Source organism: Bidens hawaiensis, unplaced genomic scaffold, assembly GCF_021521415.1.
Source record: "Bidens hawaiensis isolate Kalapana, Puna unplaced genomic scaffold, B.hawaiensis_p1.1 tig00004664_1, whole genome shotgun sequence".
In the NCBI taxonomy this organism is placed as follows: Eukaryota; Viridiplantae; Streptophyta; class Magnoliopsida; order Asterales; family Asteraceae; genus Bidens; species Bidens hawaiensis.
In genome coordinates this window covers 158582-302760 of record NW_027491285.1, presented here as the reverse complement: position 1 = coordinate 302760, position 144179 = coordinate 158582, and the positions used below count along the sequence as shown (strand labels likewise).

Here is a 144179-nt window from a genome sequence, read left to right as displayed (position 1 = left end):
ATTATGATGGCTCCTATCTATTCTCAAAGCGTATTTGGCTTTCCCCAAGTCACCCCGAGTTGACCTCGACCCGTAGTGTCTGATTAACTAGTAAGTACTCTTCGATCTCTAGTCTCTTCTTCCCGTACTCTTTGTTGCATCTTGATTAACTAGTAAGTACTCTAGAATGTCTCAATAACTCACATTTTTTTTTTCAAACTTCAAAGTAGTAAACAACTGCAAGTCCCGAATCTGGATCACTGCAGTGTCTTGACACGCTATAATCACGGGAATCAGAACACTCACGGGCTCGTGTATGACTGGGTAATCGCTTTTCTGCCTATCATTCGGAAAGATATATATGAAGACATGCACAACTCTTAAGGAGTTTCCTCGTAAAATCGAGTAGATTTAGTTAGTATCACTTCTACTTTTACGCACCATAAAAAGCTACCATGACATACAATGACTGTTCTAAAGTCTTTTAGGCCTAATAACTTCACTAGTTAAGAACACAGAATCAGTATATCTATCACTTTCCAAGGTTGGATCAATTTTCTGTTAAACATAGCAAAGGTACTTCTTACGAAGTAGTAGACTTGAAAAATAATTTCATCTCCCAGAAAAATTTTTTTTTTTAACTTCAATCGGCCTGATCAAATTGAAGTTTTCAGGTAAACGGCTGCCCCGAAGATCCAATGGATCAGCTGGACCGACCACATACAAGTATGTGTCCTTCTAACTAAGTATGATCGACTAATTTTCAGCGAAAGAATGAAAACACATCATAAACCGCCCCGGTCACTTTCAGTCATCTGGTTAATGGTTATCCTCATATTCTACAAGTAGAAATGAGGACCAAACATATCCGAAGACATGTCCTTCAAACTGAGGCACCCGACATAATTCTAAGCGATAGCTACGTTTTTTTTTTTTTAAACAAAAACATAAAGCATGGTTACTCGGGATTGATCATCCCATTCAGCTCAACAAGGTTTTGAAATCTAGTTTTGTCAAACGCTTTCGTAAACAAGTCAGCGAAATTATCTAGCGTATCAACCTTTTCGAGCTCAATCAGTTTCTTCTCAGCACAATCCCGTATAAAATGATGACGTATGTCAATGTGTTTAGTTTTACTGTGCTTAACGGGATTGTTAGTTACTGAGATAGCAGCAGTGTTATCAATGCAAATAGGAGTAAGAGTAAAATTCAGACCATAATCGCGCAACTGTTGTTGAATCCAAAGAACCTGGGAGCAGCTGTTGGATGCTGCCATGTATTCTGCTTCACAGGTTGAAATTGCGACTGAGGTCTGCTTCTTGCATTGCCAGGACACTAGTCTGCCACCAAGAAACTGACATCCACCAGTTGTAGACTTCCGACTCTGATTGCACCCTCCATAATCAGAATCTGTGTAGGCGACCAAATCCAAGTCTCCTTCTCTTGTGTACCATAACCCCAACTTAGGTTTGCCTTTGAGATACCTCAATATTCTCTTCGCACCCTTCAAGTGAGATTCCTTTGGGTTTGCCTGAAAGCGAGCACAAAGACAAACAGCAAACATTATATCAGGCCTAGAAGCAGTTAAGTACATTAAAGAACCTATTATAGCCCGATATTGGGTTGGGTCCACGTCTGCATCGTTGTCTGACTCAGCACCCAATTTGTGGCTGACTCAGACTGGAGTATCGTATGGAGTGCTGTCCTCCATCTTGAAACGTTTGAGAACATCATGGACATACTTCGTCTAATGAATGAACATACCATCTTTCTTCTGATCAACCTGCAGTCCTAAAAAGAAAGTTAGTTCACCCATAGCACTCATTTCAAATCTCTTCTTCATGACTGCCTCAAACTCCTGACACATGGCGACCTTTGATGCAGCAAAGATAATGTCGTCCACGTAGACTTGCACCAGTAGAAAGTCGCTCCCTTTTCTCTTGAAGAACAATGTGCTATCAATCTTACCTCTTTCAAACTCATTCTCAAGCAAGTAATCGGATAACGTTGAGTACCAGGCACGAGGTGCCTGATGTAGTCCATACAGCTCTTTACTTAGCTTGTACACGTGATCGGGAAAGTCAGGGTCAGGAAAACCCGGAGGTTGCTCAACGTACACAACCTCATCAACTTTACCATTTAGGAACGCACTCTTCACATCTAACTGAAAAACCTTCATCTCCTTATGAGCAGCAAATGCCAAAAACAGCCGAATGGCTTCCAATCTTGCCACAGGAGCAAACACCTCATTGTAATCAATCCCCTCTTGCTGATTAAAGCCTTTAACAACCAGCCTCGCCTTGTTCCTGATAACAATCCCTTTCTTATCTCTCTTGCATTTGAAGACCCATTTTGTGCCAATCGCATGCACATTCTTTAGTTTTGCAACCAAGTTCCATACCTCCATCTTCTTAAACTGGGCTAATTCTTCTTGCATGGCTTCGACCCACGAGCTGCCCTTGAGAGCCATTTGATAGTTCTTTGGTTCAATCTGGCTGATAAAGTAGGTGTACAAGCATTCGTTGATTATGTCTGATTCTTTAATGCTTGTGTAAACACAGGTGTGCTCATTCAAGCTTTGTCTTGTTTGTACACCATCGGACAGATCACCTATCACATTTTCCAGAGGGTGATTTTTGTGAATTCTCGTAGTCGGAACCGAACTGACATTCAGATTATCTTCCAAGTTCGAAGATAGCTCATCAATGGGTGATTGATATTGAGAGTGAAACGGATTGATGAATTCCTCTTCAGTAGAGGCAGCAGGGGTATTGACAGCATTTGACGAGGAAGGCTGACATTCATCATACTGTGGTCGTTGCACCAAAGTGTCTTCCTCATCGCATATCATCTACGTAGCAATTCTTTCCTCAACTTCTGCAAAATCCAAATAAGGCATGTTAAAAGATTTAAAAAGTCTATCATAGTCGAAAACCGCGGCAGGTCCCGTGCTTGGTTTTGGTGATTTGTAACTTGTGATATCAGTGTTACACACCACCTCAACCTTGCTGGTCGATGTATTAAAGACCCGTCTGTTGGGAGTCCCAACAACGTATCCGACTAAGATTCCTTCGTCGGCTACTTCACCAAATTTAGAATTGGTCTTTAATATCGAACACGGGGACCCGAATGGTTCAAGACCACTCAAGTTGTGCTTTCTCCCATGCATAAGTTCATAAAAGGTTTTATTTAATCTTTTAACAGTTAACACTCTATTAAGGATATAACAGGCTGTTGCAACTGCTTCTGCCCAGAACACCACGGGAAGTTTCGAATCAGCCAGCATGGTTCTGGCTCCTTCAATTAAAGTTCTGTTCTTCCTCTCAGCCACTCCATTTTGTTGCGGTGTATACGGAGCGCTGTACTGGTGTTCAATCCCCTTCTGTAAGCAGAAGATCTCCATCTCATAGTTCTTGAACTCAGTCCCATTGTCACTTCTGATGTACTTAACCCTTTTTCCCATGATATTCTCAACCTTGGTAATCAAATTCTTTACCATCTGAACAGTTTCAACCTTTGACTTCAGAAAATATACCTAGGAATATCGAGAGAAATCATCAGTGATCACCAAGCAGTAAGATGTTCCTCCTAGACTTTTTACATTCACTGGACCGAAGAGATCCATGTGAAGTAGTTCTAGGGTACTGACTATAGAATTAATCTTCTTGGTGTGATGGGATTTCTTGTGTTGCTTTCCCTTCTTGCATGATAAGCATTGGTCTTCGAAGTTGAAATTCTTCAAGGGAACACCCAACACCAACCCATTCTTGACAATGTAGTTCATCTTCCGAAGATGAATATGCCTCATTCTCCTATGCCATAATTCGGACTCCGATTCAGTCGCTTTCGACAAAAGACACGATTCTTCTGTGGCCATTTCAGTCGACCTCATGTCCATGATATACGTATTCTTCTCTCTTGGAGCCTTCATAACAATCCAATCCTCGGGTATCTTAAAATCAGGATGCAACACAATCGCCTCATTCTTAGTAAAATGCACGGTGTAATCCTTGTCACAGATCTGCGAAACACTCAGCAGATTGTGCTTCAATTCTTCAACAAAGTTCACTTTCTCTAAAGTCATCTTTCCATTCGTCACAGTCCCAATTCCTGTGATCCTTCCACCGCTCTCTCCAGCGAAACTCACTCTTCCTCCTTGAACAGGTTTCCATTCGTGTAAAAAATCTTGTTACCCGTCATGTGCCGGGAACAGCCGCTATCCACAACCCATAGATTGTTTGCAGCCCTGTTCAACTGTTCCTGCACGATTAAAGTAGAGGGTTAAAATCTGGGGACCCAAGACCTCTTGGTCTTGGGTCGATACATCCCGTACCTTGGCTATCCAAAGTTAGCATCAGAATAATTTCTGTAAGTCCTGAGCGGATACCTTCTTGGAGATTGACTATGAGGCCATCCAAACCGTCGTGAATTAAATGAATTATTACTTATGGTTTGGTTGTTAGCAGTGAAAAACTGAGATCTATTTCATTGAAAACCTGAAATAGACCAATTTCTGAATTTTGATGGGTTTTCATTTTTTCCATTATATTGATTACTGTTTCTTTTCTCAGATTTTGAAGGCCTCACACCTCTGAATTTCTGCTTCAGAGGGCAATCAGCAATTAGGTGTCCTAATTGATTACATCTGAAACAACTCCTGTGTTCAACTTTCTTTTCCATAGTTGTTTTAGATGTTGAGGCTGTATTACTGCCCGTTTGTCTCACATAAGGTGGGACATACGGGTTTAGTGGAGATTTCTTTATCAGTTGTTTTATGTTTCTCCCCACTTTTTGGTAACACTGCCTCTTGTTTTGTCTCACTCGACTCGGAAGACTTGTCCGAGTTAGATGAGACAGGACTAGGCACAAAAATTTTCACACTCGAAACAGGCTTACTTGTTTCGCCTTTACTAACTTCTGGTTCTTTAATAGTAACCTTAACCGGAACTGTCTGACCAAAATCAACCTCGACAGATTTCTGATTACTAGGATCATAAGTGTAATTATGATTGTAAGGTGGTGGAACTTCATGATAACCAATTCCTCCCCTTTTAACTGGGGAACCTTGATCACTAACGAGGTGATCAAGTATAGCGGAGGAATTTCTAAATTTCTCAAGTTTCCTGTTCAGTTCCACCACTTTCACCTGGTGATCAGCTATCTGTTTATCCCTTTCAGCTATTAGTTTGGTTTTCTCTTCTAAGACTTCATAGCTAAGATCAATAACTTGTATTTTTAGCTAAATTTGCTTTCATACTTCTAATATCTTTTTCACTAGCTTTTATTTTTATTTATAACTGTTTTCTCTAGCTTTAGTGAAATGATGATCTTCTTTTAACATTTTAAATTCAGCATCCAAACTAACAAACTGATCAGTTATAGTTTTCAGTTGTTCAGATAGATTTTCACATTTAGTACAATGAATTTTGGTACTTACCTCGGAGAGCTGGTCTTTCACATCTGCCATGTTAGCTTCATTTTGAGCTTCTGCCATGTAAGCTTCATTTTCGCCCGTCACTTTCTCACTATCTGCAGTCTCGATGTTTGCCAAATTGGCCTGTTCGAACACTTCTTCAGCATGCAGATTCCAGTTGTACTCTCCATTTTGTCTGGATATCATGGCTCTATTATCATTGACACCCCACTCTGTTGTGTAGACCTGTTTTGACTGCGCTCTACACGTTCATTTGTGCACTCCTTTGCAAAATGGCCATTCTGTTGGCAGTTGTAACACCTAACCTTCGACTTGTCAAACCCTGGTCTCTCACCAATAAACTTCCTACCAGTCTTCTTCATAAACCGCTTAACCCTTCTCACAATCATCGCCATCTGCCACTGCAGATCCATCTCTTCCAGATCATCAGCATCGATCTGATCATAACCTTCATCCAAAGTTGCTGGATCAACAATTTTACCCTTGATGTAATTTTCATACGAAGCAATGAAAGATGCGTAGAGAGCAAACTGCTGTTAAGCAGATTTAACACTCATGAGCATCTTCGAGTAGTTGTTGTTTGAAACACCTGGGGAAAAACTACTCTTGGTTGCTTGAGGGCTAGAAGCATTAGATCCACCAGCTACAAAGCACACATCACCATTCATGTTGAGAGATACATGACCGTCATGTGTTGAGTTAACGCCCGACTCTCCCTTTGAGTAGTAAGCAGACGAATCAGACTTCGAACTTGAACTTGAGTTGACCTTTGCACCATACATTCCTGGATCTTGAACCTGATCAGTAGATGTCTCTTTTCGAACCATGTTTAGTTCAAAAGTTCGTAGCTTGTTTACTGCCGTTTCCAAATCATTGTCGGCAAAGTCTTTGTCTTCTCTCATCAACACGGTGTACATCTCCCATTTCGGTGGGAGAGCATCAAGAAGCTTTTCAACAATCTCATCTTCTTTGTAAGTAATAGAATAATTGCTGAGTTCTGTCATCAGATGATAATATCTAGTGATGATATCATCAAGTGATTCATTCTTCAGATACTTGAAGACCGAGAACTGGGTTTTAAGTAGTTTAATCTTTGAAGCATGGATTCCCACATTACCCTCAAAACGGTTTTCAAGCGCTTCCCAAAGCTCTCTGGCAGTTTTGTACTTTCTGAAGGTGTGCAGAATCTCTTGTGGAAGAGCCATTGTAATTGCTGCAGGAGCTTTGCTTTCGGCCTCATACATTTTCTTCTCTTCTTCTTCCATCTTGCTGTATTTCTTAATCTGATCACGACCCTCATATTCAGCAGTTGGTGGAATGTAGCCATCTTGTATACATACCCACATTTTAGCGTCTTGGTACTTGACATATTGTTCAAACCGATCCTTCCATGCCACGAAGTCGGTTCCTTTCAGCATCTTTGGGGCCTTAGTAGCTGAACCCGCTTCCACTTCCATCTTCACCAGTTCTGTAATGTTTATTGAAGTCATCTTTTACGAAACACAAAGAAACTCGAAAAATAAAAATTTTCTTCTTAACAGTACTATAGGCGAAGTTGGGGATAACTTCGCTTAAGTCTGAACTTCGCTGATTCTGAACTTCGCTCACTTTCTTAAATTCGCCTGATTTGGCGAAGTTGTGAATAACTTCGCTTGAGGTAAGCGAACTTGTGAGGTAGGCGAAGTTGTGGGTAACTTCGCTTGAGATAAGCGAACTTGCGAAGGTAGGCGAAGTTGTGGATAACTTCGCTTAACCTTATATCTTCGCAGAAACCCTACTAACAGTGACGGCAACTTCGCCTGATGAACACGATGGTTTTTGCAGGTTTGATTTCTGGATTTTGCTAGGTTTGTGACGGTGTAAAGGGTTGTTTATGATTGCAGGAGGTGAGTAGGACACAAAAACACAGTAAACTCGTCCCGCGAATAGTCGAACGGAACGATTTCTACACCCGCGTGATAATCCCGAACCACAATCACGAGCAAAAAGCTCTGATACCAATTGTAGGTTCCCAGCCGGATCTACACAAGATATCGCGTTCTACGTAGGTGCGGAATCCCTACGTAAGACGTTACGAGCGTAGAAGACGATATGATTAAACACGTTACAATAAACACAAACACGTTATATTGCAACCGTAAACACGTGATACAAAGATCACCAAATACAGACTCTCTCTAACTCGTTCTCTGAATAATAAACTGAATTCGTTGGAATTCTCAATATTCCGTAACCTAAACAGCTTATATAGACACGACAACTTCGCCTGGCATGTTCAGGCGAAGTTGTCCCTAACTTCGCTTGTCTAACAAGTTCGCCCATATCAGCGAACTTGTTAGCAACTTCGCTTACATACAAAACATAAATCTAACTAACACGATTACAGACACTTGACACTGAACTACTGACATCTTGCACCAACAGTCCGTGTTGACTTTGTTATTTTTCCGATATTTGACTCCGTTTTCTTAGTAATCTAAGCATTTTCTGGGTAAGTTGTCTTTTGTAAAGTTATTCCTTATTCTAAATAAACAATAACCCTCAATCAATTTATGAGATTGAGGGGAATTGACGGGTCAACTGGACTCCGACCCGTTTAAAGGGCATATTGGTCAACAACATTGACCAATCGATTTCTATCACTTCTGGTTAGAACCGACTTTCGGTCCAGAATACTTTTATTTTTGTCTCGAGATTTTGAGTGTACTAACCAAATCCAACTTCCTTATCACTGTTCAAATTCTGGTCAGTGCTAGCTCGCTTATTTATTAAAATTTCATAACCGGAGCTCTAGACATCCGTTTGGATTGATTCTAGCGGCTATATTCTTAGTTTTAATTGTATTTATTGTCTCTAAGTTTCTGGTCTGTTCATAATATCTCAGTCAGTGCGTGAAAGGACGGTTCACTCGTTTTATATTATTTTTATTCCTATTGTCTTGCAAACTCGCCTAAGTAATAAGGTGAGAGATCATTCCCCTTATATTTTACTGTTTTTAAATGTTTTGGGGAGATATGCTTATTGTTTCATATTATACACACACACACACACACACACATACACAGCTATCAAACGTAAATATGTGTGTTGATCAGTTAAATGCTAATTGCTTAATTGTTTAATTGCTTACTTTATCACATTCGGAGAGATCCATCATAATCACATTAAACTATGATCATACGCCGTCTTAGTAGCTAAAGCCCGATTCGCTAGGCAATGGTCAACCAACACCTTTATTCATATTTGCTTGTTATAGTGGCCAAAGCGCGATTCGCTAGGTAATGGTCAACTGACATAACTATTTTCTCATGGTTTGATAGATTTATAGTCACATTATTTTGTTTTCTCAATTATTATATATTATTATCATATCAAGAAAAACTGGTGATTATCTCACTCAACCTTGTGTTGGCAAATTTATGTTTATTTTGTGCGCATATGCAAGTTATCAGTTGATTTGAAGCCAAGGGAAAGAACTCATAGAGAGACCTTAGATATTAAAATAAAGGATGTTTGCATTTTATTTCATTTTGGGATTACTTGTTTAATTTGGATTATTATTGTCATGATTGGAACTTGTGCACTTACTTGAAAGTTTGAAATAAATAAATAAATTAGATATTGTCATATTTTAAATTGTCTGATAGTAGCTTGTGAGTTGTGAACCAACGGCTCGCACCCCGGCATTTCCGCCTTAGCTTGGGGCGTGACAACATAAATGAGAAAGGCACAAACAATGTCATTTAAATGGTGAATCATGCGTTCGGATCGCCCATTTTGTTGGGAAATTTGAGGGCAAGAGAAATGAAAAACAAGACCATTGGACTGGGCAAATGTTTTAAAATTATTACTAACAAATTCATCGCCGTTTCAATTGGAATTTTAATGAGGGTATTGCATTCAGTTTTTGTTAAAGTGTGGAATTTAACAAAAGTGGGAAATGTTTCGAATTTAAATTTGAGGGGATAGACCCGAACATAATGAGTAAAGTTATCAATTAGGACCATATAATATTTATAACTTGAATTACATAGCACGGGTGATGTCCATAAGTCACAATGTATAATATCAAAGGGTTTAACAGTAATAGACTAATCAAAAAAGGCAAGCGTTTACTATTAGAAAATTGACATGAAGGATAAAAAAAAGACGCAACAGTCTTAATACAATTAAAAATTAAATAACGACTCAGATAATTAAGGACATTCGCTCCAGGGTAGCCGAAACGATTGTGCCATGGAATAGTTGAAGACGACGAAAATAAGGTGAATGTCGGTGTTGTAAATGCATAGAGGTCCTCAGTGCTATTGTATCGGGAAAGGAGGCGTCCATCTTTGAGGTCCTTAAAAGTAAAACCAAAAGGGTCAAATTCAACGAAAACAAGATTATCAATGGTAAATTTCTGTACGGAATGAAGGTCTGTAATAATTTAAGGGGAATGAATAATATTATTTAGGTTATAGGTTTTGCTTAGGAGCTTATATAAACCATTACCGGATCCATTAATTTGCAATCGCTGACCATTACCAACAAATATAATGTGTGGAGTAAAAGACAAAAGACTAGTAATTTTACCGGCATTTGAAGTAATATGGGAAGATGCTCCAGTGTCCATGTGCCAAGTAGGGTCCGTATAGTTAAGGTTTATATTTTGAAGAGCTGAACCAATGCCACTTGGGCTTAAACCATTTAAAGGGGTTGAACTGAAGACGGGTGGACTAGTGTTAAGGTACTGTGGATGTGGTGTGAGGTGGGCCTGAAGTTGGGTGTTTTGAGGAGGGAATTGGGCTGGAGTTGAAGGGTATGGAGAAGGTGGTGTTTATTGTTGTTGTGGGTACTGGGCTTGTGGATCGTATTGAGTCTGATGCCCAAGGTTTTGATAATTTTGGTAATGTGACACCCAAGTTCCTCCCCTACCAAAATACTCACCTCCTCCTCTACCACCGGAATAGCTTACCCCGATCTGCCACTCCTTCCATTATATCGACCGCCACCTCCATGCTGAGAACGACCCCGAACATGATAATTAGGGTCGTAATTATTCTCCGATAGCCGAATTGATACCGAGGACCGGAGTTGGGGTCGTATATCGGCGGGTCCCTGCTAGTTCGATCGGTACCGGATTTTAAGAATGAACCAGAGCCGACTCACGGTTTGTTACAGACCTCGCCGCATGTCTCCTTATTTCCAATTCAATTCGTGCCCTGGCTTGGTCCCAAGAATCAACTGAGTGGTTAACGATGGTAACTACGGTGTCGAGTGTCACACCCCGTTAAGCGATTTGCGGAAGCGTAAAACAGTAATGTAACAGACACACCTGGTATCAAATACATTGTTCATAAAGAAACATTACTAACTAATTTACAATATATTATATTGCTATAACATCTTTTACAAATTAGGTGATACAATCAAAACTAGTCTTCAACTACTTCATTTCGAACTTGAATCAGTTTACACGACCTCAATCACAATCCAAACACGTAGCGCATACTCAATCTACTTCACTTTTCTGATTACCTGAAAAGCATGTTATAAACAGGTCAACTATGATTAGTTGGTGAGTTTCATAAGTTTTAACGAAGTAAGTTCTGCATGCCACACAGTTATAGTTTGTATGTACGCGTGCATGCAAAAATGTATTTACGTTTGTTTATAGATACATATATATATATTTATATGTACATATGTATGTGGGTAAGTTTATGATATAAGTTTGAAATTACTATAGAATCATGACTGTTTTTTCGTACTACGTGTCTTTATTTTCCACGAAAAATACCCCTTCGGCCCACAACGGTTCAGCGTGACATCAACCATTGTGGCTTCCCTTCCGCCCACAATGGTTCCATATAAAATCAACCACTGCACATTGTGTGTGTGTGTGTATATATATATAGCTAGTATTTCCTATGCTATAGTATCTCCTATGCCTATCCACATAGTATGCATATGGATATATATATGCATAGTATATATCCATATACACGCATAGTATTTTCCACGTATCATCAATCACTATGGCCCCCCTTCCGCCCATAAAAACCTCGTGTCCTCCACTGGCCACATTGTTCTCATGGCCGTCATAGACCACGTTGTTCTCATGGTCGTCACAGACCACGTTATTCTCATGCCCGTCAGAGACCACATTATTCCCATGGCCGTCACAGACCATGTTATCCCCATGGCCATCACAGACCACGTTATCCCCTTGGCCGTCACAGACCACTTTATCCCCCATGGCCGTCATAGACCAAGTTATCCCCATGGCCATCACAAACCATGTTATTCCTATGGCCGTTACAGACCACGTTATTCCCATGGCCGTCACAGAACACGTTATTCCCCAACCTATCGTGTTTTAGATTACATAGCGTATTTGTATGAACAGGTTGTGACGTGCAATTTCATTATGTTTTGGCATTCGTAGTATCTCCATTTACTTAAGCAATCAGCAATACTTTCACCTTTCATTAGTACGTAGTCGATTATTATATTTGTAGGGACTCTTCGTATATGAACGTTTTAATAATTAATATCCTGAATCGTTTTCAGATAGATAATGTATATAAACATGCTTTTCACCCGAAAAGTTCACATACAGTTTGAAAAGAGGGGTCATGAAACTCACGGTTTAGTAGATACTTAGGGAAATGTAAGCTCGGGGTTCGTTTCCCTTGCTATCTCTTAGTCTCTATAGTAAATATTATAATAATATTAATATTTTAATATTATTATAATATTTATACTAGACTGGGATGTATATCTAGTCTGCGTATAGCTGTCATGCCTAGAAAGTGTTAGTAGGCTTAGATTGCGATGTTGTTCAATGTCTAATATTTAATATCGAACTTGGCTCAGTTTCCCTGATTCACAAGTTGGGCTAAGTTGCTCGTTTACGCGTTTGGAAAACATGTATGAGTATGTAAACTTGGGTAAACGTGTTGGTGGATAAAATGAATAATTTATAAAGAAAGATCACAATTTAGGGATCTGGATTCGCTACGGGGCTCGTTTCCGTTTATTCAGTTTGGTTTGGAGAAAAACGCGCACAATCTACCCAAGTTTTTCGGATTTCTCACAAAAAGTTCGTTTTTACTTAATTATCCCGAAAATATGCTTTTTGATCACTCTTGTTGTTCTGATATTCTAACAGGTTCGTTAATCGCAAACCCGTCGGTTTTTATCAGAATCGAATTCGTTTAATGTTCAATTTAGCACATTTAATGTAAGTCCCGTGACAGATCTTTCAATGTGATATCAGTATACTTGAAGATTAGGCGGAAACTAATCTCAAGTCGATTCTATGCAACATACAATACCTCACGTAAAATCAAACAAGAGAACACAGTAAACACAATAAAGAGACTTCAAAACATACGCATATTATACGTCGGGTGCTTAAGCCCTTAATCACATACACGGTTGAGTTTCAATATGGACGAACCATCCAAACTTGGTTAACATATGTTCTATATATAGACTACCTACTAGGCCCAAAACAAAGTAAAGCCCACCGAAATCAAGATTTCGGTTTACATATATTAGCCCAATTAAGCCCAAAAACTACGTCTAATAAATAAAGCATAAACCATAAATATAGCCCGACAATCTCTCCCTTGGTTTATTGCTTGATTTTAGTCGTGCTCGAGAATATCTTCAAAAATCTGTTCTTGAGTTTGTTGAGCAGCATTAGATGGGCCTTGAGCTGTCTGAGCTTCAACAGTAACAAGCTCAGCAACAGTTGGTTGAGTAGTTGGTATCACATCACTAGCCAGCACACCCAGTCTCGGATCTTTCTTTTGTCATTTCTGTGGAATGAGATTGGTGGATGGCTCTTCTTCAATATCGTTTTCAACATGTGTCATAGCGACTGATTGAGGAGGCTTCAATGCAGTTGACTATAGCTTTTCTTTGAACGCTTCAAACTTTCTAACTTGCTCAGCAGTAGGTACTGACTGTTGTACTTGATGTTCAGTCTCCATATGTTGTGATGAAGAAAAATCCGACTCATCATCATCAGACAAGGTCTCAAAGGAGGTAACGTGCCTTTGAGCAGGAACTACATGCTCCTCAGCTACAGGTGCACCAGTAGCATCAACATCTTCCTCGATCTCAGCAAATTTTCCAGACTTAACCAGCGGATGAAGACCTTGATAAACCACTCTGACTCCCTTCTGAACTTAATTAAATCTGCAAACAAAACCTTTTGAACTTCTGAGATACCCATTCGGGGTGTGAACCCGGATGGGCCGAGAACACCATTAACATAAACAACTTGGGCCAAAGATGGCTGGGCCAAGAACACAAATATTATGGACACATTGGGTTAAACTGAATGGCCCAAGAACATAACTAGCAGACATCAAATTTCATGAGCTAAAAACAATCCCGATTCATGTGAAAAATTATTTCTTAAAGACATTTGTTTCGACATGAGTAAACATGAGGTAAAAATAAAAATTAAAAATAAAACATGAGGTAAAAATAAAAATTAAAAACTAAACAAAAATGATTTACCCATCTAGCCTTCAGTAAATGTATCATATTTTGGGATCAAATTTCAGCAGTTTAAAACAACTAGCCTTTCTTAAGAAAAGATCCGAACATGAGATCATATTGATTAAGATACTTTCACAATGATTCATTTTCAGCATTATTATGACATAGTGACAAGGTTGATAGCAGGTAATTAGAAACTTAGCATGACTTTCATTGCGTTAGTGATATGCTTAGGTTCAATTAGGCATAAAGCTTATATGGACATCACTTATGGACCTATGATGCCCCCAATCTCTTCTCAAAGCTTAATTGGCTTTCACCAGATCACCCCAATTTGACTCCAACCACTAATGCTTGATCAAAAGAATTTTCTTTATACAAAAATTTTTAAGCTTTAAGGTTGAACGTTGGACTTACATGCCATCCGGACTTACAAGCCTTACATTCAGGGTGTTTAGGACTTACTTGTATGCCCTACCCTTGTAGTTCCCTGGTGCCCCTTTAAGCTTTTTTTTTTATTTAAAAAAATCACTTTGTAATAGTTTACATATATATACACACAAGTTTAATTTTTTTTTTTTTTTTTTGCGATCAAGACACTTACGGGCTCATGTATGACTGGGTAATTGCTTTTCTGCCTATCATTCGGAGAGAAGTATCTAGGGACATGCAAATATCTTCAAAATGAATCTCCACAATAAGTTCAGCAGATTGAGTTTATATCACCTTAAACTTTTACTTATCATGGAAAGCTACCATACACATCAATGACTAATCAAAAAGTCTTTTTAGCTTAATAACTTCACATGTTAGGCACACATAATCAATTTATCTATCATTTCTCAAAGATTGGATCAATTTTCATTTGAAAATATTTTTTTATGCTTGTAGTAATCATTTGCAGAATAGTAATCACTTCCCAGATGATAATTTCGAGGACAATTTTAAATTCAATCACCCCCGTCTCCTTCAGTTTTCAGGTAAATGACTATCCCATGTGTCTACAGGTAGACAGTAGGACCAAACATATGTGAATATATGTCCTTCTAACTTAGGTAACCGACATAATTTTCAGTGAAAGAACTTAAAAATCATATGGTTAAACCAAAAACGTTATATATTTTTATATTCAGTCGCCCCAGTCACTTTCAGTCCTTAGGTTAATGGATATCCCATACGTCAAAGATTGACAATGGGACCAAACATAAGGAAATGTCCTTTGAACTTGAGTGACCGGCATAATTTTAAGCGACAGAACAAAACAGATTTTTTTATTTTTTTTATATGTTTTTTAATTAAGAACACACACACTCTTTTTATATATTTCTTTTTCTCCCCCCAAATTTATACAAAAATTATGATAAAAGCAGAAAATATTTATGTACAAATTTAACCTCAAAATTACATAGTCATCGAAACGCAACATCTTAAGAAACCCTACAAGCACATTAAATCTGGCTGTTCCGACCGGTTTCGTAAATAAGTTAGCTAGATTATTATCAGTGTGGACCTGTTCAAGAAGAATTAATTTCCGGTAGTAACAGTTATGGATAAAGTGAATTTTGATATCGATGTGCTTGGTTGTAGAATGATGAACCGGGTTTTTTAAAATGGTAATGGCAACATCATTATTATAGAAAATAGGTGTATCAAGAGATTCCAAACCATACTCCAGCAATTGATGTTGCATTCAGATGATCTGTGAACAGTAGGCAGAAGGAACAACATATTCAGCCTCAGCAGTGGATGTAGACACCCGTTTGTAGTTTCTTGAATTGCCATGAAATGAGTCGATCCCCCAGGAACATCATTACTCACAGTACCCTTCTGAGTAATCTTACCCTTCTCTTCTCCCGCAAAGGAAACATACCCGTATTAAAGATCTGAATGTCGCTCAGTTGAGAGATGTCTCCTGTCATGTGTCTGGAACAGCCACTATCAACATACCACGGTCTGATGATATTCCTCCATAGCTGTTCCTGCACAATGTGCGAGATTAGTTAGTTTTGGGTACCCAGTCCATAGTCGTTCTAGGTTGACCTGACTTGTTCAAACGTGTCACGGGTTGCCATGACATGTCTTCCCGATTATAAAAAATCGAACAGGAAGGCTTTGCTGACTTGTTCACCGAAGATTTAGGCAATCATCTATATTTGGGTTCTAAAACTTTATTGTTTGTACAGACAGTTGGCTTTGTCTCCGGTTTGCGGACGGAATGCACATTTGACTTTGACTTTCTAACCGATTTCGATTCTGAGGCCCACTTTGGCCTCGGAGCCAAAACAGAGTTTCCATTCCTCTTTTGAACAATAATAGGATTGGTCTGATGGGAACTTGACCTGCCAGCCTTGTTTCTCCTCCAATCACCGTTAGAGGGCTTTGCCTTATAATACCTCATTTTATATTGTAAGTCCCCCCAGGGCGTCGCCGATCGATACGAGATCCGCACGAGGTCTAGGAGTGCGGAATCCTCCTAGACTCGTTTAATGGTGTAGAAGACGAAGAACACTATTACACACATACAAACACACGAACAAACACACGAACGGGATAAACACATCTGCAGATATTTTATATAATAACCATAACTCATTACATACCAAACACGAAAACAAATGACGGCCGACCCGAGGTGAGCTCTACCTCGGGCCGTCCCACACGACTCTCCCTCTCGGTTTCTCTCTAGCTACTTGAACTGGACACACAATACACTAATTTTCTGGATACTCAAACCTAAAGAAGACACATATATATATATCGAAACAACTTCGCGGGCTTGGGCTTGGGCCAGTAGGCGAAGTTGTTATAACTTCGCCTATGGCGAAGTTGTTCTAACTTCGCCTATGGCAGAAGTTATGTAACATCCCGAAATTTAACCCGGTGACCAAAAATCTATCTTTTGTAAATAAATGATATTTTCATTATTTTAAAAGATTTCAGATATTTTATTCAAAGTTATTTCATAAAAGTTTATAGAAAAATGTTTCGTTTTACAAAATTTATGGACTCGGCTAATCTCGACCCGTAGGTAGCCAACCCGCGCCTAACCAAACCCGTAGTATATAAACGAAAGTTCTTGACACTTCCACTATTTTCACCCAACTCTTTCACTTGCACCCACCCAAACTCTCTCATTTCTAGAGAGAGAAGCTAGAGAGAGAAAGTCCTCAAATCACAAATCCGAGCCCGGAATCTTGTTCCTAATCGTTTTTGGTAAGTCCCTTTCGAAAATCATCCGTTTTCATAACCATTTTCGGCCTCAAATCGAGCAAAAACTCCCATTTTCGTAACTTGAGTTTTCGGGTCAAAAACCGACTTGTTTTGGTGTCAAAATGCAAGCTTTTGTGTTTAAAAGTACTAGGAATCGATACCCCTTTCAATCCCGAGCATTTCCATGTCAAAAACTTCGATTTTGGGTCAAAAATCTGGAAAATCTGGAAAACCCGTAGGTTTCTCCGTCGCCCAGCTTGAAGGAGTCGAATCAGACTCATTCGATCGAACCAGTCGATCGAACCAGTTCATTCGATCGAAGGAGTCGATCGAACCAGTCCAGTCAACCGAATAGGAAAGCAACCGAATGGTCTCCAACTCATTCGATCGAATGAGCTTCGTATTCGATCGAACGAGTGTCTATTCGATCGAACAAGTTCCATGTCCGACCGAACGAGTTTTCCCAAACTGGTTCGACCGAATGTGTTTCTGGTTCGATCGAGTGTGCCTCAGATTCGATCGAATGTGTGTCTATTCGATCGAATGTGTGCCTATTCGACCGAACGTGTTCCTATTCGATCGAATGTATTCTTATTCGATCGAATGTATTCTTATTCGATCGAATCAAGCCAGAACCAAGCTGTTTTCATCTTTAAAAACCCAGTTTTTGCTCGAGGTCGCGTAAACTCGTTTTCTTAGACTTATAGCACGTTGTTAACCTTATACATATGTCCAACTCTAGGCTAAGGAGATCTTCTGTAGCACCATCCTAACCCGAGATCAAGGTGAGTTCATAAACCCCTTTTCAACTGTTTTTACTTTATCAAACCACGGGGTGGAAATATGCAAAACACTTTACTTCAAACCTTTATACACTGTTTTACTCTGCTTTTACTCGCTTTCACTTATAACTTAACGTAATGTAAACACCATCACAATTACTTTACTTACTCTATAAATTTGTATCACTTTATGAACTGTTACACTATGAACCATTGTACTATGAACCATTGTACTATGAACCGTTGCACTATGAACTATATGCTCTATGAACTGTTGCTCTATGAACCACGGTCACTATCTCGACTGCTTTGGGTACTGCGGCACCCATGTAAGTCTCGCACACTCGACTGCTTTGGATACTGCGGCATCCATGTAAGTCTCGCATACTCGACGGCCTTGGATTCTGTGTGAATCCATGTAAGTCTCGCCTCACACTCGCGTGACCTCTATGTGTACTATGTGTTATTACTTGCTCTTTGGTCTATCTGTTATGTGCATTTATCTCAAGAATTGTGAACTATTGTATTGCCTTATACACGTTGTAACTCAATGATCCACGTACACGCTTTTCACACACTATTATGAACTGTACCGAACCATGTATTATACACTACGCTTTTACTTATGAACTGTCTTCTCACTTTGAAACTCATAAAACAATAAGCACAGCAAAATATGTTGTAGGAGTGGTGGGTTAGCCGCTGGTACACCCTATATATAAACCCCAACAACCTATTTTGGTGCGCTTGTTCTCTTTCAAACTATTTTTCTAATAGCCGGGATCATACCCAAACATGGTAGAACAAGTTGTAGGAGTGGTGGGTTAGCCGCTGGTACACCCTATATATAAACCCCTACAACATGGTCTAACATGCTTGTGTATGAAGCCTTTTCCTTTTACAACAAACTTATGTTCTCACTCAACTATTTTTGTAGTTGACGCTTTCTTGCATATTTTTCAGGTAATGCTAATAGATGAAGAACAGGGATTTCTAGATGGCCTTAGGAGATGACTGAAGGCGTAGTACTAGACTTAGTATCTGTTGGACTATTGTGGTTTTATTTGTATCTTTTGAACAATGTAACTTGATTATCTATGTATGCATTTCATTTAGACTCTTAACCTGTGTTATGGCTTATTCAATCTGAGACTTCGTCCACGCCCTTGGCATTCCGCCTCTGGCCGGGGTGTGACAGATTGGTATCAGAGCCCAAGGTTATAGAGAATTAGGTATGACCTAGACTATAACTTAGGGACCATACTCTGGATAGTATCATGCATCACTTGCACATATCACACTCGCATACTTGTTAACTGTTTACGTACTACTTGCTTACTTACCAAATATTTACGTGTTACTTGCTTACCTGTTTATCTGTTTAATTAACGCTTGTCTCTCCACCCTGATCTATGTTCGAGCATGATGCCACATATCACTATATCGCCTCTTGTATCACACCTACACATTGTTCGCTTATCTTGTGATCGCCTTACTCTATTGCTATATCCTCGATGTATCTCCTTTGCACTTGTCTCTCATTTTGTCTATTCCCAGAATGCCTCCCCGACGCGCTGATAACTCTGACTCTGCCGAGCTAGCCAACATTATCGCACAACAGATAGCTGCTGTTCTTCCTGGAATGGTGACTCAAATCGCTCAGACCATGCGAGAGGGAGTTCAACCCGCTGCAAACCAAGACCTGAACCCGAACGTTAATGCAACCGATCGACACTACAAGGCCTTCCAAAGTGCCCGACCGACGAACTTCGAAGGATTCGAGGGCGCTGCTGGTCTTCTTCAATGGTTCGAAAAGATGGAAGTTACGTTCGATATCGTTGCTTGCCCGGAAAATCTGCAAGTCCGTTTTGCTGCAAGTATGTTTCTCAAGCGCGCCCTGAACTGGTGGAACAACGAAGTCAGAACTCGTGGCCGTGAAGCTGCCAACGCTTTGTCCTGGACCGAATTCAGGGAAGTCGTCACTCGAGAGTTCGTACCCCGTAGCGAGCAGCAGAAGCTTGAAGCCGAGTTTTGGGAACATAAGATGGAAGGAGCTGATTACCAAGAATACACTGAGCGTTACCACGAGCTCGCCCTTTTGGTACCACATATGGTTACTCCCGCAGAACGTGCTGTTGAAGCTTACCTCCGTGGCCTTCCCGATTGCATGCGCGCTATCCTCATCGCAGCTGATCCCCAGACGGTCCAAGCCGCTGTTCACCTCACCGCTCTTGTGGCCCAAAGCCTAATCAAAGCCGGTCAACTATCTGACGAGCCGAATCGCAAGAAGCAGAAGGTCCTTGCCGCCACCACTACTGCCACTCAAGCTGTTCCCTTGAACGCAGTTGCTCCTGATGCCTCCAACAGACCCCGAGCGGGATACGCCGGTGCCCATCCCAAATGCCACACGTGCCAACGACATCACCCCCAGGGAGTCCAATGCTACAGATGCACCAATTGTGGACGACTCGGCCACCTAGCTAATACCTGCAGATCTGCACCTGCCGTCGCCAACAACGCCGCCCCCAACGCGAGAGCATGTTACGAGTGTGGAGCCACCGATCACCTCAGAAATCGCTGCCCCCGCATCACCGTCGAGATTCCTCCTGCAACAGGACGCGTTTACAGGATCGGAGCCGCCGCAGCCCAGCTAGATCAAGACGCCGCTCCAGGTATGTTCTTTTCCTTTCCTTTCGTCACGATTCTAACCCTTTTCTCCTTACTCTCTTCTTACGACTTTAACCCTCGCCGGAACTGCTCGCCTTTAACCTCTACACGCCCGCACGACTAGTTCAACTCGAATTCTTGACAACACCACTTATGATCAACACACTTTCCACTATTATTATCACTATTACACTTTGTACACTAAGCACTATTACACGAACCACGCACAAACGCAATGCTCTTGTATCCCTTACGCAACGACCAACGAACAAATGTGTTTCACGACCGATTGAACTATTTACGCATTTATACATTTGCTACTTATGTGATTGCCTGATTATGTGATTATGTGTAGAGTTTTCCCTTAAGCACTTACGCGATGGGGTGACAATTGCAAGGACGACGCAAGGTGAAATAACAATTATAGTCCGGAATATAATTGTTAAGTCACAGGTGCGTACGTATGCAAATGTTCCATCATGGTACTATGAGTCCTGAGCCCAATATTCGTGGAGTAAGGGCTACTCAAAGAATGTCGGAGGGGTGGTGGGTTAGCCGCTGGTACACCCTATATATAAACCTCTTCGGCAGGGCGTGTGTAGTTCTGAAGCGGGTATTGGAGGTAGGGACTTGTGGTAGTAAAGTGTGTCGCAAGTCTTGAACCCAATGGCAGTTGAGAGAGTATTCGAGGAAAGTTGTAGGAGTGGTGGGTTAGCCGATGGTACACCCTATATATAAACTCCTACAACTGGAATTGAATATGATCGAATACGAAAAATTGGAATTTAGGGCTTGTGAGGGGATAGGAGTGTCACTGTGAGCCCTAGTCCAAGATCAGCGGAAAGGAGCATTCGGGTAAAGTTGAAGGGGTGGTGGGTTAGCCGCTGGTACACCCTATATATAAACCCCTTCAGCAGTACATGAATGCGCCCGAAGCAAGTCTTGGGTGAATGCTCATAGCTTTGTGTTTGAATGAACTAAGTTGCTCTAATCACTAGAATCGCGAATGAACTATTTGTGCTCATGAACTCACTATTAGAACCACTATGCGCAATTTGTTTTCTCTCTTGGATTGATTACTCTATCTCGAACTAAGTTATCTCATGCTCAAAATTTCATAATATTTAAAAGTTAATATAGGCCATTTGGACGTTATGCATGGAAAGGGAAATTCTCAAATTACGATGAGGGAGTGGTGGGTTAGCCGATGGTACCCCCTATATATAAGCCCCCCTCCTCGTTAATTTGCGAATCCCTGGAAGTGCACATCAAACGAATAACCTGTATTGATTTGGTAGAATCTATTTCATAAGTTGGACCGTGTGCTTGAATTTCGGGACGAAATTCCCTAAAGTAGGGGAGACTGTAACATCCCGAAATTTAACCCGGTGACCAAAAATCTATCTTTTGTAAATAAATGATATTTTCATTATTTTAAAAGATTTCAGATATTTTATTCAAAGTTATTTCATAAAAGTTTATAGAAAAATGTTTCGTTTTACAAAATTTATGGACTCGGCTAATCTCGACCCGTAGGTAGCCAACCCGCGCCTAACCAAACCCGTAGTATATAAACGAAAGTTCTTGACACTTCCACTATTTTCACCCAACTCTTTCACTTGCACCCACCCAAACTCTCTCATTTCTAGAGAGAGAAGCTAGAGAGAGAAAGTCCTCAAATCACAAATCCGAGCCCGGAATCTTGTTCCTAATCGTTTTTGGTAAGTCCCTTTCGAAAATCATCCGTTTTCATAACCATTTTCGGCCTCAAATCGAGCAAAAACTCCCATTTTCGTAACTTGAGTTTTCGGGTCAAAAACCGACTTGTTTTGGTGTCAAAATGCAAGCTTTTGTGTTTAAAAGTACTAGGAATCGATACCCCTTTCAATCCCGAGCATTTCCATGTCAAAAACTTCGATTTTGGGTCAAAAATCTGGAAAATCTGGAAAACCCGTAGGTTTCTCCGTCGCCCAGCTTGAAGGAGTCGAATCAGACTCATTCGATCGAACCAGTCGATCGAACCAGTTCATTCGATCGAAGGAGTCGATCGAACCAGTCCAGTCAACCGAATAGGAAAGCAACCGAATGGTCTCCAACTCATTCGATCGAATGAGCTTCGTATTCGATCGAACGAGTGTCTATTCGATCGAACAAGTTCCATGTCCGACCGAACGAGTTTTCCCAAACTGGTTCGACCGAATGTGTTTCTGGTTCGATCGAGTGTGCCTCAGATTCGATCGAATGTGTGTCTATTCGATCGAATGTGTGCCTATTCGACCGAACGTGTTCCTATTCGATCGAATGTATTCTTATTCGATCGAATGTATTCTTATTCGATCGAATCAAGCCAGAACCAAGCTGTTTTCATCTTTAAAAACCCAGTTTTTGCTCGAGGTCGCGTAAACTCGTTTTCTTAGACTTATAGCACGTTGTTAACCTTATACATATGTCCAACTCTAGGCTAAGGAGATCTTCTGTAGCACCATCCTAACCCGAGATCAAGGTGAGTTCATAAACCCCTTTTCAACTGTTTTTACTTTATCAAACCACGGGGTGGAAATATGCAAAACACTTTACTTCAAACCTTTATACACTGTTTTACTCTGCTTTTACTCGCTTTCACTTATAACTTAACGTAATGTAAACACCATCACAATTACTTTACTTACTCTATAAATTTGTATCACTTTATGAACTGTTACACTATGAACCATTGTACTATGAACCATTGTACTATGAACCGTTGCACTATGAACTATATGCTCTATGAACTGTTGCTCTATGAACCACGGTCACTATCTCGACTGCTTTGGGTACTGCGGCACCCATGTAAGTCTCGCACACTCGACTGCTTTGGATACTGCGGCATCCATGTAAGTCTCGCATACTCGACGGCCTTGGATTCTGTGTGAATCCATGTAAGTCTCGCCTCACACTCGCGTGACCTCTATGTGTACTATGTGTTATTACTTGCTCTTTGGTCTATCTGTTATGTGCATTTATCTCAAGAATTGTGAACTATTGTATTGCCTTATACACGTTGTAACTCAATGATCCACGTACACGCTTTTCACACACTATTATGAACTGTACCGAACCATGTATTATACACTACGCTTTTACTTATGAACTGTCTTCTCACTTTGAAACTCATAAAACAATAAGCACAGCAAAATATGTTGTAGGAGTGGTGGGTTAGCCGCTGGTACACCCTATATATAAACCCCAACAACCTATTTTGGTGCGCTTGTTCTCTTTCAAACTATTTTTCTAATAGCCGGGATCATACCCAAACATGGTAGAACAAGTTGTAGGAGTGGTGGGTTAGCCGCTGGTACACCCTATATATAAACCCCTACAACATGGTCTAACATGCTTGTGTATGAAGCCTTTTCCTTTTACAACAAACTTATGTTCTCACTCAACTATTTTTGTAGTTGACGCTTTCTTGCATATTTTTCAGGTAATGCTAATAGATGAAGAACAGGGATTTCTAGATGGCCTTAGGAGATGACTGAAGGCGTAGTACTAGACTTAGTATCTGTTGGACTATTGTGGTTTTATTTGTATCTTTTGAACAATGTAACTTGATTATCTATGTATGCATTTCATTTAGACTCTTAACCTGTGTTATGGCTTATTCAATCTGAGACTTCGTCCACGCCCTTGGCATTCCGCCTCTGGCCGGGGTGTGACAAGTTACAACTTCGCCTATGGCGAAGTTGTTATAACTTCGCCTATGGTGAAGTTGTTCTAACTTCGTACTTCGTTTCCGCTGAACAGAATTGCATAGCGACGGTCACAAAATGCACCAACAGACTCCCCTTTGACCGTAGCTCTCAATTCTAACAAACACAAAATATCATCTGTTACAAAACATGCACCAACAGACTCACTCTTAACTGATGATCTTCTGTTTGCTCTTTAACCAGCCGTGTCTGAAACTGTCTTGTAGCTTCACAAATCTACCAATCACCCAGCGTCTTCCATATCAGATCTCCCCTTCAGTGTAAGCTTCTCCGACTATATAGATTGAGGTCTTTGAAATGCATGCACCCCCGTGCCTAATTGATCATCTCAACCAATCAAGTGAGTCCTTCTGACTTCACCAACACGTGAAGTTCTTCTAACTTCACTAACACGTGAAGTTGGGCTCCCTCCACAACTTCACCAACACGTCGACATACGATAAGGTTTAATCTTCAACTACTCAACATCAAGTGATCAATTTCATCACAAAACCACCTTGACAGAATCTAACACACATGACCATTTATTATCTCCTCAGCATCTTCAATCACCAGGGATAACGATCAAGAACATAAACACTTTAATTCCCGATTAAATCCAACTTGTTCCAGAATTTTCACTTTAATAAATAAGCATCACGTTTCAGGATTCAATTCTCGAACGCCTTGAAAATAACAAAAATAATATGCTCTGACCGCAATCCAGTAATGACGAAAACCTTCAGTTCAATTTGACTTTCTTCAGTTGGTCAACCTCGAACAACAACAATTTCATTGCCCACAAACACCAAAATATGTGTCAATATCCAGTTTCAATCAATATCCCATTCACAACCTCAACTCCATATCCAGAGTTGACACATATTTGTTCACACGGAAGACCAAGAGATAACAAGTTTCACTCGTTGACGGAACAACATCTTCGGTCTCACAATAATCGCGTACACCTGGCCATACAGACAAAAACTTTTTTTTTTTTTTATTAACTTCGCCTAAAGTCAACTTCGCCCCTCCTTAACTTCGCCTGTCCATAACTTCGCCTGTCTATAACTTCGCTTGTACATAACTTCCCTTAACCTTATATCTTCGCCTAAACATTAAAATTTAAGCCACAACTTCGCCTGAACCCCATAACTTCGCCTGCGGCGGCTGTTCGGCCAAAAACGCATCAGAAACGTGCCAGAAACACCAAAACGCATATCTCGAACCATAGCATAAGAGCCTAAGGCTCTGATACCACTTGTAAGTTCCCCCGGGGCGTCGCCGATCGATACGAGATCCGCACGAGGTCTAGGAGTGCGGAATCCTCCTAGACTCGTTTAATAGTGTAGAAGACGAAGAACACGATTACACACATACAAACACACGAACAAACACACGAACGGGATAAACACATCTGCAGATATTTTATATATTAACCATAACTCGTTACATACCAAACACGAAAACAAATGACGGCCGACCCGAGGTGAGCTCTACCTCGGGCCGTCCCACACGACTCTCCCTCTCGGTTTCTCTCTAGCTACTTGAACTGGACACACAATACTCTAATTTTCTGGATACTCAAACCTAAACAAGACACATATATATATATATCGAAACAACTTCGCGGGCTAGGGCTTGGGCCAGTAGGCGAAGTTGTTATAACTTCGCCTATGGCGAAGTTGTTCTAACTTCGCCTATGGCAGAAGTTACAACTTCGCCTATGGCGAAGTTGTTATAACTTCGCCTATGGTGAAGTTGTTCTAACTTCGTACTTTGTTTCCGCTGAACAGAATTGCATAGCGACGGTCACAAAATGCACCAACACACTCCCCTTTGACCGTAGCTCTCAATTCTAACAAACACAAAAGATCATCTGTTACAAAACATGCACCAACAGACTCCCTCTTAACTGATGATCTTCTGTTTGCTCTTCAACCAGCCGTGTCTGAAACTGTCTTGTAGCTTCACAAATCTACCAATCACCCAGCGTCTTCCATATCAGATCTCCCCTTCAGTGTAAGCTTCTCCGACTATATAGATTGAGGTCTTTGAAATGCATGCACCCCCGTGCCTAATTGATCATCTCAACCAATCACGTGAGTCCTTCTGACTTCACCAACACGTGAAGTTGGGCTCCCTCCACAACTTCACCAACACGTCGGCATACGATAAGGTTTAATCTTCAACTACTCAACATCAAGTGATCAATTTCATCACAAAACCACCTTGACAGAATCTAACACACATGACCATTAATTAATCCGAAGCATCTTCAATCACCAGGGATAACGATCAAGAACATAAACACTTTAATTCCCGATTAAATCCAACTTGTTCCAGAATTTTCACTTTAATAAATAAGCATCACGTTTCAGGATCCAATTCTCGAACGCCTTGAAAATAACATAAATAATATGCTATGACCGCAATCCAGTAATGAAGAAAACCTTCAGTTCAATTTAACTTTCTTCAGTTGGTCAACCTCGAACAACAACTATTTCATTTGCCCACAAACACCCAAATATGTGTCAATATCCAGTTTCAATCAATATCCCATTCACAACCTCAACTCCATATCCAGAGTTGACACGTATTTGTTCACACGTAAGACCAAGAGATAACAAGTTTCACTCTTTGATGGAACAACGTCTTCGGTCTCACAATAATCGCGTACACCTGGCCATACAGACGAAAACTTTTTTTTTTTTTTTTTTTTTTTTTAACTTCGCCTAAAGTCAACTTCGCCTAAAAGTCAACTTCGCCCCTCCTTAACTTCGCCTGTCCATAACTTCGCCTGTCCATAACTTCGCTTGTACATAACTTCGCTTAACCTTATATCTTCACCTAAACCCTAAAATTTAAGCGACAACTTCGCCTGAACCACATAACTTCGCCTGCGGCGGCTGTTCGGCCAAAAACGCATCAGAAACGTGCCAGAAACACCAAAACGCAGATCTCGAACCATAGCATAAGAGCCTAAGGCTCTGATACCACTTGTAAGCCTAAGGCGAAGTTGTCACTAACTTCGCTTATCTAACAAGTTCGCCCATATCAGGCGAACTTGAGACTCAACTTCGCTTAATTCAAATACAAAACATTACAAACTCGATTACAGACACTAGACACTGAACTACTGACATCATGTACCAACAGACTCCCCCTTGGCAGTAGCTTCATATCTTTATCTTCAAGCACGTGTCTTGTAATCTTCAACAATCTTGTATCTTCATCTTTAAGCATGAACTCCTTCACGACACAAACTGATACAATTCTTTGATATTTCTTCGCTTCGTCTTTCCAAGCAGGAATATAAAATATCTTCTTCTCATTCAGCACCTGCAGATCAGCTTGAGACAAGTTCACTAGATGCATCGGATCATAGACTCTCAGCAGCTCTTGTTCATCTTCATCCTCCATTACTGCTTCAGCTGTTTCACAATCTACATACCACCACTTCAGATCTTTCATCACATCATTGGGCATTTGTTTCATCGGCACTTCTTTCAAACACCGGATCGGCTTATACTTCATGATCATCCAAGGCTTGCCATCTGCTCTCAATCCTCTATCTTTGCCTTCAATAAGTTTTCCCTTTTATGGTTTCAACAGCTCGAACTTCTTCTCTTTTATACTTTCCTTCCAAACAATCTTCCCAATGACTCTAGCCATGTTATCATCACTCCTGTTTATCAACCCCAATCTGGCTAAGTCTTTCACTTCACATTCTGGCAATGTATTCAATGATCTCAACAGCCTCTTGAAGTACTGAACACCATCATATCTTTTAATCACAAAGAGCCTCAACTGCTCATCATATATCCAGCATATAATCCACTTTCTCGATTCAGTATAACCTCTAATGTTGTAACTCTTCTTAAATATAGTAGGGACCGCCGGTTTCTTCGTTTTTACGAACCACTGAGCATAGCCTTCTTTCCATCTTGGCTGCTCTTCCCATTCCGTCTCATCACTTCCCATATTTTTACCTATATCTGCCTTATCAACATCCGGAATCTCATGCTCCACATTCTCCTCTACTATTTTTCCCTCTTCAATATCATTATCAATAACAATCTCTGCACCAATCTTCTCTATCTCTTCAACCGGTAATACATCATCATCACCTACAAACTTATCATCCATCTCCTCAACATCCACGACCACCACCTCATCACCTGTACCGCCCGCTGCACTTGTTGACTCCCCCTGAGATGCGGAAGTCCCAAGAGCTTGTTCAGTTCTTGGCAACTCTCCACCTGCACCTTTCGATGCATTAGGATCATCGTCTCGATCATTTCGCTTCTTAGTCCTCAGCTCATCGCCTTTACAGCTCGTCTCCCCCTGAGATGCCAAGAACTCCTTCAAAGCATCAATGATTTTGCCATGTTCTATCAGCAGGGACGACTGTATCTGATTCTCTGCAACTAATCGCTGAATAGCCTGGGCTGGATAAGATTCACCCTTGATTGTTCTGCCACGACCCGTTCAAGTGCTGCTATTCGTTCAGTGTCGGATAAGGTTACATCGAAATCAAACCTCAGATGTGATATATCTTGAGTGTACTGAGGAGGGATTTCCAATGTAACCGGGACCTCAGAAGTTGGCGTAAACGTAACCGCAGGTGGCAACGTAACTGACAACCCTGCAGTCGCTACAACCGTCGACTCAATAAATCTTGCCACGACCTCCGTTGGAGTAAGAGTTGGAGGCGGCAACAATACAATCTCAGGAGCCGAAAGTTGGAATGTAGTGGGTGGGAGGCCGAATGTAGATGAGGTAGCCACCACGGGAACATCCGTGGCGCTTGGCCTGGTAACTGGCAACGATGAAGGTACAATAGTCATACCGGACAGTGCGGGTGGAGTGAAACGTACCACCCTTGAGCTCTCACCAGCTCCTGAACCTGCACCTGCCCGTTCCCTTCTTGATCTATGAATCAGCTGATGTACTTCTTCCTCAAAATCTGACTCACTGTCATCATCAGCTCTCTTTCTTTTCCCATGAATTCGTTCTTGAGTTACCAAAATTCGTCTTGCTTCATCCACTTCATCATCAGAATCAGAGTCAGCCACCGTTGTAGCTGCCCTAGTCACATTCACACTCGAAACCCTTTCAAATGATACTTGCACATTTTCTTCAGGATCAACCCGATCCATATCAAAGAGGCCTTGACCACCAAATGCAGCATCAAGGTCTACATTCTCCTCCGGTGACACAACAGGAGCAGCAGGTATAGCTTGAGGCGCTCCAGCCTGTTGTGGTTGAGGATCCCGAAACTCGTCCCCACGAGCTGGCACATACTCTGGGTTGATCAAGTACCCGAATAAAGGAGTATGTCGAGGACGGAGCTCAGGTTTACTCCTCTCACTGGAAGATCTGCACTGAGTGAAGATCCTTTTGCTCACACTTTCTACATATCTGATTGGGCGGCGCTGAGGTAACGTTGGAGCAACGTGATTCAAGATCATCTGAATGAATCTTGGATACATAAGAAATCTCTCACGCGCCACCGCTCTTCTCTGTCGATCTATCTCGTAGAAGACCATCTGACTAAAGCTGTAACACTTATTGTAAGTCAGAGCAGTCATCGCCGACTGCATGGTCGCGCCCATCCCATCAGTACCAGCCTTTCTCCCTGACATGCACACAATCATCACATGCATGAGAAAGCGCCACTGGTCTAGCAAGAACCCCTTTCGTCTCTGAGTATCTCCCAAGGGACCAGAGAATCCCATTCTCAGAAACGCTCCATCTCGGAAAGGAGCTACAAAGTCTGTCGGATCGTCTCTCGTTTCGTCTCCAAACCGCAAAGCCGCCCGGATCTGTTCAGATGAGAACTGAACAATCTGATTGTTGACCATTGCTCGCATCACCAGGGGCTCGACGCGACAGTCATACTCCACTGTCTGCCAAAAATCCTCAATGTTTGGCAAGGATATCGGCAGTGTTGTAGTAATCGCGTGGAATATACGCGAGCGGAGTAAGAACGTGATGATCTCGCGGAAATCATCAACACCGCTCGCATCCGGGTCTAATGTTATGTACATGTTATGACCCGGGAAAAACTGTCGTTGGTTGTCTCCTCCATCATCACCACCTGTGCCGCCTGCTCCAGCTACAGCAGCCATTTCTGCAACAAACAGGCTAAGTTAGATAAATGTCAAGGCAAATCACAAGTTCCCCTGTTACCATGAGCGAAGTTGTGATTTATTCTGTATAGGCGAAGTTAGTGGTGGGGCGAAGTTGGGAACAACTTCGCCTCAACTTGAACTTCGCCAGATAACAGTTAAGTAAAAAGGGCCAGGCGAAGTTAATCGTAACTTCGCCTAACTACAACATCGCCACATATACTGTTACATAATTAATTATCAGGCGAAGTTAAACATCAGGCGAAGTTACGGATAACTTCGCCTAAACTGTAACTTCGCCGAATATGAATCGGCAACAGTTAGGTTTTCGAATGAACTGATTTGGTCAATTTTTAAGATCGTGGACTGTTAAACACAAGTTTTAGAGATGATCTAGACTATTAATATGATTATGACCACGTGAAAAAGGTTTGAGAATCGGGTGGTTAGGTTTCGAAATACGGAGGTTATGAAACGGGTCGAATCGACTGTTAAATAACGCCAATGACAGTGATAATACGATACTACAACCGTACACACCTTTAATCGGATTTGTAATCGAGAAAATAATAACACAGATGAGAATCGAAGGATAAGTTCGCTGAGGGTTACGATAATAAGTTCACCGGGTTTAAAGAAAGATAAGTTCGCTGGTGTTTGAAATAATGATAAGTCTGACCTTTAATTTCCTTTATATAGGGTCAAAGTCATACAGGCGAAGTTATGGATAACTTCGCCTATTGCAGGCGAAGTTATGAATAACTTCGCCGATATGAAAATTTACAAAACAAACCCCATAATTTGAACAATTTGCAATTAAGTTTTAAAACATCCTTTAAAGAGTTAAATGATACGATCAAGACCAAGTAACCAGGTATAAAATCATACAACTACATAAGTAAAATAAATTTTAACAATAAAGTACACGGGATCAAATTTCAGTCTCGACGGGGACTACCATGTTTTAGAAAAGATCCGAACAGGAATCATACTAATTAAGTGACTGTCACACAGATCCATGTTCAGCTGTATTATGACATATAGAAACAAGTTGTAAGCAGGTAAATAACTTAAAATGGTTTTCATCGCTTCTGTGATACGGGTTAGGTTCAATTAAGCTCAAAACTTAAATGGGCAACAACTCAGAGATTATGATGCCTCCTATCTATTCTCAAAGCGTATTTGGCATTCCCCAAGTCACCCCGAGTTGACCTCGACCCGTAGTGTCTGATTAAATAGTAAGCACATGTCGATCTTTAGACTCTTCTTCCCGTTCTCTTTCTTACATCTTGATTGAGAAGTATTAACATTATGAACTCTAGAATGTCTCAATAACACACATTTTTTTTAAGTAGTTACACAACTTCAGAGTATTAAACAACTTGCAAGTCCCTAATCTGGATCACTGCAGTTTCTTGACACGCTATCTTCACGGGAATCAGAACACTCACGGGCTCGTGTATGACTGGGTAATCGCTTTTCTGCCTATCATTCGGAAAGATATATATGGAGACATGCACAACTCTTAAGGAGTTTCCACATAAAATCGAGGAGATTTAGTTAGTATCACTTGTACTTTTACGCACCATAAAAAGCTACCATGACATAGAATGACTGTTCTAAAGTCTTTTAGGCCTAATAACTTCACTAGTTAAGCACACAGAATCAATATATCTATCACTTTCCATGGTTGGATCAATTTTCTATTAAACATAGTAAAGGAACTTCTTACGAAGTAGTAGACTTGAAAAATATTTTCATCTCCCAAAAAAAATTTTAACTTCAATCGCCCCTATCAAATTGAAGTTTTCAGGTAAACGGCTATCCTGAAGATCCAATGGATCAGCTGGACCGACCACATACAAGTATGTGTCCTTCTAACTAAGTATGATCGACTAATTTTCAGCGAAAGAATAAAGACACATCATAAACCGCCCCGGTCACTTTCAGTCATCTGGTTAATGGCTATCCTTATATTCTATAAGTAGAAATGAGGACCAAACATATCCGAAGATATGTCCTTCAAACTGAGGCAACCGACATAATTCTAAGCGATAGGGACGTTTTTTTTATTTTTTTTATTTTTTTTTATTTTTTTTTAAATAAATACATAAAAACACGGTTACTCGGGATTGATCATCCCATTCAGCTCAACAAGGGTTTGAAAACGAGTTTTGTCAAACGCTTTAGTAAACAAGTCAGCGAAATTATCTAACGTATCAACCTTTTCGAGCACAATCAATTTCTTCTTAGCACAATCCCGTATAAAATGATGACGGATGTCAATGTGTTTAGTTTTACTGTGCTTTACGGGATTGTTAGTTACTGAGATAGCAGCAGTGTTATCAATGCAAATAGGAGTATGAGTGAAATTCAAACCATAATCGCGCAAATGTTGTTGTATCCAAAGAACCTGGGAGCAGCAGTTCGAAGCTGCCATGTATTCTGCTTCACAGGTTGAAATGGCGACTGAGGTCTGCTTCTTGCACTGCCATGACACTAATCTGCCTCCAAGAAACTGACATCCACATGTTGTTGACTTCCGACTCTGATTGCACCCTCCATAATCAGAATCTGTGTAGGCGACCAACTCCAAGTCTCCTCCTTTCGTGTACCACAACCCCAGCTTAGGTTTGCCTTTGAGATAGCGCAATATCCTCTTCGCACCCTTCAAGTGAGATTCCTTTGGGTTTGCCTGAAAGCGTGCACAAAGACAAACTGCAAACATAATATCAGGTCTAGAAGCAGCTAAGTACATTAAAGAACCTATTATTGCCCGATATTGGGTTGGGTCCACGTCTGCATCATTGTCTGAATCAGCACCCAATTTATGGTTGACGCAGACTAGAGTATCAAATGGAGTGCTGTCCTCCATCTTGACGCGTTTGAGAACATCATGGACATACTTAGTCTGATGAATGAACATCCCATCTTTCTTCTGATCAACCTGCAGTCCTAAAAAGAAAGTTAGTTCACCCATAGCACTCATTTCAAACCTATTTTTCATGACGGCCTCAAACTCATGACACATGGCGACTTTTGATGCAGCAAAGATGATGTCGTCCACGTAGACTTGCACCAGAAGAAAGTCGCTTCCTTTTCTCTTAAAGAACAGTGTGCTATCGATCTTTCCCCTTTCAAACTCATTCTCAAGCAAGTAATCGGATAAAGTTGAGTACCAGGCACGAGGGGCCTGATGTAGCCCATACAGTGCTTTACTTAGCTTGTACACGTGATCAGGAAAGTCTGGGTCAGGAAAACCCGGAGGTTGCTCAACGTACACAACCTCATCGACTTTACCGTTAAGGAACGCACTCTTCACGTCTAACTGAAAGACCTTCATCTCCTTGTGTGCAGCAAATGCCAAAAACAATCGAATGGCTTCCAATCTCGTAAACACCTCATTGTAATCGATCCCCTCTTGCTGATTAAAACCTTTTACAACTATTTGGAAACCCATTTGGTGCCAATCGCATGCACATTCTTCGGTTTTGCAACCAAATTCCATACCTCCATCTTCTTGAACTGGGCTAACTCTTTTTGCATGGCTTCGACCCACGAGCTGTCCTTGAGAGTCATTTGATAGTTCTTTGGTTCAATCTGGCTGATGAAGCAGGTGTACAAGCATTCGTTGATTATGCCCGTATCTTTAATGCTTGTGTAAACACAGGTGTGCTCATTCAAGCTTTGTCTTGTTTGTACACCGTCGGACAGATCACCTATCACATTCTCCAAAGGGTGATTTTTGTGAACTCTCGTAGTCAGAACCGAACTGACTTGCAGATTGTCTTCCAGGTTCGAAGGTAGCTCATCAATGGGTGATTGTTGTTGAGAGTGAAACGGATTGAAGAATTCCTCTTCTGTAGAGGAAGCAGGGGTATCGACAGCATTTGACGAGGAAGGCTGACATTCATCGTACAGCGGTCTTTGTACAACATTGTGTTCCTCATCGTAAAGCATCTTCGTAGCTATTCTTTCATCAACTTCTGCACAATCCAAGTAAGGTATGTTAAAAGATTTAAAAAGCCTATCATAGTCAAAAACCCCAGCGGGTCCCGTGCTTGGTATTGGTGATTTGTAACTTGTGATATCAGTGTTACACACCACCTCAACCTTGCTGGTCGATGTATTAAAGACTCGTCTGTTGGGATTCCCAACAACATATCCGACTAAAATACCCTCGTCGGCTATTTCACCAAATTTAGAATTTGTCTTTAATATCGAACACGGGGACCCGAATGGTTCGAGACCACTCAAGTTGGGCTTTCTCCCATGCATAAGTTCATAACATCTCCATCTGATAGTTTTTGAACTCTGTCCCATTGTCACTCCTGATGTATTTAACTCTTTTCCATAATATTCTCAACTTTGGTAATCAAATTTATTACCATCTGAACCGTTTCATCCTTTGACTTCAGGAAATATACCCAAGAGTATCGAGAGAAATCATCAGTGATCACCAAGCAGTATGATGTTCCACCTAGGCTTTTTACATTCACGGGACCGAAGAGATCCATGTGAAGTAGGTCTAGGGTACTGACGATTGAATTAACCTTCTTGGTGTGATGGGATTTCTTGTGTTGCTTTCCCTTTTTGCACGATAAGCATTGGTCTTCAAAGTTGAAATTCTTCAAGGGAACACCCAGCACCAGCCCAATCTTGACAATGTAGTTCATTTTCCGAAGATGAATATGCCCCATTCTTCTATGCCATAATTCGGACTCCGATTCAGTTGCTTTTGACAGAAGACACGATTCTTCTGTTGCCATCTCAGTCGACCTCATGTCTATAATATACGTATTCTTTTCTCTTGGAGCCTTCATAACTATCCAATCCTCTGGTATCTTGAAACCTGGATACAGCACGATCGCTTCATTCTTGGTAAAGTGCACAGTGTAATATTTGTCACAGATCTGCGAAACACTCAGCAGATTATGCTTCAGTTCTTCAACGAAATTCACTTTCTCTAACGTCATTTTTCCATTAGTCACCGTCCCAATTCCTGTGATCCTTCCACCGCTCTCTCCAGCAAAACTAACTCTTCCTCCCTGAACAGGTTTCAACTCGTGTAACAAATTCTTGTTACCGTCATGTGCCGGGAACAGCCGCTATCCACAACCCATAGATTGTTTGCAGCCCTGTTCAACTGTTCCTGCATGATCAAAGCAAAGGATTAAAATCTGGGGACCCAAGACCTATTGGTCTTGGGTCGATACATCCCGTACTTTGGCTATCCAAAGTTAGTATCAGAATAATTTCTGTAAGTCCTAAAAGGATAACTTCTTGTAGATTGACTTTGAGGTCATCCAAACCTTCGTGAATTAAATGAATTATTACTCATGATTTGGTTGTTAGCAGGGAAAAACTGAGATCGATTTCTTGGAAAACCTGGATTAGTCCAATTTCTGAACTTTGATGAGTTTTCATTCTTACCATTATTGTACTTACTGTTAGTTCTGTTCTCAGTTTTTGAAGGCCTCATACCTCTGAATCTCTGCTTCAGAGGGCAATCAGCAATCAGGTGTCCTAATTGATTACATCTGAAACAACTCTTGTGTTCAACTTTCTTTTCAATAGTTGTTTTAGATGTTGAGGCTGCATTACTGCCCGTTTGTCTCACATATGGTGGGACATACGGGTTTAGTGGAGAATTCTTTTCATTTGATTTATGTTTCTCTCCACTTTTTGGTAACACTGCCTCTTCTTTTGTCTCACTCGACTTGGATGACTTGTCCGAGTTTGATGAGACAGGACTAGGAACAGAAATCTTAACTCTCGAAACAGGCTTACTTGTTTCGCCTTTACTAACTTCTGGTTCTTTAATAGTAACCTTAACCGGAACTGTCTGACCAAAATCAACATCAACAGATTTCTGATTACTAGGATCATAAGTATAGTTATGATTGTAAGGTGGTGGAACTTCATGATATCCAATTCCTCCCCTTTTAACTGGGGAACCTTGATCACTAACGAGGTGATCAAGTATAGCGGAGGAATTTCTAAATTGCTCTAGCTTTCTGTTAAGTTCCACCACTTTCACCTGGTGATCAGCTATCTGTTTATCCCTTTCAGCTATTAGTTTGGTTTTTTCTTCTAACACTTCATAGCTAAGATCAATTACTTGAATTTTTTCAGCTAGATTTGCTTTAAGACTTCTAATATCTTTCTCACTAGCTTTTATTTTTACTTTGTAACTATTTTCTCTAGCTTTAGTGAAATGATGATCTTCTTTTAATGTTTTAAATTGAGCATCCAAACTAACAAACTGATCAGTTATAGTTGTCAATTGTTCAGACAGATTTTCACATTTAGTACAAGGGAGTTTAGTACTTACCTCGGAGAGCTGGTCTGTCACTTCTGCCATGTAAGCTTCATTTTCGCCAGTCACTTTCTCACTATCTGCAGTTTCGATGTTCGCCAAATTGGCCTGTTCGAACACTTCTTCAACATGCAGATTCCAGTTGTACTCTCCGTTCTGTCTGGATATCATGGCTCTATTCTCACTACTTCCACCACTCTGTTGTGTAGACCTGTTTTGACTGCGTTCTACACATTCATTTGTGCACTCTTTCGCAAAGTTTCCATTTTGTTAACAGTTATAACATCGCACCTTTGACTTGTCAAAACCTGGTCTTTCACCAACAAACTTTCTACCTGTCTTCTTCATAAACCTCTTAACCCTTCTCACAATCATCGCCATCTGCCACTGCAGATCCATCTCTTCCAGATCATCAGCATCGATCTGATCATAGTCTTCATCCAAAGTTGCAGGGTCAACAATCTTACCTTGAATGTAATTTTCATACGAAGCAATGAAAGATGCATAGAGAGCAAACTGCTGTTCAGCAGATTTAACACTCATGGGCATCTTAGAGTAGTTGTTGTTAGGAACACTTGAGGAAAAACTACCCTTGGTTGCTTGAGGTTTAGAAGCATTTGATCCACCAGCTACAAAACACACATCACCATTCATGTTGAGAGATACATGACCTTCATGTGTTGAGTTAGCTCCCGAGTCTCCCTTAGAGTAGTAAGCAGATGATTCAGACTTCGAACTTGAACTTGAGTTAACTTTTGCACCATACATTCCTGGATCTTGAACCTGATCAGTTGGTGTCTCTTTTCGAACCATGTTAAGTTCAAACGTTCGTAGTTTGTTGATTGCTGTTTCCAAGTCATAGTCGGAAAACTCTTTGTCTTCTCTCATCAAGACTGTGTACATCTCCCATTTCGGTGGGAGAGCATCAAGAAGCTTTTCAACGATCTCATCTTCTTTGTAAGCAATGGAATAATTGCTGAGTTCGGTCATCAGATGATAATATCTCGTGATGATATCATCAAGTGATTCATTCTTCAAGTACTTGAACACCGAGAATTGGGTTTTAAGTAGTTTTATCTTTGATGCACGAATCCCCACATTACCCTCAAATCGGTTTTCAAGCGCTTCCCAAAGTTCTCTAGCAGTTTTATACTTCCTGAAGGTGTGAAGAATCTCTTGTGGAAGAGCCATTGTTATCGCTGCATGAGCTTTGCTTTCAGCCTCATACATTTTCTTTTCTTCTTCTTCCATCTTATTGTATTTCTTAATCTGATCACGACCCTCATACTCAGCAGTTGGTGGAATGTATCCATCTTGAATGCATAACCACATCTTAGCATCTTGGTATTTGACATATTGTTCAAACCGATCCTTCCACGCCACGAAATCGGTTCCCTTAAGCATCTTCGGTGCCTTAGTAGCTGAGCCCGCTTCCACTTCCATTTTCACCAGTTCCATAATGTTTATAGAAGTTATCTTTCACGAAACACAAAGAAACCCGAAAAAATAAAAATTTTATTCTTAACAGTACTGTAGGCGAAGTTGTGGATAACTTCGCTTAAGTCTTAACTTCGCTGATTCTTAACTTCGCTCCCTTTTTTTTAAATTCGCCTGATTTGGCGAAGTTGTAGATAACTTCGCTTGAAATAAGCGATCTTGTGAAGTAGGCGAAGTTGTGGGTAACTTCGCTTGAGATAAGCGAACTTGTGAGGTAGGCGAAGTTGTGGATAACTTCGTACTTCGTTTCCGCTGATCAGAATTGCATAGCGACGGTCACAAAATGCAACAACAGACTCCCCTTTGACCGTTGCTCTCAATTCTAACAAACACAAAAGATCATTTGTTACAAAACATGCACCAACATATATGAGTTAAAATTCTTGTAGGTATTTTGAGGCTCAGTCCTCTGATGATGTCTGAAATATGGGACATACGGGAGACGTGAACAATTTCTAGAAATGTGACCGGGAATGCCACAGTTGAAACAGGTTTGCCTTTTATCGAAAAATTATTGTGGTTGATTCCCGGTCTTGCTCTGTTGTGTGACCTTTTTTGTCCCCCTTTGGACTCACAGTGGTGAGTACATAAACATATTTCTTTAACAAACATAGGTGACAAAAGTTTATTTGGATTTTTAATTTCGTCAAATTTATTGCTCTTTGTAACGGAGCCCATACAGACATCTACAGTAATAGAGTTCAAAACCGGCAAATTTAAAGAAACATGAGAGTCAATGTCTTTGTTATTCAAAACAGATGAATCATCATCTTTATCAGTCCACTCCTTAATAATTACTTCATCTGCGCATGAAGTAAACATATTAGAATCGTTCACCCCAGATGTTGATTCAGTTGTCGTGACTGAACCAACCTTACCCTTGTCATTTGCAGTTGACTTACTATACTGCATGCATTTTTCTTTTTCTTCTTCTTCCTTGGTAAGAGGAAGACTAGTGTAGTTATCATTATATGGAGGGGAACCATGTTCTACCCAAGACCCACACCCTTGTTTTCTTTCTATTTTAACTGTTTTTCAATCATTAACTCTACGACAACGCTAGAGACATCAAACTTCTGAAAGTTGAATTCAGCATTTTCAAATTTGTTTGTTAATTTAGCTATCTCCAACTTAGATGCATCTAACTCGGCGGTTAGTTCAGAAATTTTCTTTTTGGCATCTAAGTGGTGACAACATTTTATGCTGAAATTAGATTGGAGTTTTGAAAAATCCTTTTGTTGTGCCTCTATTTTCTCTTTTAATGCCTTTTCCAGTTTCTTAAGGGTAGCATTTTCGTATTTAATTCCCTCCATTTCTCTAATCATATTACTATTATGAATTTTATACAATCCTACTTTATCAATACATGATTGAGAGCATAATACTGGACTTACCTCAGAGGATTTGGTTGAAGTGAAGGCCATGAACATACCTCAGATGACTGGCCCAATGAATCAGAAGCCCACTTGAACAAAATCCAAAGCGCAACTAAGTGAGCCCAATGCTTTCAAAAGCCCGAGAACCTTGAATAGTAACCGAGAACACTTGAGTAGAAACTTGACCGAGAACTATCAAATCTGCCCGAGAACTCAAAGATCTTCCTGAGGACACTGAAATCTTCCCGATAACACAATAAAGCCACCGATAGCTATTAAAAGCTCAAGATATGGTGATCTTTGAAGATATGGTCAAATCCCGAGAATAAAGGGATTTAAATTAAACTCCAAGATTGGCCCGAATCCTTTCCCGGAAACCTTCAAATCTTGGCCGAAAACTATCAACAATCTTGATATGGAAGTCTTGAAAACTTAGTCAAATCCCGAGAGTAAGGAAGGTTCTTGATTTGGTAATCTTAAAGATAGAATCAAATCCCAAGAATGAAGGGATTTGAATTAAATTCAAAGATTAACTCAAATCCTTCCCAGAAAAATCTCAAGAATCCAAAGAACACGAAGAACAATTCTTCAATCTCCAGAAATCTTCAACCAAAAAAACTGCCGTGAATCACCAGCAGAATCGTTGATAACACCAATTACTGAGCCTAGAATAGGTCTATAGGCTCTGATACCAATTGTAACTCCCGTGACAGATCTTTCAATGTGATATCAGTATACTTGAAGATTAGGCGGAAACTAATCTCAAGTCGATTATATGCAACACACAATACCTCACAAAAATCAAACAAGAGAACACAGTAAACACAATAAAGAGACTTCAAAACACACATATATTATACGTCGGGTGCTTAAGCCCTTAGTCACTTACACGGTTGAGTTACAATATGGACAAACCACTCTAACTTGGTTAACATCTGTTCTATATATAGACTACCAACTAGGCCCAAAACAAATTAAAGCCCACCGAAATCAAGATTTTGGTTTACATATATTAGCCCAATTAATCCCAAAAACTACGTCTAATAAATAAAGCATAAACCATAAATATAGCCCACCATTTAATGATCCTTTTATAATTAAATTATGAAAATTTAGACACTTATCGATTAAAGTATGCAGAATTTTATAAAAATATTTCTGGAATTTTTTACTGATTTATTAATTCATAAAAATTTATTTTATATGCTATATTTAGCCCGAAAATCGTCCATTTATACCAAACGATTTCCGAAAGAACCGTAAAAATTCCTAACTGATCAAAATACTTCCCAAAACAACCTATAAGATTTTTAGAAGCTAACAACCATGACAAATATCCTTTTGGGCCCCCCTTGGGGCACAATTTTGGCCCATTAGTCTCTTTTTGCGTGCTGAACATGAAATACCGAGTCCAAATTTATTTTAGGTTTAGGTTTTTGGCGCGAAAAACATATCGGGTACGACAAACAGCGTGAAAATGAGTGTTTTTCGGTCAATTTCTTGTAAATTTAGAAAAACATACTATTTATTTGTAAAAATCAAAAATATTTTTATGGATCACTTAAAACATTCCCAATAAATGTTTTGTAGGTCTTTTTTGGCTTAATGGATTATACAATGCATCTTTTAGAACTATCTCTCGCGTTTAAAGTCATAGCAGGTAGTGAAAAGAGCTTGTTTTTGTTTAACTGGTTTGCTATATATTAAATGTATATCATTTATCGTTGGTCCCTGGGATATGTAGGTCATAACCAGACCCGTTTGGTTATTCGTTCATTCGTACGCAATAAGCCGGTAAACGCTTATTCGATTTGTGAACAATGAGGTGTACCCGGTTTTGTCACGAATGTCACATCGAGTTTGGGCGGTAACTCGTTCAAAATTTGTATGACCAGGCCAGATTCAGTGACAGGTTGTTCGGCATCTGGAAGTTAAACAGACAAGTTTTTCCATTTCTGGAAATACTCATCAAATTCGGAACTGTTCGTTAATATAGTGTTTGTGAACTCGTGTAGAAGGGCGGCTGCCTGGGCTTGTTTGTTGTTGAGGTAGATTTCCTGGATTTTGATCAAGCGGTATCAGCCGATATATCTTTGTCGATGATTAGATCAAGAATTTCCATTGATGTGGTGCTATATGTCCACTAAACAACAAGGGCATCGATTTCTGACCATTGGTCGTAGCTAGGGTCAGTTTCGTTAGGGGGATTTGTGCCATCGATATGGTCAATTACTTTGTAAGCTTTCGCATATAATCGAAAAAGCTTGGCCTAGGACGAGTATGTGAATTTTTTTCCCATCGAGGGTCCAGATCTTATTTTGAATATTCGTGATCGTATAGGCAGGATGAAGTGGCTCAGTTTTTGTACCGGACGGCTGACCATTTTTTTCGTCATCATCGGCCGTTTAGTATAAGGGTTGTTTGAGAAGAAAGTCAAGATATGGTTGAAAAGGCTTGAAAAAAAAAAGAAATAAAAAATCAACTAGGGTGTTAGGAACGTTGATAACTGTGATACCATGAAAGTAATCAATGGTGTATTGTTATTATTTCCTTCTGTGAATCATTATACAAAAGGCCCTATATATACCAAAGATGCTATAACAGAACCCCTCTAAATATGAAACTAGATACATATCAATATTATAAATATATTATAGGATCTTTATAAAAATATAAAAATCATCTAGAATAATCTAAATATCGTATCCTAATAATAATTGACGGCATGTGAACTCTAAATCGATAATTACAAAATAAAATAGAGCAGCATTTTGGTTAAATGAGCCTATCGTAATTCTTTTTTTAGTAATAATTTGTCATTATAAGTTAGGGTTTGATCAAATACAAATGAAATTAACGTGCTAATTGTAACAATAGTAGATTAATTATATATACAAGTAGAGTAATTATGTAATTACATCATAGAGTAATTATATAATTACTCTATGATGTAATTACATAACTACTCTACTTGTATATATAACTACTCTACTTGATTCTCACAATTAGCACGCTAATTTCATTTTCACGTTAACTTTGAATTTAGCACGTTAACTTATGTTAGGACCGATCGGGAGACGGTTTCCCAACGATTCTCGGGGGCAACGTGTTAGAGTGCGGAATCCTACTAACACGGCGACTCGGTGGTAATCAACGACACAAACGGTAGCAATTCCTAGGATGATATGACGACCAGGTGCGGAGGAAAGGACCGAAGGGGTTGACGGGCAGAGAGGATTTCCGGGGAACAGGTCGGCTGTGTATGTGTGTTATGTGTGCTCTCTCTTATCTTATCAAAACTTGTACGTTGAGGACCCAGACAGTGCATCACCACGTGCGCCAGATATTTGAATTCTGGGCACAAATTTGCTTTGAGAAGCAGACCGGCATTGAGATCGCCGTCATACTTCATGCGTGCGAAACATCCTCTCGTTGCTGCAGGATGTAATGTGGTCGGGTCAGAGTCTGTATCTGCAAACCCGCAGACATCTCTAAGAATCTGGGCAGAAACAACAATTTGATGCCCTCGGACTGTGGAGCGTATCACCGACGGCTCGACGGACTTGTCGTGCGTGGCGTTTCTCCAAAACTCCTGTTGAACCGACATTATCGGCTCAACGATCCTTGAGATAGGAATGAAGATCCTTGACCTCTTTAAAAACTTAATCATCTGCGCAAAGTCCTTGCCGTGACTTGATTTTTCATCTAAAAATGCCACAATGTTGTGTTTGATCGACGTTTTGTACGGAGCAATAACCTGTGCAGCTTCAGCCATTGAATCTGTATACATAGACATGTTAAAACAGACAGATATCTAAAAGACTGAATTTGTTAAAAAAAAATTTTTTTTTTTTTTTTTTTTTTTTTTTTTTTTTTTTTTTTTTTTATTTTAATTTTAAACTTCTGGACTGGTTCGATCGAATTATAAAGGATTCGATCGAATGAACTAATCATCCGATCGAGTGAGACATATATTCGATCGATTTAGACTGGTTCGATCGAATGGACTCATTCGATTCCTTCAACCAGAACCCAGATTTCAACGAGACCCGAATCGGTTTTTCGACCGATTAACCACAATCAACATGTGCGAAACATTGAAAGATGTTGTTTACATGTTTTCCAATGACCCTCATGACCCGAAAACTCAAAAAAAAACTCAGTTTTATTGTCGGGACCGTTTCCGACACCAAAAACGGCCCGAAAACCTATCGAAACGCGGACGAAAATCAATAAAACTTACATTTTTGAAATCTACGCGAAAAATTGAATAAACTGGTCGGATCAAAAAGAGGTTTTAGCACGATCGATTTTGAGAGGGAAATTTCAAATTCTTTTCGGATGAAAATGTCCGATCGAATGACTTCTGCTATTTATACAGATTTTTGACTCATCCGATCGAATAAACTTGTTCGCTTGACTCATCCGATCGAATGAGACACACTATTCGATCGGATGGATTTCTTCCCTCAAACTGATTTTTCACAATAACTTATCCGATCGATTTGGCACATTCGATTGACTGACTCGATCGAATGGCTACATGTTCGATCGAATGAGGAAAAGTTTTAGAAAAATTTGACTTTTAAACTTCTTATTCCCCGTCATCGATCACGGTGCTTTTGAACCTGCAAGAAAACTTAAACTTTTGACATTTGGTTAGTTAGCATAGAAATTTTCCGATTTTGTGAGCTCAGTTCCTGTAGAACATAAAGATCATAAAACGTTAGTAAACACACAGAAAATATCAGGTCCAACCAACTTCGGTTTTATTGCAACTTCTTCCTTCTCTCATTACACACTTGGTTGCGCAGATAAACGTTTAGCAACCTGCATGAGTTTTTCTTTCATTCCTACACACTGAATAAACATTTAGTAGGAACAGACAGGAATCAGACTACCTGTCACAATGATTTCTCATCGACTTTCAAACATTAAGAATAAAATAAAATAACCAAAAATAAAATCTTAATTATTTATTTACAGGGAGGGACAGGGATCAGACTACCTGTCACAATGATTTCTCATCGACATTAAAGCAGAATAAAATTAAAGAAAAATTAATTCAGAATAAAAATGTTTTTGAATTTTTGTCTTGTTTCTTTTTATAATATTCAAACTGAAATAAACATCTGTAAAAAAAAAAATTTAAAACACATTATTTTTGGTTGAGAAGGATCTATAATAAGAAATCATACAGACGTATATGACTATCTACTGAGATTTTTTTTTTTTTTTTTTTTTTTTTTTTTTTTTTTTTTTTTAATATACGAAGTTGAACAAGACATAATGAATATTCTTTTTGTGAGAAAGATCCGAACAGGAATCATACTAATTAAGTGACTGTCACATAGATCCGTGTTGAGCTGTATTATGACATAAAGAAACAGGTTATGAGCATGAAAATAACTTAAAATGGTTTTCATCGTTTCTGTGATACGAGTTAGGTTCAATTATGTCTCAAAATTTAAGTGAATAACAACTCAGAGATTATGATGCCTCCTATCTATTCTCAAGGCGTATTTGGCTTTCCCCAAGTCACCTCGAATTGACCTTGACCCATAGTGTCTGATTAAGGTTGTAAGTGTCTTCATCTGCTTCCCGTTTTCTTTCTTACTCCATAATTGAGAAGTCTTGACATTATTAACTCTAGAATGTTTCAATAACTCATAAAGAATCATTTTTTTTTTTTTTTTTTTTTTTTTTTTTTTTTTTTTTTTTTTTGTGAATGTTACATAGACTTCAGAGTAGTAAAACAATTGCGAGTCCCGAATCTGGATCACTGCAGTTTCTTCATGCACTATCTTTACGGGAATCAGAACACTTATGGGCTCGTGTATGACTGGGTAATCGCTTTTCTGCCTATCATTCGGAAAGATATATATGAAGACAAACAAAACTCTTAAGGAGTTTCCACGTAAAATCGAGTAGATTTAGTTTGTATCACATCTACTTTTACGCACCATAAAAAGCTACCATGACACACAATGACTGTTCTAAAGCCTTTTAAGCCTAATAACTTCACTAGTTAAGCACACAGAATCAGTATATCTATCATTTTCCAAGGTTGGATCAATTTCTCATTTTCTGAATATAAATGAATGTCTTTAAAAAAACGTTTAAATTATTTCGCCCCGATCAAGTCAAAGTCTTCAGGTAAACGGCTATCCTGAAGATCCAATGGATCAACTGGACCGACCACATACGAGTATGTGTCCTTCTAACTAAGTATAACCGACTATTTTTCAGCGAAAGAATAAAAACCATCAAAACCCGCCCCGATCACTTTCAGTCATCTGGTTAATGGCTATCCTCATAATCTACTAGTAGAAATAAGGACCAAAACACATCCGAAAATGTGTCCATCAAACTGAGGTAACCGACATAATTTTAAGCGATAGTGATGTATAAAAATTTAATATAAGAAAAATGAAAATAAGCTGTACAGAAATAGCAAATCTTTTTGATGTCTCAGTATGATAGCGTCTGTGTACTATCACCTTTCTTGTAACAAGATCAACTTCTCAAAATTTTGAAAATTTTTTAATGTTTTTGGGTTTTTGTATTTTATATTGTTTTTGGTTTTTCTTGAACCTTTTCTCCCCCTAGAATTTATAAAAAACAAAATCTTTTTGGATTTTTTTCAAATTTTTAAGAAAAGAAAAATGAAAACAATTTAAATGATATCTTCAGGAACATCATCTGATATACGTTTAACGCCGTTGATCTCTAGTAAATATAAAAACCGTGGTTTATCAAATGCTTTAGTGAAGAGATCAGCGCGTTGTTCCTGAGTGGGGATTTTTATCACATCGATTAACTTCTTTTCGTAGCAGTCACGAAGGAAGTGATATCGAATTTCGATGTGCTTCGTTTTGCTAAAATGAACCGGATTTTTGGTAATTGAAATTGCAGCAGAATTATCAATATATATGGGAGTAGTAGAGCATTCAATACCGTAGTCACGCATTTGTTGCTGAATCCAAATAACTTGAGAACAGCAACTGGCAGCCGCAATATATTCCGCCTCAGCTGTTGAAGTGGAGACTGACGTCTGCTTTTTGCATTGCCACGTTACTAAACGACTTCCAAAGAACTGACATCCTGCTGTTGTTGATTTGTAATCGAGTTTACAACCACCATAATCCGAATCACTATACGCATGAAGATCAAAGTTGTCATCATAAGGATACCAAAGACCCCAATCTGGAGTACCCTTCAGATAACGCAAAATTCTTTTGACTGCAATCAGATGGGAGACTTTCGGCTTTGACTGGTAACGTGCACAGAGACACGTAGCAAACATTATGTCTGGCCGAGAAGCAGTCAGGTACATTAGAGATCCGATGATCCCTCTATAGTGAGTTGGATTGATCAATTCACCCTTCTCGTCAGGATTAATCCCGTGATTAACCTCTAAAGGAGTTCTCTGTGAAGAAGAACTCAACATCTCAAACCGTTTCAAGATGTCATTGACGTATTTTGTCTGGTGAATGAAGATACCGGAATCTTTTTGATCAACTTGAAGTCCTAAGAAGAACTTCATCTCACCCATGGAGCTCATTTCAAATTTTTCTTTCATCACTTGTTCGAACTCCTTACAAAGTGTTTTATTCGTGGACCCGAAGATGATGTCGTCCACGTACACTTGTACCATAATTAGATCTCCTTCTTTTTCTTTTGTGAATAACGTGCAGTCAATGGTTCCCCTTCGAAACCCGTTGTTGAGAAGGTGTTTGGATAGTTCTTTATACCAAGCTCTCGGGGCTTGGTGAAGACCGTACAAAGCCTTATTGAGCAGATAAGCTTTGTCCTTGTGATATGGGTCTTCAAAACCTGGAGGTTGTGCCACATATACGGTCTCTTCGATGTGACCGTACAAAAAGGCACTCTTGACGTCCATCTGATATACTTTGAATTTCTTGAAAGATGCATACGCCAAGAACATCCGGATTGCCTCCAAACGAGCAACCGGAGCATATACCTCATTGTAGTCTAGGCCTTCGATTTGCCTAAACCCTTGGACCACCAGGCGGGCTTTGTTGCGAACAATCACTCCACGATCATCACGTTTACATTTTAGTACCCACTTAGTGCCAATTTTCTTCTGTCCTTTGGGGAGATCCACCAGCTTCCACACACCAAGTCTTTTAAACTGCAATAATTCCTCTTGCATGGCTGTGACCCAGTTGGGATCTTTCAGCGCATCGGTGGTGCTGTGTGGTTCTTCTTGTGCTAAGAAGCATTCATGGGCATTAAGAGCAACTGATCCTGACTCCATCATTTCTGTGTAGAGACCAAAATTCAGCTGTCGACGAGTTTTGACACCCTGTTGAATGTCCCCTATAATGTTGTCTTGTGGATGATCACGTTCAGTCCTAACAACCGGATTGTCAGGAACGACAACATTTTGTTCCAAGTTAGTTAAGTTCGGCTCAGGAACTGGAGCGGTTTGTTCCATGTTGTTTGTGTTCAGCTCAGGAACTGGAGCGAGTTGTGGTGCTGCCTCTGAAGTAGACGTTAGAGGCGGATCTGTGATAGACACATCTTGATTTGACGAGGACGGTTGTGAAATAACATGTGTCGGTACCGGTCGTACAAAGTCTGTTGGTGTTTCATCTTCAGATTCGGAATCAGATGACTCAAGAACTTGTTCTGTTGACTCTGTGGAAGAAGACGTTGACGGACCAGGATGAGATGAGCGTTGCTGTGATTCATCAGGAGGTGCATTTTGCGCCTCATACATCATTTGAATAGCAACATCATTCAGATTGAATGACTTGACCCATTTGTCAAAGTCAAACAACCAGTCTTCACCTGTCCCTTTGGCTGGTTCTGTGTAGCGTTGAACATCGACGTGGTACCATTCTTCAACCAATTTTGTTGATCGGTTGTAGACCCTTTTGAGAGGAACGCTATAACCCAGAAAGTAACCCTTAATAATCTTCTCCTCGAACTTGTTATCAACTTGCCTTTTGAGTAACGTGCAGAGAGCCCCAAATGGTTCCAGGTGCTCTAAGTTAGGCCTTCGACGTTGAAGAAGCTCGAAACTAGTCTTGCCGTGGCGCTTGACAATGCCAACCCGATTCAGTGTGAAACAGGCGTTGGCAATTGCCTCATTCCAAAACGTGACTGGCAACACTGAGTCAGCTAACATGGTTCTTGCTGTCTCGATTAACGTACGGTTTTTCCTTTCAGCAACCCCGTTCATTTGTGGAACATACGGAGCACTGAATTCTTGAACGATGCCTTTTTCTTTGCAGTAAGTATCAACGTTTGCGTTCTTAAACTCTGTACCGTTATCTGACCGAATTCTTCGAACCTTCAGCTTGTATTGCGACTCAAGAGTCGTGACTAGCAGACTAATACACCCAAAAGTTTCAGACTTCGCTTTTAGGAAAAACACCCATGAGAATCTTGAATATTCATCAGTGACCACTAGACAGTATGAGTGCCCAGCAATACTTTTGACGCTGATTGGGCCAAAAAGATCCATATGTAGAAGTTCCAACGGCATATCAATGGAGTGGAAACTCTTAGACTTGTGGGACCTTTTTCGTTGTTTTCCGGCTTTACACTGAACGCATGAATCAGGGAGATGAAAACTTCTTAGATTGACTCCCTCAACCATTCTATTGTGCACCAGCTTGTTCATGTTCCTGACGTTTATGTGTCCCATCCGTTTATGCCAAATGACAGTATCACGTTCGGATGCCTTGGACACAAAACATGTTGCAGTTGGAGATGATGACCCTGCCTTAGCCATATCCAGAATGTAGAGATCACTCTGGCGTGCGGCTGACATTAGAACTTTGTCTTCAGGAAAGTTGACGTCCTTAGACAAGATGTGGCAGTCTCGTTCATCAAACATTACTTTGAAACCTTTGTCGCAGATTTGACTTATGGACAACAGGTTGTTCTCCAACTCTTTGATGAAATTAACTTTCTCAAACGAAACTCGCCCATTAGACACAATTCCTTGGGCCGTGATAAAACCTCCTTGATTTCCTGCAAAGGAAACTGCACCTCCTTTTATTTGTCTGACATTTGAAAGAAGATTCATGTTTCCAGTCATGTGCCTGGAAGCTCCTGAGTCTATGATCCACATGTTGAATCTTGGATCATATAGAGCAACCTGCACACAAAGACAAAAGGTTTAAATATCATTGGAAACCCAAGCCCTTAAGGTCTTGGGTTTTCCATCTTCATCACGAATGAACAATTCAATCCATTTACCCTCATTAACACTGTTTTCAGATTTGACGTTGTTATCAACAGTGTTAGTTTTCTTTGGTTTCCAAAAGTCAGTCTTCTTCTCAGCATGTTTGAGATAGCTGGTTGAAGACTGAGTTTCACTTGTCGAAGTGGAAACACTTGGATCTGAGGGGTTTGGGGATTGGTGTGGTGAGGTTGGCTGAGGTTTCCGAGGAGAAACCGACCTCGGTGTGTGAAACCGTTCTTGACCTTGAATGTCAATGGTCGGTCTCCTCCTAGGAGGTGACTTGACATACCTCGGATCCGGAGTCGATATGTACTGCTTAGGATCCGTGTACTTATAGCAAAATCTTGCTATATGCCCTACCTCTCCACACGAAAAACAGTAGTTTCTCCCCCTTTGACTTGGTGGAGAGAAATAACTCTGGTTTTGTCTGTTATCATAGTACCCCCTGGATTTGACATTTTGGGGTGGAGTTTGTCTAGGAGGGTGTTTTGGGAAATTATGTTTTTCATTAACGTTACCCTCCTTTACAAACTGGGTACTATGTTCCACATAGACTTTCTCAGATTTAGGATTAAACTTTTTCTTCTGAGAACTTCTTGTTGTTGTTGCCTTTGACTTAGATGGTGGTGGGCCCGACTTAGTTGTGGAACCTAAGTCTGTGGCAACAGCATTTTGTTTGGACACAGGAGCCGGGTCAATGACTTCTTTACCCTTAGACACAGAAGTTTGGTTTGTGTCCTTGGGTATGTAATCATTTGATTCATCATCCGGCACAGCTCCTGGTGTGCTTGCAAATTGATTCAGGATCGGGGGTGGGACATTGTTGTATCCCACTCCTTTTTCCTTTTTGCCTCGGAACTCGGGAATAATGTGTTCTAATAAATAAGATGAATTTGAATAACTTTTTAATTTGAAATTTAATGATTCAAAATCGGCTTTCAAGTTTTCCAATTCTTTTTTCAAAACATTATTCTTATTTATGTGAAAATTGATAGAATCTTGTTGATTAAGAACACATATTTCAAGTTCCTTGTTCTGACGCTTAAGGCCATCAATCTTTTCTTTAAAAGCAGACTCTTTCTGCTTCCAAGCCTTATTCTGTGCAAGCGCGTCAGTCAGTTCCATTAAAGATCTTGAGGCTGCTTGTTTGTAAGCCTCGAGATCTTCAATTCTCTCTTTTAGAGATTGAATTTCTTGTTCATACAACTCACATTTTAAACATTTAACATTTACAGATTTAGGAGTTGAAGGGTTAGAACTTACCTTGGCATTACTTGAAGTGTCTGCCATGAACGCGGAGCATAGTTTCCCCGCTCTACCCAAAAACGATGGAGAAGTTACTTTAATTTCTGCTTCTTTGACTTCTTCATCCTTAGCAGTCTCCTTGTGAATTGTTGAACTTTGAGATGTTTGAGGAGTGTTTGACTCGTTCTCATGATCCTCTTTCATCTCCGTAACTACCACTTCAGCCTCTGCATCTACTACTTGAACTTCAGTAGCTGGTTCCTCGACTATATATGCTTCGTTTTTCGAGGAAACCACAGACCCAGAATCTGAGTCTCCATCTAGATCAGCCATATTTATGTTGAAGTTCCAAGTTTCACCCTCATCTCCTTGAACTGCAAGAGCAGTTTCATTGTTGATGTTGTTTGTTGCTGTTGGGTTTTGAGGGACCTGTTGTCTCTCAAGATTGACATTTGCAGCAGCAGCAGTAGGAGTGGATGTTGAAGAAGTGGTTCGGAAAGGGTATTGATGACCTTCCCGTCTGGGCTTCGAACACTCCTTGGCGAAGTGACCAAGTTCACCACAGTTGTAACATTTGACTTTGTTTTTGTCAAAGCCGAACTTGGATTTGTTGTTGATAGTGAGGGCCTGACCGGTTTTCTTTGTCCATTTCTTGGCCCTTCGGAACGCACTGCCAAGTGCCCACATAATATCTATGCGTTCCATGTCGTCTTCATCCAATTGTTCGTAGTCATCGCTGTCCAGATGACTATTTCCCAACTTTCCAGCTACCATCAAACTGTATGACTCTATAATCGTACCCAGAGTTGCCATGTGTTCTTTGGCAACCTCAACAGTTACAGCTCCCAAGCCCTCTGTATTTAACGTTGCTTTTTCCATGGGCTTGGTTCCGGAGTTTGTACTTGCATTTCCGGGGAACAGGTCGGCTGTGTATGTGTGTTATGTGTGCTCTCTCACCTTCTGAAAATCCCTAAGTAACGTTTATATATCGAAGACTCATTCGATCGGATGAGTCTCTCATTCGATCGAGTGAAGCTTTGTTCGATCGAATGAGCCTGGTTCGATCGAATCAACCTTTTGTTCGATCGAACCAGTTTTCGTTTGACATTTACAATACGTTAACTAGGTTTCACTATCTTTAGTCTCACGCCGACCTACCCTGATAGAACTGGGGACATATATATGACATTTCATGTCCTAACAACTTACCTCTATAAGTTTTAGGGAAGCATGGATAACTACTTTTGTTAGACACATGATTATCGATCACTAGAATTTTGATCAGTCTTCATGTTAGTAACGGAAAAATATGATAATATGATAAACCTATAATTATATGCGTACCTGTTATAGCAAGGAGATTAGTAACAGCATCAAAGAAGGATGTATTGAGTAATGGGAAGCTGGCTACTCCCCGAAAATGCCATGCCCCGAGGTTCTTTTGTCGTTGGTTTGGTTGGGGCTAAAAAGATTACTTGCTCGTTCCTAGGTCTTTTATTCCATTATTTAGGCTCCCCGTATGATTTCACTCACGGATGATTTCAGTAGCGCTTTAGTAGACGACATGATTGTCGGCTTGGTCAAGTTCCCTTTTAAGATGTATAGTCAAGGATGGTGTTAGGGTCTTTGAGAGGAACCCGGTTTAGCAGAGAGGAGGCTCACAAAATTGTATGTGTGTGTGATTATGTTATTATGTTAATTTTTTATCTCTCTTTATATACACCCTAGCGGAAACCCTTTATTAGTTGATTAAGGGTAATATGACCCATCAACAATTACCCAACTAATATATGATAAGGTATATTTGATTATTTTGATCTATTATAATATAAATGATAATGATGGCCAGATAAATAATATATATTAATATTTATTCTTGCATTCTCCCACTTGGCCCAGTAATCATTTATTACGAGTGTTAGATAAGCTGATAAGGAGTTAACATTTGGCATCAGAGAAATATTGTCATTGAATTGAAGATCAGCTCAAGACCCCCATTAAGCATACTATATTCCTTATTTAAAACATAAGTAGTTATGATCAAAATTTTCAAGTAAACCCTTCAGATCGTTTGATTTGTATATTAATTCGTCTCTATGTCATAACGCATGTTGAACATATTAAAAGGCATATGAAATCAAAACTAGTGAGGAAAATTAATAGTTAATCATTCACCGCATGACACGTAGTTGTACATGGTCATCAACAAACCCATCATGATTATAAGCGCTTTCATAATACTTAAGGCCAATAGACCTTTAGTTGTAGGATCCTTAAGCATATCATGAATGTATTCGATAGGAAAATTTAGTTTCCTCATTTCGTTCATAAACGAATAATTAATTTCATATCAAAATTTTAATGCAACACCTCTTGAACTGTTACGGTTTAAGAAAATATGGCAGCTGACTTTTTTCACAATAAGTCTTCAATATATTATTTATATGGAGTTAATAAACTTATGAGTTCACTGATAAATTTTAATGATGTGTTGTAAAACACACGTATTTTCCGCACCTTTTATCTACGTAATATATTATATTTTATGTGTTTTTACTCATTTTAGATAGGTTTTACATACATTTATTAATCTTGTAGGTTTTGGGTGAAAGAAAGAAGAAAACCGGGACTTTTCGAGCATTCTACGAGCCTTTTACGCATACAAGTTCAAGACAAAGCTCAAGGCCCCGTATGCATCATGGAGGCCAAAGACCATATTATATTATATAAAAAAAATAAAACCCTAATCAGCCAAAAGAGCTACTGATCAGAATCAATAGCAGCACAACAACAGCATCAACAGCAGCACAACAACAGCCAATAGCAGCACAACAGCTGCTGATCGGAATTTCCAGCAAGAAAAAAGAAAGAAAAAGCTTTTGTGTGCTAGGGTTTAGAGCTTGTGGCGACTAGGGAAGGAAGAAGACACAAGAACCAAGCCTCGGGATCATTCACCATTGATTTTTACAGCAAAGAGCAGCCCGGAAACACCCAATATCCTTACATCTTTTTCATTGTTCATACACTTTTAGTTTCTTGCTTAATTGTTGAATTGTTTTGCAATTACTTGAGAGATTGAATTGTTTATGATTAGGATTGATTATTGGACAATTGTTAAGATGATTGGTATGAGTTTTATGGTGTTATTATTGAGAGTTTACTGCTGTCCAAAAATTATGCTCGGCTAATCTTGTTAGTTCTACCTAGGAATGATGATTCTTGTTATGTTTTGATAGGTTTTATGGATTGTTTGATTGATAGACTTGAATTGTTATTGTAAAGTTTGATTTAAACATGAAATAGGTTGTGTTTAAGGGCTGGAAATTTTAGTGATTCATTGCATAAACCCCGTGTGTTGATTGATTAGTTTTGTATTGATTGATCGGTGCATTGTTTGATTCTAGACTTTGTGTTTAGGGTTTGTTTGCGGTAGGTACCACCGTAGGGTTTTGTTGCATGATTAGTTGGATTAAGTACAGCGGTTAAACACCTTCCTTGAGACCGAGAGGTGATAGGAAGTTAGGGTTGTCTCATTGCCTTCGCATGCTAGAATAAGGATTGCGCGAGAGCGAGTTCGTTTCTTGTCAGGTTTAGGTGTTTGAGCGACTAGTTGATCTATTTTGGTTTAAGTTGAATTGTTCCTCTATCCTTGGTTGTTTAGTATTCATTACCATTAGGGTCGAGTGTTGGTGAGACCGAGAGGTGATCATTCATTAGAACACGTTAGCAATTATTTCCCGGTTTGGTCGTTTTAGCCGATTTTGAGTAGTTAGGGTTTGTTGTGTGAGACCGAGAGGTAATCCAGTGAGCCCGAGCGATCCTTAGTCGTGTCATCTTTAGGGACCTGTGTCTAGATATCATTCAATCCATTAGCTTGTTATGCCTACAATTTGATTCAGACCTAGGTAGACGTTTTTCTCCATCCTAAGTTAACACAGTTAGTTTTCCGTTTAGTTTTCTATTTTTGGTAAGTTTTGTTAGTTAATCCAGTTAATTCAGTTAAGTAAAAAGAAATCAAAAATCAATATAATTATTATTCTAAGGTAGGTCTTGTCTAGGGTTAGTGATCTTTAGCGTTCTGACGTGTCCACGTGTTCGATACTTGGACTTCCTAAGTCTATACTACTTGCGATCGGTACACTTGCCGGTTGTGTGCGGTTTTAGGATTTTCGTTTTAATATTAAAACTTAGTTGTGAGGGTCATATTTATAGGGTTATTAGACACACATCATTTAACAACATTTATTGCTGATTGCATTGTGAATAATCAGCATATTATGTCATTATAACTTAGATTGTTATATGGTCATTATGACTCCTCCATTAGATATATTTATCTGCTGACATAAGAATATATCCTGAAAATTATTGAGTTCTCACTTATTCATTTTAAATTATTGCCTCTCGTTTCCTTTAAAGATATTTTTATACTTTGTTAGATGCTTTACATTAACCTAGACATATCTAGTCTGTTGCAAATTGAGTAATATCTGAACAAGTATAGACTTGAACCTACATAAGGCTTCTACTTGATTAAACACAAGGAAATAATCTCAATGGTCCTATTATCATCAAGAGGAGAGCAATATTGTTTGCTACATGTGTAAGGACCCATTTAATTTAAATTTTTTGGAACAAAACTAATGTCCATTTGGGGCTATCTCATAATGTTATGATATCTATAATGTAAGGGATATCTATGAGATCTACCATATCAAAGTATGTGTGAACAATGCTTTGACTTATTTAAATATGCTTGTCAAAAGAATGTCATATGTATAAGGACAAGTCTGTTTTTGTTGCTCCCACTTATCTTGAGGTAGGTACGTTAATCCACTTGGTTCTTGATAAAAATAATTGTATTACGATTTTATCACAATACGATGTTTGCATTAACCCATATATGAATTTTATTGACTTACAGACTAAATGTTCTTTAACCTTCAGTTGATAACTTTTAGGTTGTTTTATGAACATATAAAAATGTAAGTCAGTTGTTAGGGAAAGTCATATTAATGTTCATCTAATATTGCTCTTAACTATTATAAGCTACTTTAATGGTGATGATCCTCAAAGAAATCTTTTGTAACATAGGTAAGAAGATTCTTTGATGATTTGTCCCCTCTTGAATATAACCTTTAATAATCAATCGTGGTTCTTAGTGTCTTAACGTTTGTGTTAGGATTTAGTTCAGTTATGAACACCCTTAGGTGTTTCAACAAAATCTCAAACATTATTATGATTTTTGAAATTTAGTTCATTATGCTAATAATAGCTTTATTCCATTCAGAAGATTGATTGATCTTAATGGTTTAATAGAAGAGGTAGGATCAGTAAAATTTCTAACATCCAATTTCAAATTTAGTTACGGAGGCTAAGTTAGTAGGTTTTAAAACCTAGATGACCTCCTGAGTTGATTAGTGGGTTTATTAGAAGTTTCAGTTTTATGAATTAGCTCTTGGTTAGGTTGCGATCATTTTCAGGATTCTAAGTATGTAAGAGTTGGTTCATTATGGTGTGCAAGAGGTGTAATCAGAGTTAAATCCCCCCCCCCCTGGCTGCCTCTTGTACTTATGACAAGTCATTATAAGGACTTTACTACTCCTACTGACCTTAGAAACCTTTAGGAGATTGGCTTGCATAACGTCAATATTTTAAAGACCAATATATTCTAATAGAGAAACAAGTTAATAATGTAAGTTGTTGTAGTCTCTCTTGGTAAGAATTATTTTAGTAAGAAATCTGAGTACACCGACATTTAAGCAACAATGAAACTTTTGTAAGAGTAGTATTAAATTCTAAGGAGATAAATTTTGATGGAACAGTGCTGTAATGAAGTAGTGTCTTGTACAAGAGGTGTAATTGAGTTAATATCAAGTTTTCATTCCCCACCTCTTGCAAATCTTGCAAGTTATGATTAAGACATTTAAGACTCCCACTGATCTTCCATATCTCTAAGAAAACTACTTGAGAAGTTTCAATGATGTATGTGACGTTCATACGTTAGACTTGATTTGATTTCCTTATCTTCCAATTGTTATAATAAACTAAGGAACATATTAGAATAAATTGAATTAAGTATATATGGATGGGTCTCTTTAAGACCATTGACCATAGAAAACATATTAGATACAAGTAGATGGTTTATAAATGATAAATGAATTATGTCTGAATATTTCTATTGGACCCATACTTATTCCTCAAGCCAAGTAATGTTTTGGGCATCTATAACATGATTTAAAATCACAGAGAATGAGACTATATGAAAAATCATCCTCATCAACCAAGTCATGATTTCTCATGAAATTTAGTTTTAATGGATGAAATTTTAGTTCTCAATTGTCTTTTGTTAAATTCTCATTTGCCTGATAACAAAAAGTGTGAAAATGTATTAGTATTTTCTAGTTATATCCAAATATTCATAACAAATAATATTAGAGTTTAGTGTAAGTGTGACTTTTTGTTGGCTATGCAAATCTCACAATTGTCATAATGTAGCTTAAGTATTGATACTGAATTTTGAATAATCTCCAGAATTTTGTAAGGTATCATAAACTGTAACTATAAGACAGTTTGTTATGGTTTTAATATCCTTAACATTTAATTTGTCACTAACCCTCATGTTAGTTATTTGTTGATTTTTGGTAAGGAAACTTATAGAACTAGACTCAATCTATCATGTGTTAATTGAAATATTAGGATTAGAAGACTTGAATACCATTAATATATGACTATCGATTTTAGCCAACTGTTCTTTTGAATTATGGATTGTCTCGTTGTTTATGCTTAGTCTAGTGGCATATTTATGTAGTGAGACTTTTCCTTGGTGAACTTAAAGCTAAATGTAATACTTGTATTTTATCTATGGACCTTAGAATTATCCTCGTTTTGGTTTTAGTGGTAGTTATATGAATAGCATCTTAGTTTTCAGGGCTAGATTCTTTTCTTGTACATATGTTGCAGATCAACACACTCATTTTCTTTTGGTACTTCAGAGTGTTATAGTTTATTATTAAGGCATCTAATTCCATGTATAAGCCCTTAATTTTATGGGTCATGTTATTGTACATTATGATGTATCAGTAATGTCATTTAACCTTATAGTTAGAATTTTTAAGGAGTGCATCTTAAGAGTTATTATAATTAGTCTTAGGAAAAACTAAATCTAGAATTACTCTAGTGATAGCATTTTTTAAATAAGTTCTTGATTATCATTATCATAAGAGACATTATGATTGACTCATCCCAATTGTTATGCTCTAGTTCTCAATATAATGATTGTAATTAGAAAGACCAGCAGGATAGTTATATCATATCTTAAGGGATAATTAAAAAACAAGAACTAAATGTTATTGAAACTCTTTATGATGTAAAACTTATATTATGTTTTAATATTAGAGTGGATGATTTGGATGAGATAGTTATTTATAGAAGAAAATAATAGTGAGTAATGTTATGGGATATTAAAATAATACATATTAAATTTAAGATCATTAGATTAATGAAGGATTATTAATGTTAGGATCATTATATTTTATTGATGATGTGGCATGTCTATTATTAACATCAAACTAATAGACGATAATCAAAGTTCAACTTAAACAAAAAATAAATCACCTTTGGGCAGAATTAAATAAGTATGTGTGCAAAACAATTGTATCGCATCACCTTTGGGCAGAAATGGGATAATTATTTTAATTATGCATGGCTAGTTTTGCTATATATAAATGTAACACATCACCTTTGGGCAGAAGTGAGATACTTTTATCATGTTAGCCAAAACTAACAAAAGCTTGTAGTAGTTAGACTTAAATGATAGGGTAGACATAGCCCATCACCTTTAGGCAAAAGTGATACATCAAAATTCACTCAAGTTAAACTTTTTACGTTTCTAAAATTTTATAAGACTTAATTGTTTACAAAACTTTTAACTAGGAACAGTTTATGCGAAAATTAGAGTTCTCGAGAAATTAGTTATCGAGACTTTTGAGTTCTTGGGAATTTTAGTGAGCCCGACTTTTAATGGGTTTTAGGGATTATGAAGTTTTCAGGTTTTATAAGGTTTTTCAGGATTTTGGTAAACCAAAAACCATTTTAGAAAAAACCAAAATCTATTTTTAAATCGTTAACCCTAAACTATCTTTAACCAATAAATTATTTTTAAATCCCATAAACTAATTTATGATAGTGATGAAATTCCTATTTTAATGGACTATCTTGTTTCCTAATTTAAATGATTCAATTATAATTATCCAATGATTTTGAAATATTTTATTGATAAAAATATATCATGTTTCAAAATTTTTAATAGATAAAAAATTAATCAAAATTGGAAACAACATGTTTATTCCTACGATTCATCCAAAATAAGGACGATTCTTCGAATTTTATGATGAACATGAAGAACATCTTCGAAGAATCTTAAGTCAGTTTTCTCTGGAATCAAATCATAAACATATTTCTAATATATTAAAGTTTTAATATGAATTAAGCAATTATAACTAGTTTTCTTGACAAAACATGAAAACAGAAAACCGAAAAATTTTTGGATTTTAATCAAAATTCATGTTTTTCTATTTTAACTCCAGAATTGGGGAAAACATGAAGAACTGAATATCAACATCGCTCTGATACCACATGTTGATCAGTTCTTCATGTTAGTGATGGAAAAACATGATAATATAATAAAACTATAGTTATATGCGTACCTGTTAAAGCAAGGAGATTAGTAACCACATCAGAAAAGGATGTAGACGACATGATTGTCAGATTGGTCGAGTTTCCCTTTTGAATGTATAGCTAATGATGGTGTTAGGGTATTAGAGAGGAATCTAGTTTAGGAGAGAGGATGCACACAAAATTGTTTGTGTGTGATTAGGTTATTATGTTAATTTTTTATCTCTCTTTATATACACCCAAGGTGAAACCCTTTATTATTTAATTAAGTGTAATATGGCACATCAACAATTACCCAACTAATATACGATAAGATATAATTAATTATTTTAATCTATTATAATATAAACGATACTGATGGTCATATAAATAAATATATATTAATATTTATTTTACATAGTAAGCAATTAAATAAGCACAATCTCTTGCCTATTCAATTAAATCCCAACTTTAGCGAATGAAAAAAAAAATCAATTTGTTTATTTATCATATAACCCATACTAATTCCACTGTTTTTTTAACAACATGCAATATATAAAAACTAGTCAAAAGCTAGTGAAAAAACAAAAGTAGATCACATAACAAGAAGGGAATTTTTAATCAACTCAAATCAAGTAACAAAAATTTACGATCTCTATTACTTAACCACCAATACTTGATAAGATTGGAATCAAATAAACCCTTTTCTACTATCTTCATACGCAAAAACGTTATCATTTCGAAATATCCAAATCACCCACCAAGTTATGAGAATATACAATGAATGAGCTTTTTCTTCTTGCCTGAAATACATAGCATTATCAAAATCAAAGTCTCTAAGTGTGAACGATTTTGAACTGACGGTAAATCAAGCCATTTAGAAATAGCGGCCCACACACTAGAGGCAAACCCACAAGTACCAAACAAGTGTTCCATATTCTCCTCCTAAGAGGAACAAATAGGGCAAATAACGCATCGTACATTATGCGAGTAGGGAACAAGGCAAATAATTCCCCTAATTGTTAAGCTAAACTTTAAAAAAGCCGACGAATCGACAATTGAAACCAAAAGGGAACAGGCGACAAGCTACGTTTTGGTCCAACTAGCAAAATGATAGTGAAGGAACAAAGTTAAACATCGATTAAATCTTGAAAACCATGAAGGTTTTTATGTTATTTTTAATTGTTCTTTTACCTTGATACTTGAAAGTACATGTGTTTAAATGATCGACTAGATAGTTTGATTGGTGTCTTTGATTATAGACTTGGTTAAAGATGGAACTAAATGTTTTTAGTCTATGCTAGTTTCTTCCTTACTTCAAATGAATTTATATATTTATTGTACGTTTATTTTACAATAACAATACACTTTTATTATAGTATTACCTATTACTATTACTATGTGACCCGATACTAATTTTTTACGTCATTCTAATATAATTTTTATATATATGTATATATCATGGTGTTTTTAGCCTCCCGACCCATAAGCTATATTTAAGCATTATATATGATGTAATATGTAAATTGCCTACACATACAATCTAAAATCATATTTTACAACATTTAGATGCTTAAAAACCACTTGCGTACGAAAAACGAGCGCCTCAACTTCACTTTAGGTTGCTTTTTGCCTAAAAATCTCACCTTGGACTTACCTTTTAAACACTGCTCGCCTTGACTAGCCTAAAGCGAAGAGACTCTCGCCTTAGGTCGTCTCTCTCCTTAGGCGCTCTTTTTTAAGCCAAGGTTGTAACCAAAGACCTTGAGAATATATACATATGTATGTATTAACCTTCATGACTTCATGTAGTTCTCGTTTACTGTCACAAGTTCTTTTTCCGAATTCATTAAGTAAATTTTTAGTTCAAACTTGGCTTGGTTAGTTATATTTTAGTTTGAACTTGACTTGGTTTTGTTTTCAAAACCGTACCATAACCAAGCTACATAACTAACTAACTGAAACTGAAGTTTGGTTATGATTATAGTTAATGGTAAACCAAATGGAACCACAATTTGCACACCCCTAATTTTGGATGTTAGCTAAGGATTAGGTAGAGAGGCACATTATTTATTATTATTACTTTTTCTTTTTTCAAAAGCGGCTCGGGTTGTAAACCGCATCAGTTTGGTTGGTTTGTGTCAAAACTAGTTTAGTTCTAAAACCAATTATTCTGAAAAATATTCTAATTCCAATTTAAATTGGATTGGGTCACGACCGGTTCCTAAAACCGTTTTACATTATATATATTTTTTATTTCAACATATCTATCTATTCTAATAAAAGACTACTCAATTTTGTCAATTGTCAATCTCATAGCCATCCTCATCTTTTTTTGCAACATATTTTAATATATGGTCCCTTATCTTTAAGTCATTTCAATATATGAATTCAAGTTTATTTTTATTAAAGGTAATTCTAGCCGATTCATTCATTAACATTAATGGTGAAATAAGAAACTAAGAACTTTCAACATTGAAGACTTGAAGTTGCTGGCCTGTTAAAATAAAATTTTCAAGTCACAGGTAATTGCAAATTATAGAAAATAAACGAGCATCATTGTCGAAAAAATTGGATTTGTATGGTAATAAATTACAAATTGTTTTTAAACTGGGATTCGAGTAACACTGCATAATATTTTATATAAGGTTGGTTTTAGATTTGGATTTAAAATTTTTTCATATGCATTTGAACTCAGAAAAATGTGTATTTTCTTAATTTTCTCTAATTATTTTGTATAAATCTTGCAAACATAGAGAATACCTGTTACATACATCTTGGTGTTTAGCTTTAATTAATTCATTAAAGTTGAATATTATAATTACAATCCATATGTATAACGATTTACTATATAAACTACACGCCATTTATTTATTTGACTTTTTATGTAATATAAAGGGTTTTAGCAATAAGAATACCAATATTTAGTTTTTAATATTTTCTTTCATAACTTAAACCAAAATGCTTCAAAAACATATATTTTATGACTTGATTATACATTTTCTATACATTTAAATATATTTAGTTTCATATGCCTTATAAGACAAATTACTATTTTCGCTTTCCAAAAATCATTTAGGGTATTGAACCCTAGATTCATAGAATATCGTTGTCGTTAGATTTTTACATAATTTTAATATTATACTAACTTATTAATTTTATTCTTTTACAAATACAATGCTTTGGGGTTATGTTAGTGTTTTCTTTTGGTTGGTACATAATTAAAGTGTTTATTATGTTATATATTTAAAATCATAAAGCTATACACAAAATTTTAAAAAAAAATTACAATTATAACTTTTAAATATCTTAGAAAAATTCATTAAGATTCACACATTAAGTTTAATGTAATTTAATAGAAATATTTATTATTTTTATTTTTAGTTTTCTCATTATTTATAACTTAATCATGTTACTCATTACATTTTAAATATATTTCATTTTCATATTAATTGCAAAAATAATAGTTAATTAGGTTAAAAGTCATTTACCATGCTTTCATAAAATCATAAATCTTTGCTATTTCTTCTTCTTCTTCTATAAGTTGTTAATACACACACACACACATATATATATATATATATATCAATTAATTAAGTATTTTAATAACTTTCCATAATATTAACTTTAAACATTTCTTATCCAATACTTTAACTATTATAAATAAGAATCACTATCTTCATTTTATGCAACTTTAAATATTTTAATATTCTCCTATCTCAGAATAATCACTTGTTATTTGAACAATGACTTTAAGGTTAGTATGTCTTTTTCATTTTCCTATGAATTACATATGGAATGAAAAAAGAAAATCATTTTGTATTATCAACACCTAAAATAGATTTGACTTATTCTTCAAGTTTTCCTACCCCTATATAATATTCCATTGTATCTCATTGTATAATATACACCTGAATAATAAAATCTCTCTCTTTCTCCCTACATGTCCATCTATTATTACTTTGCTATTGACTAGTTTTAAAACAAGTTATCAGCATGGGATGCTTTTAAAGTATAGTAATATCACAAGGTAAGTCGGTATTTTTCTATATGAGTTAAATTCAATAAAGGCCAATAAACAATAATAAAATAATATACCCTTGCTTCATAGTGGGAGCAAGGTTACTTCAACAAAAAGAAAGAAAATTTAATAGGACAATTAACGAAACTCTATGGTATGATAACGTATTGATTACTAATCAATACGAAATTAAAACTATGTGAAAATCGGATATATTATATTTAATTTTTGTGTGTGACTTATTAAGATATCAGTTATACAATTGAAAAATCAAAATCCACACATAAAACAGTTATGAATTTTTTTTAGTTTTACATTTGTTTACCTTTGTTATTCCTGGTTCAAGTTTTACATTAGTATTTTTACAAATCATCATTTAAAATCTACGCAAGAAATTTTTAGGTATCATAAAATAGGTCCATTAATAGAACTTACATGTTGAAATCAATAAAATGAGAAGGTAATGATTTTTGAAAGAATTTTTGATTTAAAAACATTACTTTCTATAGTTGATTATTTTGTTCCCTTTTATACATGTTAAACCTTCTAAGATTATCTTTGATTATATAAATCATTGTCTTAAAGTTCTAGCTACTTATATTCTGTAGCTAATTATAATATCGATATCCTAAAAGATGTACCATATTTATGGTATGAATATGATGAATATTATAATGATATGATCTTTGGTAATGTATATTGTAAAAAATATTAATATTTTTTGCATTAATTGATGTTTTTTTTTAAATGAAGAAACACAAGTCCGAACTGGATATTCTGAACATATGTTTATCTCAGATGTAAGGTTGTAAAAGTCGTTAGGCGGTCCTAGACGGTCGACTGGAAAGTCGCGATGTAAGGACCCGAACCCTGGGAACCCTATAGTTGATATTCATACAAAATGCTTAAGAAAATATTTAAACTTGAAAACGGTTCATTCCATTAAAATAAACATCTCAGAGTATAATTCAGCGGAAGACATAAATAATAAAATAAGTTCCCAAAAACCCGGGAATTATGCCCAAAACCAATTTAAATATATTTTATAAAACTTTTTAAAATAAAAAATGTTCAATAATAAAATCTTCCATCCACGTATGCCCTTCACCGTCCAAGTAGCTTCGTGCACGTCCAAGCGATACGACATCCTCTTCTTAACCTGAAACTCACACTAACATACACACAAAGTCAGTTTGAACTGAGTGAGTTCAAGTTTTAAATAAGTAACATCAATAAATAATAATCATGATAGTCTTTCCAAGAGTTTAAAAGTAAAAGGAGTACATCAGTTAAACCATCATCATCGGTAAATAATCATTCCTATATATACATATATATATATATATAAACATCCTTATAAATACATCCCTATATATATATATATATATATATATATATATATATATATATAACATCCAAGTAATAACATCAGGGTCGGGCAAACGTACAACCCATACACGTAACATCTCATCAACGTATGCAAACACAAAGTAGGCATACGCAACATCCGTAGTCGATACGACTACAACATCGCCAAATATAGGCCATACAATAATAAATATATACATACTATAACATCCCAAGGCCTACCATATACTAGCAAGCCTATATAAAATAGTAAAATCACTTAGGTGTGCATGCTAGCCCAAAACTTAAAAGAGTTAAAAAGGGGCATCATGAACTCACATTACACACGACACGTATTCACCACGAGGTAGGTAATCCGTAAGTGATCCCAAAACTCAAACACCTGTCGGATTACAAGCAAAGATTACTAACGGAACCGAACCGACTCGTTTATCATACGAGGCGTTCTAGCATGGTTCGAGTTACTTAAAGCCTCGACCTCATCAAACTAAATCGCAACAGCCCCCGAGGCCTTACATTCACCAAAACGACCCTTAGGTACTCCCAGGAATAAAGAATTCCCAATTTACTCCCGGAAGCACTAGGTGACACCAATACGCACGTTTAAGAGTCGTTTAGGCCATTAACATCCAACTCAGTCCCGTGTGGACCCCACATGATAAAATCACAGGCCACAAGTCCACACGACGCTACACGAGTCAAATGGGTCGGTAACTCGCAAGTACAACGCACTAATCGTTCAATAAACGCAATTGCGCGTTGTACCGACCCGTTTGAGTAACCGACAACCAATTCAGCCCCATAACTTATAAAAATGATTTTTCATCATCCCGTACATCAAACCAAGTGTCCTCGAGTTGAATTGGTCGTTAATCACTTCAACCCTCGCGTTAAACGCACCAAACTACAATTCTAGTCAACCAAACATAACAATCAAACTACAACTAGTTGACCAACTTAATGAACACCAATGAACATGATTTTTAAGTATGTTATACTAGACATACCTAGGAAGATTTTGGTGCAAAAACCTCAACCAAAACAGTCCCGAAATCATTAAATTGGACAGCCACCCGGTTAACCTAAAACAACTCGTTTATCGATCAATACGCGTAATATAAAGATCAATTGAGGTGTAAAAGACATGGGGAATCATAAAACCAACCTTGAATTGAAGTTTTATGGTTTAATCTTGGCTGCACAGAAGATTTTCGCAAGGGGGGGGGGTCTCTAAGTTCCGATCGGTGCTGAAAGGGGCTAGGGTTAGGTTATTTTTTTTATGATATAAACAAGTATGTTACATACTAGCCCTTCTAGTTTAAGGAATATGGCAACTTGTGAGGAAAGATTAGATGACTTAACGTACCGGGGAGATGGTCAGGTCAACAAAAGATGCCGGGTAACTCCCGAGAAATATACATACTCTACATGCTGAAAATCTTTAAACCAAAAAATTAGCGGGCGTTACAAGTCGACCCCCCTTACAATGGGATTCGTCCCCGAATCCCGATGTGACAGGAACAACTGCAGATAGAGTTTCATCATCTCGTCTTCGGACTCCCAAGTAGCATCGGAACCCCTACGGTGCCTCCAATGCACCTTCACCTGCCTAACCACCTTATTTCTCAGACTCCTTTCCGGACGGTCAAGAATAGCAATAGGTTCCTCAACGTAGTTCAGCTTACTATCAAGCTTAATATCATCAAGAGGCACATGGGCCTCCTCATCCGCTAAAAATTTCCTCAAATGGGACACGTGAAAAGTAGGATGAGTCCCCGCGAGCTCCTCGGGCAATTCCAACCTATACGCTACCTCCTCAACACGGGACAATATTCGGAACGGACCAATAAACCTCGGACTAAGCATCCCCCTCTTACGAAAACGAATAATACCTTTCCAAGGAGAAACTTTCAACATAACCCGTTCCCAGCCTCAAACACAATAGGCCTTCGCCTTTTATCCGCATAGGACTTTTGACGATCCTAAGCGGCCTTCATAAAAGCCTTAATCTTATCGAGCTTCTCAGCCGCAGCCTCAACCACCTCCAAACTACCCAACTGTTTCTAACCAATAGAACCCCAACAGGCTGGAGTCCTACACCTCCTACCATACAACATCTCAAACAGTGGCATCCCAATCGTGGCATGATAACTGTTATTATACGAGAACTCTACCAACAGTAAGTGACGATCCCAACTACCACCAAAATCGATAACACAAGCCCGTAACATATCCTCAAGAGTCTGAATGGTCCTCTCGGATTGACCATCCGTCTGCGGGTGATAAGCAGTACCGATGAGGAGTTTGGTACCCATCTCCTTGTGAAACTTCTTCCAAAACCTGGAGGTAAAACGCGTGTCCCTATCCGAAACAATAGATACCGGCACCCCGTTCCTAGAAACGATCCCACGAATAAACACATTGGCCAGCTGCTCAGAATTAAAAGTCTCTCGAATCGGCAAGAAATGAGCGCTCTTGGTCAGTCTATCAACAATCACCCAAATGGTGTCATAATTACCCCTAGGAGTACGAGGTAGTTTAGTTACAAAATCCATCGTAAGATGCTCCCATTTCCACTCAGGTATTTCCAATGGTTGAAGTTTCCCGAATAGCTTTTGGTGCTCGGCCTTAACTTGTAGACACGTCAAAAACTTACTCACATACTGAGCCACCTCAAACTTCATCGCATGCCACCAGTATTTCCTTTTCAGGTCTTGGTACATCTTGGTCGCGTCCGGATGAATTGAATAGCGCGACTTGTGTGCGTCATCTAAAATTTTACCTCTGAATCCCCCATACCTCGGTACCCATAAACGCCCATCCTTATACTTTACCCCATCACCGATGTCTTCCAACAACTTTTCCTGACCCCATATACGTTCTAACATAATCCATTCCACCTGCAAGGCTTCATTCTGGACGTTGGCTATTTGTTTCAAAATATCGGGTTTAAGAATAATCTGATAAAATTTCACATGAATAGGTTTTGGTCTCTCCTTCCGGCTCAACGCGTCGGCTACCACGTTAGCCTTACCAGGATGATACATAATCTCCAGATCATAGTCCTTAATCAACTCCAACCATCAACGATGTTGCATATTCAGTTCCTTTTGTTCGAAGAAATACTTTAAGCTCCTATGATCGGCATAGATAACGCAAGGAACACCGTACAAATAATGCCTCCACAACTTAAGTGCAAACACAACCGCCGCCAGCTCTAAATCGTGAGTAGGATAATTCGCCTCATGAGGCTTCAACAGCCGTGAGGCATAAGTGATGACTCGACCCCGCTGCATCAAAACACACCCAAGCCCCTGATAAGAGGCATCAAAATAAACCACCAGATCATCGGTGCCATCAGGTAAAGCTAAAATCTGGGCATGCGTCAACCTGTTCTTCAACTCGAGAAAAGCTTCCTCTTGCTCAGTGCCCCAAACGAACTTAACACTCTTCTTAGTCAACTTGGTCAATGACGAAGCAATTTTCGAAAAGTCGGGAATGAAGCGGCGGTAATACCCCGCCAAGCCCAGAAAACTACGAATTTTAGATGGAGACTTAGGAGATTCTCATTCATTCACAGCTTCCACATTTGCAGGGTCAACCAAAATACCATTCGGGTTAATAACATGACCCAAGAACTGAACCTCACGCAACCAAAAAGAACACTTAGAAAACTTTGCATACAACTTGTTCTTTCGCAGAGCTTCCAAAAACTCCCGTGAGATGACCGGTGTGATCGGATTCGCTTTTGGAATAAACCAGAATGTCATCGATGAATACAATAACCGAACGGTCGAGCATCGGCCTACACACCCGATTCATAAGATCCATGAACGCGGCCGGTGCGTTGGTCAAACCCAAAGACATCACGAGGAACTCATAATGCCCATAACGAGTGCGGAAGGCGGTCTTAGGAATATCTTCCTCTCGAATTTTCAATTGATGATACTCGTACCTAAGGTCGATCTTCGAGAACCAACTAGCTCATTGGAGCTGATCAAATAAGTCATCGATCCTCGGGAGAGGGTATTGATTTTTAATAGTGAGCTTATTCAAATCACGGTAGTCAATGCACATCCGCATGCTACCGTCCTTCTTCTTCACGAATAGGACCGGGGCACCCCAAGGTGAGATGCTCGGTCGAATGAAGCCCTTATCGAGCAAGTCCTCTAACTGAGCTATAAGTTCTTTCATTTCATTCGGTGCTAGACGGTAAGGGGCTCGAGCAATGGGTTTTGCGCCCGGCACAAGCTCTATCTGTAACTCGACCTCGCGGTCCGACGGCACATCTGACAAATCATCTGGGAATACATCCAGGAAATCCTGAACAATAGGAACATCACCGACGGTAGCCACCTCGGTTTTCATATTTATAGCATACGCTAGATACGTCCCGCAACCTCCCTGCATCAACCTTCCTGCCTTAAGTATAGATATGATATGTGGCGTCGCACCATTCCGGTCACCGAAGACCGTAATTTGGGTCCCATTCGGGGCCCTCAGACGAACAAGTTTCTGACCATAAATGATCTGAGCATCAACACTTGCGAGACAATCCATCCCGAGCACCACATCGAAACAACCAAGCGGCATCAAATACAACCGCACCAGAAATCTATACCCAGACAACTCGATGGAACAACCCTGAATAGCCCTAGACACGAACACGGATTTTCCTACGGCAACCTCAACCTCAAACACATCGACTAAGCGCTCGGGTGATTTATTCAATGAGGAACAGAAAGCGGTAGACACAAAACTTCTACTGGCGCCCGAATCAAATAAGACTGACGCCTGTAATTCATCAAGTAGAAAGGTACCTAGGATAATATTATACTATTACTTAGCTACATGATCATCACATACGATTCCAAAGGAATAAGAAATTTACAACCGGTGGAATAAAAGCTAATAAGGAAAAGTACCTGAAACGACATCCACATCCTCCTTCGCCTCCCTCTTGGAGATATTGAAGGACCTCGCCCTGGCCTTCGGCTTTTCTTCCATCTTCCCCCTCGAGGAAGTCCCCTGACCGGACCTCCCCACCTTACTGGTAGGACAATTTGATGCCAAGTGACCGGAACCCTTACAGCGGAAACAAGTCAACGTCGGACACTCGAAATGGGGGTGTCCAACCTTATCACAACGAAAACGGGAGCCAGACCCACTCTTACATTCCCCCTTGTGCGATTTCCCGCACTTCTTGCAATTACCGAACGCCGCATCACTCTTAAATTCAAAAGTCTCAGTCTTACCCTTTTCTCAGACGAATTAAAATTGTTTCCCCTGGGGTGCTTACCGTATGAATTTGAGTTCCAAGTCTTTCTAGTCTCGGTCGGCGGCAACTTCTCCCTCTGATCATACAACGTACCTGCTAGAGTAACCACCGAGTGAAAAGAGTTCATGTTGGTAGTCACCACACCCCTACGAATATCCACCGGAAGCCCATTCACATACTTTTTAATCCTCTTGGCTTCGGGAGTAACCAAATCGGGACATAAATGAGCCATCTGGTTGAACTTGGTGGTATACTCCCGATGCGTCAAACTACCCGCCTCCAAGGTCAAGAATGCATGTTCCATCTTATCCAATTCATGCTGAGGACAAAACTGATCAAGAACCAATTTCTTCAACTCATCCCAAGTCATCCTCCTAATCGAACGATCACCCATAGCCTGTGCCAAGTTATCCCACCAACATAGTGCCTCAGAACGAAACGAGGCAGTAGCGTAAGTCACCATGCCATCCCACTTGCAATTACTAACTCTCAGAATGGCCTCCATCTCCCTCACCCATTGATGTGCTACCAACGCATCTTTAGTACCATCGAAAGAAGGGGGTCACACTTCTTAAAGTCACCATACGAGCAACCTCGAGTAGATAACTAATAGTCCGCACCTCATCTTTATCCCTACTCGGCACATACACTTCCTCTTCCTTTTTGACCTGCACCTCTTTAGTCTTCCTTCCTTTATCCGAACCCTTACCACCCAGTGACTCCTCCATGGCCCTAACGGCCTCAGCAACGATCTCAGGAATGGCGCTATGGAGCACCTGGTAAACCTCATCCGCGATAGCCGCGCGCATAGCAGGATCTAAGGCGGGGTTATCCCCTTCCTCATGAATCGGGGTTTCCTGCTGGGGAGTAGGAATCTCACTCTCATCTTCGGCACATGGCTTACGACCACGGCCGCGAACACTAGGACCACCTCTCTTAGCTGCTCGAGTATTAACCATGACTTATCCCTACAAAGACAGAATTTTAACACTGTTAAGTACAAGTGGCATTTAGAACATGCAAGGTAAGGGTAAACTGCTAATGACGTTAATCAGGTGTAATTAGTCGTTTACTTTACCCGCCCGTCCTAATCACCCCTGCCCCTAACCACATTAGCCTTCTATCTAACACTTAAACAGTTAATCACACACTGGAAACTTTTAAATTCAAAGGAATGACTAATAATTTAAAGTTACCACTTGGCGTGCAGCTACTCGCGGTGGGCATACTAGTCTCTTATCTTACAGTTCGAGTCCAAGCATTTGGGGATGCTTAGATCCCTCGAACCATGGCTCTGATACCAACTTGTAAGGGCTTGAACCCCGGGAACCCTACAGTTGGTATTCATACAAAGTGCTTAAGAAAATATTTAAACTTGAAAACGGTTCATTCCATTAAATAATCTTAGAGTATAATTCAGCGGAAGACATAAATAATAAAATAAATTCCAAAAAACCCGGGAATTATGCCCAAAATCAATTTAAATATATTTTATAAAACTTTTTAAAATAAAAATGTTCAATAATCATAATCTCGAAGTGATCATTAATCTCGAAGTTCTTAAGAGACACACCATCCACCAAATCATTAGAAATGAGAAAATTCATCTTGCGTATGTGAATGTGTCCCACGCGTTGATGCCAAAGAATCGAGTCTTTCTCCGTAGCCTTGGAGACAAAACACGTTTCTGAGGGTGAAACGTTTACATTAATATTCATCTCGAGTACATAAATATCATTCAATCGAGGTGATCGCATGACAACCATTTCTTCAGGAATAGTGTATCCTGGTTGAAGGATAGCACACTCCTTGTCTGTGAAAACTATGGTATAGTGTTTATCACAGATTTGTGAAACACTCAACAAATTGTGATCCACTTTTTCAAAATAATTTACTTTTTCAAAAATAACTTTCCCGTGTGAAGCCTATCCTTCCTTCGTAATCATTCCTCCGTTGTTACCCGCAAATGCTACATACCCTCCCTGAATATCTCTAACATTGTTGAGAAGATCGAGGTTGCCGGTAATATGCCGAGAACATCCACTGTCCAATATCCATTTGTGACTTAAAATAGACCTGGATGAACTCTGCACAACAAAGTAAAATGATTAGTTCAACAAGGCAGCCCAAGCCTCAGTCTTGGGCTCTCCTTTTGAGATTTTCAGAGATACATTTAAATTAACACTTGCATTCGGTACTTGAGAATATGTGACGGGTTTCTTGGTTTTCTTCTTTAAGTAGCCATCACGTATTATTCCCGAATCAGTGTTTTACAAATCGGTTGAGCACGGTCAATGAATTTGTGAAATAGATTAGAAGTTTCAACCCGAACGACTTTCTTCAGACTGACATTTGAATACATTATAAAACATTCATCAACTTGATTTTCTTTCAGTTTTTGAGTCAGTTTAGTCTTTTGAGTTGATGATGGTTTGATATTTTCAGCCTTTGCATTGCACTTCTTCGAAATATGACCTGGTTCACCACATTTAAAATACAAACGTGTGTCTAAATATTTTTGTGGTGAAGTACAAGTCTTGTTTGTATGGAAAGGTTGAGGAATATCAACCTTGGGTTTTTCACAAGTAACTGTCTTTGAAACTTCATGTTTTAATCTCTTTTTCATTTTATAGAATTCAAGATTTGTGGAATTCGATGAATTCTCCAAACCTGATGATTTTACGAACTTAATGGGTTTGAAAACATTAGTGTTAAGTTTCACTTGAACATTATTTTCTTTGGATTGAAAGAATTTTCGTTCAAGTTCAGTAACCTTTAAAGTGTCATCCTGAAAGACACTTTCAATCATTTTGGGTTTTAGAAGATTCAAAGGAACTTCCTTATCCGAAAAAACTTTGGATAACCCCTTTAATTTAAAAACTTTCCAATTGGAAGATTCAGGCTGAGGATGGATAAACTTCATCAAATCCTCATCAGACACAGAAGGCTTGTCTGATTTCTTCACTAAAGGAATTACCTTAGGAGTTTTCAATGAGTCACCCAAAGGTTTTGAACCATAAACAGCTTGTTCAAATTCTTCGGGTTCACACAGAATGTGATTGCCAGCCGGTATGTTCTCGTTTTTGACAATCTCATCTGGTTCAGACAACTCCTCAATAGAACCGTCCAATTCATTTGTGGTAAACACTTATTTACTTTTAATATGAATCGGTTCTTGAGTTGTTTTGGTTTGTTCAACATTTATAGATTCAATAGTAGGCATTTCTGGACATTGTTCCACATTAGGAATACTACTGTAATCTCCTTTAAAAGGAGGAATCTCAACGTACCCTAAACCCGTTTTCCCATTTTTCTTATGAGAATTATTAACTTCAATAATCTCATTTAAAAGAAACGAGGAATCTCGAAATTTTTCAAGTTTGTTTTTCAGTTCCAAAACTTCATTTTCTAGGTTTGAAATGCAGGTTCGGAGTCGGAGATCTCCTTGAAATATTGTTCAACAACGATTATCTTATATTGAATTTCAGCTTTAAGATCATGATTGCTTTCTGACAGATTTTTAATTTTAAGAGTCAATTGTTCCAATAATTTGGATATCTGTCAATAGCATTCTTTGATCATAAAATGTTCTTTTGTTAGCATAGTGTTATGATGTAAGGTTGATTCAAGTTTGATTTTATGTTTAGCACATTCAGCACACTCAGTCACAACTGCTGAAGATTCAGATACATTAATTGAAGGTTTCGGACATACCTCTTCAATTTTTGCCATGCAGGCAAAAGATTCGGTTTGCTCAGGAACCGAATATTTTGATTCGGTTTGCACAGATGAACTCTGATCAGAATCAGTTTCCGAATCTGAGGTGTCACTGTCAGATTGTCTCCACTTGCATCTTCAAATTTTTCAACAAGTTCAACAAAAGCAAGGTTGGCTTGAATTCCCAATATCCATTGAAACCAATCGACACCTTCATTTGCAGTGAGAGCTTGAGTGTTGGTCGACTTATTTTGGTCCCCATCTAATGAACTCTTCTTACTTTGATCACTTCTCGATGAATTCTTTCCCAAAGTTCTCTCAGAATTGCGTGGACCTGAATACTCTATTCTTGGTTTATCACACTCTTTGGCAAAATGGCCAAAGTCCCCGCAGTAATAACACTTAACCTTCAGTTTGTCAAACCCAACTCGCTTATTCAGAGTCGGCAAATCCTTTCCCGTTCTCTGCATGAATCTCTTCACCTTTCTAACAATCATTGCCATGTTCCACTTGAGATCCATTAGCTCAAGGTCATCGGGTTCAATCTGGTCATAGTCTTCATCAGTCAACTCACTTATTGCAATCTTTCTTCCAACAAGTTGTTCATATGAAGTCATGAACGCACACATAAACGCAAATTGTTGTTCAGCTTCTTGCAGATTTACTTTAGGCAACGAACTTGAAGTACTTGCATTTGATCCAGAATTGGCACCAGCTGCCATGAAGCATACGTTAGGTGAATCATTTACATTAGTCGCCTCTTCTTGTGCTTGTGTAAAGAAAGTTGTGATTGGGACAAAGCTTGAAGAGTTGCTTGCAGGCATTTCAACACCATAAAGAGAAGGATTCTGATTTTGATTATCCTTCAATGAGGTCTGGCACTTCAAATCAAATTCCTCTTCCTCTATCTTATTAATGAATTGTACTGTAGTGAGCTGGGTGTTACGAAAGTAACCATTCTCCTTCAAGACCAAAAAGAAGTAGAATATGATGGTGGGAATGCGTTCTTCAAGGTATCAATCTTGTCAGCTTCAGTTGGCTCAAGATTCACAGTTGTCATTTCCACAACCAAATGACAAAACCTATTAATCATATCTTCAACCGTCTCGTTTTTCAGCAAAGTAAAATTTCGAAACTGAAATTTTACAAGAGTCTTCTTACTCTCAAGTGTGTTTCCCAAGCTTCTAGTCTTCAGAGTTGCAAACAGAGATGCACAAGTCTTGATAGTGCTATATTGGTGAAAGATTTGCTCGAGCAAAGCCATAGTGATAGTTGAATAGGCTTTGGTCTCACTTTCAAAGTCTTGATTTCCTGTGCTTCATAATGCTTATGTTCCTTCAGAGTCCAACCCAGTGTGTCACTACCAACCAATGGTGCTGCATACACATTGTCGAGAAACCGAACACTGCTTGGATGTACCGATCCCAAATGAGCACGAAATCTCGGTTCCCACCGAGCAAACTCTGACAACTTCAGAAGTTTTGGACACTTGTTATGACTACCTATCTCATTCTCCATTGTTAGTATTTGTTGCGTTAAAGCATTCTGGGATGCTAATGTGTAATACGAAGCATTCTGAGAAGCTATGAGAGAACAAGTTTGAAAATTCAGTGACTAAACTTGTAAAAGTATAAAAGTTATGATTACTGTTCAAACGAATGTGAGAGAAATACGAATAAGAACAGTAACGAATGTGAAATATGAACAAATCACTCCATAACGAATGTGAATACAGATTTGGCGAATGAAGACTTTAGCGAATGTATTTAACGAATAAAGTGAAAGTGAATGTAACTTGAGCGAATGTAGGCAAGTAGCGAATGTGTATTGGCAAATGAATGGTTAACGAATAAGAGGAACGAATGTGACTTAAGAAAATGTGAGAACGAAGTTAAGGTTTAACGAATGATCAGTTTGAAAGTTAACGAATCAGTATTCAACCATTAACGAATCAGAATGAAAATCTTCAAAACTTCAAACATTCAGATAGACGTCCATACTAATCCGAAATCAATGAGACTTATATCAAACGATTCGTAACTCCAATCCGAACCTTACTCAGTGAGTCCGTTATTACAAATACTCAAATCTGGACCTCAATTGTCCAAATAATGAACTGCCATTGACATCTGATTCAATCTTCAATTCACTAACAATTCAAACAACCCATTCACCAATTCACGTCCGAACTCAATCCGCCATTACTAGTTCCAGATTACCTTAAACAACATCACTAATTTCAATTCAAACAGTCTAATTACTATTAATATGATACTCTGTTTATCTGAAACGTAAACGAATTCAATTCAGATCAATTTATACTCATATTGACTCAATGAACGATGAATCAATACAATTAGACCACGAATAACATCGAAGATTAGATCAAATGGCTCTGATACCACTTGAAAGAGCCTTAGTGGATCTAGATCTTATGATGGCATCGATATATTCGTTGATATGGTATATGATTATGTTGAATATAATTAACTGTATGTACTGTGTATGTTGAGAGTGAATATTGACAGAGTAACGACACTGGATTTGATAAAATAAGAACTGATACATTAACGAATAACCTTATAGAGTATTTATAGGGGATGACCACATTCGTTAAGTTATGCTTAATGAATGTGTCATTCGTTAAGTTAAATCATACGAATGAACACCCCCATTCGTTAATACAATTAGTCATAGCAAATAGCCCAACATTTGTTATCTCATTCGTTAAACAAGGTTAATGAATGAGCTTACAATTAATACGAATGTGTTACATTCGTTACGGGGTAACGAATGTAACTTCCAATAGAGCGAATGGAATATATTTACGTTAAAGCCCCTAAATTATAAGATAAATACAATAATAATAAACTAATAAAGATCGAGACATATAAAACATGTATCAACAGGCATTCTTTAGAGATAACTCTTAATGTGCTTTTGAGGGTTTCGGCTAATTTTATGACTAGCCTTTATATTTAATTTTTGTAGACAATGTTATCCTCTTGGATACGCCTCACGCCAAGAGTGATCCTAGCAGGTTGCCAGGTTGTCTACTGTTGACAAAGGGAAGGCACAAGAGGTGGCTGCGCCTAAGGCTGTTGCTCGGGAAATTCACATGCACGTGTCTCTACCTTTGTCACCACCAATCACCCAGGAGTTTGATGAGCAAGCGGGGCAATCATATAGACTTCCAGCACCTCCTCGCTCCTTGGAAGATGAGATAAGGGCTCGTGCTTTGCAGGAGAGCGTCGTACACCATATCCCAGACTGGAACTTGACCCCCTCTTCCCGGTTTTCTGATGGGGAGGTGTGTTTCGAGTTCCTTCATGAAGGTGTGCCTCCTGCGGAGCGTGATCCAGAATAAACGTGTCTGGGTATCCCTTGGGAACTCATATATATATAATCTGGCCAATCTGGTCTCGACAACCCAGGAGATATACCGGGATTGGAACGTCAAGGGCCGAAATTGGGGAGTGTAGGATAATCTTCTCGGGAGTTATCTGGCATCTTTCGTTGACCCGACCATCTTCCCGGTACGTTAAGTTATCTAATATTTCCTTTCAAGTTGCCAAATCTTTCAATTTTGTGGGGCTTGGATGAAACATTTTTATATTATAACAATAAACAAAAAAAAAAAAAAAACCCTAACCCTAGCCACTCTTGTCCGATCGGCAGCTTCAAGCCCCCCCATCCCCCGTGCGATTTTCCTTTGTTCCGGCCAAGTCGTGAGCGTAAAACATCAAATAAAGGTTAGTCTAACGTCCATGCAAGTCTTTTTCATCATTTAACCCGTTATTGAAAACGTTAGAGTTGAGTTTTGATGATAACAGTTTGCTAACAGATTATTATACGTTTGTTGTAGGGTCTGTAACGCAATGAATATCCATTTGTTTTGATCGATTATTGATTCCATGATATTCTAAATTGATTCTAGTTTCCAGAAAGGTATAATATGTAATTTTTGGACGAGATTTGAATGGTTTTTATGAATTTATAAAATCGATTGTCAAAGCTGATGCGGGATGACGGACTCTGGTCTGTCTTCCCGACATCATAACTCTTTTTTGACAAGTCCAAATTAGTTGGTTCCATTTCTGGAACTTAATATTTTGAGTTAAGAATCAAACCCAATTATAATCGTTTAATTTGGTTTGGTAATGAATTTTATAAAAATAAAACCATTTTGTTGCGCACTGAAATAGTTGCACCTATCTTGCTGTATTGGAGGAATTTTTATAATTTTTGTGTCTACTAGAAAAATATAATAAAAATATTTTTATAAACCTAAGATATTTATTAAATTTTGTTAAAAATTTAATAATTTATTTCAAAGGTTATCCTATGTAATTAAATGCATCTTCTCATGCTAAAATCTGCACGTTTTACTTGTTATTGATCGATAGGTTCGTTTTAGGCTTAACCGGTGGATGTTCAGTTGTGTTCTTGTCGAGACTGTTTGAAGTGAGTTTTTGCACCACAATATTTCTAGGTATGTCCTGTATATCATACCTAAAAATCATGGTCATTGGTGTTCGTTAGATTGGTCAACTAGTTGTAGCTCGATTGGTAGTGTTCGGTTGACTAGAATTGTAGTTTGTTGCGTTTAACTTGAGGGTGGAATGATTAACGACCAATTCAGCTCGGGGGAAATTGGTTTGATGTACAGACTGTTGAAAAATCATATTTATAAGTTATGGGGCTGAATTGGTTGTCGGTTACTCCAACGGGTCGGTACAACGCGTAATTGCGTTTATTGAGTAGTTGGTGCGTTGTACTTGCGAGTTACCGACCCATTTGACTCGTGTAGCGTCATGTGGACTTGCTGGCCGTGATTTTATCATAATGGGTCCACACGGGGCTGAGTTGGATGTTAACGGCCTAAACGACTCTTAAACGCGTGTATTGGTATTACCTAGTGCTTCCGGGGATAATTTGGGAATTCTTTATTCCCAAGAGTATCTAAGGGTCGTATTGGTGAATGTGAGGCCTCGGGGGCTGTTGTGATTTAGTTTGAGGAGGTCGAGGCTTTAGGTGACCCGAACCCCGTTAGAACGTCTCATAGGATAAACTAGTCATCTTGATGTCATTAGTATTGATTGAATGTAAACCGACAGGTGTTTGAGTCTTGGGATTACTTAGGGATTCTTTAGCTCGTGGTGAATCCGTGTCTCATGTTAGGTGAGTTCATGATGCCCCTTTTTACTCTTTTATGTTTTGGGCTAGCATGCGCACCTAAGTGATTTTACTTGATGAAACGCTTAAACTGTTTTACATAGGCTTGCTAGTATATGGTAGGCCTTGGGATGTTATAGTATATATATATATATATATACACATTATTGTTTGGCCTATATTTGGCGATGTTGTAGTCGTATCGACTACTGATGTTACGTATGCCTACTTTGTGTTTGCATACGTTGATGAGATGTTACGTGTTTGGGTTGTACGTTTGCTCGACCCTGATGTTATTACTTGGATGTTATATATATATATATATATATATATTTATATATATAGGGATGCACTTATAAAGATGTTTATATGTAGGTTTGTATATATATATATATACATAAGGATGATTATTTATCGAAGATGATGGCCTAACTGATGTATCCCTTTAATAGTTTAAAACCTTGGGAATGACTATCAGGATTATTATTTATTGATGTTATTTATTAAATCTTGAACTCACTCAGCTTAAGCTGACTTTGTGTGCATGTTAGTGTGAGTTTCAGGTTAGGAGGTGGCTGCGTTGCCGCTTGAACGTGCACGAAGCTACTTGGACGGTGGAGAGCATACTTAGTCGGATGTTTCAATAATAATAAACGTTTTCTTTTTAACATTTATTTAAATACATTTAAATTGGTTTTGGGAACTTATTTTATTACTTATCTTTTCTGCTGAATTATACTCTGAATTGGTTATTTTAATGAAATGTATTATTTTCAAGTTTAAATACTTTAATAAGTGTTTTGTATGATTACCAACTGGGGGGTTCTTGGGGTTCGGGGCCTTACAGCAGGTTCTCGAAACCCGGCTTGCCGCCCAAGAGGATGTCATCAACACTCTTCGTGCTACCTCCATCGACAAGGATCAATTAATTGAGGATTTGATCAAGGATAACACTCGGCTGATTGGCGACCAGGGCGCGCTGAAGCTGGGTGCTGAACAGGCCACCTCTGACCGGGCGTGGTTGATGGAGGAAGGTCTCTCCAAGGTATGGGTTTCTTTCCTTTTTTTGTTCTTTGTAACTTGTGTATCAGATCCTAGTCAATGCTTGTTGACATAGGTTATCTCCCATATACATGGATGATCTACTTTAGGAGTTTGTCTTGCTGAGCTTCTTCGCACATCAATGACTCGGGGTGCAAGGCAAGTTTCCACAAAGGAGCAACCTTTTCTCGGGAGGGTCGTTCCCTGGAAGATTTGACCTTCTTGCTGTGGATGTGGGTGGGAAATATGTTGAACAAATGGATGCTTTTGATGAACTACACTTTTCCATACAGGACGCTATTCAAGGCTTCGCTACTAAGGCGGATGGCGTCCAGCAGCTGCGTGACGCAGGTGTCGTGGTCTACTCAAAAACAATTAATTAAGACTTAAATACCTGTAAACTAGTACGGGTAAGTAAGGTCGTCTCCACAAGGACTCAAGGAAAGTGCTAATTTAATATTACTAAATATTAAACTAAGGCGGACAGACGATGTCAAGCGGTTTTTAGAAAAGATTTAATTAAAACTTAATTATTACTTAAAAACTTTGGAAACAATATTAATGAAAACATTCATTATAGGTTCGGTTAATGTGATATTTCAACTTAATCCCAGATTCCCTTGATTACGCAGTAATTACTAAACCTAATAGTTTGATTGTGATGTCAAACGATACCCTAACCAAATTGATGACACAATTGAACTCGGTTTACCTAATTACCAACTTATGTTTGTTAAAACCAATGAAAAAACAATATTTTATGATAACTAATCAATGACACAAGAGCTCAAACCCCAAATGTTGATGAACACAACCAAACAAATAATGCACCAATCAATAATCCCAAACACAAGTTGTTTAAATAATCAATCAATAATTAAGCAAGACCAAAGCAATAACTCAATCAAGCTCATAAACCTTAAGTATTAGAATCTGGTCAGAAGTTAAAATACACAAAAACCTAGCCTAGAATGAACAAAGAACTTATCCAAGCATCGACATATCGATTATATCACTTATCTTAATGAACATGCAAACCCGAGATGAACCGGAAGCCTTGGAATGATGGAAGATCGTCCTAAGCAGCCTCTTTTGCCTCTGGAAGTCGATAATAACCGAATGGGGAGGTTAAGGGGTTTATATACGGCAAAACTAAATTTTTGCCCGACTTAAGCATCTTCGCGTATCGCGAAGATTTCCCAGCATTATTCTTCGCGTATCGTGAAGGACAAAATAGTCGTGGCCGCCACCATGCAACTTCGCGTATCGCGAAGTTTCCCTTCGTTGCATCTTTGCGTATCGCGAAGATGTAAAACTTTAGATTTTTATATTTTTTTCTTGAATACCTCGTGATGTGTGTACGTCCAATATTTCATTTCTTGATCCTCATTCCAAGTCTGTAAATATCCTCGTTAAGCTCCATAGCTTCCAATATCCTGAAAACACGTAAACAATGCTTGAAGTATCAATGTTCATTCATTTATTTACATAAATATAACTAATTAATAGATAATAATAACTAACTTTTACCCAACCATCACATTCCCACACTTATCCATTTTCATCCCGAAAAAGACTGTGCAATGGAATGAGAATCAGAGATGATTCTCAAAATACTTCATAGATTATCTTAATTAAGCACAAAGAACACAAAAACCGCGATTGCCGATATTGTTGTACACTTAAACCCATGCCTTAATACTTACTGGGAAAAATAAGGGGTGACAGTTTTATTAGTTCATATGATTAAAATGGAACCCACACCTCAAAGCCCTGAAGCCGCCTTACCGTGCTTCATTATAGTTTTACCGAACCAGACCACCCCAACTTGACTTAAACCTTAAGATTAGACGATCAAAATTTTGCACATTTGTACAATTTTTCAAGCCCATATGTAATAGCTAAGACAATCTTGGATATTTTTATCGAACCAAAACCCAAACTTAAGTATTAAAGTCTACCATAATGGCCATTAGATATGATTAAGGTACAATTAGGTAACCAACTAGTAAATAGCCCCCACTACATGACATACCCCCGTTATCAAGCAATACCCTGAAGTCCATCACCATACGTGAGTAGGCACGAATTCATCTGTAGGGCTTACATATGACGTGTCCCGTGTGGTCTGTTTCTTAATGGTAATGAGATGCGAGCACGGGGACCCCATATTACTAACAGCGTGGATGATTAAGTCAGTAGTGAATTTGTACTTTTAAAGCACTTTTTGTGATCATGTTTATTGACTTATGAATTGGCAGATAAACTGCGGATTTGCTCTTTTTAAGTTTTTCTAATATGAATAAATTCACTTAGGATTTACGCATACCAGATGATAAACCGCATACCGACCCATGGTCTCCGTTCCCCGGGGCATCCCATCAATACAGGATTTAAGGCCATAAAACCATACGCCTATGAAGTGTTAGCTACTTAACTAGCACTTTTTTCATTTATGTTTATATCACAAGCCATTTAGCATAATCTAATGTTAAGCCTATCCAACCATTGTACTATAGACTATTCATATTAAAATATATTTTTAATGATCAAATCTAATAGTAAGGCTTGAGTATGGCCTAAACTTTCATTCCAGTCCTTACACAGGCTTAGCTAAACAAACAAAACCCTGAAGGCGTTTCTCACTAAAAATCAAGCATTTAAAAGTTTAATTAAGTGTACAACCAAACCATCCTTTCATTCTCAAGGCTGATCCTACAGACACATCCCAAATTAAGTGTGTTCCCGTTTTATTTATCTCATATTATATAATAATTTTGAAAAATAATCCCCAATTTTTCTATCATTTTCCATTATTTTGCAAAAAATCTTAATTCAAAGAACATTAAACTTTTAAATTTCCAATTTTTCCCCCATCCCCACACTTGAGGCAAACATTGTCCTCAATGTTTAAAATTTAATAAATAAAATAGGGACGGGGTTAAAATTCACTTAAACAATTTTAAAACCGGGCATAATGTGATTGTGGTTATTAAATATACACAAATACAATTACACTTTTAACAGAAATACTAATAAAAGAAATAAGGTTATGAAAACGAAATCACCTGATAGAAAATAAAACTCTCATGTGCAACTCTCGTGCCCTCGGTGATCTCTCGGTGAACCTACCTCTTCAACTCTCAAAATAAAATCTGCAAACTCTCAAACATGTAGAAGCACGCTTCTCACAAGTGTTAAAAATATAGGTCTTTTAAACCGTTTGGAAAACCGTTGATTTTAAATTACCAACCAAGCTTAATAAATTCATAAACAAATTTATTAAACGAGTAAAAATGTTAAAAGACCTAACTCACTTTCATAGGAATCACAGTTGCATTTAGCGTATGAAACAAGCCCTTTAAACCCCCCGGTAGCCCGGGTGGACGAGTATGGTCTCGTGAGGGTTTATAGTGAACTACACCCACAAAGTTCAAATACAAATTATATACAAGCAACCACCCACAAGAACAAATCCTATCAATTGTCCCGACTAAACCGCCCATAATGCCCATAAGCAAAATAATAATATCAGCACAACCCATACGATAATGAAAACATAATAAAATAAAATAAAAACCCAGAATATTGATCGGGACAGCTGCTTCCATCAACTCTTACTCCTCGTCATCATTATCCTCCTGATCATCATCAGCACCTGATCCTCCAGCACCTGATTGTTGGTACATAAATGTCAGTAGTTCATAGTCTAGCGTTTGTAATCGAGTCTGTAATGTAATTATGTTTAAGTTTATGTTTATGTATGTAAGCGAAGTTGTCAACAAGTTCGCTTAGGCGAACTTGTTGAACAAGCGAAGTTGTCGACAAGTTCGCTTAGGCGAACTTGTTCAACGAGCGAAGTTACTGACAACTTCGCCTGAGGCGAAGTTGTCGTGTATTTAAATAGCCTACGGGTTTACAGTGAAAACATATAGTTTTGGTTAATCACGTGTAATTCAGTAGTTCAGTGAATGTGTCGAGAGTCTGTAATAGACGTGTTTCAAGTTATAATATATAACGTGTTCGTTTGTATCGCGTGTGATTGTTTTACGTATTCTACGCTTGTAACTACCTACGCAGGGATTCCGCACCTACGTAGATAGCGATATCCCGTGTAAGATCCGTCCGGGAACCTACAATTGGTATCAGAGCTTTGGCTCGATTGTGTGGTTCGGGATTTCACGCGGGTGTAGAAAACGTCTCGTTTGACCTATTTGCGGGACGCGTTTTCGTTGATATTGTGTTATACTCACCTTATACAGTCATATTCAAGCCGTCACACCGACCGGAAACTGCTAAATCGTCGAAAACAGATCTGAATATTTTCAGTGTTCTTCGGGCGAAGTTGTTGTTCTTCAGGCGAAGTTGCCGTCGCTGGAAGTAGGGTTTCGGCGAAGATATAAGGTTGAGCGAAATTAACCACAACTTCGCCTACCTCATAAGTTCGCCTAAGCGAAGTTAACCTCAACTTCGCTTATCTCCTAAGTTCGCTTACCTAAGCGAAGTTATTCTCAACTTCGCCAAGTCACGCGAATTTAAGGATTTTCCAGCGAAGTTAACACTTAAGCGAAGTTATCCTTAACTTCGCCTTTAGTACTGTTTCGAAGAATTTTTGTTTTTTTCGGGTTTTTCTTGTTTTCGAGAAGATGTCGCCGATTAACATCTCAGAGTTAGTCAAAATGGAAGTTGAAGCGGGGTCGGCTACTAAGGCCCCAAGGTTGATGAAAGGAACCGACTTTGTGGCGTGGAAGGATAGGTTCATTCAGTATATTAAATACCAGGATGCAAAGATGTGGGTGTGCATCCAGGATGGATATATTCCACCGACAATGGAATACGAAGGTCGGGATGTGATAAAGAAGTACAGCAAGATGGAGGAAGAAGAGAAGAAGATGTATGAGGCCGAGAGCAAGGCCCATGCTGCAATTACTATGGCTCTTCCTCAAGAGATTCTCCATACATTCCGGAAGTACACTTCTGCACGAGAGCTTTGGGATGCTCTTGAGAATAGATTCGAAGGGAACGTGGGTATTCGTGCCTCGAAGATTAAGCTGTTAAAGACCCAGTTCTCTGTCTTCAAGTATTTGAAGAACGAATCGCTCGATGATATTATCACCCGATATTATCATCTAATGACAGAGCTGAACAACTATTCTATTGCTTACAGAGAGGAGGAAATAGTTGAGAAGCTTCTCGATGCTCTCCCACCAAAGTGGGAAATGTACACTGTTCTAATGAGGGAAGACAAAGACTTTCCTAATTATGACTTGGAGACAGCAGTAAACAAGCTCAGAACCTTTGAGCTTAATATGGTTCGTAAAGAGACACCAACGGATCAGGTTCAAGACCCTGGTATGTATGGTGCCAAAGTTAACTCAGGCTCAAGTTCGAAGTCTGAATCTGCTGCTTACTACTCCAAAGGAGAGTCAGGTTCTAACTCTTCTCATGAAGGAAATGTGTCAGTAAACATGAACGGTGATGTTTGCTTTGTTGCTGGAGGATCAAGTGCTTCGAAACCTCAAGCATCCAAGAGTAGTTTCTCTCCCAGTGCTTCAAGCAATAACTACACTAAGATGCCAATGAGTGTCAAATCTGCTGAAGAGCAGTTTGCACTCTATGCATCTTTTATTGCTTCTTACGAGAACTACATACAAGGGAAGATTGTGGACCCTGCTGCTTTGGAAGAAGACTATGACCAGATCGATCCTGATGATCTGGAGGAGATGGATCTGCAGTGGCAGATGGCGATGATAGTCAGAAGAGTGAAACGTTTCATGAAGAAGACTGGCAGAAAGTTCGTAGGTGGAAAGCCAGGATTTGATAAGTCAAGGGTGAGGTGTTACAATTGTCAACAAAATGGACACTTTGCAAAGGAGTGCACTAATGCACGTGTAGAACGTAGTCAGGGGAGGACTACACAGCAAAGTGGAAATAACAATGGGAATAATGCCAAGATGTCTGATGCTGGTGAATACAACTGGAACATGTTCTCTGGAGAACTCTTTGAGCAGGCACACATGGCGAAGGTTGCAGCTGAAGAATGTATGAAAGCTGCAGAAAATGAAAAGGCTTTCATGGCTAATGACCAGAACTCCGAGGTATGTACTAAACCTATCTGTACTAAATGTGAGAACTTGTCTGAACAGCTTGCTACAATTACTGATCAGTATGTTAAGTTGGATGCCGAATTTAAAACCTTGAAAGAAGATCATCACTTCACAAAGACAAGAGAAAATAATTATAAAATAAAAATTAAAGCTTGTGAAAAAGACGTTAAAAGTTTAAAAACAAAATTAGCTGAGAAAATTGATGTGATCGATCTAAGCTACGAGGTTTTAGAAGAGAAAACCAAGTTAATCGCTGAGAAAGAAAAACAGATTGCTGATCACCAGGTAAAAGTGGTGGAACTAAATAGGAAACTTGAGCAATTCCGGAATTCCTCTGCTATTCTTGATCACCTAGTTAGTGATCAAGGTTCCTCACCTAAGAGGGGAGGAATTGGTTACCATGAGGTTCCACCACCTTATAACCATAATTATACTTTCAATCCTAGTGTTCATGAATCTGTTAATTTTGTAGCTGATCAGACAGGTCCTGCTAAGGAAACTGGTAAAGTACCGGAAATTAGTAAAGGCGAAACAAGTTCGCCTGTCTCAAAAGTTAAAATTTCTATTTCAAGTCCAGTCTCATCTGATTCGGATAAGTCATCCGAGTCGGGTAAGACAAAAGAGAAGGAAGTATTACCCACTAGTGGAGAAAAAGTTAATTCAACTAAAAGGAGTACTCCACTCAACCCATATGTCCCACCTTATGTGAGACGTACGGTTGGTAATACTGCCTCCGCATCTAAAACATCTGCTGAAAAGAAAGCTGAACATAGGTGTTGTTTTAGATGTAATCAAACAGGGCACCTTGTTGCTGATTGCCCTCTGAAGCAGCGTTTAAGAGAGGTGAGGCCCTCGAAAACTGAGACTAAGGTTTTTGGTAATCGTTTAAATGTTAAAAATGAAAACCATTCAAATTTGAGAGATAATACAGGTTTTCAAAGAAACACATCTCGTTTTTACACTACTAATAACCAAACCAAATGCTATAATTCTTTTGATTCTCTTAATATACGTCGGTTTGGTTGGCCTCACTATCAGTCTCCAAGGAGGTATCCTGTTAGGACTCGTGGAAATTTTTCTAATGCTAACTTTGGTCAGCCAAGGTGTATGAGTTCTGTTAAGAAGGTTAATCGACCCAAGACATAGAGGTCTTGGGTCCCCAAATTTTAATAATTTCTTTTGTTTGTGTAGGAACAGTTGAACAGGGCTTCCAATAATCTTTGGGTTGTGGACAGCGGCTGTTCCCGGCACATGACTGGTAACAAGAATTTGTTACAAGATTTAAAACCTGTTCAAGGAGCGAGAGTCAGTTTTGCCGGTGAGAGTGGAGGCAAAATAACAGGAAGGGGTACGGTAACTAACGGGAAGATGACGTTAGAAAATGTGAACTTTGTTGAAGAACTGAAGCACAATCTGCTAAGTGTGTCGCAGATTTGTGATAAAGATTATACCGTACACTTCACGAAGACTGATGCGATTGTGTTGAAGCCTGGTTTTCAAATACCAGAGGAGTGGATAGTAATGAAGGCTCCACGTGATCGAAATACGTATATGATGGATTTAAGTTCAACTGAAATATCAACGGAAGAATCGTGTCTTTTGACGAAAGCAAGCGAATCGGAATCTGAACTGTGGCACAGGAGAATGGGGCACATTCATCTTCGGAAGATGAACCATATTGTCAGACATGGGCTTGTGTTGGGTGTTCCCTTAAAAAGTTTCAATTTTGAAGACAAATGTCTTGCGTGCAAAAAGGGAAAGCAGCACAAGAAGTCCCATCTCACCAAGAAAATAAACTCAATTGCCAGTACACTAGAGCTGCTTCACATGGATCTCTTCTGTCCTGTGAATGTAAGAAGTCTAGGTGGTACAATTTATTGCTTGGTGATCACTGATGACTACTCACGATACTCGTGGGTATACTTCCTGAAATCAAAGGACGAAACGGCTCAAATGGTGAAGAATCTGATTACCAAAGTTGAGAACATTATGGATAAACGAGTGAAGTTCATCAGAAGTGACAATGGTTCCGAGTTTAAAAATTTTGAAATGGAGATCTTCTGTCTGTCAAGAGGGATTGAACACCAATTCAGCGCTCCGTATACTCCGCAACAGAATGGAGTGGCTGAAAGGAAGAATAGAACTTTAATTGAAGGAGCCAGAACTATGCTGGCTGATTCGAAGCTTCCGATGGTGTTCTGGGCTGAAGCTGTTTCTACAGCTTGCTATGTACTGAATAGAGTTTTAACGGTAAAAAGACTTAATAAAACATGCTACGAGCTTATGCATGGGAGAAAGCCCAATTTGTGTGGACTTGAAGCTTTCGGGTCCCCGTGTTCAATTTTAAAGGCACATTCAAAGTTTGGTGAAGCAGCCGATGAAGGAATCTTAGTCGGCTATGAAGTTGGGACTCCCAACAGGCGTGTCTTTAATACAACGAACGGCAAGGTTGAGGTGGTATGTAACACCGACATTACGAGTTACAGATCGCCAAGACCGAGCATCGGACCTCCTGGGATTTTCGACTATGATAGGCTCTTCAAGTCTTTTAACATACCTGATTTGTTTTGTACAGAAGAAGAAGAACGTGTTGCTGCGAAGATGATTCTAGATGAGGAAGAAAATTTGGCTCATAGACAGCTATTTGATGATTGTCAACCTTCCTCATCAAATTCTATCGGTTCCCCTGCTGTCTCTCCTGAAGAAGAGTTTATCAATCCATTTCACTCTCAGCCAGAAACAACCATTGATGAGCTCTCTTCTAATTTAGAAGATAATTTGCATGTCGGTGCTGTTCCGACCACGAGAATTCACATAGATCACCCTTTGGAGAATGTTATAGGTGATGTGTCCTCCGGTGTACAAACCAGAAGTAGCTTGAATGAGCACACCTGTGTTTATACAAGCATTAAGGAAACGGGTATAATGAACGAATGTTTGTACTCATGCTTTATTAGCCAGATTGAACCGAAAAATTATCAAATGGCTCTTAAGGACAGCTCGTGGGTCGAGGCCATGCAAGAAGAGTTGGCTCAATTTAAGAAGATGGAAGTTTGGACTTTGGTTGAAAAACCAAGGAATGTGCATGCGATAGGCACAAAATGGGTGTTTAAGTGCAAGAGAGATGAAAATGGGATTATTATAAGAAACAAGGCGAGGCTGGTCGTTAAAGGTTTTAATCAGCAAGAGGGGATAGATTATAATGAAGTGTTCGCTCCGGTGGCCAGGTTGGAAGCAATAAGATTGTTCTTGGCGTTTGCTGCTTTTAAGAAGATGAAAGTGTTTCACTTGGACGTGAAGAGTGCGTTCCTCAATGGGAAAGTTGATAAGGTTGTGTATGTTGAGCAACCTCCGGGTTTTCCTGACCCAGACTTTCCTGATCACGTGTACAAGTTGAGCAAGGCGCTGTATGGATTACATCAGGCACCTCGTGCTTGGTATTCAACGTTATCGGACTACTTGCTAGAGAATGGTTTTGAAAGGGGTTTGATTGACAGCACACTGTTTGTGAAGAGAGATGGAAGTGACTTCCTGCTAGTTCAAGTCTACGTGGATGACATCATATTTGCTGCATCAAGAGTCTCCATGTGTCAGGAATTTGAGGCCGTCATGAAGAAAAGATTTGAGATGAGTGCTATGGGTGAACTAACGTTCTTTTTAGGATTGCAGGTTGATCAAAAGAAGGATGGGATGTTCATTCATCAAACGAAATATGTTCATGATGTCCTCAAGCGCTTCAAGATGGAGGACTCTTCTCCATTTGACACTCCAATTTGCGTCAACCACAAGTTGGGAGCTGAAATAGACGGTGACGCAGATGTGCACCCAACTCAGTATCGGGCTATAATAGGTTCTTTGATGTATTTGACTGCTTCTAGGCCTGATATAATGTTTGCTGTGTGTCTTTGTGCTCGTTTTCAGGCAAACCCAAAGGAATCTCACATGAAGGGTGTGAAGAGGATTCTGCGGTATCTCAAAGGCAAGCCGAAGCTAGGGTTGTGGTACCCGAAGGGAGGAGACGTGGAACTGGTTGCTTATACGGATTCTGATTATGGAGGGTGCAATCAGAGTCGGAAGTCGACAACAGGAGGATGTCAGTTTCTCGGTGGAAGATTAGTTTCCTGGCAGTGCAAGAAACAGACATCAGTCGCAATCTCTACGTGCGAAGCTGAATATATGGCAGCATCCAACTGCTGCTCTCAGGTTTTGTGGATTCAGCAACAATTGCGCGACTATGGTCTGAATTTCTTACTCACTCCTATTTTTATTGATAACACTGCTGCCATCTCAGTAATTAACAATCCCGTGAAACATAGTAAAACTAAACATATTGACATTCGTCATCATTTCATACGGGATTGTGCTGAGAAGAAACTGATTAAGGTCGAAAAGGTTGATACGCTAGAAAATTTCGCTGATTTATTTACAAAAGCGTTTGATAAATCCAGATTTCAAAACCTAATTGAGCTGAACGGGATGATCAATCCCGAGTAACCATGTTTTTTGTGTTTATTAAAAAAAAAAAAAAACGTCACTATTGCTTAAAATTAGTCGGTTACCTCAGTTTGATGGACATATCCTCGGATATGTTTTGGTCCTCGTTTCTACTTGTAGAGAATGAGGGTCGCCATTAACCAGATGACTGAAAGTGACCGGGGCGGTTATGATGTGTTTTCATTCGGTCGCTGAAAATTAGTCGTTCATACTTAGTTAGAAGGACACATACTTGTATGTGGTCGGTCCAGTTGATCCATTGGATCTTCAGGATTGCCGTTTACCTGAATACTTTGACGTGATCGGGGCGATTGAAGTCAAAATTTTTTTTTGGGAAATGAAATTACTTTTCAAGTCTGTTACTTCGTAAGAAGTTAGTTAGCTATGTTGAACGGAAAATTGATCCAACCATGGAAAATGATAGATATACTAACTTTGTGTGCTTAACTAGTGAAGTTATTAGGCTTAAAAGGCTTTACGACAATCATTGTATGTCATGGTAACTTTTTATGGTGCGTAAAAGTAGATGTGATACAAATTAAATTTTACTTGATTTTATGTGGAAACTCCTTAAGAGTTTTGCGTGTCTTCATGTATATCTTTCCGCATGATAGGCAGAAAAGTGATTACCCAGTCATACACGAGCCCGTAAGTGTTCTGATTCCCGTGAAGAAGGCGTTTCAAGACACTGCAGTTATCCAGATTCGGGACTTGCAGTTGTTTATTACTCTGAAGTCTATAAGTATGTTAGTTTAAAAAAAAAAAAAAAAAAAAAAAAATTAGTACTTATGAGTTATTGTAACATTCGAGAGTTCAAGATATCAAGACTTCACAATCTTTGAGTAAGAAAGAAGAAAGGGAAACAGATCAAGAATATTTACAGTTTAATCAGACACTATGGGTCGAAGTCAATTCGGGGTGACACGGGGAAAGCCAAATACGCTTTGAGGATAGATAGGAGGCATCAATATTTCTGAGTTGTTGCCCACTTAAATTTTAAGGATTAATTGACCCTAACTCGTATCACAGAAACGATGAAAACCATCTTAAGTATATTACCTGCTTACAACCTGTCTCTATATGTCATAATACAGCTAAACACGGATCTATGTGACAGTCACGTAGTTAGTATGATTCCTGTTCGGATCTTTTCTAAAACGTAGCAGTCCCTATCGAGACTGAAATTTGATCCCTTAAACTTTAAATTTTTTACGTTTTTATACTTAGATAGCTTTATGATTTTTTAACTGGTTACTTAGAATTGATCATGTTATTTATTTCTTAAAGGACAATTTTTAACTTAATTGACAACTGTTAAAATCTTAAGGGTTAAATTTTGAAATTTTAGGCGATGTTATTGAACAGGCGAAGTTGTGAATAACTTCGCCTAGGCGAAGTTATCCGTAACTTCGCCTGTATAACAGAGCCTCTATATAAAGGATTTTAAGGGTCAAAACTGTTCATCAGGAAATCCAGCGAACTTATTCGAAATATCCGGCGAACATATATCTTTTCCGGCGAACTTGATTCGTTTCCGATTTCGATCCTTTTTCTCAGTTTCGTTCATAGATTCAAGGTGTGTGTTATCGATTAACCGTATATCCAAAGACAGTGATGCTTTTCATAGGTCGTTTTGAACGGTTTCGTGACCTCGGTCCGGTGACCTTTCAAAACCGTGATTTACAAACTTGTATTACGTGTTCATGGACGATCTTTTCATCTAACCATCCGTAATATCATGTGTTAGAGTCTCCTGGATCGTCAAACTTTGCCGAATCATCGGATTCCGGCTGTTAGAATCCTAACAGTCGCCTATTCTGATGCAGGCGAAGTTAGGGTTTAGGCGAAGTTATCCGCAACTTCGCCTGGGGCTTAATTTCGCCTGAGGCGAAGTTATCCGCAACTTCGCCTGAGACTTAATTTCGCCTAACCCTTATCTTCGCCTGAGGCGATGTTGTGATGAGGCGAAGTTAACTTTAACTTCGCCTAGACCTTTTTACTTAAAATTAATTAGACGAACTTAAAGATGAAGCGAAGTTGTTCCCAACTTCGCCTCACCTTTAACTTCGCCTATACAAGTTTGATCACAACTTCGCTCCTGGTAATCAAGCGAACTTGTGTACAACTCAAACGTTTATCTAACTTGGTTCGTTTAGTGTAGATATGGCTGCTGTTGGAAGTGCAGGAGGTGCAGATGATGACGGTGATGATCAAAGACAATTCTTCCCAGCTCATAACCAGTTCATAACACTTGACCCAGATGCAAAGGGCGTGGAGGACTACAGGGAGATAATTACTTTTCTCCTGCGCTCAAGGATATATCATGCAATAACCACTACCTTGCCTATTTCCCTACCGAATATTGAAGACTTTTGGCAGACGGTAGAGTACGATTGCCGGGTTGAGCCCCCGGTTATGCGAGCCACCGTAAACGGTCAAGTTGTTTAGTTTTCTTCTGAACAAATACGGGTGGCGTTGCAGTTTGGTGAAGAGACGAGGGATGACCCAACGGAGTTTGTTGCGCCATTCCGTGATGGGGCGTTCCTCAGGATGGGGTATTCTGGTCTCTTAGGGGACACTCAACGGAGGAAGGGATTCCTTTTAGATCAGTGGCGCTTCCTTATGCACGTCATGATCGTATGTATGTCAGGACGGAAGGCAGGCACTGATGGTATGGGTGCGACAATGCAGTCTGCTATGACTGCGTTGACTTATAATAAAAGATATTCTTTCAGCCAGATGATCTTTTACGAGAGCGATAGGCAACGAAGGGCTGTGGCGCGTGAGCGGTTTACAATGTATCCACGATTCCTACAGATGATTTTCAATCATGTGGCTCCGACGCTGCCTCAACGACGCCCTATTCGATACGTGGAAAGTGTGACAAAACGTATCTTTGCACAGTGTCGCACTTCCAGCGCACGAAGCAAGCCTGAGCTGCGTCCCAGGCATACTCCGCTCTTTGGGTACCTTATAAACCCGGAGTATGTGCCTGCGGCAGGGGACGAGTTCAGAGACCCAAGACCACAACAGGCAGCAGCACCCCAGGCTGTATCAGCTGCGCCTGCTGTATCTGCTGCTGTGTCAGCTGCAGAGATTGACCTTGACGCCATGTTCGGCGGGCAAGGATTGTTTGATATGGATCGAGTTGATCCACAAGAAAATATTCAAGTCTCGGGTCCACAAGCTGATTTTGATGATGTGATGGAAGAGGCTAAGAGGATGATGGTAACGCATGAGAGAACAGTTGGGAAACAAAAGAGAACTGTTGACGACGACGACGAGGAAGATTATGAAGAAGAAGTTGTGCAGCTGGTGAGAAAGCGTTCACGAAGGGAAAGGACAGGTATGGGTGTAGGAGCTGGAGAGACTTCACGGTTGGTACGTTTTGCTCCACCTGCCCTATCTGGTATGTCCTTTGTTCCTACCTCTGTGCAGGTATCGAGTACAAGCGCTACGGTTGTTTTCGTAGTGGCTACATCGTCGACTGACATTCCATCGATCACGGCCGTCCAGACGTCGACTCCAGCAATTGTGTCTCTACCACCTCAAACGCTTACTCCATCGGTGGTAGTAGCACGATTTGTCGAGTCTACGGTCACCACTACTGCAGGGTTATCGGGTACGGTACCACCTGCGGTCACGCCCACTTCAGACTCGGAACGAATAGCTTCACTAGAGCGGATTGTAGCTGAGCAGTCCAAGACTATTCAAAGCCTAGTGGAAGCAAATCAACTGCAGGCATCCCTCCTGGTTGAGCACGGGAAAGTTATAGATGCCTTGAAGGTGTTCTTGGCATCTCAGGGGGAGATGAGCTGTAGAGGAGATGAGCTGAGGACCAAAAGAAGAGAAGATCAAGACGATGATCCCAATGCACCGGAAGGTGTAGGTGGTGAGTTGCCAAGAACTACTATAGCTCTTGGGGCTTCCACAGTTGAGGGGGAGTCTACAGCGGGTGTGGATATGGTTGAAGATGTTGAGATTGTTGATGATATGATTGATGCGCTGAAAGAGATAGATGATATGTTAGAGGATGATGAGTTGATAAATGAAGATGATGTTCTGCCAATCGATGAGATTGAAAAGATTGGTGCAGAAATTGTGGTTGAGAATGTGATAGAAGAAGGAGAGATTGTTGAAGAAAATGTAGAGCATGAGATCCCTGTGGTTGAACAGTCGACTATATGTGAAGATGCTGCGGTTGACAACACTGAGTGGGAAGATCAGCCAAACTGGAAGGAAGGCTGCGCTCAGTGGTTTGTAAAGACGAAGAAGCCAGCAGTACCGACGATGTTCAAAAAGTCGTATAATATAAAGGGATATGCAGAATCAAAGAAGGGAATCATATGCTGGTTGTACGATGAAGTGTTGAAACTATTTGTGATCAAACGTTACGACGGCATTCAGTACTTCAAGAAGATGTTAAGATCCCTGAATACCTTACCGGAGTGTGAGGTGAAAGACTTAGCAAGACTGGGGCTGATAAACAGAAGTGAAGATAACATGGCGAGAGTAATTGGGAAAATTGTTTGGAAGGAGGCCATTAAAGATAAAAAGTTTGAACTTCTGAAGCCTCAGAAAGGGAAATTAGTAGAAGACAAAGATAGAGGGATGAGGGCAGACGGCAAACCATGGATGGTTATGAAGTATAAACCAGTCCGTCATTTAAAAGAAGTGCCGATGAAGGTGATGCCCAAGAACGTCTTGAAAGACTTGAAGTGGTGGTACGTGGATTGTGAAACTGCTGAAGCGGTTATGGAGGATGAAGATGAGCAAGAGATCATGAGAGTGTATGATCCTATGCACTTAGTCAATCTGTCTCAAGCTGACTTGCAGGTACTACATGCTAAGAAGATTTTCTACATTCCTGCTTGGAAAGAGGAAGCTAAGAAGTACCAGAAGTTGGTTTCTGTATGTGTTAGACAGGGAGTGCATGCTTGAAGAGATGAAGAGAGAAGACGAGAGATTACAAGACACAAGCTTTGAAGATCAAGATATGAAGCTACTGCCAAGGGGGAGTCTGTTGGTACATAAATGTCAGTAGTTCATAGTCTAGTGTTTGTAATCGAGTCTGTAATGTAATTATGTTTAAGTTTATGTTTATGTATGTAAGCGAAGTTGTCAACAAGTTCGCTTAGGTGAACTTGTTGAACAAGCGAAGTTGTCGACAAGTTCGCTTAGGCGAACTTGTTCAACGAGCGAAGTTACTGACAACTTCGCCTGAGGCGAAGTTGTCGTGTATTTAAATAGCCTACGGGTTTACAGTGAAAACATATAGTTTTGGTTAATCACGTGTAATTCAGTAGTTCAGTGAATGTGTCGAGAGTCGGTAATAGACGTGTTTCAAGTTATAATATATAACGTGATCGTTTGTATCGCGTGTGATTGTTTTACGTATTCTACGCTCGTAACTACCTACGCAGGGATTCCGCACCTACGTATATAGCGATATCCCGTGTAAGATCCGTCCGGGAACCTACACTGATCCTCTAGTACCTGCATAATAAAAATCACTCGACCCATACTGTCCATAACTGCCATACCCAGATCCTCCAACACCAGCTCCATACCCACCAGATCCACCATATCCTCCTCTATACAAATGTCCAGCACCAAACCCAGAACCACCCATATCAAAGCCACCAGTAATAGGCGGTGGCGGCTGCAAAGTACCTGGCAGTGGAATATGCCAGTGATCAAACATGGTTCTGATGTAACCCTGCGACTCATCACTGTACTCTCTGAACTCGTCTTGATAACCATGCAATTCGTCCCGCATCTGTAATTGTTGCTCGAACATGTAGTCTAATGTTATGGGCTACGAGTGTTGTGCCGCTGGTGGACTCGGCTATCGTTGCCGACGTGACTGGGCAGGTGGCCTCTCCACACGGTGCCCTCTCGAACTACCTTCAGCTCTCGCATCCGCCATTTGCGGCAGATCACCATAAGTCATAATGCCCGCCTTTTGGGCATCGTCAAGCGTCACAACATCTGTATCCGGCCCCTCCGTAAAATACTTCTCCGGATAACGTCCAAATACACCCAAAGATTGAGCAATCCTCATAATCATGGGCCCCAATGCCAACTGAGTCATGGCCGCACTCGCTCTCCGACCACCCCTATTAAATGAACTTCACAATAATGTAGCCAAATTCACATTCATACCTCCAATCATGGACATCAAACACATCAAATCAAGATTGTTACATTTATCTTTCCCCGAATGTCATCCCGTGAATGTAGAAGCAACCACCCTGTGTAAATAACGATGCAGTGGGTCCCGAATCTGTGAAGCAACAACACTACTCGAATGAGCACCATCACCAACAGTACTCCAAAATGTAGCCAACTCAGTTGTCGAGATCCAGTGAGGCCGAGAAGCAGTCGACCCTGTGATAAACCCCCTAATACTCTCCCGAAACTCGGAAGCCTCAACCTCATATGGCGCATACAAACCCGCAATAACCGCAAACCTGGGCACCAAGAACTTAAATAACTCTCTTCCTAACGCAAAACTAACCGCGTAGGGCTCATCAAAATCCTTCGAGTTACACATGAAAGTGGAGTAAAACTCGCACACCAACTCCTCATACTGCTTCTCCCCAAATCTCAAAATATCTCTCCAACGTCCCGTAACAACCTATTAAGCCTCGAAACTTGACCAATAGTTTCCAACACCTCCCAATCAAACGTCCGGTGTCGGAATTTCTCCAAATCACTAATCTGTCCAAACAACTCATACTCAGGAGTACCGAGGAGAAACCATAAAATAATGTGGTCCTCGTCTTCTCCCCCAGTAATATCCTCGACCGCAGCCCCAAAAACCTCGATCTCGCGAACAACGTATCTAATCTCAGCATGCGTGTACTACTGAGAAGTATTGTCAAACACCTGTTGTTGTTTCGACCATTTCCTCGACATCTGCAAATAAATATACCAAGTAAGTCCGGGCGACATCTAAATCATAATAATTTTTTTTCTTCTTTTTTTTTAACACAATATAAAATAGACACACTAAATTCCTCAAATCTTGCATGTACAAAGACACAACGTAACCAGATTATTCCCGACAAAATATCCAACAAACCGACAAATACTTGTCACTTTCAAAAACTTTTTACAATTTCACTTTGTCGGAAAAACTTTTCATTATTCAAAGACACCCGACATCATCGATGTCTTAGCAAAATACCATCCCAAACTCACAAGCTTTTGATAAAGTTTTTCAAACCTTGACTCGATAATTCGCCGGAAAATTATTCCGGTGACCCATTAACAATTCCAAAAACATGAATAAGCTTATACAATCTCGACCAAACTTCATACAATCCGGTAACCCCAATCGGAAAAACGTCATCAATTACCCGTAAATTTCAACCATAACCGCGAATCCCGTCTAAACATAAACCCACTAACATATATTCCATACCCATAAACAATCTCTGTAATGCCCGATTCAAACCCGAAATAAACCAATTGCAAACAAATGTAAAAACATACCTTTCAATCGGGCTAAATGTATTTGAAAAGAAAACACAATGAAAATGATGGTGGTGACAGCGGTGGCTGGCGACGGAGACGACACGGGTGGTGGTGGCCGGATTTTTGATAAGTGTGGATAGGGTTTAAGATAGAAAGGATAGGGTGAAAGTGATGGTGCAATCTAGATTTTATAAAAATTTTTCGTCAGATCCAAGCATCTTCGCCTATCGCGAAGATGCAAGTTTGACCGTTGATTGTTGACCATTGACTTTGACTGGTGTTTTGACTTTTTGGGATCTTCGCGATACGCTAAGATGCAACTTTCCAGAAACCAATTTTTTATTATTTCAGCTTGAAAAATGAATCTCTTGTGTGTTATTTGATCTGATTTTCTCCGCCACCCCCTTTGGTCGCCACTTACCAATCACGTACGTACCTGGGGCTCCCTCTTAGCGACGTATGTGCTCGCTTCCCCACACTCGATCCTTGCTCTACACTGCTCGATTTGAGGAAAACTATTAGTTAACTACACTCAATATATAAAAATAAAACTTACAAATACCGGGTTGCCTCTCGGTAAGCGCTGAATTGAATGTCTACAGCTCGAAATCCCTTGGTTCTTTAATCAACCGAGTATGTCGGCTCATCTGCCAAAAAGCAAACTTCCGACTCATGTATCTCTTTGTTTAAATCTGCATCCTCCAAGTAAGGCTTCAATCGATGACCATTCACCACTTGCCTCAGATGATCATCAAAATCTTCAATCTCAACCTCTCTAAACTTTCCAACTCTCTTGACTTGATAGGGTCCCTTCCACTTGCTCTTCAATTTGCCCGGGAAAAGCTTCAATCTCGAGTTATACAACCATACTCGTTGCCCTTCCTGAAACGTCCTTCTTCTTAGCTTAGCATCGTGAACCCTCTTCATGTTGTCTTTATATGCGGATGCACATTCATAAGCCTCATCTCTCAATTCCTCCAACTCGCATATGTTCAACTTCCTTTGTTTACCTGCACACTCGTAGTCTAGGTTAACATTCTTAACTGCCCATAGCGCACGATGGGCTAGCTCGACAGGTAATGACAACCCTTCCCGTAAACCAACCGATAAGGGGTGGTTCCAATAGGCGTTTTATAAGCGGTCTGGTAAGCCCATAAAGCATCGTTTAGTTTATTTGACCAATCCTTTCGATCGGGCCTTACCGTCTTTTGTAAAATCTCTTTGATTTGCCTATTAGAAACCTCCACTTGCCCACTCATTTGAGGGTGATATGGAGTGGCAATGAGGTGGTTTACACCATACCGTTTAAGCAGTTTGCCAAAATTGAAGTTTTTGAAATGTGAATCCCCATCGCTAATGATGATGCGGGGAACACCAAATTATGAAAAAATATTAGACTGGACAAACTTACAAACAACGGTATGGTCATTGTCTTGGTGGTGATTGCTTCTACCCATTTAGACACATAATCGACCGCCACCAAGATATATAGATTACCAAATGAATTAGGAAACGGGCCCATGAAATCAATCCCCCAAACATCGAAGATGTTGACAACGAGGATTGGTTGCATGGGCATCTCGTCCCTATTTGAAATGCCCCCCATCTGTTGGCATCTAACACAATTTTTCATGAAATCTGCTGCATCCTTAAATATAGTAGGCCAATAGATTCCACATGCAAGCACTCGATGTCCCGCCTTCTGGCCGCTAAAATGGCTTCCACAAGGTGAAGAGTGGGCATGACACAAAACACTCCGCATCTCCTCCCTTGGTATGCACCACCTCATTACTTGATCCGCTCCAACTTTGAATAAATCTGGATCTTCCCATGCATAGTGCTTTGCTTGCGAGAGAAAATGTTGCTTTTTCTTCTTTGGCCAAAACTCCGGGATCGTATCCGCAACAAGAAAATTAATAATGTCAGCATACCATGGAAAAGTTGAAACAGCAAACAATTGTTCATCCGGGAATGACTCATTGATAGCCTTCTCATTTTTCTCCTCTTCTTCTTGTCCCACAAGTCTCGACAAATGATTCGCTACCACATTTTCGCTTCCTTTCTTGTCGCGAATCTCCACATCAAACTCTTGGAGCAATAAAATCCACCTGATCAGGCGCGGCGTCACTTCTTTCTTCTCCATCAAATACTTGACTGCGCTTTGATCTGAAAAAACAATTACCTTGCTCCCCCAAATGTAAGATCGAAACTTATCAAGTGCATATACTACCGCGAGCAAGTCCTTTTCCGTAGTTGTATAATTAATTTGAGCGTCGGAAAGGGTTTTGCTTGCGTAGTATAGGGCAACAGGCTTCTTATCCACCCGTTGACCCAACACGGCCCCGACAGCGTAGTCTCTTGCGTCACACATAATTTCAAATGGAAGTGACCAATCAGGTGACAACAAGACCGGGGCTTCAACCAATTGTTTTTTAGGACATTAATGCATTGAGACACTCTTCGTTAAAAACAAATGGCACATCTTTTAGTAACAAATTACACAACGGTTTAGATATGACACAAAAATTCTTAATGAACTGTCGGTAAAAACCGGCATGACCCAAAAATGCCCTTATCCCTTTTATATTAGTAGGCGGTGGTAAATTAGATATGACTTGGATTTTCGCCCGATTAACCTCAATCCCCTACTTGAGATGACATGTCCCAAAACTGTCCCTTATTGAACCATAAAGTGGCTCTTTTCCCAACTTAAGACCAATTCGTTTCCACACATCTTTTTAAAACTTTAGTTAATTCATTTAAGCATTTTTCAAAAGATGAACCAAAAATCGAAAAATCGTCCATAAAAATTTCAAGTGAATCCTCAACCATATCTGAAAAGATACTCATAATACACCTTTGAAAGGTGGCCGGGGCATTACACAACCCAAAAGGCATTCGCCTAAATGCAAAAGTACCGTATGGACACGTGAAAGTGGTCTTATGCTGGTCATCGGGGTGAATAGCAATCTGATTGTACCCCGAATAGCCATCTAGGAAACAATAAAACTTCTGAGCAGCAAGTTTCTCGATGATTTGGTCAATGAACGGCAATGGAAAATGGTCTTTAGATGTTTCCGCATTCAGCTTTCTATAATCAACACAAATCCGCCACCCGGTTACTGGTCGGGTGGCGATTTCCTCACCTTTCTCATTACGGGTTATCTGAATACCCGCCTAATTTGAAACTGTTTGTGTCGGACTTACCCACGTGCTATCTGAGATCGGGAAAATGATACCTGCATCCAGCCACTTCAAAACCTCCTTCTTCACTACCTCCCGCATATTTGGATTCAACCTTCTTTGTGCATCATGAGTGGGTTTTGCCTCGGGATCTGTGATGATTTTATGCATGGCAATAGATGGGCTGATCCCTCTCAAATCTGCTATCGTCCAACCAAACGCCGCCTTATGCTCTTTTAGGACTTCCACCAATGCCTTCTCTTGCTCGTCTTCCAAATTTGCAGCGATGATGGCCGGTAAAGTCTCTTTCCCCCAAAAACACGTATTTCAAGTGTTTCGGGAGCTCCATCAATTCAACAGTCGGTGGACTCTCCAATGATGGTTTCAAATTTGAATCGATCATATCGGGCAACCGCTCCACCTGCTGAGACTATGGCGGTTTCCCAATACTTGCCGCATACAGCTTCACTTCTCTTTCTTCTTCTTCTAACTGCATGGCATGCTTAACTGTTTTCCTGCAACAAATAGCATACTCCTCTGTGGCCTCATCCTCACTTTGGAGAGGGTTCAACCCGTTAATGACTTCAGCTGCGAAGCATTCGTCACTCACCAGAGGGTTAGAGACGTTTGAAAACACATTAAGCCGAAGATTCTTATTACCAAAAGCCATGTCCACTACCCCGGTTCTACAGTTTATCAAAGCATTTGCGGTGGCCAAAAAGGGCAGACCGAGAATCACGTTTGGTTGCTGTTTCGGGTCAACTGTCACATAGTCTAGCACCAGGAAGTCAACCGGGTAATAAAAATATTCTATCATCACAATCACATCAGTCATGATTCCCCTAGGAAGCTTGAGTGTCAAGTCGTCCAACACCATGGTGGTGTCGGCTTTTCTAAGTGGACCAAAGTCGTACTGGTCATACAAGCTTCCCGGGAGAATACTCACCCCATCACCAAGATATAACAACGCTCTAGTCATTTTAAAATCGCCCACTTGAATGGGTATAATTGGCGTTCCCGGATCTTGTAGCTTGGGCGGGAGGATACCCGTCAAAACCGAACCCACATTTGCAGTTAAGTCAACTTGATTGGGCAACTTGTGAGTTCGTTTTTGAGTACACAAGTCTTTTAAATATTTAGCATATGCGAATTGCATCTATGAGGGGTAAATTAATTTTTACTTGGTTAAAGATTTCCCACATTTCCTCCTGCTGTGGGCCCCTTTTTCTAAGTGTCGATGAGGTCTCGGGATTCACCAATGCACGAGGCAACGGAACGGTTTTAGTCGTTGAACCTATCTCCTTGGCAGTTGGTGGTCCTGTTTTAGTTATTGGTTCCATTTTATTTTTCTTTATTTGTTTCGAGTTACTTTTCGGTTCAATTTCAACCTCATCGTCACTCTTCCCATCTTCCCCCAAGTCCTCCACCACACCTTCAAAGAAAGGTGGTGGAGCTACCCCGTTATTATATACCTTTCCGCTCCTGAGGGTACTTACCTACTTGATTTGGGCAATCTTTCCACTCGAAGAGCTGCTACTCTGATGGCTCGGGTTCTTCAAGGTGTCACTTGGCAACTTGGATGGATTTCTTTTCAAACTCGCCACTTCCTCAGCTAGCTGGCTCACCTATTTGTCCCGCGCAGCATTGGCTTTCTCTTGGAGCTCTAACCTTTGGTTTACACTTTTGTTCTGAGCCTCCTGGTCTCTCTTCATCCGCTTCAGAAAATCCATCACGTCCTTAATCGATTCCTCCTTGTTACCAGAAGAGTTTTCTTAACCTTGTGCTGCCCCTTGATTTTGTGAACCTGCTGATAGCTCTTCTGATAAACTTTATTATACCCCCCCCCCACCTCGATTTTCTTTGATTGTACCCGCTGTGACCATTACTCCTCTCATTCCCATACTGCCTCTGATTTGATTGATAACCTGCTTTTTGGGAATTACCTTGAAAGTTCGGGTTTTGCTGCGTGTTTGGGTTTCCATATCTGAAATTGGGGTGGTTTCGGAGGCCCGGGTGATAGGGGTTTAAATTTATATTGTTATTGTACCTCTTCTCACCTTGAATAAAGTTCACCTCCTCTTCTTCTTCTTCCTCTTCGTATTCCAACACGACCCCACATGTTGCCACTATATGGCCTATTCCACCACAACCTTCACAAACTGGATACGCTTTTCCTGACTTGCCTTTATCTTTCACTCCCACACTCATCAACCGATCCAGCGTTTTCTCCAACCTAGCCATACGATCATCCATCTCACTACTGTCCACGGCTTTCACAACCGCTCTTTTTACCATGCGGTTCGACTGAGCTTGCCTCTTTGAGTTCATCGGGTGTCTTTCCAGATGTTACCAATCTTCATTCTCGTCATTAGTCAAAAACGATCCATTTATGGTCGATTGAAGATCACGCACATCATCACTCGATAACCTGTCATGAAACGCCTTAATCAACTCCAACAACGCAATCTCGTGATGCGGACAAGTTCTCAACAATCTCTTAAATCTTGTAAAAACTTCGTGGAAAGTTTCACCCGAACTCTGCTAAAAATTTCTGATAGAGGTTCGGACCTCGGACGTTCTTTGTGGGGTGTAGTATTCATCCAAAAACTGCGCAGCCAGATCTTGCCACATATAGATACTTGATGACGATAACGATAAAAACCACTGCTTTGCTAGATCTTTAAGGCTGAATTGGAACACGACTAGCTTGACTTCATCAGCATTGAAACCTTGACTTGAAATGGTAGCACATATTGCATTAAACTTGCTCAGATGCAAGTATGGCTCTTCAGATGCTTTCCCATGAAAAGTACGCATCCCGATCAGGTTACTTTGCCTTACTAAAAATGTTCTTCCTTCTCGGACCGGGATTACAATGGGAAGCGGGTTCATGGCCACTTGTGGAATGAAGTGGCTTTGAACCCCCTGAACTGGCGGTGGAACAAATGCCCTTGGAACCCCATCATCGAACTCATATTCGGGAAACTGCGGCTCGGGAATCTCTTGTCGTCTTTGGGCTCGGCGGTTTCTCGGTTGTTGAACGGGAGGGGGTTGTTGTTGTGGTCTTCTATAATACGGACCCCGTCGATCATCCTCCATCTCTTCTTCATCCTCAAACTCCTCAAAATCTTCAAATACCCTTCGCCGATTATACTCGAACTCGACCCGATTGTTTGGCGATTCAGACCGTATAGAACGATCATCTCTCATGTTGTACTGTCTCTAAGCTCGGCGGTTCTGGTTTCTGTGATTGTGTTGGTGAAGTGGTGGGTTTGGTGGTAAGTCATTGAGTGGTGGGTTTTGCGAAATGTTTTGTGGGATAGTTTGAGGAATGGGTTGTTCTCGATTGTGCGGCGGGTTAAGGTCATCGGGTTGAAAAACAGGTGGAACCGGGTAGGGGTTATCTTCTTGATGATTCACGTCTTCTTCTTTCGGTCTTGAAGTTTCACCCCTTCTTTTTTTTGCTCGGTTTCTTCTTGCGGCTTTCTTAATTTCGGGATCAAACTGCAACACCTCCTTGTCTCGAGCAAACCTCGTATGCGTCAACCTGAAAGATTAACTGCACACCACAAACAAGCACACCCCGCGTAAAGTCAACGAAGAAACGAAATTAAACTAAAATTAAACAATATTAAACTAAATTATGCTACTTTAAACTAAACGAAACTAGCACTAAGCGCGTTGACTCCCCGGCAACGGCGCCATTTTGACATAGGTTTCGTGGTCTACTCAAAAACAATTAATTAAGACTTAAATACCTATAAACTAGTACGGGTAAGTAAGGTCGTCTCCACAAGGACTCAAGGAAAGTGCTAATTTAATATTACTAAATTAATTATTAAACTAAGGCGGACAGACGATGTCAAGCGGTTTTTAGAAAAGATTTAATTAAAACTTAATTATTACTTAAAAACTTTGCAAACAATATTAATGAAAACATTCATTCTAAGTTCGGTTAATGTGATATTTCAACTTAATCCCAGATTCCCTTGATTACGCATTAATTACTAAACCTAATAGTTTGATTGTGATATCAAACGATACCCTAACCGAATTGATGACACAATTGAACTCGGTTTACCTAATTACCAACTTATGTTTGTTAAAACCAATAAAGAAACAATATTTGATGATAACTAATCAATGACACAAGAGCTCAAACCCTAATTGTTGATGAACACAACCAAACAAATAACGCACCAATCAATAATCCAAAACACAAGTTGTTTAAATAATCAATCAATAATTAAGCAAGACCAAAGCAATAACTCAATCAAGCTCATAAAGCTTAAGTATCACAAAAACCTAGCCTAGAATGAACAAAGAACTTAGCCAAGCATCGACATATCGATTATATCACTTATCTTAATGAACATGCAAACCCGAGATGAACCGAAAGCTTTGGAATGATGGAAGGTCGTCCTAAGCAGCCTCTTTTGCCTCTGGAAGTCGATAATAACCGAATGGGGAGGTTAAAGGTTTTATATAAGGCAAAACTAAATTTTAGCCGACTAAAGCATCTTCGTGTATCGCAAAGATGTCCCAGCATGCTTCTTCGCGTATCACGAAGGACAAAATAGTCGCGGCCGCCATCATGCAACTTCGCGTATCGCAAAGTTGCCCTTCGTTGCATCTTCGCGTATCGCGAAGATGTAAAACTTCATATTTTAATTTTTCCTTTTCTTGAATGCCTCATGATGCGTGTACGTCCAATATTTCATTTCTTGATGCTTGTTCCAAGCCCGTAAATATCCTCGTTAAGCTCCATAGCTTCCAATATCCTGAATACACGTAATCATTGCTTGAAGTACCAATGTTCATTCATTTATTTACCTAAATATAACTAATTAGTAGATAATAATAACTAACTTTTACTCAACCATCACTGCGTGATTATCTTCCTGAAGAAAAATGATCTTATTTGATGTATATTGTTTGTTTCTGTAATCCCTTTTTTGGCTGTATGTATGACAATGGGTTTTACATTTTCCTTGTATGCTATTACAATATAAATGTGTGTTAGCTAAACCGCCATATATCCAAAATATAGGATTAGGAAGATTATTGGCACACAGGCCTGTCATATAGAAACAAAATCAAAAACATTGAAAATTGAAATTGATCAAACTACGCGTTAACTATTTTTGTAATAACGGCTATTCGTGATAAAAAGGAAAGACTTGGTACGCGGACCAAAATTCATGGCTCGCAGGCCCATAAAGTGGCGCACAAGCCTAAAAAACAATTACGTATCTAAATATAACATCACCTTAGTTGTGCGACATTCCAAGTTCTGGGGATTGGCGTTCCATCTAATTTCTTTAACTTTCATGCGTCCTTTCCTAGTACTTCGTCAATTTCATAGGGGCCCTCCCATATGTGAGCTAAATTCCCCGGTAACTCGACGTTTGATGCCTCGTTATTTTAGAAAATGTGGTCCCCCTTGTTGTAATCACATATCTTGCCCCGCGCGTCATAATATTTTTGGAGTTGGCTCTTGTATTTGCTTTCGCGTATGGCCGCCAACTATTTTCTTTCCTCTAGAAGGTCTAGATTCAACCGGAGTTCTTTCTCGTTATCTTTAATCAAGAGCATTCTTGGAGATGGGATACCGATTCAACGGGAATAATTGCTTCTGTGCCATATGTTAGGCTGAACGGTGTATCAGAGCTGCTGGTTCGATGTGCCCACAGCACGTGAGGCAACTCGTGTACCCACACGGTTCGCTTGGTTCCCAATCGCGCTTTGATGCCTTCTTTAATGCTTCGGTTGGCCCGTTCCACTTGCCCATTGGCTTGCGGATGAGCTACTGATATGAACACTTGGTTAATGTGTAACTTGGACAACCACTCTTGGTGGCTCTTATCGGCGAACTGGGTGTCACTAACGCTAACCAGTGTTTGGGGAAGACCAAAACGACAGATAATATATTCCCATAGGAATTTTTTGATGTTTGCTGCCTTGATGTGAACCAACGTTTGGCCTCCACCCACTTGGTAAAATAATCAACTGCGACGAGCAAAAATTTTACCCGCCAGGTGCTTCGGGGAATGGTCCTATGATGCCTATGGCCCATTTCTGGAAAGGTCATGCCAAAGTCATTGGGACTAACTTATTCTGGTGGCGCAGTGTTTTTGGCGCGTGTCTTTGGCAGGCATCACACTTCCGGATTTCTTTGACCGCATTCACATGCATGTCTGGCCAGTATTACCCAACATTCATTATCTTGGCCACCACCATCCTTTGCCCTGCGTGTAACCCGCAGATGCCTTTATGGATTTCTCTGACTACGTAATTGGCATCTTCTGCATCTACACATCTGAGTAGTGGGCTGAGAAATTATTTTCGGAATAGTACGCCTTCATGGACTTGATAACACAGTGCTTTGTGCCGAATCTTCCGGGCTTCAACGTTGTCCTCTAGTAAAGTGCCGGAAGATAGGTATTCCCCGATGGGTGTCATGCAAGAACCTGTTCCTGTTTGGATGATCATGACCTGGTGTTGAGGGACGGATGGGTTATCCAGGACCTCAATTATCACGTCTCTACCCATGTGTTCGAAGCTATTGGATGCTAATTTTCTCAATGCGTCCGCAGGTCGATTTTAACTCCTCTTTAGAAAAAAAACTTTACAAGAGGTGAATTGCTGAATGAGTTCTTTAGCCTGGGACATGTATTAAGCCATTAGATCATTTTTTGCTTCATAAGTCCCTGAGACCTGACATGCGATGAGCATTGAATCTACTCTGGCTTTCAAGAACTTGACACCAAGTTTCTTTGCAATTCACAGACCAGCCAAGAATGCCTCATATTTTGCTTCGTTATTTTTACTCTTGAAGTTCAGCTTGTTGGCATATGTAAACTCTTAGCCGTCTGGGTTGACTAGCTTTAGGCCTACGCCTGAGCCTTCCCAGCTGGACGCTCCATCTGTGAACAGAGTCCATTTTCGAATTTATCTGTCAGGGTCGGGGGTTGTTGCTCGTATAGGAATTCCTGGACTTTTTCGGTTGGTGCCTCCGTAAAAAAATCTGCCAAGACCTGGCCCTTGATCGTGGGTCTGGGTTTATACTCTATCGAGTGTTCACCCAGTTCGATTGCCTATTTAGCTAATCTACCGGATAATTCAGGCTTTGCCATTACACTCTTCAACTTGTAGTCGGTTAGCACATGTATGGGGTGGCCTTGAAAGTACCTTTTCAACCTCCGTGCCGCATATACTAATACCAGTACTAACTTCTTCAGCATTGAATAATGGGTTTCAGCGTCCGCCAATGTTTTGCTAACATAGTATATTGGCGTTTGCACGGTCTTTCGGTCTACCAAAAGAACTACTCCAACCGCGATGTCAGATGCGGATAGGTACAGCGTGAGAGGTTCTCCTTCTGGGGTGCAGTTAATGTTGGAAGCTGCATAAGACACTTCTTCACCTCGAGGAACGCTTTTTCTGCCTGCGGTGTACTTTTGAAATGTGCCTTTTTCAGGCAATTCCATAAAATGGACTGATGTAACACAAAGTGTACATCTTATTGCATCAAATAATCCTCATATGTATGCCGAACTCCCTGCAAATTCAATGTTTTAGGTACTTATTTGAGTTATTTATGAATTTGCCGATCCGGGCACCCGCCCGACAAAGAAAACATGAAAAGAGAGTGTTTCGCGGACAAATACAGCATTCTGCCAGACATGTACACCCATGCATGCCCGTGCATGGGACCGTTGTAACGCCCGTAAATTTCGTTAATCGGCTCGATTGTTTATAAATGTTTGTTTAGAATCCGGGACTCGTCTTAAATCTTCGGGGGGCCTCCTAGACGAGCCCATAAGTTGAATTACTTAAGTTTCATTCAAGTGTCGCAACTTTCAACTTGGAAGGGCCAGAACGTAACATTTTATATTATAATCAAAAACCCAAAACCCTAACCCTATGGTGATGTCCGATCGGCAGCAGCAACCCACCCCCTTTCCACCTCGTTTTGCATGCAATCAGCCACCGTCCGGCCGTCCAAACTTCAATTCCAGGTCGGTATTATACGTATACAACTCTTTTTCACCCAAATTCATCCATATGGTGCGCTTATTGGTCGTTAAGATTGAGTTTTGATGATAACAGCTTGCTGACAGATTCGTATACGTTTATTGTAGGGTCTGTAACGCAATGTTAATCCACAGTTTTTGATCAATTCTTGATTCCATGATGTTATACTTTGAGTCTAGTTTTTAGAAAGGTATAATACATAATTTTTGGATGAGATTTGAATAGTTTTTATGATTTTATAAAATCGAGTGTCAAACCTGATGCGAGACAACGGATTCTGGTCCGTCTTCCCGACATCATAACCTTTTTTCGACAAGTCTAAATTGGTTGGTTACACTTCTTAAATCTAATATTTTGAGTTAGGAACCAAACCCAATTGGAATCGTTTAATTTGGCTGGGTAATGAATTTTATAAAAATAAAACCATTTTGTTGCGCAGCTGAAATAGCTGCACATACCTTTCTGTGTTGGAAGATTTTTATGATTTTCGTGTCCACTAGAAAAATATAATAAAAATATTTTTATAAACTTAAGATATTTATGCAACACTGGTAAAAATTTAATAATTTAATTCCATGGTTTTCCTATGTAATAAAATACATCTTTGCATGATAAAATCTGAATGTTATATTCGTCATTGATCGATAAGTTCGTTTAGGCTTAACCGGTGGCTGCCCTTTCTTGCATCTTTCGGGGTTGTTATAATTGAAGTTCGTACTCCGTCATATTCTTAGGTATGTCACTTACAACATACTAAAATTTCATGGCCAATGGAGGTGTTTAGGTCGGTCAATCGATTTTAGTTCGAAAACTATGGTTTATCGGGTGTAGGATTGGCAATTGTTGAGTTTGATGCGTTAAACGATCGGATGACCGACCGAATTAGTTTGTACAGCCCTAGGGGGGTTTAAGGGCTGTGAGAAAATTATATTTTTTATGCACGGGGCTGTTGTGGTTAGTGCTTCGTCAATCGAGTCGGCGGTGCGCGAATTTTCGTTTAAACGTTAAAGTAAGAGTTGTAAAAAGGAACCGTCAACCCTATCAACTCGGGTGACATAATCTTGATGAATGAAAAGATTTAAAATGGAATTTGGTCCATTCGGGGCTCATTCGTTTAACAAATGGTTTTAAGGTTTATTTCGCGCGCATTCGACCCGATTTGATTATCGTTGGGCCTTAGGCTAAGTTCTTGGGCCTTGGGCCAAGTTGTTGGGCCTTGGGCCAAGTGGTTGGGCCTTGGGCCAAGTGTTTGGGCCTTGGGCCAAGTTGTTGGGCTTGAACGGCCCATTAGGCTAGAGTGTTCTTATAGTCTAGTTTAGTAACGCGTTGTGTATAATTTACAGGCCCTTGCTTGTGATTGTGCACTTAGGGATTTCCTAGCTCATTGCAGGTGTTCGGTTGATTCAGGTGAGTTCATGATGCCCTTTTTACTCTTTTAAATTTTGGGCTAGCATGCACACCTAAGTGTTTTCTTACTTGATGAAATGTTTTGAATGGTTTTACATAGGCTTGCTAGTATTGGTAGGCCTTGGAATGTTATTGAATGTGTATATATATATATATATATATATATATATATATATATATATATAGAATGGCCAATATTTGGTGAATGTTTGTAGTCGTCTCGACTACTGAATGTTGCGTTTGCCTACCTTGTGTTGCATGCGCCGAATGTTACGTGTTTGGGTTGTACGTTTTCTCGGCCCTGAATGTTATTATTGACGCGGCTGGGTCAAATATATTACGTGGGGAAAACCCGGGGTGAGGAGGCCCGCCGTTTATGAACCTGAATGTTTGTAGTCGTCTCGACTACTGAATGTTGCGTATGCCTACTTTGTGTTTGCATGCGCTGAATGTTACGTGTTTGGGTTGTACGTTTTCTCGGCCCTGAATGTTATTATTGACGCGGCTGGGTCAAATATATTACGTGGGGAAAACCAGGGGTGAGGAGGCCCGCCGTTTATGAACCGTGGTCGGGTCAAATATATTACTTGGGGAAGACCCGGGGTGAGGAGGCCCGTATCACGTGCTTGGATGTATGAGCCTGGATCGGGTCAAATATATTACTTGGGGAAGACCCGGGGTGAGGAGGCCCGTATCTCTTGCTTGGATGTATAAGCTGTGACCGAGTCAGATATGTTACTCGGGTTTGACTCGTGGTAGGGAGGCTCGTGTCACATGCTTAGGTCTTACCGAGTCCGGGTCAAATATATTACTCGAGTCTTGACTCAGGGTGGGGAGGCCCGTGTACGTGTGTTCGACGATGATTGTATTAATTGGTGAATTATATATAATTTATTTTATTTATACCTTCTCTATTGTTTATAACTATAGCTTTGAAATAAAGTATGAATTATTGTTTATGAAAACTTGAACTCACACAGCTCTAGCTGACTTTGTGTGTATGTTAGATTGACTTTCAGGTTGAGGATTAGAGATTTCCGCTTGGACGTGCTAGAGATTACTCGGACGGTTGAAGGCACATCTAGTCGAAGAATTAATAACGCAAACTGTTTCTTTTAAATTATTACCATAAGTATTTAAATTTTGATTGTGGACACCTGTACCCGTGTTTTGGGATTTTTAATACTTAAACTTTTCCGCAGTTATTTACTCTGGACTTGTTTTAAATAAAAAGAATCATTTGGTTTTAAATTTTTGTGAATTTGTGGATGTGATTACCAACTGTAGGATTCCCGGGATTCGGGGTCTTACAACCGTGCCACCTTGGGAATTCACCAGTGCAAGCCAGTGCAGGATCTAATGCAGAGAAAAGTCAAAAAAAAAAAACAGCTCGTGAACGCCCGTGCACGACCATGCCAGCCCGTGCCCGTACAGAGAAATCTGACTTTTTGTTAAGAATAAAGCAAGGAGTTGACTTTCCAAATCGGTGCACGAACGTGCATGCCCGTGCACCTGCCCATGCCAGACGTCCAGAATGCATAAATACACCTCCATTACCTCCATTTCAAGTGTGGAGCCTTAGGGGATTTCTCTGAATTTGCTGGAAAATTATTGTGTGTTTGCTAGAGAGAATTCAAGGCTTCCATCTTGTGTGATCATCCTTTCAAGTAGCAATCATCATTCATCTTAGTTTACAATCTTTTGTTCTTAACAATGCTTTGTAAGACTACTTTGATTTTGTTTGTTGTATCAAGCCTTATAGGCTAATAATTTTGTTACTTAGTTTATGTTGAAACTTTTACTTATGTAATATTTATCTATGCATGATTTTTGCAATTTGGTGTTCTTCAAGTTTATAACATGTTCTTGAATAGAGTTTAATGGTTAAATGCTTGTTTTAATTCCTAGTCTTGTTGGTTTGATAGATGCTTATCCATAATATGTTGGAAAACTATGTGTTGAGTATTTGTTTATGAACTTAGTTTGTGTATGCATACTTTGTTTCTATCACTTAGTTAGGAATGACTAGTGAAAATTAACTTGGTTATGAATTTTAACAAGCATGAAACCTATCACTTGATATTGGAAAATTGTATGGTGATAACATGATTCTTTGAGTTGGTTGGTGTTTGCTAGAGATTAAGGCCATAATCCTTAGTTCATATTTTGCTAATTAGAAGATTCATGTGTTTAACTAGTGTTCTTGAACTTGTCTATTTTACATGATTTTAGGTGGTTAGTTTGTTGTTTTCATACTAGCTTTCCTTTAATTATTAGATTAGGTAGTTTTGACAAACTTACTAATCTATGGTTATTAACTTGTTGGAAACCCATCATGATGTTTTGTTGCTAGTATTAGGTTGCCTTGATTGGAACTTGATTTTGGTGCTTAACACATGATGTTTGTCATTATCATTGTTATTTTGTCACTAAGTATAAGTGGATGCATAGTCTAAGTAGCCTTGTTTGGATTGATTGTTAGTTATAGTTTGTTTGCTTTGTTATTGCTATATGTTAGTTTAGTGACTTGAAAACTCAATTAGGTTGTTTGTTTGGTTGAATCAATTACAAAGATTTATTATCAAAAGTTAGCCGTGTCTATGGATTGACACTCGGTTCTTATCGATACTTTGCTACAAACGACAGGTACACTTGCCTTTCATGTGAGGTTTGGTTGTTGGTGAAAACCATTTTTAAAACCCGATTTGTGTGAAACTTTTATTCAAATTTTTATATATATTCGCACACGTCAAGTTTTTGGCGCCGTTGCTGGGGACACGGTGTTTACTTCTGAAAACGATACGAGTAATTGATTTATCTTGTTGATATTTTTGCTCTATGTTATTTTAGTCTCTTTCATTTTTTATTCATCTTGTTTTATTTTTATGTTTATTTTAGCTGTATTTTATGTAGTTTTCCGTGTCTTGTTTGTTTTCCATTCCATGTTTCCTTCGGGTGTTGCATGTCCACCACACCCGGTCCTGATCTTATTTCCCCCTTTTCTTAACCCGAGCTACATCTTCGGGAAGGTTTGAGGAGGAGAGCACGCGAGATTGCCGAGGTCTTTGAGAACGAAGTTTTAGAGGAGGACATGAATCCCGAGGTTGAAGAGATGGCGGATCCGAACAATCAAGGTCGCATGGATGACTTTACCACGCCGTCCCTCGATGGCTATGGCAGCGGTGTTAAGGAGCCAGATATTACTTTGAGTTTCGAGAAAAAGTCGAGTATTATTCATATGGTCGAAAATTATATTTCTTTCCATGGCCTCTCGAACGAGGACCCTCATTCTCTTGTTGCGCATTTCCTTCGATTGTGTGCGACATTCAAAATTCAGGGTGTACGGACGATGCCGTGAGACTCCGACTTTTTCCGTTCTCACTTCGCGGGGCTGCCTTGGAGTGGTTAGAGGCACTCCCTCCGGTTCCATAACCATTTGGAACCAATTGGTTGAGCAGTTTCTTCTTCAGTACTTCCCACCCGATAAAACTGCAAGATACCGGGCAAGAATAACTGGTTTTCTAGAAATAGTTTGTTACAACTGCTCTTCCATATCACGTGGGGATCATGTGCATGACGAGTCCCTTGTGTTTCTTGCGGGTTCCTCCCGCGGATGCTCATCGGTAACCCGCGGGTTGTGATGGAAACCCGCAAAGCTTGTCGTTGGAACCGCTGGTGACTTTGCTGGTCTTGTTATGACTACAAGTATTATAGTCAGCGTGTTCCTCTCACGAATGTTTATTGACAGTCCGCGGGTTGAATTAGGGATACGCGGGTAGCTTTATTACCCTACCTCTATATTAAATAAAGAAAAAAATAATTGAAAACCAATTAAGAAGATAAACTTGACGAAAATCTTGCCAACAAGTTTATCCGCTTATTTTTTTCCTTTATATTGAATTACACGTATGTTCATCTAAAATTAGTTCGCAAGATTATTTGTTGAATATTTGGTTGTTATTGTTGGCTTATTTTCCTTGAATTATTATTACGTGAGCCAAATGAAGTTGAGTAGCTATATTCCATTTGTCATACATTAGCAAACATATAAAGTTTAAATGTTGTATACCTTTTTTTATTTGCTTGTAATGGATGAATAAGAAACATCTAGTTTCATAAAGTTTTAAACTTGTTTTATATGGTTTATTGTCACTATCATGAAAGAGTATACATATGCTCAAATGTGAGACTTGAAGTGATACTTTCTAAATCTCATTAGATTTACAAAAGGTTGTAAGCATTAAGATTGACAAAAATTACTTTGCTTGACATTTAACTATTTCTCAATCTTTATTATACAAAGAGAATTATTATTATGAAAAGGTTGGAATTTGTCACACCTCAAATATGCTTCTAAACTAACAATATTATTGAAAGAGTATGAAAGTTTTGAAATGACTTCATGTATTAGAGAAAATAAAAGGCATGGAACTTATGTGAATGTGAGTATTTAATGATCATTGTATATATCATGACCCTTGACATAACTGAGCAAATGGTAATGTCGGTCATGATAAAAGTGATACCGACTATCAAACTTTTAATGGTATTAAAGTTAATAATGACATTGGCCACAAGAAGTGGCAAAGGGATTGAGAACAAAATATGGATGTACGAAAGTGATATAACTTGATCGTTGAAAACGATAATACATTGTTCTCTCGTATATTATGTCCTATATTAGATAAGCATAGTACATATACGATCATAAACCTAAAGTTTATGGATCATGATTACCTAATGGCATGACCGGTTAGACCACACCGAGTAAATGATGTGAATTTATTGAAGAACCAAATGGTTCTTCCTAATAATTATACATGTAATATTGCTCTCAAGTGGAATTATTTATTTACAAACTAAAGGAGGGTGTGAATCCCTAAATGTTACGGAATGAGAAAATGATACACATATCCTGGCATGATACCATTTAGTGTTTTAAATCAATGTGTCATCTAAATGGTTATCAATTTCACAAATGAAGTTTGTGTGATTTGTGGCTTAGCTAATGAGAAAGCAAGCACAATATTCTAGATTTTCATATTTATTTTGGTAAATCACTGTTACTAGACGAATTGATTTTGTTGAGACGATGATCAAACGTTTACAATTGGTTGCAATGTCAATGATCATGAGAGCAAAAGTTCATGTTTTATTTGGGTACTTATCATTTTACATGCATTCACATCGAGCCAACAAGTTATAATACTTCCTCCCCATTGCAATTGGTTTTTGGTCAGTAACTAAGTATCTCTCATCTAATATTTCATGTGTGTTAATATTGAAATTAATCCACCATTAGACATAAAGATGAAACCACAAAGGTAGTTGGGAATTTATGTCGATATTATATATTACCTACGATTAAAGAGTTAGAGCCATTAATGGGATATTTGTTTATGCCTCATTAGTTTTCACTTTAGTGAATCAACATTGCCAACGTTAAAGGGATATATAAAGCAGTTGGAAAAAAAATTTAGTTTGAATGAATTATCATTGATCCTCAAACTAAATTATATGAACAAAAATTTCAAAGGATAATTTATGTATAAAGATTAACGAATCAATTACCTGATAATTCACCAACCAATAGAGAGTGTCTAACTAAGACACCTATATGAACTGCTAATGCTCCAATTAATAAATGTCCCAGAAGGACAAACACATATTGATAATAAGGCTAACGCGCGTGTGTAGCGTGGTAGACTGACCGGTTCCAAAAAAAAAGTTCCTCAAAAATTGGAGCAAGTAATAAAGATGGTCAAGGCGAGGTACTGTAGAAAGGTCTCTTGAAAGACATTAGACATGATGGTTCTTGAAAAACCTCAGGTTCCTGAAAACAAAGAGCTCTCAATAAATATATTGTATCATATCTGCAAAGATATATGGAATTGAAATAAAATCGACGTCATTATACTTTGTATATATTGTAGTACTTAAAATGATGAAATGATGAGGATCAAGATTTAAGATCTGCCTATGAATGAAAACATATTAATGATTGGTCAGTGTGAAAAGACACAAATAAGGCAGATTCATGTCCTATAATATAACAGAAAGTTTTTTGGACCAGTAGTCCATACGAAAGAGTCTTTTATGTGAATTATGAATTAAGTTATATAAGGCAAAATTGTGGGCAAGAGGATTTTGCAAACACCCTTGATTGATTATGAGGAGGCACATTATCCAATGGTGGAATCATCGACTTTCCAACACCCAAATAGTCTGGTAATACAAAGAGAGAATTGATGAGCGTCTAATAAATATTGTGATTCAGTTGATACTGAAAGTTTATAAGAAAGTCTTTGAAGGATTTGAAATATCAAATCATGTAAAGTAAGTTCTCGAGAAGACAATGATATTGTGTATAGAGTCATATTTGAATATGTTACAATTACTAAATGTGTTGAACATAAATGGAAGTTCTGAAGAGTTTCCTGAGGTAGTTGAATACTTAAAAGGTTAATTGATACATCTTAATGATGTAATTTTTTTGCTTCAATAAGCATACATATAGAAAATAATGTATATGATGAGTATAATATCTCAATAAACAACGATATGGTACTATGGATTTTTGATATGTGATACAAAAACTGATGTGTTAAATGAGCAAGTTTGTGAAGTGAAAATCCTGAAAAGGTGAATGCATGCATAATTTGTTAAAATGAAAATAAATCCACGATGGATTAAAAAATGCATGGAGTATGCTTATTACGTATGGACTAATATAGTCGGATTCAGCGTGATACAATCAAGAAATATTTTTATAAGAAGGGAGATAAGTTAGATGTAATTAGCATTTTATCAAAATTTTACTTTTAAAAGTTCATATAATCACAGTTTACAGTGATGATATACACATCTTCGAGAGAAACTGCAGAACTTTTAAAAGGAGAATTTTTGAAATACCTTGACATGATGTGATTATTACTCGACTTGCAGTTTCGAGTATATGTGTAAGTATATGTTTATCAATTCATCAAAGTATATCTAAAAGATTTTGAGACATTTTACCAAGGACAAGATTCATTCTCTAAGTACGTTAAAGGATGTCCAACATTGCACTCTAATATCATTTCCTACCTGAATATGAAATATTATTGGTTTGGAAATACCACAATTAAATGCATAAGTGCATTATATCGTACTGTTAGCTATATATAATGATTATTATTTTCTTTATTTATATTTATCGGCATGTATCCAGCTAGAAGACAAAATGGCTTAAAACATATATTTCAGGTATGAAATATATGCGTTTATATTTTACTAACCCATCAAAACAAGTTTTGTTAGTTTTGTCATGTAGAGAAACACAACATAATATCAATACAATAGTATATGGTTACGAGATGATACAATAGAAGTTTTCACATGAAGATTATGCAACATTGTTCAACTTAACAATTTGCATGACAAGAGATGAAGACACAACTGATTGAGTACAAAAGTTTTGAAGTTTTCACAGAAGATCAATATTTACCATCTTAACGTTTATATAAATCACGAGGAGACAATATGCGCTGCACTCTTTTTCCCTTAGCTATGGTTTTGTCCCAATGGGTTTCCTAGCAATGTTTTTAATGAGGCGGCATCCCGAAGCGTATGAACTTGATAACCAAGGGGGAGTGTTATGAATAATAATTATTATGGTTATCAACACCCAAAATAGATTTGGCATATGCTCCAAGTTTTCCTACCCTTATATAATATTTCATTGTATCTTATTGTATAACATACACCTAGATAATAAAATCTCTCTCTTTTTCCCTACATGTCCATCTATTATTTTACTTTTCTATTGATATAACGTTTATTATATGTTGATACATGTTTTGTATGTCTCGATCTTTATCAGGACTTTAATGTAATAGGTTAAAATTATAGGGGTTATAATGTAAATATGGTAAACATGCAATTCGCTCTATTGTAAGTTACATTCGTTACTCCGTAACGAATATAACACAGTCGTCTAATGTAAGCTCATTCATTAACCCTGTTTAGCGAATGAGATAACGAATGAGGGCTATTCGCTATCATTAAAGTATTAACGAATAAGCTTGTTTATTCGTTAAGTAATCGTAACGAATGACCTATTCGTTAAGCCTATCTTAACGAATAGGGTCATCATCTATATATACCCCCAGTAATCTATTTTACTGTAAGAGTTCTGATTTATCTTTGATTCCTCTCGTTACTCTGTCCATTTGTCTTCTCAACACACACAGTACACACACTAAAGTAATACCTAGCCTAATCGTATGGATAATCGACGAGATCATCGTTGTAATCATAAGGTCTAGATCCGGATTAAGCTCTCACAAGTGGTATCAAAGCTAGAGATCTGATCTTCGATGATTCTCGTGGTGTTAATCGTATAATTCATCTCGTATTTGATCCAATTCATGATGAATTGATAGTATTTGAAGTTTAATTGAGTTGAATTGAAACAGAGGATCGTATTTCATTGAAATTGGAACTGTTATTAACGTAATTAGGAGTGTTGATCAGTTAATTGAATAATCATGAAGGTTAGAGTTCGTTTTAATGACGAATTAAGTTCCGATTAAGTTGTGGTTTGGATGTTACGAACATGTTTATAACGAGGTGGTTAAATTGATCGTAGTAGTTGTTGTTTGCAAATCCGGACAAGTGAGAACAGGTTCGGAATCAAGTTACGAACAGATTGATAGTCATTTTAATGATTTTAGGCTAATACAGATTGATATGGACTAAGAACTTAATGAGTTTGAAAATTTGAAGATATGTGTTCACATTCGTTAATAGATGAGTTCTAATTCGTTATACTGTAACTGCTCATTTGTTAAGGTCTAACTACATATTCGTTGAAATCTCACAGTTCATTCGTTAGTCATTCGCTAGTCAAATCACATTCGTTAAAACTGATTTCATATTCGTTTCAAGCCGATTCGCTAGCACCATTCGTTATACCTCATTCGCTAAACTCTTTCGTTAAGTCATTTTGATTAACGAATATCGTCCATTCGTTAGTCAGTCATTCATGAAATTATTTAACGAATATCAATTATTTGTTACTCACCTTCGTTACCTGGTCACATTCGCTTGAATCATTTAACGAATTTCATTCGTTATTGGTTATACATTCGTGTGAATAGTAAACCATAAAGTTTCAGTTTTTACAAGTTTAGTCCTTTAAGTTTCAACCTGTGTTATCATGGCTTCTCAGAACGCCTCGCTCTATGCTTTAGCTTCCCAAAATGCCATAATGACAATGAAATTGGAAGCCACAACAAGTGTCCAAAATTGCTTAAATTATCCGACTTTGCTCCGTGGGAACCGAGATTTCGTGCTCACTTGGGATCCGTTCATCCAAGTAGTGTACGTTATCTTGATGTTGTGTATGCTGCACCGTTGGTTGGAAGTGACAATCTTGGCTGGACTCCTAAAGAATTCAAGAATTATGAAACTCAAGAGTTAAAAGACTTTGAAATTGAGACTAAGGCTTATTCAACTCTCACTATGGCATTACCTGAACAAATCTTTCATCAATACAATACCATAAAGATTTGTGCATCATTATTCGGTACCTTGAAAAGAAAAAGTCTGGGCAATACACTAGAGAGCAAGAAAACGCTAGTGAAGTTTCAATTCAGAAACTTTATTTTGATGAAGAATGAAACAGTTGAAGAAATGATAAATCGATTTAGTCATCTAGTGGTTGAAATGGCCAGTGTTAATCTTGAGGCAACTAAGACTGACAAGATTGATACATTGAAGAATGCATTGCCTTCATCATATTCGACTTTTCTCTTTGTGTTAAAAGAAAACGGTTTCTTTCGTAATACTGAACTTACTACAGTGCAGTTTATCAACAAAATTGAGGAAAGAGAATTTAAATAAAAGTGTCAAACGTCATTAAAGGACAAATCAAAATCAGAACCCTTCAATTTATGGTGGATCAATGCCGGCAAACTCTTCAAGTCAAAGTTCGGTCCCAATTACTTCTTTCTTCACTCAAGCTGAAAATGAGAATCCTAATGCAAACAATTTAGCTAATGTATGCTTTATAGCATCAGGTGTGATATCCGAGCCTACCACCAATGATTCAAGTTCATTACCTAATGTAAACCTTCAAGAAGCTGAACATCAGTTTGCTTTTCTATGTGCTTTCATGACATCATATGAACAATTGATGGGTAGCAAAATTGCCACTAGTGATTTAACCGATGAAGATTATGATCAAATTGATCATGATGATCTTGAATTGATGGATCTAAAATGGAATATGGCTATGATTGTGAGAAAGGTCAAGAAGTTCATGCAAAGAACAGGGAAAGATCTTCCAACTTTGAATAAACGAGTCGGTTTTGATAAGTTGAAGGTTAAATGCTACAACTGTGAGGATTTTGGCCATTTTGCCAAAGAATGTGACAAGCCAAGAAAAGAATATTCCGGTCCACGCAATGCTGAAAGATCACAAGGAAAGAATTCATCGGGTAATGATCAAAGCAAAAGGAGTTCTTCTGAAGGAGAGAAGAATGAGTTAGACAAAAATCAAGCTCTTGTTACTAATGAAGGGGTTGATTGGTCACAAAGGTTGTTGGGGAATCAGGCCAAACTTGCGGTATTTGAACCAGTTGAACAATTTGAAGATGCAAGTAGTGATCAAGTATCTGAAGAGAGTGACACATCAGACTCTGAAACTGATTCTTATCAGAGTTCATCTGATAACTCAACTGTGCAAGCCAAATCTGACAATTCAAATTCTGATCACATTGAATCTTATGCTTGCATGGCTAAGATTGACGAGGGATGTCCTGAACCTCAAGTTAACGTAACTGAGTCTTCAAATGTTGTGATAGAATGTTATGAATGTGCTGAAATCAAATCTAAACTAGAAAACGCTTTAACTTAGAACAGTTCTATCACAAAAGAGCTTTTTATGATCAATTAATTCTACAAACAGAAATCAAAATTACTAAAGCAATCGACTTTAAAAATTCAAAAACTGTCTGAAAGCAATTATGATCTAAAAGCTGGGGTTCAATGTAAGATTATAGTGGTTGAACAACATTTTTAGGAGATTCTCAGACTCCGAACCTGCATGTCTAAACTGGAAAATGAAATTCTGGAATTGAAAAATGAACTTGGAAAATTTTGAGATTCCTAGTTTTTGTTAAATGAAATAACTGAAGTTAACAATTCCCACAAGAAAAATGGGAAAGCAGGTTTAGGGTTTGTTGAGATTCCTCCTCCTTTTAAAGAAGATTACTGTAGCATTCCAGATATTAAACAATGTCCTGAAGTGATTACAGTTGAACCTGAAAGTGTTGATCAAACCAAATCAACTCAAGAACCGATTCACATTAAAAGTAACTCAGTTTTTACCAAAAGTGAATTAGATGGTTCTGTTGAGGAGTTAGTTGAACAAAATGAGATTTTCAAAAATAAGAATATTCCTACTAACAATCACATTATATGTGAACCCGAAGAATTTAAACAGGCAGCCTATGGTTCAAAATCTTTGGGTGAAACTCCTAAGGTATCACCTAATGTATCTCAATCAGACAAACCTTCGGTGTCTGATGAGGTGTTGATGAGATTCATAAATCCTCAACCAAAATCTTCAAGCAGGAAGATATTTAAATTAAAAGGTCTTTCAAAGGTTTTTTCGGATAAGTAAGTTCCTCTGAATCTTCTTAGTCCAGAATTAATTGAAAGTATCTTTCAAGATGACACTTCAGAAGTCAATAAACTTGAATAACAATTTACAAAATCCAAAATCAAAAATGTTCAAGAAAAGGCAAAGAACACCACATTTAAATCCATAAAATTTGTCAAATCATCTAGGATGGAGAATTCATCTAATTCTACCAATCTAGAATTTTTCCAAAATAAAAGGGGATTTAAATCTGCTGGTACAAAGAAAGTGTCTTTTGAAGAATCCAAAACTACGATTCAACCTGTGAATGAAAGTCAACCGAGTGGTTCACTACATAAGTCTTTAGATTCACGCTTATGTTTTAAATGTGGTGAACCGGGACATGTTTCTAAATAATGTAGAGCAAAGGTTGATGAGATTAAAATGTTATCAAAATGTAAGACTGAAATAAATGTAAAACCAAAAGAAAACCAAGTTGATGAGAGTATTATAATGTATTCTGATGTCAATCCTAGAAACATTGTTAGGATTGAATCATTTAATGTACCAAAAAACTGTGTTGACCGTGCTCGACCAATTTGTTTAAACAGTGATTCGAGAATTATCGTGACTGGTACCTAAAGAAGAAAAACAAGAAACCGGTCACATATTCTCAAGTCCCGAATACTAGTGCTAAGTTAACTTTTTCTCCGAAAGTACCAAAGGGAGAGCCCAAGACTGAGGCTTGGGCTGCCTTTTTGAACTAATCATTTACTTGTTTGTGCAGAGTTCATCCAGGTCTGGGTCCACTCACAAATGGATTTTGGATAGTGGATGTTCTAGGCATATTATTGGCAACCTAGATCTTCTGAATAATGTTAAGGATATTCAAGGAGGTTATGTTGCGTTTGCTGGTAACAATGGGGGAATGATTACTAAAGAAGGAGAAGTTTCAAACTGGAAAGTAACGTTTGAAAAAGTAAATTATTGTGATAAGGTGGATTATAATTTGCTGAGTGTTTCTCAGATATGTGATAAAAAGTTTACCACCGTTTTCACAAACAAGGAATGTGTTATCCTTCAACCAGGATACATGATTCCTGAAGATATGGTTGTCATGAGATCACCGCGATCGAATGATATTTATGTACTGGATATGAGTTACGATGTAAATGTTTCACCCTCAAATACATGTTTCATGTCTAAAGCTACCGAAAAGGAATCTATCCTTTGGCATCGACGCATGGGACACATTCACATACACAAGATGAATTTGCTTATTGCAAACGAGTTGGTGGATGGTGTATCCCTTAAAAATTTCAAGATCAATGATGATTGCGTTGCGTGCAAGAAGGGGAAACAAAAGAAGATATCACATCCAAGCAAGTCACTCAACACGATTGTTACACCACTGGAACGACTTCATATGGATCTCTTCGGTCCAGTGAATCGTGCTAGTATTGCTGGAGATTTGTATTGCTTGGTGGTGACTGATGATTTCTCATGTTACTCATGGGTGTTATTTATGGGATCGAAAGATCAGACACCTATCTTAATTCAGAATCTGATTACTAAGATCGAATCACTTTACAAACTAAAAGTGAGACGAATTCGTAGTGACAACGGAACTGAATTTAAGAATAATGTATTGGATTTCTTCTGTATACAGAAAGGAATTCATCGAGAATTCAGTGCGCCTTATGTTCCTCAAAAGAATGGTTTATCTGAAAGAAAGAATCGTACGTTGATTGAAGCGGCAAGAACGATGCTCGCTGATTCAAAGCTACACGTTCAATTCTGGAACGAAGCTGTGAACACGGCATGTTATACTCTGAATCATGTACTAACAGTAAAGAAGTTCAATAAGACGAGTTACGAGCTTCTGAACAATCGTAAACCGAACTTAAAGTATTTGGAACCATTCGGGTGTCCGTGTACTGTTTTGAAAAGAAATGCTGGAAAGTTTTATGAAAAAGCGTTTGAAGGTTATTTTTGAGATACAATTCTCCTAAGAAACGAATCTTCAATATCACTTCGGGTTGTGTGGAAGAATTGTATCACGTTGATTGCCAAAGTAATACTACTCCACTAACTGGTATAGATCCTGACTAGATGTTCGATTACGATGGGTTATTTAATTCGTTTCCATCAGTGGTTGAAGAAGTACATGAAGATCTCATTTGATCTTATTTGGAAAAACAATGCCTTCCGATTCCAAGGTCTTCTTCGGTTGATGTAAATGACTCTCCTAATGTATCAGAAACGTCGAATAAAGTTTCTTACTCCTCCGATGATGCTGATTTCGTGGATTCATCGTCAATTCCTTTGGATGAAGCTCCAGCGACAAACGAGCCAATTCAAATAGTTGATGAATCACCGACTGTCTCTTTAGACACAGCAGAGGAAAATATCACCAATTTGGGCGATAATGTGTATGTCCCTGCCAATCCTTCCTTAAGGATTCATTCGAGTCATCCACAGGAACAGATAATTAGTGATGTGAATGATGGGGTTCATAAAAGACACCAATTAGCTAATATATGTGATGATCAAGTTGATTGTAACGTATCTCCTACCGAGGATTCGATAGTTTGTGCTTATGCGGATTTGCACTCTTTGAGTATCCTCAGTATCGCACAATACACCTACTTCCTATCACAGATAGAACCGACAAGTGTCGCAATGGCACTCAAGGAACCGTCTTGGGTTGAGGCTATGCTGGAGGAGCTGCAACAATTCATACGACTGGGTGTATGGGACTTAATTGATAAACCCGATCGCGTGAAAAAGGCGATTCCAACTAAATAGGTTTTTAAGGGCAAAAAGGACGATCGTGGGGTAATCGTGAGAAATAAGGCACGATTGGTCGTTCTTGGTTATAATCAACAAGAAGGCGTAGATTACACCGAAGTATATGCTCTGGTTGCACGACTGGAGGCTATACGTATCTTTCTTGCCTATGCAACCTATAAAAACTTTAAGGTTTATCAAAAGGACGTGAAATCGGTGTTCCTGAACGAAGCCATTCATAAGGAAGTGTATGTGAAGCAGCCTCCCGGATTCGAGGATCCAGACTTTCCAGAGCGTGTTTATCGATTAAACTAGGCTCTTTATAGTTTACACCTAGCCCCAAGAGCTTGGTACAGCACGTTGGCTGACCATCTGATAGAAAGTGGATTCACGAGAGGGACTGTGGATTGTACGTTATTTTATAAGAAACGTGGGTGATGATTTGCTCCTCGTCCAAATTTATGTGGACGACATCATTTTTGGTTCAACGAACGACAGCTTGTGTAAAGACTTTGAAAAGACAATGCAAACCAAATTCGAGATGAGCTCGATGGGAGAGATAATCTTTTTCTTAGGATTGCAAGTTCACCAGTCTGGTTCCAGGATCTTTATCCATCATAAAAAATATGTGAACGATGTCTTGAGCCGATTCAAGATATCTGATGGCAAAATTCCTTCGAAACCTCTTCCCGTGGGTCACAATTTATCACCGAATGAATTGGAGGATACTGTAGATCCAACCCTGTATCGAGCTATGATAGGTTCTCTCATGTATTTGACTGCATCACGTCCTGATATTATGTTTGCTGTTTGTTTGTGTGCTAGGTACCAATTGAGTCCTCGAGTGACTCACCTGGAGGCAGTAAAGCGCATCTTACATTATCTGAGGGGAAATCTAGACATCGGGTTATGGTACCCCAAAGACGATAAGTTCGATCTCACCTCCTTTACTGATTTGGACTACGGAGGATGCAAAATCAACTTCAAGTCTACAACAGCGAGATGTCAATTTTTAGGAAACCAGTTTGTTTCCTGGCAGTGTAAGAAGCAGACAACGGTCTCAACTTCAACAGCCGAAGCAGAGTATGTGGCGGCCTCGAGTTGCTGCTCACAGGTTCTATGGATCCAGCAACGCTTGCGGGATTACGGTTTGAAGTTACTTACTACTCCCATTTATATTGATAATTCTGCTGCAATTTCAATCACCAAAAATCCGGTTCACCATTCGAAAACCAAACACAATGAAATCCGTTGTCACTTCATACGTGATTGTTTTGAAAAGAAACTAATATCAATTGATAAAATTCACACGAATTTTCAAAAGGCTGACCTTTATACCAAAGCGTTTGACAAAACACGTTTTCAATATCTTCTTGGTATAAATGGTTTAAAAACTTTAAAAGATATTTAAAAGCTTGGTTAAATCATTTTTTTTTTGTTGTTGTTTTATTTCAATTTTTGTCATTTTTAGGGGGAGAAAATATAAAATCCAAAAATATTGTGTTTTCAGTTTGTACAGAGAAATTTCAAAACTCCAAAAAACATTCCAATATTGAAAATTTCAAAAACATTTAAAAATTCTCCTCAAAAATGAGTTTTGAAGCAAAAATGGAAAATGATAGTACATTGACGGGATTGATCTAGTACATGAATAAACTAGATTAAAAATTACCGTAAGGCCAACAACATGATATGCAAAGATAGGCTTGACAGACTATATAGGAACTGATAAGATATAAAGATAATGATTGCCGAACCTAGTGGAATTACATCTTGAAAGATTGATACTATATCTGAATTAAGGAAAAATCAAGACTCAAAATGATTACTGTGTGTGCATGCTTTCATTTTTGAAGAAAATTCTGCTTTATTTTTTATTTTATTTTCCAAAGAAATTCAACTTTATTTTTCTTTATTTTTATTCAAATATTGGATCCTTTCATGCGCGATAAGATTATCCGACCTGAGGGTTAATATTTGATTATTCTGCTTTATTTTCTTGGTGTTTTGTACAAGCCTTGGACCTTCTCCGCGTATACTATAAGCACAAATGTGTGAAAGTCATGTATCGAACTGGGGGTTAAGGCCTGTGCAACTTCAACTTATTTTTATCTTTTTATTTTGTTGAAATGAAACCTTATCTGTAAGCAGTAATACCGATCTTAAGGGGAAATTTTGACGTTCTGCTTTATTTTCTTTTTATAATTTTTGCATGAGTCACAGTTAAGCAAACTTTGGAAAATAAAAAAAAACGTACATGTGAAATTCACTATATAAGAGATAGAAATGTTATATCTGATTGATGGGGTCCACATATGGTTTCATGCCTAATTGAACCAAATTAAAGCATATCGTAAAGTTTCCGACGAGTATGTGTAAAGTTTAAAAGGACAATTATATCTGCAATCACCGTTGGGTTACGTGTATAATAATCATCGAAATTGAAGTGCTACTTAGTGATATTTTTGTCAATATGATTCTCTACTCAACTCACAAAAATATGTACTGCTTTGTTAGTATAGCTTTATTATTTTTTTTGTTATTTGTTAATTGAAAATTGTCAAAAATCCAAAAAAGATTTTTCTTTCTTTTTCAATTCTGCTTTATTTTCGATTTACCAAGCTAGCGAATAATCCAAAAGAAAAAGAAAAAGATTGATCCCCAAAATTTTTAACTTAATCGTGCTTAATGTATTTACAACTGGTATAAGTTGTATTTTAACGTAAAAATCCGCTTAAGTTAAAAATTACCGATCAATGGTTGATCGGGTATTCTAAGGTATGAAATTAAAACCTAAATTGGATTTAATTGAATATTTAAAACATTAATTAAAATCTTAATTGGTTTTAATAATTAAATTTAATTCCTTAATGAAGATTATATCTCATTCGCTAAGGAAAATGGTGATTCGTTAAATGGCTTAATGATTGTAATGCCATTCGTTATTTAAACATATCGAATAAGTTTCTTATTCGTTATATCTTCATTCGCTTCCGTTTTGCATCACGAATGGAAGACATTCGTTTGACCATTAACGAATAGAATGGATTTAATGTAACATTCGTTAAGATTTTAACGAATTACACTTACATTCGTTAGAAACGTTATCGAATAACGTATATTCGTTAAATTTTTTACGAATGAATCCTTATTCGTTCAAAAATCTTGACGAATCTGGATAATAAGTTAATGAATAAGGTCATTCGTTAGTTCAAAATTTGAACGAATGGCCTTGGGTTGTGTGAAATTATTGGATTTATAATCCCAAAGACAGACGAATGACGGTTCATTCGCCTGCTTCCTATTACATCGCCACCTAAAAGAAACTATTGCAAAAATTTTCCAGATTTCATATACTCAATCTTACACCGATTAACTGCTATCATCGTTTTCTACAGGTATTGATGTGCTAAAAGTAATTAAATAAAAACAGCTAGTCTAGACACTAAGTAATAAATTCTAGACTCTTTTAAGTAAGTCCGGAATGAATCTGATCACGGAGACGAGATGCTTTGGCAGGCGGGAAATATTTCTTCAAGAAAGCGGTACACAACGCCTCCCAAGTAGTGAATGCTCCAGCAGGTTGTGAATCGAGCCAAGTGGCGGCACGACCCGTAAGTGAAAACGGGAACAAATGGAGGAAAATTGCATCTTCATTAGCACCTTGCAAATTGAACGTCCTAAGCGCATGGGTGAGACGATTGATGTGCGCTGGTGCATCTTCATCGTCACGGCCATGGAATAGATTACTCTAGATGAGATTGGTTATGACATAAGAATGAATTTTCCAGGAATTGGGGTTATCGATTACGGGGGTGATGATGGGCGAGTGGTCTCCGGTGAAACCCTCGAAAGCTTGTTGGTAAACGGTTCGATTTTCGGCCATTTGAATATCGGGAATGGTTCTGGGGCTCGACGGCTGTGAACTGTGTGGTGATGACTTCGGTGGAGAATCTATGGTGATCGGTGAACTGACTTCTGAGTTTAACGGAAGTGGTCCTTGCAAATGAAGATGTGGCATAAACCTGAAAAGCACACAAAACCGAAATCAATAGACTCTATTCATGTACAAAAACAAAACTAAAAATAAATAAACTTAAAATTAAACTAGAATTAAATAGACTCCTACGACTCAAAAAGAAAAAGAAAAACAAAACAAGTAGCACGTATGCAGCAAGTAAGTCTAATCAAAGCTAATAATGCAATTGCCAAGAGTCCCCGGAAACGGCGCCAAAATTTTGATGTGCTAAAAGTAGTTATATAAAAACACGTTATTCTAGACACTAAATAATAAATTCTAGACTCTTAAACTTAACTAAACTACTGACCGACAAGTGAACCGATCGACTCTAGTACAGCTAAGTAAGTCCGGATATCGAACCCACGAGACTCTTTTAATTACGTTAACTAGCTAAATTAGAATCGACTACAAAACACGACTTATTATTTATATTTGTTTAAGGGGGTTTTTATTTAAAGTACTAAATTAATACTATAATTAAAACTAATTAAGAAAACAATTAAATTAAACGAAAACAAAGTTTGTTATGATAATAAGATGATGATGAGAAAACAACCTAGGTTAGACTCCCCTAAATTTCGATAATGAATTTACTCGGGAAAATATTTAGTTATGGACTGAGATCGTAAAATAGTCACTTAAAAAAACAAATATGACCCCTGACCCTTCTCAAGAGAAAACCTATGGATTTCTAACAAGTTTTAACGCACACCAGTATTAAAAATCAAGTTCGCTTACGGTCACCCAATTGTTTATAATTTAGTTCCTTTATACGAAATCCTACCTTACAGCGCGGAAATCAAAGGCAGTTTAATATATCAAATTGATTCAATAGACAATAAGTAAATAATCAAACCTAGACGGACTCCTTACGGAGAACTAAATCTAGCAAGATCAAATGATAAAGATTTATCGATAACCTAGCACCTTACAGCTATTTAAGTTAGCAGCACACTTAGGTTTATTTAATCAATAATTATTATTCCTATGATCTTATTCGAAACCAATCATAAAATAATCATAAACACAAAGTAGATGACCTAATAGCAACCTATTATGATGACAAACAATAATCAAGGCAAGTATGGAATAATAACAATTAATCAAACAATCCTAAATATCCATACGCATCAAGTTAACATAAGTAAACCTTTTACTCAATCATAAAACCATAACGCAAATAAATCCCAAATCGAAACAAAACGTCAAAATAGGTTCATCATAAGCCTAGGGAGTCTATAACGTTTAGCCTAGCATCTCAAAAACAAACAAAACAATAATAGACGAAATCATAGCGACAATAAATAAGAACGGAAGAATAAAGGCGATAAAACCCGGTGCTTCGTCCTTGAACAATAAGCACTTCGCCCGCTGATTCCTCGACTTCAAAGCTGCCAGAAATTCGCCTCGGACACCTCGGAACTCACCAAATTCGTCTGGACTTGAAGGTATGATTAATGGTGAGTTTAGGGGTCCTTTTATAGGCAACAGGGGTCCAAAAATAGGTTTAAGACGGTTAACATAGAAGATTCTGGAATTCGGGTACCGCCACCACCTCGCCGCGCCGCGCGGCGGGCTTTCCCACCCCCTTCGCGCGTCGCACCGGCCTAGGGGGCTGGTCCTCCTCGTCTAGTCCGGTGCACTTCTGGTTTGATCCGGTTCGTTTCCTGACGCGTCGGTTTTCCGGTTCGGCTTGTTTTTGCTCCTTTTTAGCCCTCTTTTCACCGAAATTAAATCCGGAAACCTAAGACATAACAATATGTTAGTAGTATACAAATCTTACGAGAAACTGACCAAAACTAATAAAATAATAGATAAAATATACACGGGGTTTAATGAATAATAAACGTTATATCAAATATCCCCACACTTAACCTTTTTTCGTCCTTGAAAAAGTCTAACTGCAATGTGATCAGCATCGGAGAAATACAGTCTAACAAACATACAGATTATCCTAAAGCTCAGATAAGCGTAAAAACTGCGATTGCATATATTGTTGTCCACTTAAACCCAGCCACCAGCCTATCAAGCCCCCACACACATTAAGCATTTAAGTTCATGTGATATCAAAAATCAATGGGTCTCACACCTTTGGAGTTAAGATCCACCTACCCCATCTCAAGCATAGTGAAGACAATTAAAATAATTGAGTTGAAGCAAACTGGTTCAACATATCACCGTAAGATACCAACCCCTTAATGGTAAGAAGAAAGTGCACTTAGATGGAATTAATGGATGATAGGTCAAGTGAGGTCGTACGAGCATGCCCTAAATATTATTGGACTTTGTCCTATATATGCCCTTTCAAGCCCCAATAGTGTATCCTTAGAGTCGCCATCCCCTTGGTAACACGTAAACTCTCAGTCTCGTTTAGTATGTGCACTTTGGCCTCTTTTTCTATTTTTGAGAATGCTTCTTTGGCATTGTTCATTATATAACTTTTCTCCTTTTCATTTTTTAGATCAACTTATGAAATATTTATATTTAATTTTTTTATTTTTATTTTTTTTATTGTACACTTAGGCATCTTTTACCTAAAAATATATAACTAAATTCTAAGCTCGTATAAAAATTGGACATTTGCGGGGCGCCACCACTCTTTATTTATTTTCATCAAACAGAGTGGCATGCTAATTTTTAAAGTGCATTCAATTCTCACCACCTTAGGGTAATTAGCTTATGGTAATACTCCTTATGCCTTATCGAATTTCAGCTTCACTATCCCCCCTTAGGAAGAGAACCCACAAAATTTAAGATTAATTAGGTTTATTAAGAATATGCAATGGAACCTACCGACACATCCCAAGTTAAGTACGCCTACTTTAATATTATATCATATTATTAGTAGTTTGAAAAACCGATTCCCGATAAGTATCCTCATCTCCCATTTAAGTACAAAAAGAAACAAAATCAAGGGACATTTTTTTTAAGTATGATTAAAATTTAACTACGACTCAAATGTCTTATCCCCACACTTAAATGTTGCATTGTCCTCAATGCAAGGATAAGGACGAAAAGATAAAATAAATCGGAATACAAAAACCTAAAACCCTAGCTGATAGATAATAGAAAAGACTTAGCTGGTAATATGAGAATGACAATATGATGCCAAAGTCTTCATCCATAAATGCCCTCCATCTCCGAACGTGCTCCACAACCAGTATCAACTTTTTCTCTTGTACACGAGCGGAAGCGGTAACAACAAAAACAATATCTAAAATTCATCTTATCAACCTCGATAGATATAAATCATTCAATGTATGGAACCGGACCAACCAATCAAAAACAACATATAATATAAATAATAGCAGTAAATAAATAAATAAAAGTATATGGTTCCTGCTGCTCCATCCCCACACTTGAAATTTGCATTAAACTTCCATGGGGGTCAATTTTCTAGCTCAAAACCTGCAAAACATAAAAACAAAAACAAAGAAGAACTACAAAAATCTACGTTAGTGACGCGACAAGACTCAAACATGGAATAATTATACAAACTCTACACTTGAGTTTTCACTCAAGACACTCTCCTATGTGTTCTAATCAGCTGCCCAAGTGGAGCTTCCTCCACCTCGGTCAAACTCCATGGTCCTCCAAGAAACTGCATCACGATACGACCATTCATCTTCCATCATATTCCTCTTATCTCCAACTCCTCCAAACTCCACAAACTTCTGCTTTTCACCGCCTCTCTCTCTCTATCAAACTCCATCGACTCCCAAGAACTCACTACTTCTCTCTCCTCCTCCAAACAAACTCTGACAGAACGGGGGTTCTCAAGACGTGGATCCATACTGAGAATAACAGACTCAATTGCATAAACGAGATGACATGGATCAATGAGACCGTCTTGACCACTCGGGTGTCTCATGGATTTAGCAATATAAGTGACACTATCGTCGCTAGCTCTAAGGGTGATCTTACCATCAAATACATCCACGAGTGCCCTAGAAGTACGCAAAAATGGATGACCTAAAATAATAGGAATTCTCTCATCGGCCTCTATATCTAAAACCACAAAATCTATGGGGAAGACTAAACCATCGACTTTCACTAGCAAGTTTTCTATGATTTCCCTAGGGTACTTCACCAAACGGTCAGTTAAAGACAAGGTCATGTGGGTGGGTGTAAGTTCTCCTACGCCTAGCTTCTTAAACAATGAATATGGCAATTAGTTTATGCTAGCTCCTAGATTCGCTAATGCTTGACACGAGGTATCCTTACCAAACAAACAAGGAACGGTAAAACACCGGGATCGGGTAACTTTTCCGAAACCTTATTAAGCACTATTGCCGAACACTCTCCGTTCAGTGGAACGGTCAAAAGCTCCTGCAGACTTTCCTTTCGCTTAAGAATATCTTTCAAGAACTTGGCATATTTCGGCATATGCTGGAGGACCTCGATAAACGGAAGATTAATCCTAAGCTGCCTAAACATATCTAGAAAATTCCCGTATTCTCTACGAAATTTCTGATTCTTAGCACGGGCCAGATACGGGATACGAGAATGATCTATAAGCGGTGAAGGCCTAACATCTCTTGGTTTCTTTTCCTCACTTCCTCTAACTATGGACTCACTGGTAGGTGCGGTACTTGCTGGGTCTAGCCTAGGTTGCACCCTCCCAGGAGTCTCCATCACTACTCCTCATCAACTAACTCTTCACTCTCTTCTACCTCAATCTCTCTCTCCGGACCTAAAACCCTACCACTACAAGTTGAAATGGCATTTATTTGAGCAGCCGAATTCTGATGAGTAAAATCTGAAAATTAACCTGGGGGTCTCTCATCTAGAAGTCGTGCTATATCACCTACGGTTCTCTGAAGATCTAAGAGTGTGGACTGGTGATTCCTTAAAAGCAAATCATGAGGCAATTTTTTTCTGAGTGTCCTGATCTCTAACTAGGATTAGCTTCATCATCTCCTCTAACCTACCAATACCACTACTCAAGTCCTACCCATTACTCCCACCTTGACTACTTTGATCCCCACTAAACAACTGATCCTGCCCCTGATTAAGATTTGAATTTGATTGGAAATTAGGGGGTGTACCGGAAGAACGCCAATTAGAGTTATAATTATTATTCTTTTAGTTGTTCCAGTTTGAATTATTATTACCATTAAATGCATTAGGAACCCTACTCTGCCCACCTATGAACTCTACCTGCTCGTGAGTTATCAATGGACAATATGAAGTCCCATGCCCTCCTCTATACAACTCGCACTTATCTATCTTAGCCTTAAGGTTTTTAATCTCACTGGCTAGACTCTCTAAGGCAGCAGCCACACTATTATCAAGATTGACCTGGTGCACACCTCGGACGGATGAGGGTGTACTAATGACGTGGCTTTTTAGCAAACTCGGACTGGGAAAAACTCTCAAATAACTCATTACACTCTACTAAATTTTTCTTATACATTAAGTTACCTCCAGCAGCAGTGTCGAAACTAGCCTGTGTCTCATATGTCAGCCCATTGTAAAACTTCTCGACCAAGGCCCACGGAGTAAGACCATGCTGTGAAAAACGAGCCAGTAAACTTTGAAAACGCTCCCAAGCTTGATAGTACGACTCGTCCGGCTCCATATGGAAAGAATGAATCTGATCACGGAGACGAGATGCTTTGGCAGGCGGGAAATATTTCTTCAAGAAAGCGGTACACAACGCCTCCCAAGTAGTGAATGCTCCAGCAGGTTGTGAATCGAGCCAAGTGGCGGCACGACCCGTAAGTGAAAACGGGAACAAATGAAGGAAAATTGCATCTTCATTAGCACCTTGCAAATTGAACGTCCTAAGCGCATGGGTGAGACGATTGATGTGCGCTGGTGCATCTTCATCGTCACGGCCATGGAATAGATTACTCTAGATGAGATTGGTTATGACATAAGAATGAATTTTCCAGGAATTGGGGTTATCGATTACGGGGGTGATGATGGGCGAGTGGTCTCCGGTGAAACCCTCGAAAGCTTGTTGGTAAACGGTTCGATTTTCGGCCATTTGAATATCGGGAATGGTTCTGGGGCTCGACGGCTGTGAACTGTGTGGTGATGACTTCGGTGGAGAATCTATGGTGATCGGTGAACTGACTTCTGAGTTTAACGGAAGTGGTCCTTGCAAATGAAGATGTGGCATAAACCTGAAAAGCACACAAAACCAAATCAATAGACTCTATTCATGTACAAAAACAAAACTAAAAATAAATAAACTTAAAATTAAACTAGAATTAAATAGACTCCTACGACTCAAAAAGAAAAAAGAAAAACAAAACAAAACAAGTAGCATGTATGTAGCAAGTAAGTCTAATCAAAGCTAATAATGCAATTGCCAAGAGTCCCCAGAAACGGCGCCAAAATTTTGATGTGCTAAAAGTAGTTATATAAAAACACGCTATTCTAGACACTAAATAATAAATTCTAGACTCTTAAACTTAACTAAACTACTGACCGGCAAGTGAACCGATCGACTCTAGTACAGCTAAGTAAGTCCGGATATCGAACCCACGAGACTCTTTTAATTACGTTAACTAGCTAAATTAGAATCGACTACAAAACACGACTTATTATTTATATTTGTTTAAGGGGGTTTTTATTTAAAGTACTAAATTAATACTATAATTAAAACTAATTAAGAAAACAATTAAATTAAACGAAACAAAGTTTGTTATGATAATAAGATGATGATGAGAAAACTACCTAGGTTAGACTCCCCTAAATTTCGATAATGAATTTACTCGGGAAAATATTTAGTTATGGACTGAGATCGTAAAATAGACACTTAAAAAAACAAATATGACCCCTGACCCTTCTCAAGAGAAAACCTATGGATTTCTAACAAGTTTTAACGCACACCAGTATTAATAATCAAGTTCGCTTACGGTCACCCAATTGTTTATAATTTAGTTCCTTTATACGAAATCCTACCTTATAGCGCGGAAATCAAAGGCAATTTAATATATCAAATTGATTCAATAGACAATAAGTAAATAATCAAACCTAGACGGACTCCTTACGGAGAACTAAATCTTGCAAGATCAAATAATAAAGATTTATCGATAACCTAGCACCTTACAGCTATTTAAGTTACCAGCACACTTAGGTTTATTTAATCAATAATTATTATTCCTATGATCTTATTCGAAACCAATCATAAAATAATCATAAACACAAAGTAGATGACCTAATAGCAACCTATTATGATGACAAACAATAATCAAGGCAAGTATGGAATAATAACAATTAATCAAACAATCCTAAATATCCATACGCATCAAGTTAACATAAGTAAACCTTTTACTCAATCATAAAACCATAACGCAAATAAATCCCAAATCGAAACAGAACGTCAAAATAGGTTCATCATAAGCCTAGGGAGTCTATAACGTTTAGCCTAGCATCTCAAAAACAAACAAAACAATAATAGACGAAATCATAGCGACAATAAATAAGAACGGAAGAATAAAGGTGATAAAACCCGGTGCTTCGTCCTTGAACAATAAGCACTTCGCCCGCTGATTCCTCGACTTCAAAGCTGCCAGAAATTCGCCTCGGACACCTCGGAACTCACCAAATTCGTCTGGACTTGAAGGTATGATTAATGGTGAGTTTAGGGGTCTTTATATAGGCAACAGGGGTCTAAAAATAGGTTTAAGACGGTTAACATAGAAGATTCTGGAATTCGGGTACCGCCACCACCTCGCCGCGCCGCGCGGCGGGCTTTCCCACCCTGTCGCGCGTCGCACCGACCTAGGGTGCTGGTCCTCCTCGTCTAGTCCGGTGCACTTCTGGTTTGATCCGGTTCGTTTCCTGACGCGTCGGTTTTCCGATTCGGCTTGTTTTTGCTCCTTTTTAGCCCTCTTTTCACCGAAATTAAATCCGGAAACCTAAGACATAACAATTTTTAGTAGTATAAAAGTCTTACGAGAAACCGACCAAAACTAATAAAATAATAGATAAAATATACACGGGATTTAAGGAATAATAAACGTTATATCAAGTATATGCGGTGACAATGATATGACTGGTGTGAAATTTCATTGGATATTCATGATCTAATTTATTGAGTTGTTCATTGCATGATAATCAAACAATTAACCTTGAATAATGTCAATAATTGGTTAAATTCTTGATCAGATAATCTATATTTTGTGGTTAAAACCGAAGCTAGATTATTTTGGTTAGGGACAATTGATTAAATATGTTGAAGATTAACTGTTTCAATGAAGTTCATCGTCGTTTTTGACTTCTATTAGTCAAAATCAATTAAAGATTTGACTTGTGATAGTCAAATGAATCATTAACCAAGATTCGTTATTCTGATAACGAATGAAAGATCAAATTCATTAGTCATATAACGAATGATCTTTTCAGAATGTGTTAACGAATGATAGTTGTATTCGCTGAAATTGTTAACGAATGCTTACTTGATTTGTTAACGAATGAATCATAACGAATCAAGTTGATTCGTTAATTATTTAGTATTTGATTCGTTATTAATACATATGAGTTAACGTATGAGTTAGATTCGTTACTTGTAACGAATGTAAACAGTCACTATATATAACGAATGTGTCACTCGTTTAAACAAGTATAACGAATGAGATCTACATTCGTTGAAATCAGTATTATATTTTTGAATATTTTGCTAATGTTTGTTTGTTAAACAGATATGGCTGACGAGAATATTCAAAGCCTTGTTCCCGAGCAACAACCAGCAGATAATCCAGAGCAACAACCTAAGGTTCAAGCTCTAGTAATGCTGTCGTGGAACAAAAACCACAACATCTGTGCCTATCTTGAGCCTATGCGATCTCGACTCGTGCGGTTGTCTATCAGAAGATAATTCGAGCATTCTGGAATACTGCTAGAATCAACGAAGCAGAAAATCAAATTGAGGCAGTAATTCAAGGAAAAATGGTTGTGATTGATGTTGGAGTAATCCGAGACCCGTTAGGGTTTCATAATACGATCGATGACAGATGTGAGTTTGATAGAGGGTTGATACGTGGATTATTTGGAAGGGTAAAGTATAACGGTGATCTGGGAAAGTCGATGTATAACAAAGCAAATTTGTGTGAACAATACAAATATTTGCTTCTATTAATTTATTGCCTCGGCGGACCTAAAGGCGGATTTGATGAATGTCGAGTAATGCTGCAGTCTGCTTTCGTTGCTCTTGTATTGAATAAATCGTTCAACTTCTCAGAATTGGTTTACTATCATCTGAAAGAGAACATTACAAGCCGACATAAGTTTCTAATGTATCCAAGATTTCTACAAATGATGATCAATGATTTGGTGCCAGATTTGGAAAACGATCAAGATGACGTGATGAAACTTGAGCACATGAACGAAGAAACTATGAGACGTTTGAGATCTTACAGAGGTCAGAGTCTGGTAGATCGACCAAAGTTCAAACGATTGATTGGGAATTTGGTAAATATTGATTATGTTGCACCGCCTGATTATCATTGGATTCATGATGACTCCGACTCAAAACGTGAAAGTGGTGATGGTGGAAACGATGGTGGAGATGATGGTGGTGATGGTGGTCCAGGACCACAAGCTTCTTTAAGTTATGAGCATAAACGTAAACGTAAAGGAAAACAACCGATGGTGGAGAAGAGTGATAAGGTAAAGAAGCAACGGGTTAGACGTGGATCAGGAATTAAGATTCCTAGTCAACCGTTTGTTCGTTCTACTCCTCCGGTATCTATTTCAGATCCTATTCCTACATCTCCTGCGCCTCAACAGATTCCAAGGTCACTGACTCCGATTCATATACCAGTATCTCTGGTACCTTCATCTATGACCTTGATTCCTACTGCACAACCAGATCCTGTATTTGGTGATATTCTTCAGACTATTTTAGCAAGTACGCCTACACCACATCCTGCTACTCCTGCTACTCCTGTTACTCCGACACAGTTGCCGAGACCTGAGGATTCTTATATGACATTTACTCGCCCTTAGGGTCCGCTGCAACCAGTTCATCCTAATTTCTTTAGTTTGAATCCCCAATCTCAATGGTTTCATATGATGAATCTGTTGCACCTGCAATAGACTCAAATGCAAGCTGATAGAGCTGCCCATGAGTTAGCACAAAGGAATTTGTTGCGTCTTCTTCAGTTCACTCAACGTGAAAACATGGAACTTCAAGCCCTAATTGCTGCTCAGGGGGAGAGATTGGACAAACAGGATGAGATCATTCTTCAGTTAACTTGTAAAAAAGATGAGTTGAAGAAATTAAAGAACGATGAAGATGATCAAGATGAGATAGGTGGTGGGGTAGATCAGCAACCGGGCGGAGGTTCAACACCGTCAGCAGGATATAAAACTGATGCGAGTGCTGGTGGATCTGAAGATAATCAATTGTAGATAGTACCGTACAAGGATTACACGAGAGCAAAACCGATTGATGTCATTCCAGCAAATATGATTTTATTTGTGGGGATGGATGGAATTGTGTATAGTATGGTGAATGCGGATGAGATCGAAAAAGGTGAATTTGTTGATCATTCGTTAACATAAGAACAAATTTCCTTGCTTCTGGATCTAAATGAAGAAGAGGTAGATGTGTTAGGTAAGAGTGTGTATGTGGATATTGAAATAGATGAAAGTACAAATACAGGAATTCAACACAGGAATGTGCCTGATTTTGATGAGGTAGAGGTTGAAGACGTAACTACTGAGGAGTACCCTGAGTTCTACACCGACAACAACAACGACTCAGGTATTCCGTTTTTCACTACTGAGCATTTTGTGTAACACCCGTTAACTTCTGGTTTAAAGATTTTAAGCATGCAGAGTATGTATATTTCTCGGGAGTTATCTGGCATCTTTCGTTGACCCGACCATCTTCCCGGTACGTTAAGTTATCTAATATTTCCTTTGAAGTTGCCAAATCTTTCAAATTTGAGGGGCTTGGATGAAACATTTTTATATTATAACAATTAACAAACAAAAAAAAAACTAACCCTAGCCACTCTTGTCAGATCGGCAGCTTCAAGGCCCCCCCCTGCGATTTTCCTTTGTTCCAGCCAAGTCGTGAGCGTAAAACATCGATTAAAGGTTATTCTAACGTCCATGTAAGTCTTTTTCACCATTTAACCTGTTATTGAACACGTTAGGGTTAAGTTTTAATGATAACAGTTTGCTGACAGATTCGAATACGTTTATTATAGGGTCTGTAATGCGATGATAATACATTTTTTTTATCGATTCTTGATTCCATGATGTTCTACTTTGAGTCTAGTTTCCAGAAAGGTATAATAAGTAATTTTTGGACGAGATTTGAATGGTTTTATGAATTTATAAAATCGAGTATCAAAGCTGATGCGGGATGACGGACTCTGGTCTGTCTTCCCGACATCCTAACTCTCTTTCGACAAGTCCAAATTAGTTGGTTCCACTTCTAAAACTTAATATTTTGAGTTAAGAATCAAACCCAATTGTAATCGTTTAATTTGGTTCGGTAATGAATTTTATAAAAATCAAACCATTTTGTTACGCACTGAAATAGCTGCACGTATCTTGCTGTGTTGGAAGAATTTTTATAATTTCTGTCCACTAGAAAAATATAATAAAAATATTTTTATAAACCTAAGACATTTATTAAAGTTTGGTAAAAATTTAATAATTTATTTCAAAGGTTAACCTATGGAATTAAATGCATCTTCACATGCTAAACTCTGCACGTTTTACTTGTTATTGATCGATAGGTTCGTTTTAGGCTTAACCGGTGGATGTTCAGTTGTGTTCTTGTCGAGGCTGTTTGAAGTGAGTTTTTGCACCACAATCTTCCTAGGTATGACCCGTATATGATACCTAAAATCATGTTCATTGGTGTTCGTTAGATTGGCCAACTAGTTGTAGCTTGATTGCTAGTGTTCGGTTGACTAGAATTGTAGTTTGTTGCGTTTAACGCGAGGGTGGAAGTGATTAACGACCAATTCAGCTCGGGGGAACATGGTTTGATGTACAGACTATTGAAAAATCATTTTTATAAGTTATGGGGCTGAATTGGTTGTCGGTTACTCCAACGGGTCGGTACAACGTTCAATTGCGTTTATTGAATAGTTGGTGCGTTGTACTTGCGAGTTACCGACCCATTTGACTCGTGTAGCGTCGTATGGACTTGTTGGCCGTGATTTTATCATAATGGGTACACACGGGGCTGAGTTGGATGTTAACAGCCTAAACGAATCTTAAACGCGCGTATTGGTATCACCTAGTGCTTTCGGTAATTTGATGAGGTCGAGGCTTTAGTTGACACGAACCCCATTAAAACGTCTCATAGGATAAACGAGACATCTTGATGTCATTAGTATTGATTGAATGTAAACCAGCAGGTGTTTGAGTCTTGGGATTACTTAGGGATTCTCTAGCTCGTGGTGAATCCGTGTCTCGTGTCAGATGAGTTGATGATGCCCCTTTTTACTCTTTTAAGTTTTGGGCTAGCATGCACACCTAAGTGATTTTACTTGATGAAACGTTTAAACTGTTTTACATAGGATTTTTAGTATATGGTAGGCCTAAGTGATTTTACTTTGCCGGTGAAGTGAATACGATCACGCCGGTCAAGTCACGGAAGTTTTGGAAGTTCTGCGAAAGGTTTTGAACTTCAAAGATCAACTTCAAGTAGCAAGGATACAGTTGTTCATTTCTAATCATATCTCTTATATCACTTTTGGATACAGTTGTATCGGCATATGAACAAGGTTTTGAACTTCAAAGATCAACTTCAAGTAGCAAGGTCATCACAAAAAGAAATAAACTCAATGTGATCATCAAATAATCTTCCATTCTTCAAACTTGTTTCTTTCCTTGTAAATCATCTTTAAACCATTCCCTGAATCAAGATAGCATTCAAGTCAACCATAACCCGTTCTTGATTGTCAAGTGACTCTTTTCATAGGAGGTTAAACTCTACTGATCATCTGTTCACCATGTTACTAGTGATGACTCTATCTTCTCAACCGTACTAGGAAATCTGAAAACTCACAAACATTGAAACATCTCTAAAGAATCTTGGATTATCGATCTTGATCAACTTTTCCTTAACTTGAGTCTTTCACTTGATTTGAAGCAAGCAATTTGCAATGAAATTCAAGAATATTTACTCCCTTAATTTCGTTGCAATTCTCTTTGAAAATTGTGTCTTCAAATCAAGTATGGGTGAAACAACCTTGGCCATCCATATCAAGATTGTTGATTCTGTAATAAACAAAGATAAACAAAACATTATGTTGGTTGACACTCATAAGGGATAAAATCCGTAAGCTTGGTCAACACTTGTTCGTGTAAAGCTCTTTGATGAAGTTTGTGAAAAATTGATAAGGCTTTGATTTCCTTTTGCTTGTTGATGATCGGACAAAATTTACCAAAATACCCTTGGTATATATCTTCCATATAGCTCAGCTTGGTCAAACAGTCATCGGCACCAAAAATCTCAAGTGTAAGTCATTCACGAGCATGGATTATCGGTTCACGAGCACACAAGTCCTTTAAATCCCTTCACAAGCACACTCATAATAATTTTTTTATTTATTTTTTTTTTATATTGAGCGTGCTCAATTTTTTTTTTTTTTTTTTTGCTCAAGCATGGACCTTGCTCGAGAAAATACTTAAGTCTTTTTCTCACATCGAGCATGCTGGAGGGCTTGCTCGAGAAAATACTAAGTGTTTTTTTTTTGTGTCGAGCATGCTGGAGAGCACGCTCGAGGGCTTGCTCGAGAAAACACTTGTATTTTTCTGTTGTTACTCGAGCATGCTTATGTCTTTACTCGAGCATGCTCGAGACCATGCTCGAAAATACTTAGTCTTGTTCTATCTGTCATCGAGTATGCTCGAGACCGTGCTCGAAAATACTTGTCTTTTTCTATCTTTTCCTGAGCATGCACAAAAGCAAAGAAGGTTTGCTTGAGTCTACAAAGTGTGCTCGAGACCAAAAGATAGATTTAAACCAGGATGTACTCGGGGTTCATGTGCTCAAATCCAAACTTGATGTGCTCGATATAAGATATGCTCGAGATAAGCTGTGCTCGAAGTAACACTTAGTCATTTTACATACTCGAGACCATTCTTATCAAGCTCGAGACATCCAGACTTCTTTTCTGCATCATCAATCAATGATTTCCAATACAGAACCTACTTGAATATTCCCTTTGCGTCTTCTATCTGCTGCTACAAACAATGATTAGATTGCTCCTAGTACCTGTTCATTCTTGACTTCTACATATCAGATTGTTCCAGCAGCAATGTTCTTCAATATTCCCTTTACTGTTCAAGCAGCACACTCATATCAGAACAATTTCAAGCACATAAAACCCTAATTTTCAGATCAAGAACCAAGCTTCTTCATCTAAAATTAATCGCTGTAGCAATATCCCAGTCATCTCAATATTAACCATCTATCTTCAATCTATCAACAGCCGTTACAGATCTGAAAATCATCTTCAATAACAGTTTTGCCCCAAAACGAGCTAAAAACACTGTTACATCAGGTCTGGACCGATATGACCAAATAAACATGAAATTGATGTTGAATCTCCGAACAAGTCATCAACCCAAACATCAATCCACATAAATTTTACCCAAATCATCAAATAATTTCAAAACCCTAAAAATTTTTCAACAAACCTCATAGGCTTAACGTCCATGGTGGATTCAAAAGCGAGGTGAATCAGATTC

The 144179-nt window shown here is 38.7% G+C and overlaps 1 protein-coding gene across 1 annotated transcript; it reads right to left on the bottom strand.

Moving 5' to 3' along the window:
- Nucleotides 1-132885: 132885 nt before the first annotated feature.
- Nucleotides 132886-134132, bottom strand: LOC143627372 (uncharacterized). Its single transcript, XM_077097214.1, has 3 exons — nt 133731-134132; nt 133422-133644; nt 132886-132905 (listed from the first exon to the last, which is right to left on the bottom strand). The coding sequence occupies exons 1-3, from the start codon at nt 134130-134132 to the stop codon at nt 132886-132888; spliced, it is 645 nt and encodes a 214-aa protein (XP_076953329.1).
- Between the last annotated feature and the right edge of the window lie 10047 nt (nt 134133-144179).

Excerpts from the sequence above, each read along its gene's own strand:
- LOC143627372 (XM_077097214.1), bottom strand. The coding sequence starts at position 134,132 with ATGGAGACTCCTGGGAGGGTGCAACCTAGGCTAGACCCAGCAAGTACC. Across the intron at positions 133,645-133,730 it reads CCGGTGTTTTACCGTTCCTT|CTAGGCGTAGGAGAACTTAC; the intron begins GTTTGTTTGGTA and ends TTGTTTAAGAAG. Across the intron at positions 132,906-133,421 it reads ACTCGTGGATGTATTTGATG|GTTTTGAGCTAGAAAATTGA; the intron begins GTAAGATCACCC and ends TATGTTTTGCAG.